The sequence below is a fragment of the Acomys russatus genome, chromosome 6 (genome assembly GCF_903995435.1).
Source record: "Acomys russatus chromosome 6, mAcoRus1.1, whole genome shotgun sequence".
Classification (NCBI taxonomy): domain Eukaryota; kingdom Metazoa; phylum Chordata; class Mammalia; order Rodentia; family Muridae; genus Acomys; species Acomys russatus.
Genome location: NC_067142.1, coordinates 49,851,741 through 49,995,581, shown reverse-complemented (window position 1 = coordinate 49,995,581; position 143,841 = coordinate 49,851,741). Strand labels below are relative to the sequence as shown.

Below are 143,841 nucleotides of genomic sequence, written 5' to 3'. Positions count from 1 at the left end.
CTGAGCTAACATCTTCAGCCCGGTGTGTGCATTTTGATTGCTGGATTTGCTGTGGGTTGATTTAATTCCCACCGTAAACCTTGGAAGCCTTAAGTCAGTGTTTGCCAAGGAAATAAGTACATTGGTGGCCAGGGGAAGGAAATGTCATTGTTAAAGTCTAAGCTACACATTTAACACAATAGAATGCTTAAAAAAGAAAACCTTAAGAATATGTAAAAATAAGCTTGTTTCCTCTGAAATACTTCAGATCATTACTTCCTCTATAAAATCCAGCCAATATATATTTAGAAAATAGGACTGCTCAGCTGTGCTTTAAAGAAACAAATGTAAGACGTGAATATGACTGAAAGACAAAGTATGAAATTCTTGGGAGGACTGATACATTGTTATATCAGAATTTTAATTTAACTTTTAAAATTAAAGATTTAAATGAATAGTAATGAATTAAAGCTGGAATGAATTAAACGAATTAAATCTATGTGTAGCCAGGCAGTGGTGGCACACGCCTTTAATCCCAGCACTCGGGAGGCAGAGGCAGGTGGAACCTTGTGAGTTCGAGGCCAGCCTGGTTTACAATGTGAGTCTAAGACAGCCAAGGCTACACACTCCTGAAATCCCAGCACTTGAAGGCAACTATCTCCTTAGTTCTTGGGGTTTTCTTTTCTTTTCTTTCTTTCTTCCTTCCTTTTTTCTTTTTCTTTTTCTTTTTTTTTTCAGGGTCTCATACTATATAGCCCATGAGTAACTGTAACCTATAGAATATCTAACTGGGGAGATAGCTCAGCCAGTAACATGCTTGTGTTATGGTCACAAGGATGTCTGTTCAATCCCTATAACCCACTTAAAAAATTTTTTTTTAAAGCTGTGATTGGTAACATGCTCATGATCCCAGCACTGGGAAGGGCTCCTGAGGCATGCTGGCCAGACTAATCTACTAGGAGAATTCCAGACCAGTCTCTAACCCTGTTAAATATAAAGGTGGACACTGCCTGAGGAACATGGCCCAAGTTGTCCTCAGGACTTCACATGGAACACACACACACACACACACACACACACACACACACGCATTCACTACAACTCCTTCCCCGTCTCCGCCCCCCCTCCCCGCCCCCAAAGCATATACATACATGGAAACACAACAGAGAGATAAAACGCTGGGATCTGGGCGCATGTCCAGAGAGAATAAAGTCCAGGGCTAAAACACCCATCCTGTAAGCTAAATTTCACTACTGTCTCTATGATACCTATTATTATATGTTGGAATCAGATGAAGGTTTAATATTTGGCATGGTGATGCATGCTTGTAATCCCAGCACTCAGGGAAACAGAGGCAGGCGGATCTCTGTGAATTAGAGGCCAGCCTGGTCTACAAAGCGAGTCCAGGACAGCCAGGACTACCCAGAGAAACCCTGTCTCAAAAACAAACAAACAAACAAACAAGAAAAAAATTGGGTACTAGTGATACAGTGCCCATTTCCTTTTCTGCCACTTCCCTCTGGTGCTTTTTCCTCCTGCTAGCCTGGATTTATTGCTGTTCTTGGAATAAACTAAACATGGTTCAGAAGCAATGGGAAAATGGTTAAATAACAAAGAACCAATTAAATAATAAAACTCATTAATAACGATGGACATTTCACTATTAAGGAACAGTAGGAAGTGAACCTGAATGAATGCTCTGTTGCTAGTATGGAATTAGAAGCATTGATGTGAGCTCGGCGGTTTGACATCTAGACGATAGATAGGTGGATGTAGATATAACATACATTCCCTGATTCTGCCCTAGAACAGCGCGTTCCCCACTCAGCACGTATCCAGACAGTGGTCTCTAAATGTCACCTTCCGCTAAGAGGAACTGGAACATCTCATAAAACTGTCTGACTCCAAGCTTGCTGCAGGGCGGGAACAAGATAAGCCTGGAACATTTTATTGTGCTCAAAGGAAGGAACTACTCAAAAGATGATGTGGGGTGGGGTGGGAAGAGGGCTTGGTAGACGAAGGGTCTGACGTGCAAGCAGAAGTGTGGCCCCCCAGCACCACAGAACGCTCTGCCTATAATCCCGGTGCTGGAGAGTGGAGCTGGGAGCCCTAAAGCAAGCTGGCGAGCTAGACCACCCACATTTGTGAGTTCTGGGTTCAGTGGGATGTCAACCTCTGGTCTCCACACACACAGATACTTTCCTATGCCCATACATATGCAAATGCAAGACCTCTCACAAACTCAAAAAACAAAGGTGGGTACAGGTCAGAGAAACAACAGCAGCAGCGAAAAGCAACCCCTGGGGCTTTGGCGAAGCTTTATATAGTGCCATAAAGTATTTTTGCTTTACAACATACTTAACATAAAGAGAGAAATTGTGACTATCTAGTGGAGAAGTTTGATCAGAGTCACACGGATGAAAATTCTGTGCTGCCAGGAAGAGTGGACTGAGAACAGAGCAAGACACACACACACACACACACACACACACACACACACACACACAGAGAGAGAGAGAGAGAGAGAGAGAGAGAGAGAGAGAGAGAGAGAGAGAGAGAAACAAAGAAAGAACTGGGGAGCCAGGCGTGGTGGCCCATGTCTTTAATCCCAGCACTAGGGAGGCAGAGACAGGTGGATCTCTGTGAGTTCGAGGCCAGTCTGGTTTACAAACAAAGTCCAAGGCTACACTTTGAGAGCCTGTCTCAAAAAAACATTTAAAAGAAAAAAAGAAAGAGAGAGAGAAAGAAGGAAAGGGGAAAAGATAGGTTAAAAAACAAAAAACAAGCCGGGCGTGGTGGCGCACGCCTTTAATCCTAGCACTCGGGAGGCAGAGGCAGGCAGATCGCTGTGAGTTCGAGGCCAGCCTGGTCTACAGAGCGAGTCCAGGACAGCCAAGGCTACATAGAGAAACCCTGTCTCGAAAAACCAAAAAAAAAAAAAAAAAAAGAAAAGAAAAAAGGAAAAAACAAAAAACAAAAAAAACTTTCCCCTATCCAGATCTAGCCAATGGACAGGACATTCTCCACAGTTGAGTGGAGAGTAGGGTATGACTTTCACACGAACTCTGGTGCCTCATATTTGACCATGTCCCCTGGATGGGGAGGTCTGGTGGCACTCAGAGGAAGGATAGCAGGTTACCAAGGAGAGACTTGATACCCTATGAGCATATACAGGGGGAGGAGGTCCCCCTCAGTCACAGTCACAGGGGAGGGGAGTAGGGGGAAAGCGGGAGGAAGGGAGGACTGGGAGGATACAAGGGATGGGATAACAATTGAGATGTAATATGAATAAATTAATAAAAAAAAAAAACTTTAACTGGACATGGTGTCCCAGCTCTTGGGAGGCAGAGGCAGGCAGATCTCTGAGTTTGGGGCCAGCCTGGTCCTCTGGAGAGAATTTGTCTCAGAAAACTCAAAACCAAAACCAACCAAACCAAACCAAGATCCTTACAAGACACTGAGCAAACGCCTCAGTGAAGTCTCCAAGCAGCTGTAGGAGAGGAAGGTGTCTTCAAAGACACAGGGTGTGTCAGGAGCACCCAGACAAAGAGGCTTAGGGTTGGGGAGGTTAGTGTCTCAAAGGGAAGATGGGAAGTGGGGGTGGGGGGGATTACTGCATTTAATTTGCTCTCAGAAAGTTCAGGCTTAACAGACTTGAGCAGTGAGGGTCGGCAGCCAGCTACACCAAGGGTATATTTAAGTCCTAATCTCGTTAAGGAGGGGTCCGCTAGTCCTCTTGTTTTCTTATGTCTTCAGCTGTATCAAGTTTCTTCCATTTTCTGCTTTCAGGCTGATTTTCTTTTGGTTGTAAAACAGGATTTTTTTTTTCTACCTTATCAGGAAGTTCTTGTCTGGGCAGAGGAAGCACCTGCTGGCTACATCAAAAGAGTATTATCAACCAGCGACCAAGCCCTTCGGTACAGGGGACTACTGACTATCAGCTATGCTGTCTGTGCCAGAGTATGTCACCATGTTGGTATTTCTGTCTTAGAAGGTGGGCACCAGGCTGTGTACATCAGAAGGATGTTTTCAGCTTAGAGCATGCCGTCGTTACCTGAGGAAGCTAGCATAGATGTGTGTCCCAAATGGTACACGGAGCAGCTACCTGCAAATAGTCCTTTCATTCCTTTTTTTTTTTAATTTTTAATTTTTAATTTTTTTATTAATTTATTCTTGTTACATCTCAATGGTTATCCCATCCCTTGTATCCTCCCATTCTTCCCTCCCTCCCATTTTCCCATTATTCCCCTCCCCTATGACTGTTCCTGACGGGAATTTCCTCCCCCTGTATATGCTCATAGGATATCAAGTCTCTTCTTGGCAACCTGCTGTCCTTCCTGTAAGTGCCTCATTCCTTTTCTTATCACCCACCATGCCCTGGTTTTTTTTTTTTTTTTTTTAATGTTTATTTTACTTACTTTATATGCATGACTGTTTTGCCTGCATATATGTTTATACACCACATTCCTAAATAGGTTTCCTGGACTGGAGTTGCAGATGGTTGTAGGTACTAGGAATCGAACCCCAGTCCTCTACTAGAGTAACATGTCTTATAAACTGCTGAGCCATCTCTCCAGCCCTATAGCATCTTCTCAGTGTGGCTTCTAGAGGGAAACTGAGACTTGGGAGGCTTAGGCAAGAGGATGGCTACAAGTTCAAAGCAAGCTTGGACTATATAGTGAATGCCAGGATAGCCTGGGCCACAGAGTGAAACTCTCTGTCCAAAATAAAGCAAAACAGCCACCACATGAGAACAAACACAGAAAACATGGGCTGGCAAGATGGGTCATTGGGTAAGGGCACTTGCCGTCAACTCTTATGGCCTGAATTCAATCCCTGGGACTCACATGGTAGAAGAAAAAAAACCCGACTTCTGGGGGCCATCCTCTGACCCCTGTGTGTGTGTGTGTGTGTGTGCCATAGCTAGCATTGGATTTTTTGTTTGTTTGGTTGGTTTTGTGTGTGTTTTTTTTTTAAAGACAGGGTTTTCTCAGTGGGGAGGCAGAGGCAGGCAGATTTCTGTGAGTTTGAGGCCAACCTGGTATACCAAGTGAGTCCAGAACAGCCAGGGCTACACAGAGAAATCCTGTCTCAAAACAAAACAAAACAAAAACAATAACGAAAAGACAGGGTTTCTCTGTGTAGCCTTGGCTGTACTGGGCTTGCTTGCAGACCAGGCTTGCCTCAAACTCATGGAGATCTGCCTGCTTTTGCCCATGCTGGGATCACAGGCACAGTGCTACACTAACATTGTTTAACAAATATAAAATGCTAAAATTTGCCTGTCCCAGAAGAGACATAGCTCATCCACAGATCTCAAGACTCAAAGATTTACATGAGGCTAACACACAGAGAAGTGTGCCACGCCACCAGCTGTGAGCCACCACTGCCCTGCTTCTTTTTTTATTTTTGGTTTTTCAAGACAGGGTTTCTCTGTGTAGCCTTGGCTATCCTGGACTCACTTTGTAGACCAGGCTGGCCTTGAATTCACAGCGATCCACCTGCCTCTGCCTCCCGAGTGCTGGGATTAAAGGCGTGTGCCACCATGCCCCGCCACTGCCCTGCTTCTTTGGTCATTCTTGTCAAAGGCATGTTTTACTTGACTGGTGTTTTCAATGAGACAGTTCTGTTTTGTTGTTTAATCTCACTTTTTAAAGTCAGCTATGGTGGCTCATACTTCTTGGGGCCAGTAAGATGGCTCATTTTGAGGAAGAGCTCATGTGCTGGTCTGATGATCTGGAGTCAATACTGGGATCTCACAAGGTGGCAGGAGAGAACCAACTCCTGAGAGTTGTCCTCTGACCTCCACATGTGCACCTTGACACTGTGTCTGTGAGAACACACACACACACACACGCACACACACACTTAAAAAAAAAAGAACCTGGGATACATAATGGATACTGTGTGTGTGTGTGTGTGTGTGTGTGTGTGTGTGTGTGTGTGTCTTATGATGGTTGATCTTTGTTTATTACTCAGTTAGAATTTAGGGCTACCAGTTCACTATATGGCATCTCTATATACTCTTCAGACACAACACACACACACACACACACACACACACACACACACACACACACCCTTACTCCTATGTCTTTTGTTCTCTTATATTTTTCTATATTCTTTTACTTTTAAACTAAAATCTCCCATAGCTTTAACAGTCTCATACCTGCTACCCCCTTACCATATACCAACTTTCCCCTCCCAGCTACTTTGCCTATTCTGCTTTTTCTTTTCGAAGTAGGCCTAATATTTATCCTTAGTAATCCCACCCTAAGTAGATCTAACACTTAATCTTTCTCCTTACTCATCCAATTTCCTTCCCACTCCTAATCCTGTTAACTAGGGTTTGAGCATACTCCATACCATCCTCCAACAGTTACTGAAGTCACTGTTGTTAATTGGTTCCTCTGGCAATTGCACACCGGCACTATCAGACAGCCATGATTGCTCTCCCAGTTAATAGCCTACTCAGGGTGTAGCATGGCGCTTACACCTGGCATCAGGAACTCCTGAGCTGAGGAATTCTGAACTATATACTCAGTACTACCACATCCAAGGTCTTCTTGAATTGAAAGGACTGTAGCTGAGCTGGGCATGGTGTCGCATGCCTTTAATCCCAGCACTCGGGAGGCAGAAGCAGGGGAATCTCTGTGAGTTTGAGGCCAGCCTGGTCTACAGAGTGAGTTCCAGGACAGCCAGGGCTACACAGAGAAACCCTCTAGAAAAACCAAAAGAAAAAGAAAAGAAAGGCTATAGCTGATAAAAAACCAAAAGAAATACAGCCAGATGTATGTCTCAATGCTGTAATATAACAAACACAGAAAAACCAAGACAGTATAACACCTCCAAAAGTTATTAACCCTACAGCAATGGTATCTAGTGAGAGTGGGTAGATGAAAATCTCAGACAGAACCGGGTGCTGGTGGTACACGCTTGTAATCCCATGGGAGGCAGAGGCAAGTGGATCTCTGTGAGTTCAAGGCCAGCCTGGTCTACAAAGTGAGTCTAAGGCAGCCAAGGCTACACGGAGAAACCCTGTCTGTGGGGGAGGGGAGGGAGAAAAGAAAGAAAGAAACTAAAAGTAATGATTATACATATGTTCAAAGACACAAAGGGCTGAACAAAATAATGAAAGTGGCAGATAATGGTGAAAGAGAATTCAATAAGGAGAAAATACTGAATAAAACCCAATCTGAAATGCTGGAAATAAAACACGTTAAGTCAAATGAAAAACTGTGGAAAGGCTCAGTGTTAGATCAGGAGGAGACAGAAGATCTGAGCTTAAAGACAGATTGGAGGAGATGGAACCGTCCAGGAAGGTGTCGGTGAGAATTCCAAGGCATGTACAACACTATGAAGACAGGCACAGAAGAAAGGGGAGAATCTTGTTCTAAAGACACCAACAGCATTTTTTTAAAGGATCATAACAGAAAATCTCCCAGAGTTGGGAAGACATAGAAATCCAGATAAAAGAGGCGTTAAGGTAGCAAACAGACAGGACCCGAGAAGGACCACCCTCATCGTGTTATTAAAACATTAATTATAATGAACCAAGTCACATACATGTGGGCTCACCGTCAGTCAACTCATACTTTAAAAGCCAGAAGGGCTTGGAATGATTTATTTTAAGTTTTGAAAGATAACAACTGTCAACCCAGACGACTGTACCCAATGAAGCTATTTGTCATAGTTGAAGGAAAAAGTAAAAGCTTTGCATGACAAAAATGGACTAAAGGAATTTACGGCCGTTAAGCCATCTTTACAGATGATATTTGAAGGACTCCTTCACATTGAAGGAAAAAAAAATCCATCCACAAGGCCACAGGAAAGAATAAACCACACTAGAATTATAGTTAAGCAAAAGAGGAGGGGAGGAAAAAGCCGAAACACTGTAAGATCAACAAAATACACAACATTCAAGAATAACCTTGAGTATTAATAATCTTAATCTCCAAATTAAAGGACACACCAGAGCAGGGTGTGGTGGCACATGCCTTTAGTCCCAGCACTCGGGAGGCAGAGGCAGGTGGATTGTTGTGAGTTCAAGGCCAGGCTGGTCTACAAAGAGAGTCCTCTACACTGTCGACACACACTCCCAACACTTGGAAGTTTCAGGTCTGCACACCATTGCAAACACGAGTCACCTCTAGACTCACTGAGCCTCCAGGACTTCTCCCCGAGTTACTGGACTGTCAGGGTCACTACTGCCTCTGCCAGAGCAAGAAGCAGCTAATCAGGAAGCTGCTTCCACATGGTCCAGTGTGGAATGTGGTGTGTGTGTGTGTGTGTGTGTGTGTGTGTGTGTGTGTGTGTGTGTGCACATACCCCTATATATGCATAGCTAACGTTGTCTAATTCCTATAGCCTATCTTTTTTGTTTTGTTTTGTTTCTCAAGACAGAGTTTCTCTGTTTCAACTTTAGCTGTCCTGGACTCACTTTGTAGACCAGGATGGCCTCGAACTCACAGTGATCTGCCTGCTCCTACCTCCGGAGTGCTGGGATTAAAGGCATGCGCCATCACACCCGGCTCCCATGACATTTTTAGCACCAGAGAATAGTAGAAGACTTGGCAGAGAATGTCGTGAGCTCTGGACACACTCTCTCCTGGCCCAGTGTGTGCTCTTCATAAGCGATAATCCCTCTCATGTTTGTTTACAATCCTGTGGCAGGAGAACACCTAAGAGCCTGGTATGAGTCTCAAGATACCTCTCTCTAAAAAAATTTAATGGGTTCCTCAATGGAATTATTTCCCTTTTAAGCACTGAGACTTCAAACCAGCAGAGCCCAGGGCTGCAGAGGTTATTTGAAAAAAAAAAAAAAAAAAAAAAAAGGATTTGTGAGTGAGTCACTGAGTATAGAAATAAGCACCACTCTCACTACTTTGGTCTCCAGAGTCAGATATTCTGGCAATGGGAGAAATCACGTCAAGTCTCTCAGTTTAGCGATGACAACTCCACCCCGCCGTCTGTCCCACTATCTGGTAAGGTCAGCCTACCCTGATGGGCATAAATAGGAGGGGAGATAAGGAGATCTTAACACCAGTTCATTGTTCTTTTTGAATAAAATGAATAATCTGCACAGAGTGGTGTGTGTGTGGCTATCAGGGTGGGGAGCAAGATGTCCAGTAAACCCAGAGATAGTGACGTTGACCACAACGTGCTAAGTGCTAAAGAAAACTCTAGCTAGTCTGACTGCGACTTACCTTAGACAGTAGAAAGTGTTCCTTGTCAGCCCCATGAGCAGGAGCCCTTTCAGAGCCAGCCCTGAGCAGTGACGGCCAGAGCTATTTCTAATCTATTCTTTATTGATTATACATTGATAGAGCTTTTTAGCTACTCACAAAATAAAAACATTTCTCATCTGCCCTTCCTTGCAGCTTTACCTCACAAATAAGTTACAGCAAATGTGCTATGGGCAAGAAGCATTTTTCAGTTTATGCCCTTAAAGGGAAGAAACTGGATTTTTCCTCCTCCTTTGACTTCAGTTGGCTAAAACAGGGACCTGAATGTGAGAGCTAGAGCAATCACCTTGAACTACAAAATAAAATCTTGGCATTAAAGAAAAAAAAAAATGACAGAAAACACGAAAAAGGTCTGGCTGCTTTATTGTCCTGGGTTTCCTACTGGAATTCATTCATTCATTCATTCATTGCCTCATATTTTTTTTTAAAGATTTATTTATTTACTATTTATATAGTATTCTGTCTGCATGTGCCTACATACCAGAAGAGGGCACCAGATCTTATTATAGACGGTTATGTGGTTTCTGGGAATTGAACTCAGGACCTTTGGAAGAACAGCCAGTGCTCTTAACCTCTGAGCCATCTCTCCAGCCCTCATTGCCTCAAATTTTTGAAACAAGGTCTTATGTGGCCTAGGCTAGTCTCAGACTCACAATGTGACTGAGGCTGACATTATACTCCAGCTGCTGGGATGGCAGGTACATGTCACATCCCTTGTCTGCTGGTATTGTAATAGGAGAGAAATACACTTGATACCTGTCCCTTTGTGTTGCTCCAGCCGCCATATTTTCAGACTAAACTATGACCCGAGCAGTAGCGAACATAAGATAGCTCTGAGAAGGAGACATCTGTTTTGTTGTGCACATGTACAATCTCCATCGTTATCATTGTGGCTAACGTCTACTTGACCCCCGGAAACACCCATCAGCATACCGAGGAAGCAGTTTGACTGACTGACAGCCAAGAACATACATGTGCTCAAATGATTTTACAAGCTCTCCGTTGGGTGGGGTAGAGAGCTGCATGATCTATTTTCCACCCACCCCAAGTTCCTTCGTTCATTTGTTCTTTCTTTCTATCTACCTTACCTATCTATGTATCTATCTTTTTAAAAAGATTTACTTATTTATTATTTATACAGTATTTTGCCTGCATGTGCCTACACACCAGAAGAGGGAACCAGATCTCATCATAGACGAGCCACCATTGAACTCAGGACTTTTTTTTTTTCCTTCTTTCTTTCTTTTTTCTTCCCCCCCACCCCGAGACAGGATTTCTCTGTGTAGTTTGGCTGTCCTAGACTCACTTTGTAGACCAGACTGGCCTCGAACTTGCAGTGATCCACCTGCCTCTGCCTCCCCAGTGCTGGGATTAAAGGTGTGTGCCACCATGCCTGGCCAAACTCAGAACCTTTGGAGGAATAGGCCCTGCTCTTAACTTCTGAGCCATCTCTCCAGCCCCCCATCTATCTATCTATCTATCTATCTATCTATCTATCTATCTATCATCTATCAATCATATGTGGAGGTCAGAGAACAACATGTGAGGATCAAACTCAGGCCATCAGACTTGTGGCAAGTGCCTTCGCCTACTGAACTACCTTACCAGCACTGGCTAGTGACACAAATATCCTCGTATTTGGAGTCTAGCCTAGAAGTTAGTATGCTGTCGGTAGCTTGCCCAAACCTTCTGGTTGCTAACGTTCACAGTACACATTTCCCCAGCTTCCTGACAAACCACTGGGTTATGCCCATAAGTCTCAGATGTCAGTCTTGCACTGTCTGTGGATCCGAGAAAGCAGGTAATTCTACTGCCAAATAAAGTTCTCCCCAGCAGGAAGAGACTGTTTTCCGGAGCCACTTCTGGGTGCATCTAATGCCACGTCAGTGCCAGGATCTATCCCAACACTGCCTGTGACTTGGTTAGAGATTTTCCTCCTCACTTTAGCGTGACTCTGGGTTTCATGAAGTGATGTATGTGGGGTGAGGGAGGAGAACCAGAGTATGGTGATGAGAGAGCCCCTCCCCCCCCCTTTGCCTTGTGGTTAGGACCTGCTTCAGAGCAAACTTCAGTGATGGAATGCTGCTGGCTGCTCCCAATTGCAAGGCACTATCTTGGATTAGGAAGAAGGAAAGACCCCACCTAGTCCGTGCTGAGTAACCAGGCTAGCTAATCTTCGCACCTCTACAGTCAAACAATCGTTATCAGGATTCAATATCAAATTAAGAGCTAGTTATCAAAAGGAGAATAGGTATTTGTTGAAGAGAGAATTGAGTCCCTGATAGGATTTTCTGATTTAGGCCAGCCACAGGCTATAGAGAATTCTAAATTAGCCATGCAGACACTGTCACCTTTGTGTGTTCTTGGTCCCAAGGACCAGAACTGGAAGCCACTGCCAGTTTCCTCTCATCATAGGTCTTAACACCAATGGTTTCATTGGTTGCTCAAGACACATATTAACTACCAAATATGGGCACCACCGCCTAGATATCCCGCTGTAGGGAATATACTGACATGACTCAATTATTGGAGTCCAGAAGCCTCTGACACAGCAGGACCATGCACATTGATGGGAGCACAGTGCCTTGCTTCTATGTGGCCATTATTTGTTCACCAAGATAGGAAGGATATACCCATGTGTCCATTAGGGAGAACAAACTAGTTCTCGTGTTCTCAGCTTGTTACCATAGAAAACATATATCCAGCCGGGCATGGTGGCGCATCCCTTTAATCCCAGCACTCGGGAGGCAGAGGCAGGCAGATCACTGTGAGTTCGAGGCCAGCCTGGTCTACAAAGTGAGTCCAGGATGGCCAAGGCTACACAGAGAAACCCTGTCTCAAAAAAAAAAAAAAAAAAAAAAAAAAAAAAAAGAAAGAAAGAAAGAAAACATGTATCCATCCCACAAGTATGCATCACACATACAAGCATCACACATGTACACATCACACATGCATCCACCACACATGCATTTATCACACAGACATCCACCACACATGCATGCATCACAAATATCACAAATGCATATATCATACATGGGCTGGTAAGAAGCCTCATCTTATTGATTTGACCCAGGAAAGACACGGCAGCCGTGCACTATACCTGCAATTCCAGCCCAGGCAGGAGAAACTCATGTTTTGAGACCAGTCTGGATAGCAAGAACCTGTCTCAAACAAAGAGAGAGAAGGAGACAAGGGGACAGAGAGAGAGAGAGAGAGAGAGAGAGAGAGAGAGAGAGAGAGAGAGAGAGATCTGCTGACAGATATAATGTCCAGACAAAATGTGTTAATTTAAATTCTCTCTGTGTGTGAACTCAGGTACCCACAGAGGCCAGAGTGTTGGATCTCCCTGCAGCTAGAGGTACTGACAGCTGTGAGCTGCCTAAAGTGGGCCCTAGGATTCCAACTCCAGTCAACTGTGGAGTCATCTCTCCAGCTCCTGTCACTTTTTTCTTTTTTGTTTGTTTTTTGAGACAAGGTCTCTCTGTGTAGCCTTGGCCATCCTGGACTCAATTTGTAGACCAGGCTGGCCTCAAACTCACAGCAATCCGCCTGCCTCTGCCTCCCGAGTGCTGGGATTAAAGGCATGCGCCACCACGCCCGGCTACTTTTTTCTTTTTAAATGAAGCATAGTTGGAGTTTATTATGAAGAGATTTTAACGCAGACTTCAACATGGAAGTTGAGACAGAAAGAGAAGCTTAGAGGAAGTTGCACCAGTGTATAGGGTTGCACTTCTGGTCACACCAGCAGCAGTCACTTTTAAGTACTTTTATAGCACGTAGCTTTCAACCCCTCCATAAAGTGTTACTAGCACTTCTGTTTTATAGACGAAGAAGTCACATTAAGTGACTAAGGAGCTTGCCTAAGTCACATATCAGTAATTAAATGTAAGTGGTTAAGGTCCCGACCAATTCCCTTCATCACTTCCTTTTGATAAATAAAATATTAAGCCTTAAACCATGTCTTTCCTTACACAGCTTGTATGGAGCAAAACCTGTAGAATTGATAGAAAGTTCATTAAGAAAAGAGTTAATCAAACACCTGGATGTTTTTGTAAAGCAGTCAATTGTTGTAACTTACACAGTGTTTTGGATGGAACCCAGCCCTCAGGGCATCACGCTAGGCCAGCTGTGTCTCCAGCCATCAGGCAGACTGAGTCCCCACCCCCGCCCCACCCCTTCCTTCCTTCTTTCCTTTCTTTCGTTTCTTCTTCTTCTCCTCTTCTTCTATTTTCTTCTAGTATTTCCCTTGGCTATTTATGACACTGTACTCCTTTATGCAGCCTCTGTTATTTCACTGTTTTTCTTCCTCCTAAAATAGGGAATTCCTTGAAGGGAGCGATGATATGATCTCTCTCTCTCTCTCTCTCTCTCTCTCTCTCTCTCTCTCTCTCTCTCTGGACTCAATTTGTAGACCAGGCTGGTCTCGAACTCACATCGATCGACTTGCCTCTGCCTCTCAAGTGCTGGGATTAAAGGCGTGCGCCTTTCTCTTTAGCAATTATGTACAATAGTGGATTGCTAACCATAAAGAGAGCAAACTTATTCTATTCAAAAGAAATAACACTAATTATTCAAACTTATTAGTATTTATGTTTTGTCTTTTTGGTTTTTTGAACAGGGTTTCTCTGTGTAACATCCCTGGCTGTCCTGGAACTTACTCTGTAAACTTGGCCAGCCTGGAACTCACAGAGATCCACCTGCCTTTCCTTGAGTTTTAGGATTAAAGGAGTGTGCTACCACCGGGCAGCTCAAACTTAGTATTTATGAATATGTTCTCCCCTAGGGCACAACTTTGTTATATTTTGTTTAATTGAAAAAGTTAAAAAAAAAATTCTTCTAAGAGTTAAACATTATTTTCCTTGTTTCACAATCAAGGACCTAAAACTGCCGAAGGTCACCAGTCAGTCACTGGTGGAAAAAGAAAACAACAACACCACCAAACAATCTAGGAGTGTCTCTTCTTATTACAGAACAAACCTCTACAAGTTGATTTAATCCACAATTTTTTTTTTCGTTTTGTTTTGTTTTTTAGAGACAAGGTTTTTCTGTGTAGCCTTGGCTGTTCTGGACTAACTCTGTAGACCAGGCTAGACTCGAATTTAGACCGAGTGCTGGGATTAAAGGCGTGCGCCACCACCACCTGGCCCACAAATATTTAAAAAGTTAAAAATTGTATTTGATGACAACAAAGGCAAATTTGGATACAAAACAGTCACTTATGTTAACTTTTTTATTTTGAAGTAACTCTGAAGAGCCTCCAGAACCTTCTTTCTGTGCTATCTTTGTTTTCTGCAAACTATTTCAGAAAATAAGGGCTGCATCCTCCCAGGAGAGCCGCGGGGCGGAGGTGAGATAAGCTGCACACCACTTAACTTGTTTTGGCCTCGGTAAGGAAACCGGGTCACTCCAGATGTTTCCATGGTCCGAGCACATCGGATCCAGTGGGCAGGGGAAACTGGGCGGAGAATCAAAGAAGGGGGCTTTCTTTTAGCCAATAACAAAGTCCTTGCTTCCGCTCAAGAAGGGCTTCTTTTTAAAGAGGGAATCGTGTTACTGCTCTGTTATAGATAAGTTCTTGCTAATGACGATCCAGGAACTTGAATTTCTAAGCCTGGAAATGGTTATTTTCTCCCTTATGTCTGCCCCAGAGACTGTCCTGTCCCTCTGACCTTGTTAATGACATCACCACCCTCAGAACTGACAGAGTTGAAATCCTCAAGCTAGTTTCACAAGCTTCCTCTCCCTCACCTTCCTGTGTCTGTTCATCTGCCTTCTCCGTAGAGACACACTGTGGATCTGCTTCTCTGTTGTGATGGACCTGCCGTCAGCCCCACTGCCTCGCCGCCTCTTTTCTGGATGATGCCAGTCCCCTAGGTGCCTTTTCTGCTCCCCCTTTCAATTTCTGTCCATTTTTCTTACCAGTTTGACACAGTTATTTGTTTACCTAAAAACAACCTATGACTTATCTTTGCCTGTAGATCAGAATAGAATCTCTTCTCCTGATTTGTTACACATGTGCCCCCCGCCCCACCCCATTTGTTGTTATTGCTTTACACTGTTGGTTTTCAGTTTTTGAGACAGGTAGCTTTGGCTGCCTTGGAGCTCAATACTCAGACTGGGCTGGCCTTGAACTCACAGAGATCTTCCTGCCTCTGCTTTCCGAGTGCTGGGACCACAGGTGTGTGCCGCTAGATGTTCTATGTGTTTATTAGCAAACATTAAATACACCTAATAATAGATTTCTTTATGTTTTCATACATGTACATAATATGTTTCAATCATATTCATCTCATTACCTCCTGGTGTCCCCTCAGAATCCTACAAATCTCTTTTCTTTCTTCCTAGTCCTCTCCCATTTTTGTACCCTTTTTTTTTTTTTCTTTTCCGTTAGACCTGCTCACAGGAGTATGGGTCAGAGGTTATTTACAGAAGCACAGGTATTTTGCCATTAGCAACACCACTGCAGACAGTCTCTCCCTTCCCTAGCAACTACTGATCACCTACAGACTGTCATGAAGGGGCGGAGTCTCATGGATCTCCTCTTGCTACCACTAAATGTCTTTGTATCCTCAGAGAAGAGCCATTTTTGTTTTGTTTTGTTTGTTTTTCAAGACAGGGTGTCTCTGTGTAGCCTTGGTTGTCCTGGACTCACTTTGTAAACCAGGCTGGCCTCGAACTCACAGTGATCCACCTGCCTCTGACTCCTCAAGTGCTGGGATTATAGGTGTGCACCACTGCGCTCAGCTGAGAAGGGACATTTTTGTTGCTTTTGTTTTCCACAGTCAAACTTAAGGGTTTTGTTGTTGTTGGTTTTGTTTGTTTGTTTGTTTTTGTTTTTTCAAGACAGGGTTTCTCTGTGTAGCCCTAGCTATCCTGAACCTAGATGTGTAGACCAGGCTGGCCTCGAACTCACAAAGATCCTCCTGCCTCTGCCTCCTAAATGTTGGGATTAAAGGTATGAGTCACCATCATCTGACTTTCTCTTTCTCTTTTTCTTTTCTTTCTTTCTTTCTTTTTTTTTTTTTTTTTAAGACAGAGTCTCATGCAGCCTAGGCTGGTCTTGAACTTGCTGTGTATTCAGTGATGGCCTTGAACTCCTGGTCCTCCTGCCTTTACCTTCTCAGTTCTGGGATTACCAGGGTGTGCCACACCCAGTTTGTGGTGTGGAGCTGACTGAACCCAGGGCTTTGTGCATCCATTTGCTCTACGGCTTTGAAGGTCGAGTCAGAAGGCAATTTGCTTCTTTGAGCTTTGAGAGTCGGGGTTGTTTGTAACAGGTCTCCCTATGTCGCCCTGGCTAGCCTAGAACTTTGTATGTAGACCAGGGTACCCTCATACTCACAGAGATCCACTTGCCTCTGCTTCCTGAGTGCTAGAACTAAAGACGTGAGCCACCAGAGCCAGTCCAGGAATAGTTTTTGGAACAGGGTCTTGCTAGAAGCTCAGACTGACCTGGAATGTACTATACATAGCTACAGCATGGGCTGGCCTCAGGCTTGTGCCTTATCATCCCAAGTGCCCAGTTTGTAATTTTATTTTATTCTACTACCTAAAAAATTCTCTCCCATAACTGCTAATTTCTTTTCACTATTCCCCAGACATCTGCAGTCTCTCTAGATTTTTATTTCCTAGTGTCTTTTCCTGTGATGTTCCTCTAGAGAGTCATGCCTCTGTTGTCTAAGGTGCCTAAAATTCCAGCACAAATATGGCTGCTTGCTGAAGGAAGCCCCCAGAGAAGTAATCTCTCTACTGGTGTCAACTAACTCTCTGTGGTGGCATGAATGAAGAATAGCCTCCCAACTCATCTAGTTTTATGTCAGCTTGACACAAGCTAGAGTTACCTGAAATGGGGGGGGGGGGACCTCAAATGAGAAAAGGCCTCCACATGAACTGGCTGTGAGGCATTTTCCTGATTAGGATCAATGTGAGAGAACCCAGTCCATGGTGGGTAGGGCCATCCCTCAGCAGGTGGTCCTGGGTTCTGTAAGAAAGTTACAGGGAGCAAGCCAGTAAGCAGCACCCCCTCCGTGGCCTGTGCGTCAGCCCCCGCCTCCAGGTTCCTATTCTGCTTGAGTTTCTGTGCTGACTTCATTTAATGACGAACTCTGATGTGGACACATACGCTGAATAAATCCTTTGCTCCCCACATTGCTTTTGGTCTTTTTGTTTTTCGAGACAGGGTTTCTCTGTGTAGCCTTGGCTGTCCTGGATTCACTTTTAGACCAGGCTGGCCTCGAACTCACAGAAATCCACCTGCCTCTGCCTCTCAAGTGTCGGAATTAAAGGCGTGTGCCACCACCTACCCACCCATCCCTCCCCCTCCACCCCTGGCCCTCAGGTTGCTTTGGTCATGGCATTTCAGCACAGCAATAGTAACTCAGACTACGATACCCTCCCAGCTCAGGTATTTGAACACTGAGTTCCATGTCAGTAGGGCTGTTGAGGTGGTTCCGCCTTGCTGGAGGAGCTGTGTCACCTGGGGTGAGCTTTGGGATTGTATACCCTTTCCCCACTTGCAGTTGGCTTTCTCTGCTTAGTGCTCGCAGGTGAGGCTGTGAGCTCCCAGCTTCCTGATCACGATGCCATACTTCCTCTTGCTGCTATTCTCTCTACCATGATGCCGTGGTCACAGTAACAGAAAAATAATCAATTCTCTCTCTCTCTCTCTGTCTCTTTCTGTCTCTATTTCTGTTTCTGTCTGTCCATCTGTCTCTGCCTCTACTCCTCTCTCTCTTCCTCTCTCTCTTTCACCCAAATTGTGCTCAAACTCAAGGCCTCTTGCCTCAGGCTCCTGAGCACTGACATTTATATGTTGAGCTGTTTCTTGGTGCCTTGTGTTTCCCAACCAGATGGAGCCATGTGATTTCTGGTTAAAGAGCTAATCTCCAGCCCCTTGAGTCAGTCCATGGCCCAACTCTGTCTCGGTTGGCAACCAGGAATGACCTGTGACGAAACGGCTGGAACGTTCCACGGCTCTGGAATGGCTTTGAAAAGTTCTCTGAGCCTGCCCTAGACAGACTTGCGTAGCTTACATCACTTTGGGGTTCACTCACTACAGTGGTGTGACCTTAATGAGTCTAGCCCCGCTCATTACACATCTTGATTTAGCCTCCTGTCATATTGGATCCTAATGTATCATTTATCTCCCATGTGGAGAAAATTTCAAGTTCAGACACTCTGTGTCATTTTGCATCTAACACAATGTTATGCTCAAGCTGAACTGGTCGAAAACTGAACTTAACTGCCAGCTGTCCTTCCAGCATTTCCTACCCATTACTGTGACCCATCACTAACCAGCCACTCCAACCAGAATCAGGGAAGACTTTTCTTATTGGTCTCTTACTTAAACCAAGAAGCACCTAGGAGGGACTTGTACCTCCCAAGTGCATCTTGTATTTGTCACACTTCTTTCATTTTGGAGTCTCTCCCCTCAAAAACATTTTTTTGAGGCTGGATGACTCAACGGTTATGAGCACTGGTTGCTCTTGTAGAGGACCCAGGTTCAAATCCCAGCATCCACATGGCAGGTCACGACTGTCTGTAACTCTAGGGGGATATGACATCCTTTTCTGGCCTCTTTGGAAACCAGGCACGCACGTGATGCACACGTGAGTACACAAAGGCAAAATACTCACACATATATAATAAAAATAAATACATCTTTTTTTTTTTTTAATTGTGCTGCCGGGCAGTAGTGGCACACGCCTTTAATTCCAGCACTCGGGAAGCAGAGGCAGGCTGATCGCTGTGAGTTCGAGGCCAGCCTGGTCTACAAAGTTAGTCCAGGACAGCCAAGGTTACACAGAGAAACCCTGTCTCGAAAAACCAAACCAAACCAAACCAAACCAAACCAAACCAAACCAAACAAACCAAACCAAAAGACCCAACAACAACAACAACAAAAATTGTGCCAAGCCAGGCATGGTGGCACACCCCAGCACTCAGAAGGCAGAGGCAGGTGGATCTCTGTGAGTTTGAAGCCAACCTGGTCTACAAAGTGAGTCCAGGACATCCATGGCAAACCTTGTCTTGAAAAACCAAAAATAAAAAAATAAATAAAATAAAAATTGTGCAGTAATGGGTCATTGAATCCAGGGCCTGTGTATACTAGCAGCCACTGAGCTCCATTACAGTCCTCTCTATAATAAAAAAAATTACACATATTTATTTTGTGTGTATGTACACATTTGCGTGTATACACATATGTATGCACCTATATATGTTATATGTATGTGTGTGTGCCTATGGGCACACAGTGTCATGGTGCTTAAGTGGAGTCAAAAGATAGCTTTGAGGGTCGTCTCTCCTTGTAGGCTTTGGGGACTGAACTTAGGTTGTCAGGCTTGGCAGCATGAGGCCTTTTAATAGTTGTATGTGTCTGTGTGTATATAAGTGTAGTGTGTGCATGCATGCGTGCGTGCATGTGTGTGTGTGTGTGTTTGTGTGTATGTGTAGGCTAGAGGCTGAAGTCAGGTATCTTCTACTATTGCTTTCTACCTTGGTTTTTGAGACAGGATCGTTCCTTGAATCCAGAGTTTAGTGACTGGGTAGACAAGATGTCCATTAAGCTCTGTCTCCACCCTGTGCTAGGGGTACAGATCCATTCCAACAGGCCTGGCTTTTGACATGGGTGCTGAGGATCTGAACTAGGCTTTCATACTGTGTAACAAAATATTTCCTGGAGAGATGCTGCACATACATCTACTCACCCCAGAGAGGGAGCCACTCACATACCCAAGTGCGGATGCCGCCACAGTCCAACTTGGTAAGCGAATGACTTTTTGCTTGTTTGGTTTGGTTTTTTTGAGACATCGTTTTTCTGTGTAGCCTTGACTGTCTTGGAACTCTGTAGACTAGGCTGGCCTCAAACTCACAAAGACCCGTGTGCCTCTGCTTCCTCCTAGGTGTGGGATTAAAGGTGTGCGCCGCCACCACCCAGCTCCAATATCACATATTACTTACAGGAATATGGGGAGGGGTTACTTATGGTAGCAGAAATGACTCAAAGACAGCTGCATCACCAAAGCCCACCCCAGCACAGGTGACAGATCACAAAAGCAGGGAACCCAGAGCACACTGCACAGCCTGTGGGCTGCTCGGCAGGCTGGATAACATCCTTTACAGGTGACTCAGTTGGTCTGTACCTCTGACAGGCAGCTCCACCGGTTTCTGCTTCTTCCAGGCAGCGGATCTGGTCCAAGAGTCTCCTCTCAGCTCAGCTTTCTCTTCTGAGAGGGACTATCAGCTCTTTTGGCTTAGGCTTACTATGGCAGAGAGGGGCAGCTAATGATTCTGTTCAGCTTCAGGGACTTTTTTTTGAGACAGGGTTTTTCTATGTTATCTTAGCCATCCTGGACTCGCTTTGTAGACCAGGCTGGCCTTGAACTCACATTGATCCCCCTTCCTCACATGATAGACACAGGGGACACAAGATCTCTGGTTCTTGTTCTCTCTCTCTCTCTCAAGATTTATTTATTTATTTATTTAATGTATATGAGTGCTCTATCTGCAGGTACACATTATAGATGGTTGTAAGCCACCATGTGGTTGCTGGGAATTGAACTCAGGACCTCTGGAGGAGCAGTCAGTGCTCTTAACCACTGAGCCATCTCTCCAGCCTTTTTGGTTCTCTTTTTATAGAACCATTAAAGTCATCAGCCTAGAACCTACCCCCATGTTCTGGAACTCCCCATAGCCTGTCTCTAAAAACCACCTTGAGAGCTGGATATCCAACATATGCAGGAGGGTGGGGTCGCAAAAATCTAGTAATTGCTGCGTGGTGGTGGCCTATGCCTTTAATCCCAGTACTTAGGAGGCAGAGACAGGCAGATCTCTGAGTTTGAAGCCAGCCTGGCTACAAAGAGAGTCCAGGACAATTCTAGTCAGTCACCAACAATAACTTAAAGGATTTGGTTTGGTTGTTCATTTTGTTTCACTGAGCACTTCTGGCTTTTATTATTATTGCTACTACTACTACTAGAACTACTATTATTGTTGTTGTTGTTATTATTATTATTATTATTACACACACAAGCACATTTACTGTGAAGGTCAGAGGACAACTCTGTGACTGCTTCCTTTCTTCTACCTTAACTTGGGCTCCAGGGATGAGCTCAGGTCACCAGGCTTGCGCTTTTACCTGCTAAGCAGTCTTGTCAGGCTCGAGTTCTGGCTTAAATATTTAAAAACATCCTTTGATGCTTTCACATGTTTATATAATGTTTTTGATCTTCACTCCCCACCCCCATCCCCCACCTCCCATCATCCTTTTCACCCATTCCCACTTGACCATCTTTCCCCCAGCAAGCGACGCTTCTATTTTTTATTGTGCCTTTACTTTTCGTTTGTTTTTTTTGCATTTCTGTGTGTGACCCAGTGAGTTTAATTAGTATTGCTTATATGAGTGTGGGCAGGGGGTTATGTGCTGGAGTGTGGACAATTTACCAGTGGCTGCGCACTGGGAACTGTGATTTCCTCTCCCCTAGCAACCATTAACTGACAATGGTGCCTCGGAGGGTTGGGCCCTCATGAATCCCTTCCCCAGCCATCCATATAGCTTCTGGGAGTTGCCAGGGGGCCAGTTCCCAGAGAGTAAGATGTACATCTTCTCCTCTCCACAGAAATTGACCTAGATTTATTCCCTAAACTTCAATCATTTGCTTTGGCCTTGCTACTTGTTCATAAGCTCTTTGTGATTGGCTGAGAGGAGACCTTTGGAAGGGGTCACTTCCTTTTCTGCTTCGGGTTTCAAACTCTGTACAATTCCTTCTGAGCTCTGGCCTTGTGTAGTGATCACGTTGGATTCCTGCTTTACAGCCTGCATCATTAACTGGGGTAAAGCTTCATAGACATAGCAGAGGTGCTTTCTATTTGTCTCTTTACATTGTGGTCCAGAAAAAGTGGCCAGTGTCCACCTAAGCCCAAGTGTTCCGGGTGAAATGGAGCCTTCCCTCTTCGTGTGGGAGCGACACTATTTGTTCCATGTCTGTACAGCATAATTATGAAGTTCTTGAATGTACAACATTAAAGTTTATTTATTTATCTATTTTTTTCCCAAGTGGAAAAGTAAACACATCGATAATTATATCGGTTTAGTAACCTAACAGCAGTACCACCTTGAAAGGCTAGCGGGAATTTTAAACTTTTTTCTAATTATACAACATGCTCTCTGGACCCTTAGGTGGTAGACATCTGTTGATTTCTTTTTCCTGACTTGCAACCTGCTCACAACTGGCAACAACACTCTTTGCTTTCAGCGGCTTTGTCTCATGGGTTGTGACTAGGTACTGTTGTTCATTTCGGTAGGGGTGTGCATGCCTACAGATTCACAGGTGACCAAGCCAGTGAGCATCCTACCCTGAAAGTTATTCATACATGTCCTGAAAGGACGCATCTCTTAAGCTTTGGAGGTTTAACTGGGGGATAAAGGCTCTTTGGGGGTGCGGGGGTTCTCATGTTTGTATAGCCACCTACCTGACCCCCCCCTGCCTTGCTGCACAGAGGCACTGATGACTGGGCATTAAGAGACTCTTTCCAGGAACTAAAACTCAAAATTTCCTTCATGCTTTTCTCATAAATAGCATGCCTCTTTAGTATACAATGGGCTTTCTTTTTCTTTTTCTTTTTCTTTTTTCTTTTTGGTTGTATAGAATTTATTTCTTCTTGGCTACCAATTTGTTAGCAAACCAATTTTTCATATTTATTAGGCTCCATTGTAAAAATAATGATTTTTCAAAAGTTAAGAATGTGTGTTTAAAAGGATGAGGCTCTGGAATCTTTTGATCCCAAACCAAAACAATCAGAAGAAAAAAGAAGGAGGAGGAGGAGGAGGAAGAGAAAGAGGAGGAGAAAGGAAGAAAGAACAAAACAGTGTAACAGTAATTCTCATATGCTTTTTTAGTGGGGCAGGTGAGTATCTCACTGGCCTAGAACTGAAGATCCTCTTGCCTTAGCCTGTAGTGGATGTTGGGATAACACTCCAGTGAGATACCATCATATTTGTTTATTTTCTTTTTGTTAAGATAGCAAGTCTATTTATAACTGTGGCACCTCCAGGTACCTCAGATACTTTGTTATCATCTAACACCCAGTGTTCAGGTTTCCCAAAAGGTCTTTAAAATTGTGTTACAAAGTCTCTGTCTTATTTGAATCAACACTCAGAAAATGATGACTGGCATGTTGGCGCATGCCTACAGTCTCAGCACTGGGGAGGCGGGAGGACTGATGTGGGATCCAGCCCAGCCTGGACTATTGAGTGAAACTGTCCTACCCCCTCTCCCCACTCCCCATCCAAACTGAGAAACAACTTTTTAATCAACAAGCACATTGGCTGGATACAATTTATTTCTTCAAAAAAACAAAAAACAAAAAACAAAAACAAAACGTTCTTCTTACTTTAACATATTCCAGTGAGCAACGGAATTTAGAGGTTAATTCAAGGCTCCTTCCTGTGCTTTACAAAGGACAGGTGAGGTTCCTGTGATGAGTTACAGAGCAAATAACCATAGGTAACAGCTCAGCTTGAAGTTAACTTTGGGACATCAGAAGCCAAGAGAGAGCAATGAAAAGGCCACACACTAGTTAGTTTGGTATGTTTGAATTGAGACGCCATCCCCTCCAGAAGGAGTGAAAAGATGGATTTTGCTTTGCCATCCTAATGCTGTGACCCTTTAATACAGCTCTTCACGTTGTGATGCCCCCCCAACCATAAAATTATTTTCATTGCTACTTCATAACTGTAATCTGGCTACCATTAGGGACAGTGTGTTTTCCAGTGGTCTTAAGGCAACCCCTATGAAAAGGTCATTCGACTTGCAAAGGGGTTGTGACCCACACTTTGAGAACCGTTGGTTTAAAATGTTCATTCTAGCTCCCAACTTTCTTTCCCCCAAAAGTTACAGGAATAAAGACCTTTAGCATATATGACTCTCCACCATCTCAACAACTAAGCCAGGTGGTGTATCCCCAAATGTGTTCAGTATTACAAGCTCCCTGGATAGTAGCCCCTACCCATCATAAGTAGTCCATTATCCTTACTTAGGCCCCCTTAATTAGGACTTGTGGCCCCGACACCGACCCTAACTATCAATACCGATTGCTTACTTATTTTATTGTTTCATATGCCCACTACCCCATGTTTAAAAAATTATGTGTGTGTGTGTGTGTGTGTGTGTGTGTGTGTTACAAGTGTGTCACTGTGCAGGTGTGGAAGTCAGTTATGTGGTCCCTGGGGATTGAACTCAGGTCATCAGACGTGGTGACAGCTCCCTTTATCGGCTGAGCCATCTTGTAGATATCAGTTTTCCTATCTTCCCCCACCCCTCACCCCCGAGACGGGGTTTCCCTGTGTAGTCCTTCCTGGCTGTCCTGGCCTCACTTGTAGACCAGGCTGTCCTCAAACTCACATCGATCTGCCTGCCTCTGCTTCCTGAGTGCTGGGATTACAGGCATGTGCCACCACGCCTGGCCAGGATCCCTATCTTTAAAAGACTACTGAATCCAAAATTGTGGGGTTTTTTTGTTTTGTTTTTTTTTGTTATCACTGTATCAATAAGATCCGAAAAGATTTAAAAAGTGCGTCTGGAGTGTTCACTTTGTGGGTCTGCTTTGCATCTTGGGTTAGGATTAGAGCGGTGTACTGGCATGCCCGGCTGTCAGCTGGTTCGTTTTTACAGCGGCCTCCCTTCCCCTGTCTGCTTGTCCTATCAGCACTCTAGGTAGTTCTGATCTGGGACTAAAACTCATGATCTTTTGGCTCAGGCTCTGCGCACTGAGTCATTTCTGGCACTGACAATATTCTGTGACTCAGCAGGTCCGAAGAGAAGGATGTCAGAATGTCCAGATCATTTCGAATCTTTTAAAGGCAAGCTGGGAAACACAAACAACACAGTGGAAGAATTTCAAAGCGGGTCTGCGTATCCAGGGGGAAAATGTCATTGCATTCCCAGCCTCCTCATTTCCTTCCTTGCCCGGGCAAATGACAGTTACACTTTAATTTAGAGCAAGGAAATCACAAAATTGACTCTGAAGCTGAAAACGGGCCCTGTATTCCGCAGGGACTCGGCCTCTTGGTCACCCCGGGATCTCTCCTCTAAGCGTGGGTAAGCGCGTGGCCCGCGTTGCAGGGGACATGCCCGGAACCGCTGGCGAAGTCGAGGTCATGCAGGCCGCCGCACCATTATGGACTCGTTCAGGCCCCAGCGCCGAGTAGTGGCTGGCTATACCCTAAGGAATGACACCTGGTTGGGCCACCGTCCAAGTCACCGTGAAGTCAAAAGACAGATTCCGAGCTATCTCACCGACCTGCGTCGTCCTTTAAGAACCTCCTCTTAGTCCCTGACACCTTCCAGGGCAAGTTCCTTTTAGGGCGAAGACCCAGACAAGGGATTCCTACAGGGTGCGGGATCTCCACCGACGCCCCTGCCCTCCCAGCATGCACCGCCCCGCACCCCACACCCCACGCCCCGCCTTCCTTCCTTCACTCACATTCCCTCCCCGCCCACCTTCCCTCTTATTCCCTCGCTCATCCCATCTCTAGTCACGCCCATCCAGAAGCCCTCCTTCTGGCCCCTTCGCCTCCTTCATCTCGCGTCCCCCCCCACCCCCTTTTGATCCGGGTCCCACCCACCTCGCGCCCCTCCCGCCCACTCCCTCGCCACGCCCACCTCGCGCCCCTCCTTCTTGCTCCCGCCCCGCCCACCTCGCTCCTGGGGCCCACCGCCCTCCAAGGCTGGAGAGCCAGCGGTTGCTTCTGCGGCCGCCGGGAGTCGCTGGGGAGGACGCGAGGGCGGGGAGCAGCTCCTGGCCCCGCGTGAGCTGCTGAGGAGGCCGGTCTTGGGTTTTCTCCTCCGCCTGATCCCACCCAGGCCGGCAGACCCCACCCCCTGCTCCTTCCTCCTGGGGCGCGCTCTCGGGTGCGCGCTCGGAAGTCGGGGGTCGGCGCTCAGTGCAGGCTGCGCACCGGGAGGCGGCGGAGGCAGCGCGGTCTTCGCCCAGGACGCCCACGCGTCGGCTCTGCGCCCGCCTCTCCGCCACCAGTCCGGTCCATAGCCCGGCCTCGGCCCGCAGCGGAGGATCGGCCTCCAGGCACGCCTCTAGGCGAGCGCAGAGCGGCACCCCAGCTTTTCGCCGAGGGCCCGCGCGCGGCGGGATGACGGGCGGCGGGAGGGCCGCGCTGGCCCTGCGGTCCCGGGGGCGGCTGTGGCCTCTGCTGGCTGTGCTGGCGGCTGCGGCGGGCTGTGTCCGGGCGGCCATGGACGAGTGCGCGGATGAGGGCGGCCGGCCGCAGCGCTGCATGCCGGAGTTTGTTAATGCCGCCTTCAATGTGACCGTGGTGGCTACCAACACGTGTGGGACTCCGCCCGAGGAGTACTGCGTACAGACTGGGGTGACCGGAGTCACCAAGTCCTGTCACCTGTGCGACGCCGGCCAGCTCCACCTGCAGCACGGAGCAGCCTTCCTGACCGACTACAACAACCAGGCCGACACCACCTGGTGGCAAAGCCAGACCATGCTGGCTGGGGTGCAGTACCCCAACTCCATCAACCTCACGCTGCACCTGGGTAAGCGGTGACAGCCCTGTTCCCCACTACTTCTCGCTCACGGCCCAGCTCCGGGGCTGCCTTCATGGAGCCTCTGGCCCGGCCTGAGGGGCCTGTCCAGCCGCGTGCTGACGGTCTGTTCTCCAGCGTGGGCCACACACAGAAATTCCTTTCTCCCAACTTCTAAACTTCATCTCGCTTTGAACATCCGGTGAGGGCCACCATGTCCCACGCTAGCATCGCTCTGTTTTCTCACTCTTTCTAACCCAACGGGACTCTTGTTTCGTTGATTATTTTGTATTTCAGCAGTTGGGATTTTGGATCAACACCCCCACTCCCTTTACCCACTGAGGTGCTAAGGAAACACTCACCCTGGCCCGGACTGTCACATCCCATGCGTCAGCATTTTGAAGGTCTACCTTTAGATACCTGTCTTTAAAATGTTTAGTTGTCTCTCTCCAGGGTGGAGAAGGGTCGCTTTTAGTTCTGATAAGGGAATTGAGGGGGAGCACATTCCTTTACTGCCGGTATTACCTACGTGTAATTAAAGTAGAAGTTCACTTTTAAAGTTACTGTTCTTTAGAGCGCTCAGCCTTAATTAAGAGCTGTTTCACTGCTAATCCTGGTAGAGAGAAAACAAAAAAGTAATGAAGACACTCAGTGTAATTGCCGGGCGGTTTTGTTCCGGTGTAAAAAGCCTCGATGTCTGATGTCTTACCCCTTTTGCTTTGATCCAAACCAAGTGTGGAAACATGCGCCGTGTTAGAATTCAGCAACCGGGTGTATAGGAGGAAACGTCATGGCAGAACCATGAATGGGAAAGGCTGTGATTATCTGAATGGATCCAAATTCCTTCTGGATCTAGGAAAGCTTTTCTTCACTTTTGAGACAGACAGGCGAGCAGAAAGTTTCATTGCGGTGTTCAGTATTAGCGTGAGAGACTGATTGTCACTGTGCAGAGCTTCCATCCCTTTGCACTGAATTTGCCTAATAACATCTAGAATATCTGAAAGGGACATTTTGTAGGCAAATAATCCTTAGATCATGGTTTAGTAGTTTTCTTTTCATTGCTCTTCAACACGCCAAACAATATATTAAGAATCAGAGACTTTTTTTTCCCCAGAGAAAGAATATGACAGCAAATGTCTTGAAAAGTGTAAATTACTTTGTGTATGTGTAATAAGCTTTAGAAAAGCAGTGTTTAGTGCCTTTGTAGTAAACACCTTATTTGTAGATGAGTCACCAGGCAGATGGAACTTTTTTGGAAAACAAGTTCATAAATGAAACTGTGAGGCCTCTGCTTCTCAGTAGTTAAACGAACGAGTTCTGGTTTGAAAAGGCATTGGAGCTGTATAGAAGTGTGGAGGTAGGGTCTTGGGATGGGTGACTTCCTCAGAACAGCTGGAGACAGGCAGGGCTCCCTTAGTGTCATCTTTTAAGTACCCTCAGAGTTTTTACATCACCTAAAATAGTTTTACAATTTACGTCCAGTTATTTTTAACTTTTTACTTAAGTTTTGGGCATTCGATTCTGAATCTCCTTGAAGCCTTGCTTAATCCATTTAAAAAAAAAAAATTAAAGAAAAGGCCTTGATGCCTTCCAAGAGCCTGAGATGCAGTTGAGGAGTTCTGAACAATGGCCTGTCAATCTTGGCTTTCCTTTTTCTCCAGGCATAGGAGCTGAGGTTTATTTCAGGTGATTGCAGAGGGAGATAGAGTAGTCACTCCCTGGTACATTCTCTGTTGCAGAGACATGTGCTAGGGTTAAGAGAGAGCAGCCAGGTTGCTCCTGTTGGGAGCCAGATGTTAGCTTTTGGCCATCAAAGAGCTCTTCCACCCCAACAGGATGGCGATATGACATTTTTTATATGCTTGGATTTGGTTCTGCAGGAAAAGTTCTTCAGTTGCTAAATGATAGTCATAAAACAAGACCTCACTCTGTCTGTCCTGGAACTCACTATATAGACTAGGCTGGCCTCGAACTCACAGAAACCCTCCTGCTTCTGCCTCCTGAGTGCTGGGATTAAAGTTGTGAGCAGCCACACCCAGCATGGCTTACTTTTTGTTTGTTTGTTTGTTTTTTGAGACAGGGTTTCTCTGTGTAGCCTTGGCTATCCTGGACTCCCTTTGTAGACCAGGCTGGCCTCGAACTCGGGGCGATCCACCTGCCTCTGCCTCCCGAGTGCTGGGATTAAAGGCGTGCGCCACCACACCCGGCGTGGCTTACTCTTAAGAAAAAGATTTAAAATCTTTCCTTTCCTTTTATTTATTTATTTATTTTTGGTTTTTCAAGACAGGGTTTCTCTGTGTAGCCTTGGCTGTCCTGGGCTTGCTTTGTAGACCACGCTGGCCTCGCCCTCACAGCGATCCACCTGCCTCTGCCTCCTGAGTACTGGGATTACAGGTGTGTGCCACCACACCTGCCTTAAAATATTTTCATAGCAGTATAGTTATTATCAAAATGTGCATTATACCTTTTAGTTGGACAGTTTATGAAAACTAGACTGGACTTACTGTACCTGTTTTGGGCGTCTGTCCCACTTTTTTTTTTTTTTTTTTTAAATGACTGGGTGTATATGCATACATGAATGCTGTGCTCAGCCATTTAGGGTGAGTAGGCTAGGATGGACTTATCAGTGTTTTGATATGCAGTGTATTCACTCCTTGACTCCGGTTACTCTGTGGGCTGTAGCTAACTAATTATTTCCCGTGGAGTCAAGTACCATGACTGTTTTGTGCCTCCATTAAATCTCCCATCCAGTTCAGATTTCACATACCCTTAAACAAGCGATGCATACTGTGCCTTGCCTACAGAGCATGGGAAACTCCAGCGCGCACTGAGAAAAGTAGGCCCAGCCGCCACTTTGCTGGCCTTCCTTTTGATGTTGAGTTTTACTCACTGCTGACCTTAAAAGCAAATTGAGGGGGTGGGTGTGTTGGAGAACTCTGGGAGGCCTACATAGGTGGATCCCTGGGAGACCAAGGCTAGCCTGCTCTACAAACCAGCCAGAGCTAAATAGTGAGACCCTGTCTCAAACTTTAGAGGGGGAAAAAAAAATCAGATCACACTTAAGTAATGCAAAATATGCACGTTTTAGCATGATCATGAGTCAATTTTTATTATGAAAACGAAACACGAGGGGTTATAGTCAAATAATAAATATAGAAACAAGTCAGTTTGCCTTTAGTTGCTAAGCTCAACACGTAGGAGACCACTGATGACAGGTTTTTATGTAATCCTTCAGAAATGTTCAAACACCAGACTGCATGATCATTTTAACTGGTCCCCTTTTTGAGGAGGCTGAATTTTAACATTTGACAGGTGCACATTAGGTCCGTGTAGCCAATATGCATCACCTGAGGTTTAAAAAAAAAATGCAGAAAAGCAAGCATAGATTCTGACAGCTGCCATTTCTAAACTTTGATATGCAGTAACAGAGTCGGGGTCAGGGCATAGCACATCTTTGGATACTCAGAGTTAAAGTTGCTTTGGGAGCCACAACTGCATTTTCTGCCTGTTGTGAAGGGAAGAGTCAGGCAGACACTGGTTCCTCAAAAGTTCTCTTTTGCTTTCTGCTCTCAGATCCACCCTCCTGAATAATCTGTAATGATTACTTGGTTGCTGTTTAAAGTTAGCTTTTCTGTCTGATAATAATAAGTTTTAACAGTATCCAGGGACTCCTTGAAAGTAGAACTGTAGCTGAGGATTTTCTTGTCTTTTCTTTCTTTTTTGCTGTTTTGTTTGCATATATATCTGTGTGAAGGTGTCAGATCTTGAAGTTACGGACAGTTGTGAGGCGCCATGTGGGTGCTGGGAATCGAACCCTGGTCCTCTGGAAGAGCAGTTAGTGCGCTTAACCTCTGAGCCGTCTCTCCAGCTGGATTTGATTTTCTTAAACAGCCCCTTTAATTAATTCCGTCATTATTGTGGATGGAAACTTGGCAGATAGAATTTTGGTCTTGCAAGAAGGTAGCCTTTTTCTCATTCTTAAAACAATTAGGTTAAATTTTTTATGTGAGCAACTCAGTCAGAGGTTATGGAACTTCCAAAGTTAGCATCACACCCCAGTCCCCCAGCGCTTTGGAAGCTTCAGGGATGCATGGTGCTTATATGGAGGTCTTTAATCTTTATGAAACGATTTATGTGTAAATCAGAATCAACACACAAAGTGATTTGTTCCTCCCGTGAGTACGTATTAATATTTAACGTGAGACAAACAGCAAATTGGCCTTTTCTCCTGGGAAAATCTTGGTAATATGGGCTCTGACTATGCCAAGGAGTAGCTCACGCTGGTGACTGCGCTGTGGTATTTCTGTACCCTGAGGGGACACTATTTTAGTTTGCCTCACAAAGGCCTGATTTACATTTTGCAGGTTTCAACTTGAGAAGGTAAGGAGCTGTTCCCTAATGGCCAGTGGCTGCTGAATGGTTTTATAAACGTTGCTGTTGGCTATATCCCCGGTCTGCAGTTCACCGCTTTTCCTGCACATTCCTTCTCTCTTTTTCCTAAAGCACCCAGAAGAAAACGTGCACAGCAGAGGGCACTTTAGAGCGCCCCTCTCCATCCGTTTGTCCTCAGGGGTCACGTTGGTGTGGGAGGAGTCACGTTGGGTTATTTCAGTTCTAAATCCTTTCAGGAAGTTGGGTATGCTTTTTTTTTTTGTTTTTAAATCGTGTACCCCCCTCCCCCTGTGTGCATACAATCTCACATTACTGCCAGATAGTCCGCAAACATTTTTTAAATACCTAAGAAATGCATAGCACAGAGCAGCCTGATAGAAAGGTGTATAAGCCCGAAGGCCTGTCCCTAAGAGCCTATGCGCTTCTAAGCGGAATTTAAAGTTGTAATGCTCTTGCCGTATTCTAGGAAGGGGCCTTTATCTTACACTTTATAAAGCCTCCAGCTTGTCAGTGGTTAGATTTCTTGTAACTACGTCACGAAGGCAACCATGAGGGTCCTGTAGATGTGATCCTGGAAGTCCTGGTACAGGTAAGCCTTGGAGTCCTTGGCCAAGTAGATTGCTATGTGCAGCTAATAGTCTCTTTAGCAAATCTCTCAAAGGAGTGTCTGGTTTATCCTTTTAAAATAAAAGCTCATGCCGGGCATGGTGGTGCACGCCTATAATCCCAGCACTTGGGAGACAGAGGCATGTGGATTGCTGTGAGTTTGAGGCCAGCCTGGTCTACAAAGTGAGTCTAGGACAGCCAAGGCTACACAGAGAAACCCTGTCTTGAAAAACCAAAACCAATAAATAAATAAATAACATCTCACGTGCAGATTAATTCAGAGATGCCAGACTCCTTTGTTTTCTTCCCTGATTTTCCTTTGGCCGTTGTTCCTTTTTTACTTACATTCCCAAATTCTTATCATTCCACGGAATGTCTCATCACCTCAAGCCTTCCTTTACTGTTTGCAAATGTAAGGCTGTGTTTCAGGTTGGGTCTTTCTTCAGGTCTAGTAGCTGGCTGTGATCAATATGGGATGGGTTAGGGTTAGGGTAAAATTTACTTCTTACTGTTTTGCCCAACTCAAAGAAAGCCAGTGTGCTACCTCCCATTGAATTTCACCTGATTATTGCCAGATCTTGAGAAATAAGTGGTCTTTCAGTCTTCCACTTTGCTCCTTGTTCAGATATCTCAAATCACGATGGGGGTTTGCCCTTAGTAAACCCACTGCAACTTGAAAGTAGTAGAACTTGAAAATGCATGTAGCACACACAGCTTACTGGGGGCCACACCTAGCAACGGTACCCTGTAGAGCGGTTGTGGCTGAGAAGCTAATGCAGGGCTGTCATTCTTTGTTCCCTCCCAGGATTGGTCAAAAGTACTGCACCAGGTATAGTCCAGGAAAAGATCAGTCAAAATCCAAAGTCTGTGTCTACTAAATGTGTATCAGTTATTTTTCACTGCAAACTCAGAAATCCAAGGCAACCCGTTAAACGCTGGGAACTCTCAGTGACCGAGTCGCCATATTTCAGAACGACCAGTAGATGTAAAATGTGTATTGTATCTATAATTTCTTTCTTCCTTTATTATGTGTACAGTGTTTTGCCTGCATGTACGCTTATGCGCCAGAAGAGGGCACCAGATCTCATTATAGATGGTTGTGAGCCACCATGTGGTTGGTGGGAATTGAACTCAGGACCTTTGGAAAAGCAGCCAGTGCTCTTAACCTCTAAACCATCTCTCCAACCCCTGTATCTATAAATTCTTAGTGAAAAATTCCTTAGTGGCTTTTCTGGTAAGAAAGCCTTTGTCCTGTTGGTCCAGAATGTTTCCAACAACTAGGTTCATTTGTAATCATTTCTCTGCAGAAAAGAAATGGAACACTTCCCTCAGGTGTCAGCAACTCTAGCAGGCAGGAGTCTCTCCAGGTTTTTCTTTCTCTCCCATTTCTGTCCCTACTTCTTGGCCTGGGTTTTGCCATCTGTTAAACCACCCTGTCCCCTGTTGGTATCTGTCATATACTATTTATTATCCCTTTGTGATTTCGTTCTGTTTAACTTCCAGATAGGGTCCAAGTTCAGTTCCCAGAACCCAAGTAGGCTGGCTCACAACCACTTGTAACTGTAGCTCCAGGAGATTTAATACCCTCTTCTGGCAGCCATGGGTAGCCACACACACGCGGTATACATTCACATAGACACCCACTCATACACATAAACAAATCTAGAAAGGACAAAATGAAACTCCCACAAATAAGCAGGTGAGGTAATCTCAGCATTCTGGGATCCTGGGGAACCAGGATCTCAAGGTCATTCTCTGATACACAGTGAATTCAAAGCCACTCAGGCTGTCCTGAAGTGCCTGGCTTTAAGCTGTCTTCCTGCCTCGGTCGCCGAAGGAGTTGAGCTCCCAAGTGTGTGCTGCTTTTCCCAGAGAGTCATAGTCTTCAAAGGCAGGTCTGGCACTTAGTCATCATTTAGTTGAGTAAAATTAACCCTTTTGTTTTGTTTTGTTTGTTTTTTCAAGACAGGGTTTCTCTGTGTATCCTTGGCTGCCCTGGACTCACTCTGTAGACCAGGCTGGCCATGAACTCACAGTGATCCGCCTGCCTCTGCCTCCCGAGTGCTGGGGTGAAAGCCGTGCATTACCATGCCTGGCTCTCAAATTAAGCCTTGTTAATTGCTTGCTGTGCCTGAGCACCATGAGAGCTTGTGATGGATAGTGATTCCTAGGACCTTGTACTGGTCCCCTGCCTGTCTGTGTCCCTAGATTTGGGGGTAAGAAAACTATAGCCCTCTTACCCAACTCTATCTCAGCCCTGCCATCTAGTTTTTTTTTTTTTTTTTTGTATGTTTCATTTTTTGTTTTTTGAGACAGAGTTTCTCTGTGTAGCCTTGGCTGTCCTGGACTTGCTTTGTAGACCAGGCTGACCTCAGAACTCACAGATATCCTACTGCCTCTGCCTCCTGAATGCTAGGATTATAGGTGTGTGTCATCACACCTGGCTGCCATTTAGTTTTATATGAGCAGAAAGCTATATATTCTCTAAATTGGTTACCCCCCCCAAAAAAATAATAATAATAAAATAAAATAAAATAAAAGCAAGCCAGGTGTGGTGGGCATGCCTTTAATTCCAGCACTCAGGAGGCAGAGGCAGGTGGATCTCTGTGAATTTGAGGCCAGCCTAGTCTACAAAGTGAGTCTAGGACAGCCAAGCTACACAGAGAAACCCTGTCTCAGAAGAAAAAAAAAAAAAAAAAAAAAATATATATATATATATATATATATACATATATATATATATTTGTGACTTGAAAATCACATGAAATTTAAATTGTAGTACACATAAAGTTTTATTGGCACAAAATTAAGCTCATTTAATAACATTGATTATGTCTGTTTTTGTTCTACAAAGGCAGACTTGAGTAATTAGGACAGACTATATTGTTCTTACTTATAGAATCTGAGGTATGACTGTCTGGCCCTTACTGCACAGTTGTGGTGACCTCTGTTTATATTACCATAAGTCTTAATTGAGAACTGCAAGTAGAGAGAGGGTCCACTTAGCCATGTGGACGGAAGCTTTCGTTTCTTCTGTGTTAGCGGCGTGTCCTGCAGAGTGGCCAATGGGTACGGGTGGAGTGAGTAAAGGGTGGGCTGGAGTACACGTGCCCTAGGATTGCACATTAGTTCACCTTCTTCAGAGCGGTCCTGTGTGTTTCGTCAGTGCCAGCTCTATTTTCCCAAGGCATGTGTCAGTGTAATAACAAGTATGAAATGTGGCACATAGTCATTTTATTTCTGTAACCTTAAAAAAACTAAAGTGTGGAAGTGATACAGATTTGAAAGAACTGTGTCATTTTATTTTATCTTGCTTTTTCTTTAAAAAAAAAAAAAGATTTCTTTTTATTGTATGCACATTGGTGGTTTGCCTGCACGTATGTCTGTGTGAGGGTGTCAGATCTTGAAGTTACAGACGGTTGTGAGCTGCCATGTGGGTGCTGGGAATTAAACCCAGGTCCTCTGGAAGAGCTGAGCCACCTCTCCAGCCCCTTGTTTTTTGTTGTTTTGTTTTTGTTGTTTTGTTTTTTGTTTTTACTATGTAGCCCAGGCTGACCTGAACTCATTGTGTAGTCTAGGCTGGCCTGGAACTCAGATGTGAACTACCATACCCACCTCCATGTCTGTCTTTTTTTTTTTTTTTAAGTAAAAATTAAAATCATAATGTGACTTGAAGTTAGCCAATGTAAAAATTCTTAAATATTTTTTATTTTATGTTAAGCGTATTTTGCTTGCATGTATGCATCTCATTACATGTGTGCAGGAACCTATGGAAGTCAGAAAGTGTCATTGGAGGGCTGGAGAGATGGCTCAGCGGTTAAGAGCACAGACTGTTCTTCCAGAGGTCCTGAATTCTTTTCCCAGCAACCACATGGTGGCTCACAACCATCTATAATGTGATCTAATGCCCTCTTCTGGCCTACAGGGGTACAAGTAGGCAGAGCACTGTATACATAATAAATAAATAAATAAATAAATAAATAAATAAATAAATCTTTAAGAAAGAAAGAGTCATTGGAACCGCTGCACCTGGAATTACAAACAGCCATGGGCTGCCACATGGGTTCTGGGAATCATACCGTCGTCTCTGGTAGAACAGCAAGTCCTCTTAACTGCTGAGCCAGCTTCCCAGAACACAGTCTATGTAAATTTTTATGAGAAAACTATTTGTAAATTTTAACTCTTAAATGTATATTTTTTGAAATTGTATTGGTAACACCTTCTCTTTTAGAGATGGTCATAACCAAGTTTTATCTAAGAGTATATATGCACTCGTCTCTTGTTGAAGAGGCTCTCCGTAGGTAGAGGATTATCTGATCATAGGAGGGAGAGAATGTGCTGAACGGTTTCACTCGCTTGGCACGGATGGCACTGGATTTAGGACAGACACATATGAACATGATGGCACGTGAGGTGGCACAGACGAAGATGGGCCGGCTGGGTCATTGGTGTGACGGTGAACAGCCATAGATGCAGAACAGCCTGTAGTCCTGCGCGGCAGTGGTCAGGCGCATGCGCAGTGATCTCGTGCCTGCTCAGCCCTAACAGGAAGTGGAACAGAACCTGGCTTTGCTTGTGTCTGGTCTTTAGCTGGTCTTGACTGGTGGTCCTTCTGCTGCCCTCTGGGATTTAGGGAGAAGTATATCAAAGTTTAGAGCAGAGCTGTTTGTTTATTTTCACTGCTCAAAGTTCCTGAGACTTAAAAATAAAGGATGAGCCTGTTTTGACTTAAATGGTCAATTTCAGCATAAGGTTTCAAGATGGCTGTGCACCAGGGTTCTGTTGCCCTGTCTCGGTGGCTCGCCCTGAGATTTGTAAGGAGGCTCTTCTGGGATTTGCAAGCTCCTTTCTTGTAAGATGATAAAGTCAGATGCTTGTTCATTTGGCCCTAAAATCGAGAGCTTGCTTAATAGGAGGCTTCCAGAAAGCATTCTGAGGTCCCGTCGACATCTCTTCCCGTGCAGTCTTGGAGGGGCCAGCCTAAAATAACTGGGCCCAGTCAGGCTGGTGCCCTGTGCAGCTCCATATTCATGAAATAAACTAAAGGCACTATCTCTTTCTTGGACAATGCACACTCAGATCTCTTGTGGGAGGAGCACCTCTGGCAGGGCTGGGAGGTAAGCTAGGGATGTGCTGTTTCCTTCTAAAACTGCAGGGTTTCCAGTCCCTCGGCTCCTCTTATTCTGTGTTTTCCAGCTGTGGGGTGCCTTCCTGCTGTACTGAAGGCAACACTGAGGGATTGTTTTATTTCTTGAATTTTTATCTCATCTCTTTGTTTTGAAAAATTGGTGGAAAACATGATTCAAAGTAGGTCATTTTCATGTTTCTCATCCCTTCAGTCCCCCTCTCCCCTCCCCTTCCCCTCCCCCTACCCCTCCTCCCCTTTTCCCTCTCATCCCCTCCCCCTTCCTCCCTTCCCTTTCCCCCTTCCCCCTCCTTTCCCCTATCTCCTTCCTCTCCTTCCCCCACCTTCCCCCTTTCCCCCTGCCCTCTCCCCTTCCCCCTCCCTTCTCTTTCCCCCCTCCCGCCCCTCCCTTGCTCTCCCCCTTCCCCTCCTTCCTCCTCCCCCCTTTACTTCATTCTTTTTTCTTTTTTGATTTTCAAGACAAGGTTTCTTTGTGTACCCTTGGCTGTCCTGGACTCACTTTGTAGACCAGGCTGTCCTCAAACTCACAGCGATCCACCTGCCTCTGCCTCCCAGTGCTGAGATTAAAGGCGTGCGCCACCACCCACACCAGGCCTTTTACTTCATTCTTCAGACAGAGTCTTGCTGTGTTGTCCAGGCTAGCCTCAAACTCACTATATAGCTATGAGGGTTAGCCTGGCCTTGACCTTGAAGCATTCTTCCTGCCCCAAGTTAGCAACTGCAGAGCATACAGCTGTGCTTTTAACTAATAATTATAGTGCTCAGTCTATAGGTGGTTTGTCTATGGAATTAGTTTTGGTTTAAGATAGGCAAGTGCAGGATTTGGGAGAGCTAAGAGATATTTCATTTTCTTCCATCTGGAAGTTGCTGGCATTAATAGTTACTAACCAATATCTGTTGAGAGAACACGTGAGCCAGCTGATTCAAGCTGCCCTCCAGCCTATGTTGGCTGAAGTTCCCAGGGAGCCGTTGTGAAGGCCAATGTCAGCCAGGGAGTGTTCAGGGGAAGCCGGCTGTGGTGTAAGATTGTAAGCTCGTGGTTGTTGTCCCAGGCTTGGAGACTTTAAGGATATGAGTGTGATGTCTGCTTTGGCCACAATGTCAAGAATTTATTTAATTTTTTATTTTTAAATAATGTGCCTTCTAGCCAGGCGTGGTGGCGCACGCCTTTAATCCCAGCACTCGGGAGGCAGAGGTAGGCGGATCGCTGTGAGTTCAAGGCCAGCCTGGTCTACAAAGTGAGTCCAGGATGGCCAAGGCTACACAGAGAAACCCTGTCTCGAAAAACCAAAAAAAAAAAAAAAAAAAAAAAAAAAGTGCCTTCTGATTCCCAGGGTGAAAAACTAGTTGTTCGGCGGATGCTCTCTGCTCTGAAGACTTCCTCCCGTCTGTACTAGGGAGTGACTTGTCATGGAGTCTTGTTGGATATAATAAATCCACGCTTGAGGTGTGTGGCTTTCTTGGAGAAGTGTGTGACACTTCCTGGCATATGTCCACTCCTGTGAGGAGTGTTTCCCCCCCCCCCCCCCCAAAGGGATGAGCTGATTGCATTGGGATTCAATTTGGGGAACAAAGACATTATTTAAATGGCGGCCAGGGAGAAAGATCTTCCCCTAAGGGTAGTGTAATATGCAATATTGAAGACACATGCTGTGCCCTGAGGGAACTTGTGATGTGTTTGAGAGGATAAGACAAAAACATTCATCACCAAGGCAAAAATGATTGCATTGGACGGTTTGAAAGCGCCTACAGAGCACCCGAGAGGTAAGGAAGAGGAAGTCAGCCACGAAACAGCTAATGGACACGAGAGAGGGACCTTCCAGGAAGCCTGAATGATTTGAACAAGTTCTAGGAATAACCAGGTGATTGTGAAGGCTTTGCTCGCCTTTCGTGGAGCAATGCGGCCGGTTTCGGCTTGTAAACTGGGTAACAGAAGAGCTGATTGCTTCCTAGTCTTCTGGCTATGAGCGAGGGACGAAGGGAGAGTGGTGAACCCTGTGCTGGCTGTCTGAGTGCCTCACCTCCTCTGAAGAACCAGGTGAGATTCATGGTTTTCCCTGTTGGTCACACAGGTGGGTGTGGGTGGGATTCCGAGCTGACTTGCTTTGTTTCATGTCCTTGAGGCTGAGAGCGGACTTGCCACACTGAGCTGTGGAACTAAAGAGACCTTACTTGGCAGAGGGTTAAGTCACTCCATCAAAGAGCTAAGCCTGGAGTCTCTGGTCTCTGACTTTGATCAACCCCCACCCCCCACCCCCTTTTTTTTAAATAGGGCTTTATACCCTCTTAAAGGGACAGCTTTCAGGTTCGGAGTACTTTTACTAGTTGTGTAATATTTAAAGTCTTATGCCTCTTGGAATGTGGAAGGAATTTAATGAATTTCAGAATGAGGCCCTGGGCTTTGTCACTGTCTGCTGATAGAAGGGTACGTGTGCCCCCCACTGTTTTGAAGGGTGGTCGGGAAACTTGCATTATACAGGGGAATGCCACCTTATCTACTTCCTACCTTGGCCAACCCCTTTCTGACTGCTGAACTGCTGAGTTCAGTTCGACTGCTCCCTTTATCTGACATCGCTAAAGATAAGGCCTACAGGCGGCCTGGTTGATCTCTGCATCTGTTCTGTTTCTCCCTTGTTCCCAGTGAGTTGTGACCCTTCATGGTGTCTTTGTGTGTGTGCATTGCTCAAGTTTGCTGAGTAGACCTAATGCACATTTTTATTGACTGATTAGAGAGATAGCTGCCAGGAACTTTCCTTTGTCACGGTTTCCATCTTTCAGGCTCCAAGGCAGGCCATTCACCTTGATTTCTGTATATGCAAATTTGCTGAGCCGTCCATCTCCTTCTTCCTAATCTTTCCAGAGCATCGCCGAGCTGAGGTTCATTCAGAGGTCACTGTTTTGTTTTGGCTTTATTTCTGAGAAGGGGTCATAACTCCCTTTGTAGGACTTTTGCTTGTGGTGGGGTTGGTTTTTGTTGTTGTTGTTTTGGGTGCTGTTTACTTCCACTTGAAGAATTTAAGATTCCAACAAACAAACAAATGCAACCCGGACCCAAACACTTTGACCCAGAGCTTTCCAGGCATGGGCTGGCTGGTGATTTTCATGTTCCTGCCCCGCCCCCCTTTCTGCTTCCCTTGCAGACCCATCTCTGTCTTCTTCCTACCTTAGTCCCTGTCTTCTGCACGTGTGTGACGAGTGTATTGTACACCATATAAGACGCACTGGTGACTTTTAAATGTTTCCATGCGTTTCCCTTCTTGTGGGGTAGGGTGGCACTCCTTGCTGCACAGGAGTCGGGTGGGGGAATGAGTTTTGGTTTTAAAAGTCCCCACTCCTGATTTTTTGTTGTTGTTTTTTTTTTTTCCTCCCCCCCCCCCCCCCCCAGTTTGTAAAATATAGAACCATAAATATGTTCTCAGGGGTATTCTTCCCCCTCCACCCCCCCCACCCCCGACCCCAGGGGTATTTCAACAACTGCTTTCTTTCCTTCTTTCTTTTATTTATTTATTTTTAATTTCTTAAGACAGGGTTTCTCTGTTACCTAGAGCCCTGGCTGTCCTGGACTCTCTTTGTAAACCAGGCTGGCCTCAAACTCACAGAGATATCCACCTGCCTCTGCCTCCCGAGTCTATCAACTGTTTTCAAAGAGAATGAAATGTGTGTAGGGGCAGGGACTACGAAATAAATAATTTTCTGCCTTCAGTTCACATTGTAAGTAAAGGTGGGAATCATCGGCCTGCATGTTTCCAAAACTCTAGGACCATTTTGGAAGTAATAGCGCCTTGGCAACATAAAATTATTTGATCAATATGGAGTTTAAGTTTTGTGGCCTTAACCTACAACATTTAGTACCTTAGCATCTGGAATGGGAGCACACTTAGAATATGGAGCTGTTACCTAGCACATGTGTTGGAAACCAACCCCATCCACCAGTGTTGAAAAGGGAAGTGGGTAGTTTACAAAGGCCTGCTTTAAGTTGCCTACTGTCTTTGGCATAGTTGTAGGTTTATTGTGAGAGTGAGTATGGCTCCTCCTGTTTTGTGTATGCACTTGCTGTGTGATGCTTCTGCTATGTTACAGTCTACAGAGAAGATCCTTACTGGGCAGGTGTCAATAGGCTTTGTGGTGTCTCAGACTCCAGAACCATGGACCAAATACATTTCTGTTTATTATAAATTATCCAGTCTGAGGCATTCTTATAGTAGCAGAAAATGGATCAAGACAATGGTTAACTAGAATAGTAACAGCAATAAAATTATGGAGTTCAAAAGGAATATAGGTAAATCCTAAATGTAGGTGTGGCAGTACCTGCCTGTGACCCATCACCTGGCCAGTGGAGGCAGGAGGATCACAACTTCAGAGTCATCTTTGGCAACATTGAGAGCACAAGGCTCAAACAACGAAGACAACTCCTCAGGGAAGCTTAAGCTGTTAAAAATGTTTAGGCAAAGGATTCTAATTTAATTTATTTTCATCTCTTACCAAAGACATGGGGGCTGGGGAGATGGCTTAGTGGATAAAGGCAAGCCTAGGGACCGGAGTCTGATTCTTGGAACTTGTATTAGGGTGGAAGGAGAGAATTGACCCCACAGAGTTGTTCTCTGACCTACACATGTACACATACGTGTCATGGCATGTGTTACCCCACCCCCACATACAACATGGAGGTACACACAATACTAAATAAAATGTTAAGCAGTTAGTGTTGGTGTAGCCGCCTCCAGCTTGTAGTTAAATCTGCACAGCTGTGCCCCTCAGTCATTCCTACTTATCAGATAGTCTGAAAGGCCTAGTGACATCACCTGTCACTTCTGGGCCTGTTGCCTTTTGGAGTCAGGGCTGAAGAGAGTGCTCTTGGAACTGGGGTGATAGACAGTAATAAGATGCCTGGTTGTAGGCACTGGGAACTGAACCTGGGTCCCTTGAAAGAGCAGCAAGGGACCATCTCTGCTGAACCATCTCTTCAGCTCCTGAGATTTGTTTGCTTGTTTGTTTCTGAAACACAGGGTCTCACCATGTATCTGGCTGCCCTGGACTCACTTTATAGACCAGGCTGGCCTTGAACTCAGAGAGATCAGCCTGCCTCTGCCTCCCAAGTACTGGGATTAAAGTGCTGGGCATCACTATACCCAACTGATTTCTTTGTTTTTTAATTTGAGATCATCATTTGTTTCAAGTGAGCATCCTGGAATTTTCCTTGCGATTGTTCATTTTGCGTGTGGGAAGAAGCTGGGGTCTGAGGATGAAGGTTATGGGGTGAGGAGTGATCATCTACTTTAGGTCATGGGAAAAGTGTTGCATTTGGGAGACTGCGTGCCCCAGATTGACTTTGTAGAGCAGTCCAATACAGAGTTTGACTTTTGAGTAAGCATTTTAGATAAACGCATGCAATAGAAAATTCACTAGAGACTACACATTCTTAGAATTTTACGGATTATGAAAGTTTGTGGAAACATCTGTAAGGCAGCTGTGATAAAACTTGTTTACTTTTCTCAGGGTTGCTTTAGAAGCTCAAGCCTGTTTGCTGCTGTTGTCCGTGTTTTTTAGCACATGCCAAGAAGTACGTTAGCGCTGACCTGTGATGGACTTGGGGTCATTCAGTTCTGTAGTCATTCCGAAAGGCTTGGTTTTCCATCACATCCCTTGTAAAGCTGGGATGCCCTGGCCCAGACAGCAGTGCTGGGTGCAGACCATGACTAGAAGACTGACTTTGGAAGCTGACAAACCTTCCAGATGTCTGAGAATGTGGACTTGTGGTCTGTGCTTTTTGTTTTTTTGGTTTTTCAAGACAGGGTTTCTCTGTGTAGCCTTGGCTGTCCTGGACTTGCTTTGTAGATGAGGCTGGCCTCGCACGCACACAGATCCTCCTGCCTCTGCCTCTGGGTGGGATTAAAGGCCTGCGCCACCACCACCCGGTGCTTTTTGTTCTTGTATCTGTCTGTGTCTGTATTCCTGGTTTTACTTCCGTAGCTGCCTTAGGGAAGGGTCCAAGGGCCTGCTTTTTAGATCGGGAAGTAAAATGGATGTTAAAGCTTCTGTGAGAGAAAGGAGGCAGAGAAACGGTTTGATCCCTTGAGGCAGACTGTAGGTGGGGGCGGTGTTGAGGATGTGGCTGGAAGTAAGTGAAAGCAGATTCATTCATGGCTCTAGCCATCTTCAGTTACTAACCGGGCCTTCAGTGCCCCAGTCAGCAGCCTGTTTAGCCATGCCTGACTAAATAGATCTTGTTTTTGAAATTCACAGATTGCTTGAGATCCCCACTGTCTTTTTGGCCTCCTGCTCGTACGCAGCTGTTTTTATTCATACCTCATTTTGCGTATTAACTGGCTGGTTACTTCCTCAGTCCCTTTTATGGTGAATAGTGGACACACGGAGCTTGAATACCCAAGTGTGTGGTTAATCAAACAGGAAGTCTGAAGGAAGCACAGTAGCGTTGTCAGAGAAACAAAAGATAGGGCAGGAAAAGCCATACACGATCCTTGGCCTCCCATGTCTGCAAGGAAACATCTGACAGCTTCAGAGAGGGGCGCTGCGAAACGTAACAAGTGACATGTTTGTTTGTTTGTTTGTTTCTTTCTTTCTTTCTTTTTTTTTTTTTTTTGTGGGACTTGCTTCATTTTTCTTACGCGTTGGGAAAATAAATTAGATAGAAATGAAGGTGAAGGGGGGAAAATGTGGCATTGCCATCTTTCACACAGGAAGGCAGCTCTGGCCACAGGGTGACTGTGGAGCTAAGAGGCTGTGATACATCGTGACTGAAGCAACAGTGAAGCCGCATGTAGGATGCCTGGGCGGCTGGAGGTGATGGGTGGATTCAAAGATGGCTTTAAGCAGTGCCTTGAATATTGAGTACTGGAGGGATTGGTGGTTAGGAAAAATTAGGTGGACACTGAGAAGGATGTAGTGATGGGTATCCGAGGAGGAGGAGTTAGACTTCCAGGGCAGCCTGGGATGCATAGCTAGACTAGATATCAAAGAAACAAAGAGAAGAAGAAAGAAAAATATAGTCTAGTGGTAGGACATACACATCAACAGGGGCAAATCCGGAAAATGCCATGGGAATGGCGGAAACTCTAGTTATCTACAAAGATGCCACCAGTCAATAAAATGCCTTTTCAGCAACAGCTGTCTGGAGACCTTTATGATTCCTATCACTGTTGAGATTCGTTCATCCTATGATAGGAGACGCGTCAGAACCAGTCATTTAGATGCTAGTTTTCTAAAGGTGAGTCTGCCCACAGGGCGGTTCACACTAAGCACATGGGGCGGGGGCGGGGATGCAGTGGGAAAGAAAGGAACACTGGGCCTCATTGCTGGGACCCAAAGCAGCGCTCATCGTGTGCACAGCTCTGTTCTGCATTTGCTCATCGTGAGCACGTGCACATTACACAAATACTCTGTTTTTCCTTTTCACTCGTGTTTGGCTGTCCCCTAAATGGTCTAGTGGGGTTTCCACTCCTCCAGGATGTCTGCTGACTTCCAACTCCCCTGCTCCGTGTTAGCATTTGTCATTATGCTGTGCCATGTCCATGGTTCATCTGATTCTGAAGTTCAGTGGACATGCTGCAGGCTGGGGAGGTGAGGGGTGCTATACTGTTGCCCGTATTTCCCCCACTCGGTGAGTTCACCGAAGCTGACATCCGCTCAGTGATTTCTCAGTCTCTCTAACAGATATTTAGAATGCCCGCTGTGTAAAAGACACTACAGAATGCTAGGGGCAAGAGAAGAGAAGACCCGAGCTTAGATCCTGGGTGGAAAGGTACAGAACTGAGGACTTGGCCAAGGAGAGGGTTCGTTAACTGTCTCCTCCGTTGGCTTTGTCTCTGGTGTGTAGGCAACGTAATATCCTCTATCTGGCAGTCTGCACGCAGAAGAGCTTGTTGAATGAATGAACTCAACGGACTGTTCTTTAAGACTGTGACCACAGAGTGCAGATGAATGTAAGAAGCAGCAGTTTGTTTAGGGTTTCCCAAGATGGAGTTTGCCTTTAGATAGGGTTGAAGATGGATGTCTGGCATGGGATGGAGGCCTCATTAGCATAGCGCTGTTGGGTAGACACTAAGCCCTGTACCAAAGATCCCCAACAATAACGGCGTTTGCACAATGTTGATGTTTGCTTTTCTTTCATGTGGTAGGTCTGTGGTGGTGAGTGGAGTGGTTCAGGGCCGCAGGGTAGCTCTGCTCTGCACAGGCATTCCGGCACGTGGGAGCTTTTTATGGTCATAGTTTGCTGTTCCTCAGGGTGCCTTCCTTATGTGTGGTTGATTTTTGAGGGATGGGTCCTTCTCTCTTCCTAATAGGTCCATGCTGTTGAGAAATGTGTGTCTAAATGTTAAGACTAAAACCTGAATGTGGCACATGTCATTTGCACTGTTATGACAAGGACAGTGAGAACAGATTTTGGCAGACAGCTCTGCATGCCAGTGTTTCTCCTAGAGCCATGCCTGCCAACTCCTGTGCCGCAGCACCCCCTTTCCCCACATTGTAGTCTTCTTGTGGAATCTTCTCAGAGATTCCTTCCCATTAGAGGACAGCAGCCAGCATGTCCTCAGAGAGCCCTAACAATCCAGCTCAAGAGACTCCTAAAGAAAGCCTACATCCCTTTCCTGCCACCCTCAGCATGACCACCACTTCCTGTCTTTGCAGAATTCACTTTACTTTTTTTTATCTTTATTTATTTATTTGGTTTTTCGAGACAGGGTTTCCCTGGGTAGCCTTGGCTGCCCTGAAACTCACTCTGTAGTTCAGGCTGGCCTTGAACTCTGAGATCAGCCTGCCTCTGCTTCCCATGTGCTGGGCAGTTTACTTTTTAAAACTGAAAACATGTAATTAGCTAGGAGGTGGTGGTGCTTTCCTTTAATTCCAGCACTTGGGAGGCAGAGGCAGTTTCTCTGTGAGTTTGAGGCCAGCCTGGTCTACATTGTGAGTTCCAGGACAGCCAGGGCTACACAGAGAAACCCTGTTTCAAAAAAATCTCAAAACAAAACAAAAATCAACAAAAAGGAAAGATAAACAAAAAACAACCCCCCCCCAAATTTATTTACTTTTAAGAATCTATCTCCCCCCCACCTCTGTTTTTTTTGAGATAGGGTTTCTTTGTGTAGCCTTGGCTGTCCTGGACTCACTCTGTAGACCAGGCTGGCTTGGAACTCACAGCGATCTGCCTGCCTCTATCTCCCTAGTGCTGGGATTAAAGGTGTGCGCCACCAGGCCTGGTGCCACTTTTACCCCCTCTCAAACTTCCGGCTCTTACTAATTATTTTATATATACACCCACATTTGTGAGTACACTCTGCTGAGTCCCTTTGCTGTTACTCTTGTATGTCTTTAGGACTGACCACTTGGAGCTAGAGAGCTAATGAGGGGGCTTGTCCCTAGGGAAGGCTGACCCTTCTCCCGGCAGCGGTTATTGCCTGTGGTTCCTCATCTGGGTGTGGCCCCCCCACCCATGTTAGCATGTTAGTTGGTATTGCTTCCCCCCTGCCCAAGTCTTCTTTAGGCAGCTCTAGTGTTGCCATTTTGTGGGTGCAACTTCTCTGTCACAGATAAAGGACACAGTCTCCCAGGAGGCCCTCTGCCACCATCTTGTTGCCTCAGAATTTACCTTTTTAAGTGATGTTTCCACTTTTCATTCTCTCAGCGCTGGCTTGACCCTGAGATTTCATTGGGTTGGTGTGTACCTACATCCATGTCAGATCCATCTTGGTGGAGCACATCTGTCCACATGTTGACAAGATTCATCCTTGGAGGCCAGGTCTTGATTTAGCCAACAGTTCTGATCCTGTTTATCTTCATCAATGTTTCACAGCTGTTTTAAAATCCAGATGTGTTTTAGAGACAAGATTCCTAAAAGGACAAACACTACTCATTATAATATCTTCTGATCACATGACCAAATAGTCTGGAATCTTTCTGGAATCTTAGAGCTAGGAACATATAAAATCATAGCAATTTAGCAAAATGGCTGTATAGTACAATGTACATCTTGTCTATGCAGTAACTAATATTTTGGCTGTGAAGTATGTTCACATGAAATAGGGCCGTTAAAAACTGAGATAGTCCCATACAAGGACGTATTTTTCTGTTGAACAAAACATCTGTGCTTTAAAACTTTTAAAATTTGGGGGCTGGAGAGATGGCTCAGTGGCTAAGAGCACTGTCTGCTTTTCCAGAGGTCCTGAGTTCAATTCCCAGCAACCACATGGTGGCTCACAACCATCTATAATGGGACTCGATGCCCTCTTCTGTCATACATGCAAATTGAACACTCAAATAAGTAAATAAATAAATATTAAAAAAAAAAAAAGAAAAGAAAAACCAACCAACCAAACAAACAAACAAAAAAAACTTTTAAAATTTGCCAGGTGTGGTGGTGCATATCTTTAATCCCAGTACTCAGGAGGCAGAGGCAGGCCAATTAATGTGAGTTTGAGTCCAGGACAGCCAAGGCTACACAGAGAAACCCTGACTTGAAAAAAACCAAGGGAAAAAAACTTAAAAATTTAAAGTCCCAGATAAAGGATCGTGATAGCATACCACATTTTGCTTATACAATATAAGTTCTTACAGTTAGTGGTGTGTAAAAGTTTGACATAAAATCAGCATTTGATGAACTGGTTACTATCCAAGCAAATGGGTAAAGTTCTGTAATACACACTTGTGCAGGGCTGGAGAGATGGCTCAGCAGTTAGAGCTCTGGGTTCACTTCTCAGCACCCACATGGTGACTAGCAGCCATCCGGACTCGAACTCTGGTTTCAGGGGATCCAGTGCCCTCTCCTTACCTCTAAGGTACCAGGCATACACATATACACACCCAGGCAAAACACTTATACACATAAAATAAATAAAAGCCAAACTCCTGTTACATTGAAAGGATGAGTGTATTCTTGTGTGTGTGCGTGTGCGTGTGCGTGTGCGTGTGCGTGCGTGTGTGTGTGTGTGTGTGTGTGTGTATAAGACAGAGAATTAGTATGCAGACCTGGCTAGCCTGGAACTGGCTGTGCTATGTAGACGGGGATGGCTTTTAATTCAGAGAAATGTCCGCCTCTGCCTCCAAGGTCTGGGGTTAAAGATGTGTGCTACTATGCCCAGTTGAAAGGATACATTTTAATATAATTATTATTCATTTGGGTAGATGGGTTACTAAATATAAAAAATACATACTTTACAGGATATGTATTTTTTTCTATCAGCCCCCCTCCCCCATGTTCCCCCTAACCTTTTTTTTTCCTTTTTCAAGACAGGGTTTCTCTGTGTAGTCGTGGCTGTCCTGGAACTCGCTCTGTAGACAGGCTGGCCTTGAACTCGCAGAGATCTGCCTGTCTCTGCCTCCCTGAGTGCTGTGATCCACTGCATGGCCTTGTATTGACTTTTTTTTTTTTTTTTTTGTACTGACTTTTTTTAATGGTTTATTTTTAGTTTTTGAGATAGAGTCTCATGTAACTCAGACTGGCTTTAGACTGGCACTCAGTATGTTTCTGAGGATGACTTTTAACTCTGATCCTCCTGCCTCGACCTCCCAGACGTGGGATTACAGGTTTCACATACTGCTGGACATTAGGCTTGGTAGGCAAGCACAGCCCAGGTGGCAGTTTCACCTTTAAAGTCTCATATAGTTTTGCTGGGAGCCTGGCGTCATTGGAGATATTTTCTGAGTTGGAAGTCAGTTCTTTTTATCCTCAGACGCTAATATGGGAGATGCCTGTGCCCTCTGCTCCCCTTTTTCCCTATTAAAGCTTCTTGTTTTCTTTCTCTCAGTTAAAACTTTTTTTTTTTTTTAAAGAAAGTGAGCATTTCTAGGAACTCTTGAGGTATTATTCTCACTCCAGTAGGTTTCTTTCAGCCTAGTTTCACTTCCTAAAAGATTGTGATTCCTTTGAATTAACATCTTTTAATTTTGTTGCTTGGTCTGATTTTCTTCATTTGCTCAGAAACCTTCAAAGTCATCCATTGCTCAGACATACTATGTGATCTGGGCGTTACTGTCCCAGCTTCTGGGAAGGAAATCCATTTCTCCATAAACCCTTATCCATCTCTGCAGGTGTGATGACGCAGTGCCTGTTGTGTCACTCATCGCTTCCTTGGGAATGCCCTCTTCTTTGGGAGTCTCCTCCATGAGTCTTGAGTACATTTGATCTTGTTTTTTCATGTGATTGCGTTGGGGACAGGAGCTGCGTTTGGTTGAACTGCTGGGTCAGTGGTTTGGCGCTTAGGCGCTTGACTCATGAAGCGGCCAGTGCTTGATGTTCTACTGTTGTCTTTATGAATCAGAAGTCTCAATTCTAAACACGACAGTGAAGCTCAACTCAACAATCAAATATGTGCAGACCCTGGCTTTGGGAGAGTGAAAGGGCTGCATTCATTAAGCTTTGTGACACTCCACAGAACTGTTTTCTCAAAGTTTGAGACATCATTGCCTCTTGTGCAAACACAAGACCTGCCTGTTTGTTCTGTTGTACTTTCCTCTTAGAACAAGGAAAGAGCTGAATCCGGCTGTAGACTTGTTTTCTTTAAGAAGCCTTTCCTCCCCCACTCCCCCCACCCCCCACCCCTGCTCCACCACCCCAGGATCCATAATGCCAAGTTTCTTTTTTTAGGAAGCAAAATTTCTCAGGTGAAGGCTTTCTGTTTCTGTTTTATTAGCTATAAAGTCCCAGGCACTAGGACTCATGGGTAGGCCATGGGATCGGTCCCCAGCACTTCCTTCTCTCCTATGAGCACACACAGACTTACAAACATGTACACACACCCATACATTTTAAGTTGCTGCCTCTGTGTATGTGTGTGTGTGCATGTGCGTGCGTGTGTGCATGTGGTGTATGTTTTGAGACAAGTTTCTATAAAGCCTTATCTAGCACAGAACTTGCTATGTAGATCAGATTGGCCTCTGTCTCCTCAGTGCTTGGATTAATGGCATGGTCATTATGCCCAACACACACACACACACACACACACACACACACACACACACACACACACACACACACACACACGCTTCTGTAGTACTTACCAGCAATAAATCAAGTCATCTCTGGAGTTTCCTTGTCTTTAAATATCAAAATTTGTATGATTTATAGTTGGCTAGTCTGAAATTTCTGTTTGTACTTACATATAAATACAAGGTAAAAGAACTGTTTGTTTGTTCAGCAATACAATTTTAGTGCACAGGAATGTTTAATAGACTGATGAATAAAGACTTCCTTAGAAAGGTGGAGTGACTTCAGGAGGGCCCCCAACCTCCCCTGGGATTTTAAGTTTCCTTCCTGATTTTGAAAGAAGTTGGTTTGGTCATCTCTTCCTAAAGAGCAACATACTGTTACGAAAATGCTACTGTGTATGTAGCATGGATAAATTTAAGCCTTTACAGTTTTCACTTTCTACAGCTTTTCTAAAGGTCGCCCGCTCTTTGTCCCCCCTGTGCGGTGAAGGTTACACTGTAGCGCTATCACCCTGCTAACCGAGTTTGGTGTTTGAGTAATGCTGCTGTGGGTATCCTCATGCATGCCTCCTGGTGCTCACATATGAGAGTCTCTGCAACTTGGTGGCGGGGTCACAATGGTATGTGTCTTCGATTTTATAAGATAATACTATTTTCCTCCCAGAGGATGGTGCCAGTTTGGATGCCCACCAGCAGTGCTGACAGGCCTGCTGGTCTACCTCTGACATCGAATAGTCTTAAATTGTACTCATTCGTTGGTATAAGATGTGTCAAAGTGTTCCGCATCTAAAGTTTTCGCTCCATGTGTTTCTTTTCCTGTAGAATGTTGCTTCATGGGGTTTGCCCTTATTTATTTGTAGAATTCTTCAGATATTCTGGCTACTGGTCTGTTATCAGTTATGTACTGTGTCTGTCTTTGGGAATGTGATTTTTCTTTTTTCTTTTTTTCCCCTTTTGTACATTTTCTTTTTTTACTTTATGTATGAGTGTTTTGCTGTATTGATATCTGTGTACCACGTGCGTACCTAGAACTCTTGGAGGTCAGAAGAAGACATCAGATCCCTTGGAATTAGAGTTAAGAATGGATATGAATCAGCATGTGGGTACGGGGACTCAAACCCAAACCCAGAGCAGCAAGTGCTCTGCCACTCAGTTGTACTCCTGACCTCTTACATTTGTTTTACTTGAATTAAATTAATTCATTATTTTAAATTATGTGTATGTGTGTGAGTGTGCTTGTGTGGCTGTGTGCATGTGAGTCAGGTCCCCTTGGAGTTGGAGTTGCAGGGTTGTGAGGCACCTGACGTGGGTGCTGGGAAGTGAACTCAGGTCTTGTGCTAGAGCTGCAAGCACTCTTAACTCCTGAGCCATCTTTCCAGCCCCAGAGTTAATTGAGATTGTGTCTTACTATGCTGTCAAGACTAGACTTGAGCTAAAAACAAGGTCCTCCTATGTGCCTGTGCCTGGGTCTAAGTGGGCATCACTGCACTTGGCTTGAGGACATTTTTCTATTCTATATTATTCTTTATATAAGCTATCAATTTTAGTTTGTAGGGTGGTTTTTGTTTTTTGTTTTTGTTTTGTGGTGAAAAGGTGTGGTGTGTGAATGCAGAGTTTCTTTCATCTTAGTTTTCAATTCCTTTGCTCTGAAACCATTTTGGAAAATGTGTTTAAATACAAGTTTCAGTGAATTAGCGGCTCTACAGTCCTAAATTAAGTGACATCCAGTTGTTCCTCAGCTTTGGTGAAATACCTAGCTAGGTTTTTATACTGTTTGACATAAGCAGGTAGTGCTTAGGGGGAAAAAAAAAACATTGCTTGTTATAATCAAACCAGGGACTACACTAGGAAACACTGATATGAAGGATTTGGGTATGGTTTGCTGTTTATTATTAAATCATCTACAATTTTAGAGTGTGATAAATTTTTCTAACTCTGAGACGTCGTAGGCAGTATTTCATATCCCAGGCTGTCCTGGAACTACCCTTAAGTGAAGGATGACCTTGTATTTCTGATCCTCCTGTCACCACCTCCTGAGTGTTGGGACTACAGGTATGTGTCACCACACGTGGTTTTTGAAGTACAAAGATCAAACCCAGGGCTTCATACATGCTGAAAAAGTATTGTACCAACCGGCTATATCCTCGGCCCTATGTCTTCGTATTTCATCATTATTATTATTATTATGGTCTTAAACTTTAAGTTCTGGAATCTAGCTTATAATCTGAAGCAATTGAATTGAAATGGCTTGGTACAAAGAGCGAGGAGTCTAAGCTGGGTGATGTGGTAGACTCTAATCACAACTCCTGGGAGACACAGGCAAGAGCATCAAGAGTTCAAGGCCAACCTCAGCCACATTTAAAGTTGGAGGACTGTCTCTGCAGACAAAAACAACAGAAAAAGAAAAAGTGATAAAACTGTTGGAGCTTTGCAGAGAGGCTTTCAGACAACACAACATGGGTATTTCTGAGTCAGATTTTAAGTTTTGGGGCTAGGTAGGCCATGTGTCATTCATTTGTTAGTCTTGAAAAGCGCTAGAGGAGTATGTTACTGTCCCCTTTCCAACAGTCAGGGGATAGGAGGGGGCGTATGGGAGGAGAAAAAGCAATCCCATATAGCAAAGGCTTGTCCATATAGCAAAGGCTTGCCCAAACTCCATTCAGATTCAAGTTCTCACAGGATGTTGTGCCATTAAAAAACCATATTATACCTACGTGAGTCTAGAACATAACTTTTATTGTATGTATAAATCTATTTTCTCTGTAAGTTCATTATACATAATTTCCCATGAATTTAAGTATCCTGTGTGTGCGTGTGTGTGTGTGTGTGTGTGTGTGTGTGTGTGTGTGTGTGTGAACTGAGAGCTTAGTTACCAATGGGCACACCCTCCCCTTCCTGCAGCATTGCTGTTGTTGCTTCAGCTGCGCCCAGCATGTGCCAATCCATCTGTTTTTCTAACATTCAGATGGAAAGTGAATCTGTATAATTTGCATGTTCCTACTGTCTCTTTTTGCTAAATATTTTAAAATTTTCTGGTTTTTGTTTGTTTGTTTGTTTGGTTTTGTTTTGTTTTGGTTTGGTTTTGATTTTTCGAGACAGGGTTGCTCTGTGTGTACTTGGCTGTCCTGGACTCATTTTGTAGACCAGGCTGGCCATGAACTCAGTGATCCACCTACCTCTGCCTCCCGAGTACTGAGATTAAAGGCACATGCCAACATGCCCGGCCTTTCTCTGGTGTTTTTAAGATGAGGTCTGTGTATCCCAGGATGGTGTGGGGAACTCCTTACATATCCCAGGGTGGCCTCAAACTTGAGGCAACCCTCCTGCCCGTGGTATGAGAGTATCTGCTGCTCAGAAAATTCTCATTCATTTTCTTTTTAACGTGGGGTAGTCAAATGGACTTTTCTCCACCTGTGTTTATAAATTCCTAGTATTCAGTAGTCACCAGGTCATGTTTCCCAGAGCTGCACTTCTGGCTTAGCCTGTTAGGAAGCATCAAAGATTCCTGCAAAGGTTTGGGCACTCCTTTTGTGCCTGGATTGGCCCACAGCTGCTTTCACAAGTCAGAGGTGGCACATGCAAGGATGCCTTAGTCCTCTGTTGACCCGCCTGCACCTTAATGTCCTGGAGGCTGAGCTGCAAACCAAACCAAAGCATAGCTACCATGTGCATGCTGAGCTTGGGAGGATGTGGGTGTCATGAGTGTCCACAACTGTGTCTAGCCTTCCTTCTGTCCTCACGAAAGCTTCAACTATGCACAGCCCAGCTGCATGCTGCATGCTGCCAGCTGCGTGCTGCTAGGTGGTTTCTGTCAGTGCCACATGAAGCAGAATCAGCCAGCTATTCTACTAAGATGCAGAGATAGTAGTCGTTGTAAGTCTGTGAACTTCAACTTGTGGTGCTCTGAGGGGTAGAAACAGTAACCCAGTCCCTGGCATCACCGGGTTAGAGCATCTGCCATCCTTCCTCTCTGGAAGGTTTCTTTTTTGAACCCATGGATTCCCTAAAGAAGTTGTGCTTCTCTTTGGCTTCAGCCAGAGTGCTCCGGGAGAGGAGCCAGAGATGTCCCGAGGCTATGCATTTTTGTGTGTGAAAACTGTAGCTTGGCAGGCATTTTAACATGAGTTACTAGCCCAGGAATCTTGTGCCTGGGAGATCAGGCCTTTCCCAGCTGGTGTCCTCCACTGTCTACTGAGTGGTAGACAGGTGCAGGGCCATCTGCAGGGTGAGTTTTAGAAGAGCTGTCACTGGTGACTGTAGAACAAGCAAGCCATCCTCCTGTTCCTGGTAGCTGTAGGTTCTTGATCAAAACCCCTGCTGTCAGAAGAAACACTGGCTTCCTGCTTGCCACCCAGCTATTCTGCATTGAGACCCCACCATCCTCCAGAGTGTGTTGATTTGGCTGTGTTTGCCTCATCATCCCCTTCCTGCCTTGCCAACCTCTGTCCTACGGCACTCTTCTTCTGTTCACACTAAAAATGCTAATTCCTGTTTCCTTAGTTTTTTCCCTCATATGGAGCGCAGCCCACCTGGCTCTTTTGGTGGGTGTGTTGGATTAATAATCCCTTGGCTGATTAAAAGCAGCCCGAGAGCAGAGAAGCCCTGTCCATTTGTAATACACTGTGGTGTTCATTAACTTATTTAGATTAGGTGACCTTTGCTATGTTTACATTTTCTCCTCCAGACAGAACGCTGCGTGAGTGTTTGGAGGGGTGATGCGCACGGAGGCTGGAACTCAAAGAATGATTGTCTTGATATTGTGGGTTTGCTAATGCATACACAGGTGAAGGCCCCAGGAGGCTCATACAACCATCACTCTGTTGTTCCAGAGGTTGGCTGGAGTTCTCAGTGACTCCGCTTCCTGTCCAGGAAGCGTGAACACCAGCTGTTTCCAAATTTGTGTGTTTAAATTTCTAGGATGAGAGTGCTGAAATCCAAGTTCTTATTAGGGCTTCACAGCACAGTAAGTGTAAAAACTTGAAAAGCTTAGTTCTTATTTTGTTTGTTTCTTTTATGTAGTTCAGGCAAGTCTAGAACTATTGTTTGGGGCTGGCCTTGAACTCATGACCCTCCTGAGTGCTCTTGAGTAAGCATGAGCCTCTTTTTGTTTTTTTGTTTTTTTTGTTTGTTTGTTTGTTTGTTTTTTGTTTTTTTGAGACAGAGTTTCTCTGTGTAGCCCTGACTGTCCTGGACTCACTTTGTAGACCAGGCTGGCCTCAAACTCACAGACATCCACCTGCCTCTGCCTCCTGAGTGCTGGGATTAAAGGCGTGTGCCACCATGCCCTGCGGCACTAGCATTGTTAATAACTTCATTTGATACCTACAACATGGTGATAAGTTGATGCTCACCCAGAGAGGAGGAGGGTCCCAGGAGGAAGAACCCGAAGCAGAGGCCACACACGTGCTTGTGAGGAGTCTCTGTTTGCAGAGCCCGTTCTCTGAATCAGTTGATGATTCAGCCTCTAAGAATAAAATGTTTGCTGGGCATGGTGGTGCATACCTTTTATCCCATCACTCCAGAGGCAGGCAGGTGGATATCTGTGAGTTTGGGGCCATCCTGGTCTACCTAGTGCGTTCCAGGGTAGCCAGAGCAACATAATAGAGAGACCCTGTTAAAACAAGGAAAGAGTTTCTATATATTCTGACTCTTTGTCACTTTGGAAGCTGACACTACTTAACTGTTCATTTATAAATTTGGGGCCATTTTCAGCATCCTAGTGGCTGGAATTGCCAGGATGCTGATATTGTGGTATTTTATTAGGGATAAGCCTGGGTCGCAAACAGATGAGAGGTAGATAAATTCTTTTGAGTGCTTTAGGAGTCCTTGCTGCTTCGGGGCTCAAGATTAACACACCCTACTATTGCAGGTAAATTATGCCACGCGACAGTTTCTCAAAGCTTGATGTTCACTTGACTGAAAGGCATTGGGTTTTTTAAATCCAGCGTACCATATTTGTCTCAGACAGCAAAAATGAGTGTGTAAAAACATTTGGCTCTGAGGAAAGGAGAAGAATTGCTATTTTTAGCCTCCTAGGACCATAGGAACCTTAGAGATTCTTTGCTCTTTGGAAGGGGCGGCAGACCAAGAGGAAGCAGCCCTCCTGCTCTCTAGATCCCACGCGTGCTTGCCTCTGATGCCTTCTCTTCCACTTTGTTCCTGCACTCAGTGATAACCCGCAGTCTGTGAGACTTTGTGGGAAATGAACTAACTGTTGGCCAGAGAAGATTCAGGGGTGCCCCGATGCTTGCAGAGGATGCTCCCCTCACGCCTCCTTGTAGCTTCCGTGAACACGCAGTAACAACGGTACATACTCCATAAGATCAGGAATGAGATGAAAGCATCCCAGGTGTTTCTGTGGTGTTTGGCGCAGAGCAAGTGTCCAATCGGTGGCTATTTGAATGATTCTAGTATGACCGAGAGTCTAGTCGAGGACATTAGGTGTCGGGTCACTGTCAAATTAAAAATCTCTTCTATGTGGAACGAGAGTGGATTAGTGTTTTCCTGTTTTTGTATCACAGCCTTTTCCTTAGCCAGGCTTCCCACAGGCTGCTGTGAAGGACCGTGTGTGGCGCCGTGGCAAGAATAGCTGATCCTTCATGCGGGTCCTACGTCTGCCGCCTCTGTGACCTTTGCTAGTCTTCTTGGACACTGGGTTCTTTAATTTCCTTGAGTAGGAAAAGTGAGCTGTGGTTTGATACTTCCCTTACGGGATTGTGAAGACTGAATAGAGAGCACCAGCTAGCCAGCGCCACACCTGTGCTGGGAAAAGACAAAGCCCTGCTCCCCTTTTCTTTCCTCAGATACCTAAGTCTCATCATGCGTGGGCTCCTTCCTCATTTCTTTGCTGCAAATGGTGTGAATTTCGTCTGCTGGACATCATCTTCTTAGACCTACTTGACTATTTTTTCAAAATTCAGGGATTACGCCCCCTCCCCACCCCCCCACCCCCCCCCACCCTGCAACACACACATCAAGATACCCAGAGATAAAAGGTTATATACACAGGCTTATACTTCATGGGTCAGAGAATCTTTTCTGGGTTTGTATGCCTATTTTATTTCAGACTATAGGTATTGTATTTAAGTAGGTGTGTGTGTGGGGGGGGCATGTGCATGTGTGTGCATTCAGAACCCAGATGAGTACATAATAGTGTCCTCTATTGCTCTCCACCTTACTGACTTGGAATGGAGTCTCTGACTGAATCTGAAGCTCACTGAGCTTGGCTGGCCAGTCGCTGAGATCCCAAGCTCTGTCTGTCTCTGCCCTGCTGGGGTTATAAGCACACACAGCCATGCTTGGCTTTTTACTTGTGTGCTGAGGTTCTAATCAGAGGATTATTTTCAGAACTCCGTTCTCCTTCTACCAGGTGAGTGTCAAAGATCAAACTCAGGACCTCGGACTTTGTGGCAAGGCTTTTCCGGACTGAGCCGTCTCACTCTGGTCCCTGCATCTTCCTTTCGCCCATGATACATATTTCTCTGTTCTCCGTTGAAGTCTTCTTGCATGTTGTGTATTTTCATGTGCACTTCAATACTTAAGTAACTGACTCATAAGCTAAAAACACCTTTAGAAAGATTTGCTTTTGTTTGGAAATAATAGCAGACTTCGTTGCTGTCTAAAAATAACCCGGTTTCCGTCATTGAGTATATTTGACCCATCTGAAAAGAGGCACTCTCCTGTTCTTTTAACATGGGAGGACATTTATTTTTTGTCTATGATGTTGTTTTCTAGAAGTTGAGCTCTTGGCTGCTTTATTTCTCAGTGTAGAAAGCTCTTGGAAGTAGACTTAAAGAGGCAATTTAAGTATTCGATCTCGAGCTGGCTGGTTGTGTGGTCTCAGTGGGTGGGAGTTTCGCTCGCTTGTATCCCGGCTTGTAGCATCTGAGTTTTGGGGGTGGATGAGGCAGTTTTACAGTTCTTTGTGATTTTGTGCATCTTGCTTCTTGCACGCGCTGCTTTTTGTGATAAAGACTCCTCTAGTTATTTTTAGTATCCTTGCAGATGTATATTTAAGTCTGGTCTTTTATTTATTTTTTAATTCTAATTTTATATGTATGAGTGTTTTGCCCGTATGAATGTCTGTGCACCGTGTCTGGTACCCGAGGAGGCCAATCCTTTGGAACTGGAGTTATAGACAGTTGAGAGCTGCAATGTAGGTGGTGGGACTCGAACCTGGGTTCTCTGGAAGAGCAGCCATTGCTGTCAGCCACTGAGCCATCTCTCCACCCCATTTCCGTCTGCTCTTGATGCTTCTCCTCTGCAGTTTGATAAGAGATCCATATTGTCTCTGTCCTTGAAACATTCACTGACATGAAGAACGTGGTGACTTGAGAGTCTAGAAAGGCTGGGTTGAGGTTTTCTAGTTATTGCATATTTTCCTGTTTCTTATGATGCCTTTTCTTATGTCTGGATATGCTTTTTTTTTTTTTTTTTTTAATCTTTATTCATTCCAAGTCATCTTGTTAACCAAATTATCTCTGAAGCCTGTTTACATAGACTTGAAGTGATTCTTGTGTCTGAGGGTGTGGGCGTTGTAAGTACCTGCCAGAAAGCATCCAGGAATTTTTGCCCACCTACTTGGTTTCCCTGGAGGGTGAGAGAAGGTGATTAACTGAGTAAGGGAAGAAAACAAGCCCAGGAAAAGCCACCAACAAAAGGGGTATCGTCATGTTTACATTTATTATTTTTTTTAAAGGCATAGTCTCTCAGCTACAAGCTAACCAGCCAAGTAAGATGATAGCGACTTATCATTTCTTGCGACCTTATTGTAGAAATTCTCTCAAGGTAGCAGCTATCTTACTACAGGGTATGTTTTTATTGTGTGTGTCTCTGTTCATTGGAACCTTAACCTAGGTAGTTGTTGCACCCTTATGCATTTTCTTAGAATCTCTTGGAAGACAAGTGTCATATAGTTGAAGTCTTCAAAAAAAAAAATGGGGGATCCATGCTTGCAGGAAGCCGCGTCAGAACAAGAAGCCGGTCAGAGCAGAGGGAAGCTTCATGGCTGATGGTTTCATTAAGCTTAATCTTGTTGGGGTTTTTTGTTTGTTCTTTTGTTCTTTGTGTTTTGTTTGTTTGTTTGTTTGTTTGAGAGATCTTCTGGATAAATGACAGTTGGATGGGCTTTATTCCACCCCCCACCCCCACACCAAGTTAGGGTTTCTCTTTGTAACCTTGGCTGTCCTGGAACTCACTCTGTAGACCAGGCTGGTCTCGAACTCAGAGATCTGCCTGTCTCTGCCTCCCAAGTGCTGGGGTTAAAGGCTGGAGCGGCTCATTTGCTCCATTATCCATCAGCATTTGTGATTTGTATGAACAACTTGAAATGAGAGTAACCTGAGAGACCACCTGGTCTTTGGAAAGTAAGTGGCTTGGCCAGTGTAAGTCAGCAGCTAACCAGTGACAGCCCTGGTAGACGAGAAGAGAAAGGGCTCAGCAGTGGGACTGGGAGAGGGCAAGGGGAGTATGGGTCAAGCTAGGACGGGCTGTGGCATCCTAGAAGGAGATTACAGAACCTGCAGTTAGTTTTGATGGCGGCCACCACTTTCAGATAGTGTGCATTGGAGCGAGACTGTAAGAGGCTTTATCAGAGGGGCGTATAAGGACAAAATGGGATAGGGAGTGTGGCAGACGAGTGATGTGGCTGATCTGTGAGGCACAGTGGCTGAGGGTCGCCACAGATCAGTTGAAGCAGCAGTTCTTCCTTTTTTGGGACTCCGTGGGAAGGGAAGCAAGAGGGACCCTACGCCTTGTTGATGGCAGACCTCTGAGGGGTTTGCAAGGAGGCTGTCGGCGAGCAGGCCTTTAAAGCCACCTGTGTCACTCTGCTCCCTAGTCCCCTTTGGCTCCCGATTGTAGATCTACAAGAGTGAGTCCTTGTGAAAGTTTTTACACTGCTTCTGCCTGTCAGTTGTGCCCTGCAGCAGCAGCAGCTCCTGAAGTTCATAGAACATGGACGGTATTTTCATTTTAAAACACCAATTTCCCATTTGCCCTGGTCCTCTGTCCCCTCATTCGCTCTAGTCTTTCTCAATTCTCTGGACTAGAATTTCCCTGTTTCTTAATTCCATGATGGTAAATCACTGTTCCTCTTGTGTTTTTATAACACCCTGTACCTTGTGTTACAGCAGTTACTAAGCTGTGTCCTAACAAATTATTTACATGCCTGACTCATTTAATTATCATTACGTTTCCTGGGGACAGAACTAAGCCTTAGTCATCATTGTGGTCTCAGTGTGAGATGGATGTCAAGCGTAGATTAGGGGCTCGCCAGGGCCTTGCCTGTCTGACTGAATGGGCAAAAAGCAGCAAGACAGAGGCTTTTTTAGAAATTAATGAATGAAAACCCAAATGCAGATGGTTGTTTTGGTGGAAGTGAAACCAGAAAGAAGGACTTTTGTTGAGAGTTAACCTTAAAACAGAGTATCATGAGGCTAGAAAGATGGCTCAGCCGGGTGGTGGTGGCACACGCCTTTAATCCCAGCACTCGGGAGGCAGAGGCAGGTGGATCTCTGTGAGTTCGAGGCCAGCCTGGACTACAAAGCGAGTCCAGGACGGTCAGGGCTACAGAGAAACCTTGTCTTGAAAAACCAAAAAAGAAAGAAAGAAAGATGGCTCTTGCAGAGGACCTGAGTTTTACATCTCATAACTGGCAGGTACTCTGGGTCCAAGGGCTCTGGCGACCTCTCTTGGCCTCCGAAGGCATCTACACTCATGTGCACACACAATTAAAGATAAAGAATAACAATTTAAAAACAATCATTTTATGAGAAGGTTTTGAGTATGAAATGGAAATGGACTGTGTTAGGAAAGGAAGCCATGCTGGTGTTTTGGTAAGAAAGTGGCATAGTTGATAGAGTTACAGGAAGTTTGGATCCCGGAATGCTTGGTTGAACATTATAATAGCAGATGTGAGTTCATGAGGGCTGGGACTTGTGTGACGCCAATTAGAAAGGCAAGAGCAGACACATTCAGAGCAGCCACCACAGAACTCAGTGAATTGCCTCACATTTAGGTTTGCCAAGGTCCCCCCTTCTCCCTTTCAAAAGGAAAGCCTGTTCATCAGAGGCTTTTGATATTGATGCCTAGAGACTCCACCCCACGCCCAGACTCCACAGAAGTTATTTCTATTATAACTTTTGTCTTCAGGATTTATGGTAGGGATGGTTCTTCCCCCCCACCCCCAACCCAGACTCATTTCTATTGGACTGGAGCCCAGAAGGAAACTCAGAAAGAATTTGTCAGTTGCCTCTGGCATTTACAAGATGTTCCTATATAGTCTCATTATAGCATCGCTTCCTGGCATTTTGCTGTTGTTGACAGTGCTTGTTGGGGAAGAGTATTTATGTCCTTATTCTTTCTTTATTTATTTATTTATTTTTGGTTTTTCATGACAGAGTTTCTCTGTGTAACAGCTCTGGCTGTCTTAGAACGCTATAGATCAGGCTGGCCTTGAATTCACAGAGATCTGCCTACCTCTGCCTCCCAAGTGTTGAAATTAAAGGCCTGCGCCACCACCACCCGGCTTTAAATTTATCTTTTAATGACTGTATCTTTTCAGTTTTGTTTTAGATATTCCTGAAGGGCCCATTTCCTTGGCTTACAAGAAACATCAAGAAGTTACAAATGATCATCAGAAGTTACAAATGATAGTAAATTCAATCTCCCGTTTTCATCTACTATTGCAGTAAATATAGACCATGCAAGGAGTGAAGGAGAGAGTGTGTGGCTATTCTAACTAACAGAATTTATACTGAATATTCATAGCACCTACAAATATTAATAATTGCTTTATTAAAGAAATTAGGAGGCTGGGCAGTGGTGGCGCACACCTTTAATCTCAGTACTCGGGAGGAAGAGGCAGGTAGATCTCTGTGAGTTCAAGACCAGCCTGATTTACAAAGAGAGTTCCAGGACAGCCAAATTTACACAGAGAAACTCTGTCTCAAAAAACAAAAACAAAAACAAAAACAAAAACAAACAAACAAACAAACAAAAGAAGAAGAAGAAGAAGAAGAAATTAGGGTTTTGGGAAATTAATTTCTTTTTTTAATTTATCATATTACATCTCAATTGTTAGCCCATCCCTTGTATCCTCCCATTCCTCCCTCCTTCCCGCTTCCCCCCTACTCCCCTCCCCTATGTCTATGACTGAGGGGGACCTCCTCCCCCTGTATATGCTCATAGGGTATCAAGTCTCTTCAGGGAAATTAATTTCTTACTCTGCACTATTGGGAAGAAGCAAGAAAGGAAATTAGGGTCTTTTATTATTATATATTATATTACATGTAATATATGTATGTATGTTTGTTTTTGTTTTTGTTTTTGCCTCCCAAGTGCTGGGGTGAAAGGTGTGTGCCACAAGTGCGCAGTCCGACCACACATTTGTACATACCAGTTCTCATACTTACTAGTAATAGGAGCCTTAGGCAATGCAGCAGGCCTCTAAGTAAGGCATGCTACAGATAGCTAGTGTTCACGTGTATACATGTGCACCGAAATTCAGATTGAGAGCTTTAGTTCAGTCTTGAAATTTTGTGTGTTGTTTGCAAAATAAAAAGTTGGATGTCACATGACTATAAACTATGATAGCTTTTTATTGCACCAACATTTGTTGGTAGAATATGCTAAAAGTTGCATGATGGGTCTTAAGTTAGGTATTTTTTATCTTATTAATGTACTGTGGTATGCATGCATATACGTATATGCTTTGGCCCGTGTACGGATGAGCGTGCGTGCCCTGACCTAGGGTGATGTCGGGGTCCTGGTGAGCGTGCGTGCCCTGAAGTCCAGGGTGATGTCGGGGTCCTGGTGAGTATGCGTGCCCTGAAGTCCAGGGTGATGTCGGGGTCCTGGTGAGTGTGTGTGCCCTGAAACCCAGGGTGATGTCGGGGTCCCCCACCATTGCGCTCTGCGTTATTCTTTTGAGCTCACCTAGGTCACCAGCTGTTCCCCGATCTGTCGCCTCCTTCCAAGTACCACCACACCCACTGGGCATTTCCTGCGGGCGCTGGGAATCTGAATGCTGGTCCTCATGTTTACACAGCAGATTCCTTAACCACTGAGCTATTTCCCTGGTCCCTTTGATTTTGAATATCTTGTCTGGTAACTTCAGGGCAGTATTTTATTCATACTGTCCCGGGGAACTCGGAGGACAACTAGTAGATTTTTGTTAGTTTGTTTCTGAACATTTAAAAAGATTTATTTTTTTATGTATTTGTACATGCCTGAGTATGTATGTATACCATGTGTGTTGACATCAGAAGATGGCTTCAGGTCCCCCCTGGAACTGGAGTTACATGTGGTTCTAAGCTGCCACATGGATGCTGAGAACCAAACCTGGGTTTGGTGCAAGAGTCCTTAAGCACTGAGCCATCGCTGCAGCCCCAAGAGGTTTTGTTTTAGAGTACTGAAGGTCTCTTGTGACATCACATTTATTATTAGTTTGGGGAGGCAGGGAAAGAATTAGTGAATGCCTTCACATTTAGTAGGGTTCAATATTCATTGTCTGGCAATAGTAGTGTTTTAGTGTATCTGGCCTTTTTTTCTTCCTCCTCCTCCTCTTCCTCCTCTTCCTCCTTCTTCTTCACTTCTTTGTAACAGCCCTGGCTGTCCTAGACTTGCTTTGTAGACCAGGCTGGCCTCGAACTCACAGAGATCTGCTCCTGCCTCTTGAGTGCTTCGTATGCCTACCTATCTTTTGTTTTGTTTTGTCTTGATTTTTGTTTTTATTCGAGACAGGGTTTCTCTGTGTAGCCTCGGCTGTTCTTGACTCACTTTGTAGACCAGGCTGGCCTGGAACTCACATCAATCTACCTGCCTCTGCCTCCCAAGTGCTAGGATTAAAGGCATGTGCCACCACGCCCAGCGCCTACCTATTTTTAAATGTTCTTGGTCATTAAGAAAGAAATCAGCTTCCCTGCTTTTCACTGAGTTTCACAGACTCAGTTTGTTTCACAGGCTGAGTCCAAACACTTCTTCCCAGTCCCTTAGCGTGGTAAAACTGGAGCTTGCTCAGCAAGTAGGCAAGTTCATGCGTATGTTTCATTTCAGAGACAGCCAATTAATAGAATTTAGCAACCAAAGAGATTTAAAAACCCAAGCCTCATCAGGAATATCCAAATCAGCAATTTTCCACAGAGCAAAAAGCAAACTCTTTTTTTTTTTTTTAAAGCAAACTCTTAAGTATAAAGAAAAGTAGGAGTCTTTTGTGTGAGCATAGATGCCCAGGAAGGCGAGCACTTTGATGGTGGCTTTGTGAGGCTGACAGTTTATGTGGCTTTGTCAGACCCTGCTGCAAAGATGCCAATGTCTGGCGTTTATCACTGTTCCCCAAACAGCAGCTGCTTTTAGTAGGGACCTTGCCGCTCCATGTGTTTCCTAGCATTGCTTTAGACAGTACATCGTAGTATCTTGTAAATCTTCCTTGTATTGTTTCTGCAGAAACACGTTACAAAAACAAGCAAGGTGGAGACAGGCGCATCTGTTTCATCAAGGCAACTGAGTCATTATAAAGATTTTAGTCAATTTTAGACATCAAATGGACTCATCAAAGCACACCTCTCTTGCTTGGGTGGTAATGTGAGATAATGCTATTAATTTTATTTCCATAATAGTTTTGCTTATTTGTTAAGCTTGATGCAGGGTCCCCCCCCCCCCCCCCCGGGCTTGCCTCTCGCACAGCTCCTTTCCACAGTACAGAAATCTACCTTGAAAGAGGAGTACTTAAATTTTTACTGTCGGGGTTTCAAGTATGAAGACAAGGCCTGAAAATTTGAAATCAGTGTTAAATTGTCATAAAACAAAGTGGACAAACTTTTGCTCTTGGAGAGTTGAGTCTTTAACTGTGGCGGGTGCAGTTTTTAGGTGAGCAGTGAGCTTGGGCTTTCCCTGGCATTTGAGTGTGGCACACTGGGCAGTAGTGGTCTCTGTGCTTACAGAACTTTCACACAGCCGGGCGTATCTCAAACTGAATTCTTACGAAGGCAAAGCAGAACCATAGCCTCCCCAGTTAAACACACAAGTTCAAATACACCACAGAACTGAAGACGAGTGTTCTCAAGGTCTGCAAAATAACAGATTAACGTGTCTGTGCAAGTCAGTGCATTTGACGCTATTTTTATATGTTGCCCATTAAGTATAGGTATTAGGGTTCTCCAGGGCAACAGGAGCAAGAGAAGCAGTGGGGGAGGTAATTGAATTGGTGGCTTGCAGGCCTGTAATTTGTAGGACAGGCCAGGCAGAAAGAAGAGTAAGACTTGATACTGTAATCTTCAGCGTAAAAACTAGAAGCTTGGTCAGAATTTCCGGGTTGCAGTTTGGAGGCATTAATTACCTTTCCATCATCATAACACCTTCCTGAGGTAAAGGATTTATAAAGAGAGACATTTCATTTTGGTTCAGTTGTCTCGTGGAAGGAGCACATGTTGACTTTTTATTAGGGAAATAAAAGAAAGGGAAAGATCGGGGTCCCACCGTCTCCTTCACCAACGGCCCCTCATCCTATGACACAAAGACCTCGATGGAAATTCCCATTAACTTCCTATAGTACAAAGTTGGGGTCTAAACATCCGACACATGTGCCTCAAGGAGCACTGAGAATCCAGACTACATCAAGGTAGTATGCCTCTGGGGGCCTCGGTCTCTGTTCCAAGACCTTTGCCTGCTTGTGTGAGGCCCACCTACAGCTGCTACAGAGGGAAATCTGCCTTGTTCAGTCAACTGATGCCAGCAACCCATCAGAAAACACATTCATATCAACGTGGAGGCAGGCTGTTTTACCCCACCAGGGTGACATGCGGGTAACCATTCACCCCACGGGTGCTGATAGGGTTCAGTTACAGGTCGGAGGCATTGGAAGAGTTTGAAATTAAATTTGGCTCAAAGTCTGTGGAAGCACAGAGACACGCACTGAGGAGAGAGAGCTCGAGGCATTGCTATTCAGAAACATAGGATGGTCTGGAAAAGGTTGAGGATTTGGAGCTGGGCGATTTGGGTTCAAATGTCAGTTCCGCCACTTAGTAGCATTATGATTTCGGTCTTTGTTTCCACGTTTATGAGCTTCATCAGGCTACTTCGGTAATTAAGTGAGAGAATGCTTTTAAAAGTCTGGAATACAGTGACAGTCACCATAGCAACCATAATCTCAGATTTATATCGTGTTTCGGTTTTTTACTTTATGTCCTTTTTTTGTTGGGTGACCTTATTACCAAGAGTGCTACTGAAGGCTCTTGGTGTTGTTTATGGCGAAAAATGGGACAAAACCCCAGTATTTAATTTATCCTTCTGTTTAAAGAATACTTGGAAAACTAAAGTCATGTAGAACATTATGACCTACAGGGTTGCACGAAGGTTATTGTAAACATCCCGGAAAACCGTCAGCCACACAGTTTAGGACAGAAAGGTTGGCTGGCTGTGATTTAGTCACTGATATTTGGGTTTCTGAACTCGAGATCATGGTTACAAATATTTTAGGAGCGTAAGCTTAATTTCTTGTTTTGATGTTTGTGTTTGTTGAAATGGCTCGTGTGTTTTTTAGAGAAGCTTTAAATTAGGTCAGATTAAGCCGGGCATGGTGGCGCACGCCTTTAATCCCAGCACTCGGGAGGCAGAGGCGGGCGGATCGCTGTGAGTTCAAGGCCAGCCTGGTCTACAAAGTGAGTCTAGGACAGCCAAGGCTAACACAGAGAGACCCTGTCTCGAAAAACCAAAAAAAAAAAAAAAAAAAAAAAAAAAAAAGGTTAGGTCAGATTATAGGATAGTGGGTAACAGTGACTGACACTGATATTTTGCTTAGAAATAGGCGGGAAATGCCTGATTTGTAAAATTTTAATTTTGTTCAATTTGTTTTTTGAGAGTGTATTTTATTTCTTATTTTGAAGAATTCATCTTAGTCGGGGAGTTGCGGGGAAGATGGTTCAGCAGTTAAGGGCACTGTTTTTTTTTTTTTCTGCCAGAAGACTCTGGTTCCATTCCCAGTGCCCACCACCATCTATTACTCCAGCACACGTCTCTGTCCTCTGCAGACATGGCATACTGGTGGTGCACAGAGGAACACATTAAAAACAATTTTTAAAAAATGTCTCCTTAGATTTGCCAGGTAGCTGCGGCTGCTGTTGAATGCTGATCCTCCCGCCTCCACCTCTTAATGCTACCATAACTGGTTACTGAGACATTTCAAACCACTCATAGTAATAAAAAGTATGCCTCCTGCGGTTGGGCTCACTGCTTCAGGATGCGTTTCCTGCCCTTTGTTGCTGTAGTTCCCTGACTGTCTTGCAGCCTGTCAGCTTGAGCTTAAGTGTTGGGGACATCATGATAAGGAGGGCCTCGGAAAGCCCACTGTGGGACTGTCACACCGACATTGCTGTGAATGACTGTGTATGGCTGTTGCCATAGTCAGAGGTAAATCTCCCTGCAGGCAGGGCAGTTGCATCTATGTACCTGAGCTTTGCCAACATGGTGGGGCATGGGCTTAGGGTTTATTACGATACTTGCTGAGAGGTGTAAGGGCATTTGATAATACTCAGTACAAGACATTTGATAATACTCAGTACCGCACTGAAAAGGAAATCTCCTTGAAAGGGCTTTGCTGAGACTTTGTTGCCCAAAGTAATGCTACGTTTAATGACTTTGCTATGTATGTTGTTGTCATTGTGAGTTTTTTCCCCCCCTGTAAGGACAAAAGTGACTTTTGTTTCTTGACAGATGAGTCTTTTAGTAAAAAAACAAAAACAAAAAACCACACGTGCAACAGTACCAACACAACATTTTTTCTCCCAATTCTAGACAGTTCTAATTTTCAATTCTTCACCTTGGGAGGTGGCCTGTACACACATGCTTATCACAAAAGTGACTCTTAATACCATTGTCCCAGTCTCAGCTTTTTAAATGAATTTAAGTGCAAGCTTATTATTTTCAGGTCAGTTGAAGCAGCACCTGGGGTATTACAGTCAAAACAAGAAATAATAACCTGATATTCATGTATAATACACAGGCAAAGTAAATAAACCCATTGAGATGGGCACGGAGGAGAGGGACACTCTCCCTAGGTCACTCTCTCCTAAGACGTCCTGACTGTCCCTTGTCCTCACAGCTGCTCTGACGGAGACATTAGTACGTCATGGCAAGTCAGCAGCCCACATTCTCAGAACTGAGTGTGCTACAGAATCATGGTTTTAGAGTTTTAAAACGGTGATGCGTTTACTTCTCCCTCCGCCCTCAGCACTGCTCAGACAAGCACCCCATAATTGAACACATGACTAATTCTGCCGTGAGGTGCAGAAAATCCCATACTTTTGTGGGGCGACTATAAATAGCCTCGTGTCAATTCAGGTCAGGTTTGGCTGCAGATGAGCTTCCTGCCCAAGGCCTCCGCTGCTAACTTAAAAACTGTAAGACGAAAATTCACCTGACGTACAGGGCTTTTAAATTTTCAGATTCAAGCAATCACACGCTAGCATTTCTATTACTATAGTTAAGGTAGAAGCATAGGCCAATAATTTTTCAAGTTTTCTGAGTCTTATTTCTAAATTTTATTTTTAATGACGTGTGTGTGTGGTAGGTCTCTGCACTTGAGTGCTGGTGCACTGGAGGCCACTTGTGTCTTTCTGGACCTTGGAATTATAGGCAGTTGTGAGCCACCCAACATGGGTCCTGGGAGCTCATCTCTCAGGCAGTGGCAGCATGTGCTCCTAACTACTAAGCTATCCTTCCATGTAGTGGATATAAACATATTTTTGCATTGGTCCCAAGTGTGGGATGGGGAACAGACTTGTGAGAGATCAGGTGCTGTTTATCTACTAGAAAACGAACCACCTTGTGTGGCTGGGGGGGGGGGGGGGGGCTTGGTTTTTGCCAGCTGAAACACAACTTAGTACAGACTCTGAGAGGAGATATATACATATAGGACCCCCAAAACAGGGCCTTTTTTTGAGTCTTGGTATTGCTTGGATGTTCATCGCTCCACTTAGAGATGCTCCTAGAGAGGACCACTTCAGAGAACGCTTCAGGGCTCTGAGTTCTGGCTGCTGCTCCAGGTTTCAACAGCAACTTTGGTTGAATTGCTGGTTTGCTGAGATCCTGCCAACTATGCCAGGAGAATCTCTCCCAGGAACTGAGTCCAAAAAAGGTCTATTTCTCCTGTTCCCACTAACCTCTTTTTTCTCCTGTCTAGGGTGTGTGGGTTGGAAGGGAGGTGTAAGCATTAAAGAACGCCAAATAAAGTAGGTTTGGAAAAGGTCGAAGCCTACGCCTCCATCCTCCAGCTCTCCCGATTTTCTCGAGCCTAAATAAACTGTGCCTCTCCTGCTGTTCTGCCTGGAGGTGGGGTCTGGTGTTCCTGGAGTAAGAAGAAATATCTACAAATACATTGCATTTTCCCCCTCACCTTCTGCCATTACCTCAAGGTCTGATTATTAAGCTTCAGAGACACAAAGTAAATGTGTGTCCTCATATGTCCCAAGCCTAAATCCACTTACATTTTGTATTCCTGTTGTGAAATGTCAGCATTATGGGTGAAATTAGATTTGTATTTACTGTCTTTACAACACTTGCCATGAATTGTCGCTATTCCACGCACTTTAGAATGTTCTGTCACTTACATACAATTCAATGTACAAGAGTATTTTATTAGCCTTTCCCCCCCTTTTCTTCTCTCTCTCTCTCTCTCTCTCTCTCTCTCTCTCTCTCTCTCTCTCTCTCTTCCTGAGGCAGGATTCCCCCCTTTTCTTAACTTTGTTGCAGTCACAAAATACAAAAATAGTTTGACAGTAAATTGAAAACAGAATTACTGGTTTATAACGTATAAACAACACAGTGTATATTTTAACCCTGTTTGTCAGGGTTCAGAACATAGATAGCTGTTAGTGTTTTCCTTGGAATATATTTAACTGGAATATATTTAACTATGACTAGTGTTTGTTTGAAGGGGGCAAATTGAGAAACCTCAGGAAAGGCTCTTGGTGCCAGGCTAGAGATGATGAGAGCCTTGTAGCTGGGTTCAAATCATGTTTCTCTGTTCACTATGTAAACAGAGGGTGAGGGGCATCATACTCAGTTTATGGTGTGCTGGGGCTCGAACCGAGGGCCTTATGCCTGCTATGAGCACACTCTACCAACTGAGCTACAGCCCCTATTCCTTTTGTTTTGTTCGTTTGTTTTAGAGTCTCATGAAGCCTTGGCTGCCCTTTAACTCACCATATACCCATGATTGGCTTTGAACTACTGATCCTCTACTTCTAGTCTGCATTATAGGCATCTGTCACTACTCTTGGCTTGAAAATATATTTTAAGAGTTAGTTTATAGCATAAATTCTAAATAGGCAATTCCATAATTGAAGAAATGTGAGGCGGCTTCAGTTTTGGCCACTAAGGAGCAAGAGTTACCTACACGATGTTGAGCAAGGACTGAGATTTCACACATGGTGTGTGACTTGCTGTCCTGGGCGTTTGAGATAACATCCATGTGATGGGCTGTGCTTACAGTTTGACATCACTCAGCAACTGGAAATTTAGCTGTGAGCAGCTAAAGGTTAATAGTGATTCCAATTTTGAAAGATTGAATATATAGGGAACAACCTGGTAGTAAAGTGGGTGGCAGTGGTGCAAGCCTTTAATCCCAGTAGGGAGTGTTCCGTTAGACAGCATGGACCAAGGTGCTGAGCCCAGAAGAGAATGGCCTCTTTGAGAAAGCTTGAGCAATTTGGGATAGCCTGGCACAAGGTAGAAGCTCAGCAAGACCGATTGAGTGAGTGGGTGGATGAGTGAGTATTATGGATTATAGAGCCAGGCAAAAGGTTCTTAGATTCGGCCACAGTTCATGCCTTGTGTTACAGAGTCCGTGTCTACCTTTCCCCGCGTCCGTTGGGAAACTGAAAGATTCTGAGTAAGGGAATGAATGGAAATGAGCAGATTTTTATTTCTAATTGGTTTATGGACATGTAGTAGTAATTAGGAGGATTTTACTTACTGCAAGTGGTTAGGAGAAAAGGGCTAACCAGTTTGTGAAATAGTAATTTGACGCTGTTTATAATGTAACATAGTTTATAAGCTACAAAGTCTGACTTTTTTTTTTTTTTTTTTTTTTTTTTTTTTTTTTTTTTGAGAAAGGGTTTCACCGTGTACCTTTGGCTATTCTGAACTTGCTTTGTAGACCAGGCTGGCCTCAAACTCACAGAGATCCACCTGACTCTGCCTCCCAGTGCTGGGATTGAAGTCATGCGCCACCACACTTGGCCGAAAAAGTTTTTTGTTTGTTTGTTTGTTTGTTTTGTTTTGTTTTCCTGCTTGAATTCTGTGGGTTCTTTCTCAAAATCTTCAGTGGGAGTTTTTAGTGTCCCCTGTAATGGCATCTGTGGCAGATTTCTTCCATTAGTATGTAAAGAATTGTAGGACAGGTGGAAGAGTAACTGAGCAGTGGGCGTGGTAAGCTGAAAGAAGAGTCCTACAAATGATGGTCTGCTGGAAGGTAAAGATGTGGGATCCGATGCTCTATTGCCTGAGGTGGCCTGTGAGTGTGTGGGAGACATTTGTTCTCACTTCCTGTTTCATCATAGCCTGCCACCTGCTGTGGCGCTATACAAAGTAACAGCACTTTTAAAGTCTGTCTGCTTAGGATATCATGTTTTGTATGTCAGGAAGCAGGGTGGGTTGGCTTTTTCTTTCTTTTTTTCTTTCCTTTTCTTTCTTTCTTTTTTTTTTTTTGTCATGAAAGACTGATCCAGGAAAATTTACATGTGGTAGTCAGAAGGCAACCGTGGGTGTTGGTCCCACCTTCTTCTACCTTGTTCAGGACAGAATCTCTTGTTTGTAGCAGTGCATACCATCTTCCTGCAGCAGTGCTGAGCTTACAGGCGTGCACTATCATGCTTGCTGTGCGTGTGTTCCTAAGACCCAAACTCCAGCCCTCACTCTGCCTACTGAACCATCTCCTCAGGTCCCGAAACTTTGAACGGTGACATACCTACTCACACAAGTCTCATGAGCGTTGCATGTCGACGTGGACCTCTAGGCTGCTTTTTTCAAAGGGTGACGTTCATAAGAGAACCAACCACCTTTCCCTCGCTCGTGGGATGTGCATTGCAACTTGTACTGTTCGTTGTGGAGTTTGGTGCCTAAGATGCCCCCTCCCTAGTATACTATGAAAAGTGTTTCCTGGGTTCCCAAGGACAAAAAGGACATGTTCCCTCAGAAGGGAACACATCTGGTAAGTAAGCTTTGTCAGATGCGAGTTTCAGCGTTAGTGATGGATTCATGGATTCAGTATGGGGTCCCTAACCAGAAATGCTGATAACACGAGGGTACATACATACTGGTCAGTTGCCGACAGTGTTGTGACCGAAGTCTTACAGGCGGCTACTTGTGTATTTTTCCTAGGAACAATGGTTTTGAATTCTTCAATTCATTGTTGTGCTGTAGAAAGTAAATAACACGAGTGAGGACCAAATGTATAAAAAATTAGGTTCCTTAACATTTTCTCTTCATTTTAAAGGGAGTTTCACCTTGCTAATATATATGATTTTATTAAAGATTTGTTTTTCGTATTACTGTTTTTGAAAAATGCCTTTTGTTCAATTTAGGAAGCTTTCTTTGAGATCTTTGCTTTAATAAAGTAGTTTTTATTATTAAATAATATTGAATTTGTTACAAATTCTTTTTTCTTTGCCTACTGAATGATTAAATACTTCAATTTATTTACTTTTTTTTTTTTTTTTTTTTTGTGTTTTGAGACAGAGACAGAGTTTCTCTGTATAGCCTTGGGTGTCCTGGACTCCCTTTGTAGACCAGGCTGGCCTTGAACTCCCAGTGTTTCGCCTGCCTCTGCCTCCCAAGTGCTGGGATTAAAGGCATGTGCCACCACACCAGGCTACTTATTTATTTTTTAAAGATTTATTTATTTTACTTTTATGTATATATGAGTGCTCTGTTTTCATGGACACCAGAAGAAGGAATCAGGCTACTTTTTTATTTTTTAAAGATTTATTTATTTTACTTTTTTGTATATGAGTGCTCTGTTTTCATGTACACCAGAAGAGGGAATCAGATTCCATTACAGATGGTTGTGAGCCACCATGTGGTTACTGGGAATTGAACTCAGGACCTCTGGAAGAGCATTTAAGACCCTTAACCACTGAGCCATCTCACCATCCCTAAATATTTAAATTTATAAAGAAAGTGTAAACCAACCATCCATCTTCAGTGTAAGCCTAACTTCAGAGTGCGCTGTCTTACATGTATCAGAAAGAACGTGGCTCTATTTCAACTATATTCTTGAAAACAGTATTTCCGAGGGGGAAAAGATAATCTCAAATAGCTAACAAAATAGATGGGAATTTATGGATGTTAAACTCCCAAAAGAGAGGAGCCACAGAACTAAGCCTTGGTACATTTTCCAATTTGAAAAACATTCCTGCCCCCCTCTCCCCACCCGACGGAGTTTCTCTGTGTAGCCTTGGCTGCTGTAGACTTGCTTTGTAGACCAGGCTGGCTTTGAACTCACAGAGATCCACCTGCTTCTGCTTCCCAGAGTGCTGCAGTTACAGGTATGTGCTGCCACGCCTGGCTTGAAAAACACTGTCTTAAGTATAAAAGAAAAGTTTAGCAGCCCATAGACAACGGGTCTGAAATAGAGTTGAAGGCTTTTCGGAGGTAGACAGTCCCGATAGCTCTCAAACCTCTCAGCTGTCTCTGAAAGGTTTTTACCCGCTGGTAAAGGGAGGACAGACTCATCCCAGCTTTGCCCCATCTGCACAGTCTGGGCCAGTCAAGCCTTCACCTTGGAGTAAGGTTGAGCCGGTCTGGTTTTACTCCCAGTGTATAGTATAAGCAATTGAACATTCCTTTGGAGGAATTCCTTTGGGTCTCTGTTTTAGGACAGTGTCAAACATATAAGGAAAGTGAGTATGTAAGAGTAAATGGTACAATGAAATAAAACCAGCAGAACAGTAGGCTGAAAGAGGAAGACTCGAGTTTCAGGTATAAAAATGATTAGGCATTTTCTCTAATAATAGCTTTGTTTAGTATGAGTAAAGAAAGAATAAAATCAATGTACATAAAATAAAAATAAAGAAAAATTATAAAAATTTCACTGTGGAATTGAAAGCAACAGAAAAATTACATAGATTAGAATAAACAACCATGCAGTTTCAGAACTAAAAATAAATCACTGCTATGTTTAATTTGCAGGGTTTTTATTTTTCTATGTTGGCCTGTAATTTTCTTATACTTCTATCCTTATCTGATTTGGGTCAAAGTTGTACTGGTATTACTTAGCACACTGGAAAGGATTCTTTGTTTTTCTATTTTAATGAGAAATTTAATTAAAATTAATTGTAGTTATTAAAACCAGATACACAGAGTATTAGTCACATGTATTGCTGAGTGTTCTTGAGTGTACCCACAGTTCACATGGCATTGGTGTTTTTGGTTTTATTTTGTTGGTTTTTTGAAACAGGGTTTCTCTGTGTAGCCTTTGCTGTCCTAGACTCATTTTGTAGACCAGGCTGGCCTCAAATTCACAGTGATCCATCTGCCTCTGCCCCCCCCAAGTGCTGAGATTAAAGGCGTGCGCCACCATGCCTGGCTCTGGCTACTTCTTAGGCTCTTATGTTCCATGGTTTAGGAAAGGCAAAAGTGCTGAGAGTCTGGAAATGACATTGTGTGTGCACAGCAGGTACTGTTGCTGGCTGTAGAGAACATCGTGGAAGTTTATCGTGCAGCCTGTGGTTCATGCTGGGCTCATTGTCAGACGACAGGAATAGGAAAGCTCAAGCTGCCACACTCCTCAGTGGAGCCGTCAAGGCAAAAAGGGCTGTAGTCCACAGGGACCTGGAGAGGAGGGTGTGCTTTGTGTGGATACAGGTTGACCAGAAGTCCCGAGCCTCAGCCATGGGTTTCATCAGTGAGAGTACCAGCCCTTATACCAGCCGGTGTACCCTGTTTGGACCAATGTCGACCTTTAAGAGGAGATTGCCTTCCATTCTTTTCTACCATCTCTCACAGTTTATCATGTGAATACATTTTTCAGTGTTGTGGGTTCAATCATTAGTATTGAAGGTTTATTAAAGTTTTATAGAAAATAACGACATTTGCAAAATCACTTGTGCAAATGACCAAAAACCAAAAAAAAAACGTTCCTTTCTCTCTCGCACCTGTTAGCTTATGTTACAGTGGTATTCCTGATAAAAGCCAGTTCAGGGATGAAGGATCTTTTCTGGCTCGTGGTTCAGAGAGTCTTTGTGTAGTGTAGCAGGGAAGGCAAAGTGGCTGAGTCAGTGGCTATGGGAGCACAAACAGTGCCTGGAATTAGAGGCTGGGCGTTCAAAGACTCACCTAGTGATCTGCTTCTGCAAGCTGAGCCCCACCTGCTCAAGGCCACACAGCCTCCTAACCTGTAGCCATGACAGTATCCCAGTATGCCCATCTTACCATTTAATACCTCACCCTAAAATATTTAAACGGAAAACTAGTTTTTTTCTGTGCCCAGCTAGTTGAGGAAGGGTATGGTGATTTTAGTTGTTGCCAAGTAACTAGTCTTTTCCTGATGACCTCAAGGCTGTGCATTGAGGAAGAAAGGCCCAAAGGCCCGTTGTGATAATGGATGACTGTACCTGGTGTGAATAAGAGCCACCAGGGGAGCGGGTGGCTCGCTGTTGTTTGCAGTAGAAGAAAGGACTTTAACAATGAAAACAATCTCAAACCTAATTAGCCCTGCACGTCTCTCCTTGCTGAAGTCTAGGGGAACTGGGATGCTTTTGAAGTAGTTGGCAGAGCTATTATGCAGCATTTTCCTTTTACACAGGGCTCCCGGTAATCGGTAATCGAGGAGACTTGAGTAGGTGGCCGTGCTGCCTTTGCAGGAAGCGGCTGCTGTGTGCTCTCTTCCTAAGTGCCCAGTTTCCTTCAGGGTTGCCTGCTCAGCCTCAGCAGCTCTGTCTCTTTGTTTAGGGCTTGTTTAGGGCAGTCAAGTTCCCAAGTTTGTTCAATTCTTGTATTGTGTGTGTGTGTGTGTGTGTGTGTGTGTTTAACTTTAAAAGCTTTTTGTTGGCTTGTGTGAGTTTGCGTCCTTGTTTTTGATGGGATTGTAAATTACAAATATGATTACAAATTATGAGATGTCCAGCAGAGTTACCCATAACAGGAAGTTAGTTTATTATATTTCTTAAACTCCACTACTTATCGAACCTGTGGTTTTCAGTCTGGTGGGGATGGGTTAACTAAACAAAGATGTATCATAGAGGACATTGCTGGTTCTTTTTAAAGTTTAAAGATTGATTTATATTTTATGTGTATGAATATTTTTGCCTGCATATATGTCTGTGCAGCATGTGCATACCTGGTGCCTGGCAAACACCAGAAGAGGGTGTTGGATCTCCTGGAACCGGAGTTAGAGATGATTGTTAGCTGCCATTGCGGTGCTGGGAATCGAACCCCAGTCCTTTGAAAGAGCAGCAAGTACTCTTAACCAGTAGACCATTCCTGTAGATCTGGAACATGGTTTCTTAAAATACACATAAACCTAAAAGCTAAACTAATGCTACAGAGTCCTCGGATTCCCAAAACTGGAGCCAAGGTAAGAAACCGAAACCTTTAATGGATGAAGTCATTGCACCTTATTTTTTGCCGTGGTTTAAATGCAACGTGAGATGGAGGGGTTGATACGACGCGTGCGTGTAAGAAGCTAACCACAAGCTTTCAGAGCGTGGACGGAGCGGTGAGCAGTGGGGATAGAGCGCTAATCTCTGGCCCACTCTGGGAGGGAGAGGGTGCTCTAATTTTAGACTAGGATTCTGATTATTTTTAGAGGACTCTTGCTGGGGGAGGGCAGTTTGCCACTGCCTGGGAATGTCCACGCTCCCCTGCCCGCTTCTCTGCTGAGGAAGCAGGTCTCTGGTCCCTGAGTTGGTTTTCTGTGAGGACTTAGATATCTGCTGCCATCTTTTTTAACAAAAGTAAACTTCTGGCTCACGGCCCCTGCAGATCTATTAACAGTTTAGTGTTTGTCCAGGGGGCTCCTGAGTGTGCGGACGAGTGAGTCTCTGACTCTTGCACCTCTTCTTGGGCTCTCTTCCTTCTGTTTGTTTGTTTTAGCAGGTTCCCATGTGTTGGTTTTTGTTTTATCTTTTTATTTTATGTTATATTATCCATTAGAAGCCTGATGGGATGGGAAGTGGAGAGGAACTAGGAGGAGTAGAAGGAGGGGACACTATAATCAGGATATAGTATATGAGAAAAAATATTTTCAATGAAAAAAACCAGAATTATAGAGAAGTGGGGGTGGGGGTAGTCACCTGTCCTCAGTTCATGGCCTCCGAGTCAGTCTGGTTGACTTTGGTTTGTACACCAGGTTCTCTGGACTCTAATCTGGTGGAGTGATAACAAGTCACTCTCCACATTTGACAGGCTGTGCTGCGGGCCATTTCTCTTAAATAACTAACCAGCAAACTGGCATTTACAGCAGCTTCCACAGAATTCTGCAAATAGAGAAATGCTATACTAAGCTACACTAATGCTGTAGTAAGATTTTCATGGCAGGATAACTCACTGAGTAATGGAGTCCCATCCCCTTCCCTCCCCACCAGTCCACTGGTGGTGTATGTACAGTTTCAGGGCTGAGCACTCTGCATAGGACATGTAATAAAGGGCTCATCCCTGGGAGAAGCTAGGACTCGCTCTCCCAACAGTCGTAGCTGCCTGTAGTTCTTTGTCTAGGATGGAACCCTGTGAGACTTTTCCCTCTACCACGTTATCATGCAATTGACATCACTGTCTCTGCCTTGTCTCTGCAGCCACTTCTAGGAGGCTATCTCACAGCAGACTTCCTGGTAGTCTGGCTCCTATCATTTCTTTTAGCTTCCGTGACGTTCCTTGAGCCATAGATGCTGGAGCTGCTATGTAAATGTGTTCACAGGGACTGGGCTTCCCACAATCCATCGATCTTTCATTGAGTCCAGTTGTGCTTTTCTGTAGAGATGCTTCTTCGTTGAAGATTAGTACTTTCAACGCAGGTTGTCTCTAAGAGAGGCTATATAACAAAACTCACTTTCCTAAACAAATCTTTTAAGTGAAATTTAATAATATTCTTTTGAAAAATAATTACTGCCGGGAATGGTGGCACAGTCCTGCAATCCCAGACCTCGGGAGGCAGGGGCAGGTGGATTTCTGTTGAGTTCCAGGCCAACCTGGTCTACAGAGTGAGTTCCAAGACAGTCAGGCCTGCACAGAGAAACTCTGTCTCGAAAAACAAACAAAAATTGCTAGTCTTTAAGGCATTTTTAGTTTATAGTCCAACTTGAATTGGAAGTAGACATACCACACCAGAGAAGTGTACGTTTTACAAATTGCACTGAAGAAAAACAAGCCTCACCAGCCTTCAGGTTTGAGGTGTGGTTACACAGCCTGGATTTAGAGAAACTATGGCACTGCTCTGCCATTGTCACCCACAATAGTTTTACTTTCCCTAAAAGCCCCTGGGGCTGTCCCTCCCTGAGCCTCTCTGGGGTTTTGCATTTTCCAGAGTCACAGCTGGAGTCGCACAGTACGGACTCACTTTCCAGATCAGCAGTAATTATTTTGTTTTGAGGCCTGATGGCTTTTTAAATTCATAGCATAGCATTACATTGTATGGAATGGTACTGGGTTATTCACTCACTGAAGGACATGTTGGTTGGTTCTAAGTTTTGGCAGTTGTGAGTTGCTTATGGCATCTCCATGCAGGCTTTTTGTGGGCATAATTTTCCACTCATTTGGCCAACATCATACAGGCAATTTTTTTTTTTTTAAAGGAACCACTGAAGTCTTTTCCAAAGCGATTTTGCATTCCTGCCAGCAGTGAGAATGGTCATGCCCTTGTGTTCTAAAGAAATTGGTATATCGGTTGTGGTTTTGATTGACTTATTTCTGGCAGTCTCATGGCAAGAGATCATGAGTTTGGAGGGTCAGTGTAAAGCAGATGATGACTAGTGCCTGACAGGAGTGTGTACCCATGTATGTACACAGGGGAGGGAGGGCACCTAGTGAAGGGTATTGGAAAGTCAAAGACTTTCCAACATTTATTCTCCAATTACAGGGTCTCTCTGTGTAGCCCTGGCTGTCCTGGAGTGGATTTGTAGACCAGGCTGGCTTGAACTCTGCCTCTTGAGTGCTGGGATCAAAGGTGTGTGTCACCACACCTGGCCCCAGGTGTTTTGTTTTCCCCTATATGTCATTTGACTGTATGTCTTATGCTCTTTTGTTCTTCCACAGAGCCCCATTTCCCCTTCTACATGCCTTCCATTCCGTATAGTCCTGCTTTTCTCTTTAACTTCTCAATGAATACTTAAGAGTTTGGGAGTGTTTTACTCAACATGTTCTTGAAAAGGTTGGGAACAGCACTAAGTGTAAGTAGGCAAGGAAAACATAGTAGATCTGTATTTATTAACAGATATTGGCGGACCTGTTTTATGTTTAATAATACCAGTGTGCATTGTATGGTAAGCTTAAAATTCTGTTTCCGTGGACGGACGGACGGCAGGGCTGGAGGCCGCTGTGAAGAAGGCTCCCTTGACTTACCAGGGTGGAATCACTGTGCGCCACTGCGCTGCATGGCAGTGCTGTACTTCTAATCCTCCTACATGCTCAAGTCAATAGGGTCTTTGTTCCACACTGTGGAAGAATGCATGAGCCAAGGAGTTCTGGGGCTTCAGTTTAGCTCCACTGCTTTGTAGATGGGCGAATTTTCAAAATGAGCCAGACATTTACTTTTTCAAGAAAGACACATGAGAGCAGAAAACACATTTTTTGCGCTTTTGAAGGACTTGCTTTTTTTCTGTTTTGGTGTATGGGAGTGAGTGCGTGTATGTACACGTGTGTGTGTGTGTGTGTGTGTGTGCACGCGCACACGTGTGCAAAGTGTCATCTTTGGATTTTGTTCCTCAGGAGTTATGTACCTTGTTTTGTTTTTCATTTGTGTGTATGATATATGCATGTATGCACATACATATTTATGGTGTGTGTGTGTCTCTCTCTGTCTGTCTGTCTGTCTGTCTACAGGAACATATGGAGGCCAGAGGTGATATAGGGATGTCTTCCTCAGTCACTTCAGCACTTTATTTTTATTTATTTATTTTTTTTTAATTTTTTGAGACAGCGTCTCTCTGTGTAGCCCTGGCTGTCCTAGACTTGCTTTGTAGACCAGACTGGCCTCAAACTCACAGCGATCCACCTGCCTCTGCCTCCTGAGTGCTGGGATTAAAGGCGTGCGCCACTACGCCCAGCAGCACTTTATTTTTTGAGACAAGGACTCTCACCAAACTGTTGCTCACTGCTTCTGCTGGTCCAGATAGCCAGCAAGCCCTTGGAATCTGTGTGCGTCTCCCTCTCAGTGCTAGCTAGGGCTACAGGCTCTGCATAATCACACCTAGCTAACTTCTGTGTGGGCTCTAGGGATCTGAGCTCAGGTCCTCAGGCTTGCAAGCAAGCACTTTACCCTTTGAGCTGCCTTGTTTTTTGAGACAGGGTTTCCCACTGGGACCTGAAGCTTGCTGATTACTCCAGCAAGCCCCCGGAATCTACCTGTCTCCACCTTCCCAGTGCTGGGATTACAGGCGCCATCACCATGCCTATTTGTGTAGGTGTTAGAGACCTAACCCAGATCTTCAAGCTGCGCTGAGCTACTGGCCCAGCCCCTGTGAAGAACGCATTCTAAAACATGTCGTGTCACTTGTCTCTCATGGACATTTGTAGATGGAAATAGTTGCTTATTTGGAGGCTGTGTTCACCTTTTGTGGGCATAGAAACCAAGGATTACATTTCCTTATCCAAAGACTTAGAAGACCTTCTGTTTAGTTATTGGGCTGGTTATAACCTCTAAAGTAGAATTTCTGTTCTCGTTTGCAAATTGCTCAATACAAGACTACCTGCAGCCTGGCTCACAGAGCTTGCCTGAGCAGAAAATATAGGTGAAAGTGTTGTAGAGGTTTAGTTAAAAGTCTACGGAACTGAAGTTCACTTAAACATTTTACTTGTTATTTTATGTTGTAGATATCACTTTTCTTTTTTCTTTTTTCTTTTTTTTTTTTGGTTTTTCGAGACAGGGTTTCTCTGTGTAGCCTTGGCTGTCCTGGACTTGCTTGGTAGACCAGGCTGGCCTCGAACTCACAGTGATCTGCCTGCCTCTGCCTCCTAAGTGCTGGGATTAAAGGCGTGCGCCACCCCGCCGGGCCTTTTTTCTTTACCTTTTATTTTTTTATTTTATTTATTTATTTATTTATTTATTTATTTATTTATTTTGTTTTTTTTTGAGACAGGGCCCACTGAACCTGGAACTCACTAATCTGTCTAGACTGGCTAGCCAGTAAGCCCCAAGGATCTTCCTGTCTCCCATCCCTGAGATTGCACACATTGCCGCGCCTGGCGTTTTACATGCTCACTGGAGAGGAAGCTCGGGCCTTCAGTGCTTGTGTGCAAGCGTTTTTCCTGTATGACTGAGCTAGCTCCCCAGCCCAAGCTTATCTTATTAAAATTCATTTTGTATGAGCTCTCGTGCTTTCACTCCCTCCCACTCCCCCTCTCCCTCCCTCCCTTCCCTCCTTCCCACCTTCCTTCCTTCCTTTCTTTCCGTGCTGGGTATCAAACACAAGTCCTTTTTCCTGCCTGTCAAGTACTCTGCTACTGAGCTCCATCTCCAGCCATAATAAACTATTTTATAGATGAGACAGTATGGGGCAGATGTGCTACCTGCTGCACTGAGGCGCCCTAGATGAGAAAGTAAGTGGACTTACGGTTGCTCCTTACCCTCCCAGTCTGTGTTTTACTCACTAATGTCTTCTCTCTCTCTCACCAGGTAGAATTTCTTTAGCCCAGAGTCTCATTTTTACTTCATCTTGGTGGCTTTCTTTGTCTTTAGTATCCATCCAATTTCTTGGTACATGTTCAGTTTCAAAATACGTTCACACAATGACTGCATCATTGAATGAACCAGGCATTCATCAAAGTTCACTGTTTTCTTCCTTAAAACAAACAAACAAACAAACAAACCAGAAACCTGACTCAAAATAAAGGAGTGGCAGGGGCAAGACAAAATTCCTGATCCCAAAACTCATACCCTGTATCAGTGTGCATATGTCACAGTTTTAAAAAATGCAAAATGTAAGTCCCTCTCTTGCTTTTAAAAAAATCACAGGAAAAAAAAGTCCCACGCTCATGTAGGTGGAGAAGTGCCTGTTGTGGTAGTCACTGTCCATCTTCACTGTAGGAGAAGCGCAACCCCAGGTGCAGGGCGTTGGTTTCCCCTGACAGTGAGCAACGCCACGCTACTGCTTTGAAGGCTTGTCACATGTTCATCGCTGAGGAGACCTGCAGCCAGAGTCACTAACAGGGTGTAAAAGATTGATTTATGCAAGGATAGAACACGGGGTATCGTGCTCATGAGAGATCTTTGCAATTTACTTTTGGGAAAAAGACTATTTTTCTGTGATACTGTTAAAGACTATCATATACAAAAGTTTTAGGTTTTGTTTTTTGGAGACAGGGTTTCTCTGCGTAGTCTTGGCTGTCCTGGACTCACTTTGTAGACCAGGCTGGCCTTGAACTCAACAGAGATCTGCCTGCCTCTGCCTCCCAGAGTGCTGGGATTATAGGCATATGCGACCTTGCCTGGCAAGTTTTTTTTTTTTTTTTTAAATGCTGTCTTGTTTTAAAAACATTTTTATTTTATTTATTTTTTAAAAAGTTTTGGAAAGATGCCATCAAACTTTCTGTTTCTACGTGGACAACATTTCACTATAGAGTTCTACCCTGTCCAGTGTGGTAGATGAGTCAGCAGATGAGTCAGCAGATGAGTCAGCTTGTGGTTTGTGCCAAGGACAGTGCCGTAGGGATTGCCGAATAGCGTTTTCAAATCGTGGGTTTCAATTCATTAACGTCACAAAATCAAATTAGGGACCTTTAGGCCAGCATTTTCTAACAAGACGTAATGGAAATAGTAAATATAATAATAGATTACATCATAAGACAGCATTTTTTTAAAAGGTAAGCTTGAGTTTAGCTGTGTTAAGGTTGTATTTTAAGGTGCCTTTTCTCACATATGCATTATTGCCAGAAAAGCTTTTTTATTTTTATTTTTAAAAATATTTATTTATTTATTATTGTACAGTATTTGCCCTCATGTGTGCCTGCAGGCCAGAAGAGGGCATCAGATCACATTATAGATGGTTGTGAGCCACCATGTGGTTGCTGGGAATTGAATTTAGGACCCCTGAAAGAGCAGACAGTGCTCTTAACCTCTGAGCCATCTCTACAGTCCCCAGAAAAGCTTTCTTAAAATGCTATGATAAAAGCTACCAAAAAGCTGCAAGTTCTTGCTTTGTAATAAACTTTGCTGGAGAAACAAAAAATTAAATAAATAAATAAACCTTGCTGGAGCAAGAAAACTTCCACAGAGGCGTAGTAGGTATTCAAGTAGCGATATATGTGCTTTGGAAAGTCAGGGATGATACAGATTGAAAGCGTCATGGAGACAGGCTCCTTGTGAACTGAGCCTGGCGAGTCAGGTCGGACTTGGGAGTGGCGACGAGATGAGGTGTGCCTTATGGGTGATAATGAAGCGAAACTGCGGCGGGATTCAACGCACCTTGGAGAGCTGTAGGATGTGGTTTGGGACAGAAAATGAAGCGCAAGTAGAAAGACGTGGGGGTGTTTGCAGTGACTTGCCTGGAGCGGTCGCCTTAGATCGGGTAACCTGCGCGGGGTGGTACGAGTAACCTGCGCGAGGTGGTACAGCGGGCTCTGGAGTGCTCTCCATCTCCCGGCAACTCAGTCCAGCCGTGGCGCTCCTGAGAGGGCTCTTGTAGGTGGTTTTGGGATACCAAGCCTCTGGCATCAGATCACAGAGAACTGGAAAGGACGTTGGCAGTTCTCCAAGATGTAAATAGAAAGGTAGAACGGGTCCCATTGTGGGTGTGTGTGGGGAGACCCAAGGTGCTGTCTGTTTGAAATATGTCAGGGGATGGGTTTGAAGCATTTCTTGTTATCGTGCTGAATGTTTGCTCTCACCATAGAGGGAAGAGCAGACAAAAGGGCTCAGAGTTTAGGTACTGGCAACGACGTGAAGGATGCTGTGTGGGTGAGCGGTCAAGTGGCCTCTTTCCCCTCGATATCACTGAACCTGGTAGATACATAATTTATAAATTTGGGGGATTTATAAGGGACCATTTCTTATCTCTGGAAAGAGGCATTTAATATTTTAATCGCCCAAGTCTTTTCTACTTTCTAATCAAAAAGAACTTTAAAATAGTATATGAAATGATAATGTTGATTAAGGAAAAGATGATTGCTTTAATTAGAAAAAACCTCAAATGTAAATGACTTTTTATAGCATTAAACACAGTGGTCACTTTGATAAACTACTTAGAAGTCTTTTTTAATTGATTTTTAAATAACTCATTTATTTTTATTTCATGGGCACTGGTGTTTTGCCTACATGTGTGTCTGTGTGGGGGTGTTGGATCCCCTGGAACTAGAGTTATAGACAGTTGTGAGCTGGGATAGTTGTGACACAGACAGTTGTGTGGGTGCTGGGAATTGAACCCCTGTCCTTTGGAAGAGCAGCCAGTGCTTTTAACCACTGAGCCATCTCTCCAGCTCCCTACTTAGAAGTCTTGATTCTTTGTTTGTAGCAGATTCTCGAGGTTTGGAAAATTGAGTGTATCCTAGGAATTACTTCTTTTACTCTAAATCATTGGCAAAATCAAACATGCTTGTGTCCAGGTATACAGGGTTGCTTCCCTCTGGTCTAGGGAGGTTGTGTGCAGCCTAGCTAAGTGATGGCTCACTTTAACCACTAATAGGAAAGCAAGCGCTCTCCATCTCCCTCCAACTCAGTCCAGCCATGGGAGGGATGGAGGGATGTGCAAACCATAAAGAGAGTCTGAAGGAGTATGCGGAGAGGCACGCCTCTGCCAGGAGGGCGCGTGGATGAGAAGTGAAGGGCGCATTTGCTGCGCGCATCTTCTGAAGGCGTCTGCTCACAATCAGCCACTTGTGGGGGGCATGCCAGCTGGCTGGGTACTTTCATGATGCAAATTGTCCATCCGCTCAGAGGAGCGGCAGGACAAGGAGGCCTTGTGTGAAAGACTGAATTCCTACTCAGAAGACAAGGATGCGAGGCTCTCGTGGAGATCTAAATGAGGTCTGTGCGCACTTTCCACTTTATTTGCAGTTTTCAACATGTCTTCCGCCACCCCCCCCCCCATCCCGCCTGTGATTCCTGTTTGACATAATTAATCAGTTTCTCTCCTTTCTCTGCTTCTGCTTGGGGCAGGGAAGAGGGACCGCCTTGGAAAAATGGTGCCTCTTTTTCCAGCAGTACTGTTTTCCTTGTCAACCAGAAGCTTGACTGGCTCATTTTCATGAGCTGTATGAATAAAAGAATATCATTCAGATTTGATTTTTGACACGATAAGTTCTGACTACTGCTTTTGTGCATGCTCACTTGCAAGGAATAAAGTGGCTTTCCATCTCTGTGAAATAGTACATACTTCTAGGTATCAGGTGCATTTAGATTGTCATTAATACAGGAAAAATTCAGATGTAGTACAGCAGATTTTAAAACAGGATGCCCTGTGACAAAAAAGAGTGGTATATGTTTTAATAGAAAACCTTTTTTAAAAATTTCATGGATTAAAAAATTACTTCTTAGCCAAATGTGGTGGCGCACATCTGTAATCCTAGTACTCAAGGAGGCAGAGACCGTCTTGGTCTACAAAGCGAGTCCAGGACTATATAGAGCCAAGAGAAACCCTGTCTCATAAACAAACAAACAAACAAACAAAAAACAAAAACAACCCCCCCCAAAACCAAACAAACAAAAAACTGCACCCAACCAACCAAACAAAAACCAAAAAAGAAAAAAACTTTTATTTTTGTCACTTTATTGCCATGTTCATTTAGCAGAATAATAGCAGTAAGTTTTCCCCTAGAGCCCATGAAATCTTGTTTTTATAATCTTGGATGTCTTAGGTCATCTACCAGTCACATGGTGGACATTGTTTTGTTGGCCATGCAGTGCTTCCCTTATAGCTCTGCTCTGGTGGCCAGTGAGCAGCCAAGGATGATGGGCACGTGAGCAGGCGTGGCTTCATTCCAGCGAAACTTCTCTTTACAGAAACGGACAAGCCCCAGATAATCTCCAGGCTCCATAGTATATCAGATCTGACTTAGACTCCAAGCTTACCTAGAGGGTGCTTCCCCATGCTCCGTTTGACAGGGGCGTGAGGAGGTGATTACCTTCTTCTCCTTCCTCCATGGTTATCGACACGAGCATCAGGCACTTTGTTCTTAAGTTTCCCAGATGCACATTTTAAAAAAACAAACACCTGAAGTTTCTTCTCTGAAAAGTCAATATTTCCACACTGGTCTAACCCAGCAGAATGTAACAAACATCCTGCCTGAAAATGCCAGCCCTACCCAGCAGAGACTGGCCTCAAACAAGTCTAGGCTTCTAGAGAAAGGGAAAAACTATTTTCTTACCTGTTGGAGTGTACTGAAACAGTAGTTAACTCTTTGCTTCTGGGTCTGTTCCTTCCGCTGAGAATGGCTGATGGTCTTACACTGTGTGTTACATATTAGCAGTTTGTGGGGGGAGGAGAAGGAGTCTGGGGTGGGGTGGGGTGGATGAGGGATTTGACCCATGCTTGCATGTTAAGGATGCCAAATTTTAGACGTTTAGCTCCCCAAACATCAAATGTATATTTTTATTGGCCTAGGAAGGTGCAGCCTTGAGGAAATTAACTTGGGAAAAAGATGTGATGGAGGCGGATTCAGCTGGTCTAGTCACCCCAAGCCTGTAGCTACTGAGTAGCCAGCCCCTGTTACAATCACCGGCTGTATTTGTCTGCAGTGGATGCTTGCGACCCATTTTGCCTTGAAGTGCATGACCAGTGAAAGCCAAGGGAACCGCTTCGGTTGGCCTCATTCATTCTAACAGAGTAGCATGGATGGCATTCAGATACCCTTTTCTGTTTAACTCATTTAAAGTCTGAAACCAAGATGGAAGTGCTTAGTAGTACATGAGCTAGTATTGTTTCTGTTGCCACGATAAAATGGCCAACAAGCAGCTCAGGAGGAGGAGAGGGTTTCTTTTAGCTTACGGTTCCAGGCTGTAGTCCCCCATTGCTGGGAAGTCACATGGCAGGACTTGAAGCAGCTGGCTATGTCTGCAGTCGGGAGCAGAGAAAGTGGATCCGTGCTTGCTCATGCTCAGCTTGCTCCCTCCTTTTCATTCAGTGTAGGACCCAGCTATGAAACGGCACTACCCTCCATAGTCTCGATCATGTGACATGTAACATTGTGTGTGTGCTTATGTGTGAGTGCTCATGTTTGTGCACGTGTGTACATGTGGGGCTGGAATTCACCATCAGAGACCATTCCTGAGGAGACGTACACTTTGATTTTTGAGACAGGGTCCCTCCCTGGGATCTGGGACTCTCGGACTGGGCTAGGCTAGCCAGCTAGTCACAGGGGTCACAAGTCACAGTGCCTTCACTGCACGGGGATTCTGTAGGCACATGCCTGTTTAGCCTTTTATGTGGGTGCTAGAGATCAAACGCAGGTCCTTTAAGGACCCAATGGCAGTCCAATAATTTTTTTTACTTTATATTTTTTTAATTCCATCTCTTGCCAAACCCCACTACCTACCAGATTGTAAGCTTCATGTGTTTGGCACCATATGTATCTTATTTTTTCTGCTGTGGCCTCATGCTTAGAATATTGACTAGCTGGCACATATTAATGTTCAGTAAATATTTGAATGGAAGTTGAGTGTTTGTTGAGTGAATGGAAGGATTTGGATCTATGTGATCCTCAGGACGAGCGAGGGGCTGTTAACTTTGACCTGATGGGTAGGTAGCTGTGGTAAGAAATTAATACACAACCATGAAAACTGTTTTATAATTAGCCATATATGGTTCTATAGGAATTTATCCTACTGAGGAGAGATACAAGTAGAACATGCTCATGGGGAGGAGGAAGGGGGTGTACTCATTAGGAGCTGCAGAAAAAAACCAAACAGTCAAAGGAATTCCTACCAAATGTCTCAGTAGTTTGTCACTGAGCTTTGGGGTAATTTACTTTGTAAATAGTTGATGGAGGAATCAAGCTGTGCTATTTAGCCTTCTGTGGCTCTGTGTGTTATGGGGGAGGGGCTTATTAGAGCTGGTCTTGGTCTGTACCACACACTGCTATCTTTGGATACTGGAACCGTTTTCACAGTCAGATATTTTCTTTTACCAATATTCACCCTTCTGTGCAGATTAGATTAACAGAGCAATAAAGAGCTTCCCCCACATTCTGGTACCCTCTGTCCCGCAGTTGTACATGTTTAAACAGCTTTACTTCTGCACCATAGTGTGCATCACTGCCTCTTTGCTTACTTTCTGCCCTCTCTGTCTGCCTCCCTCGCGTCAGTCAGTTCCCACAGCTAGAACTTGGCTTAGCAGAGTGAGTAGATTTTTTTTTTTTCCTTGAGTGTGGATGAGTGGGAGGAAAGGCCCGCCTCATTCCTTTAGTGAGCTCAAGGATTTCAGGCATGTTGTGACCCACTAGCCTGAATCAGGGCTTGTGTTAGCCGTGTAAGCACAAGGCTTGGTTAATAAGCCATGTTCCCAGCTCTTGGCTTGCAGTTGCACTTGGTAATCTTATCTCTTTTGGTGCCGATACAGCCTGAGGTGGCAGAGGTACCCAGATTAGGACAAGTTTATCTGAAGTTTTGTAACTCTAATGAGGATTTGCACCTATGTAAAATGACCTTTCAAACATGCCTGACTGGTCTAGCCTTAGTTAAGAATTCTGTCTGTCCACACAGTGACCGAATCACGGCCATGTTTAATAGCCAGGTTGAGTCACGTTAGCTTGGTCTTTCAGTTTGCTGGAGAATGTTGTGTTTTTTTTCAAAGTTTAGTGCTTTAGGGTAGCAGCCTGATAGTACCACACGGTATGTGGGGGATAGTAGGTAGAGGGGTTGGATTTTGTCCTTTACCAAAACCTCAAGTATGATACTTTATGGAGGTTTTCAAGTATGATGCATTTTGAGGTTTTCGTCTCCAAGATAGTGTCATCTGTTTCAAAATGTGTTCTTCTAGGGCTGGGGAGATGGCTCAGAGGTTAAGAGCACCGCCTGCTCTTCTGAAGGTCCTGAGTTCAATTCCGAGCAACCACATGGTAGCTCACAACCATCTATAATGTGATCAGCAATCACACATACAGGCAGAACTTTGTATACATAATAAATAAATAAATAAATAGTTTTAAAAAATGTGTTCTTCTCTTTAGCTCCACGCTGACCCATACCGTCGTTTTTATAAATAGCTTTTGATGTGTAGACTCTTTGTACCTTTTACAAAAGAGATCTGGCTCTGCATTTGACGTGTCTGTGCCATAATGTGGCACACATGTGAAAGCAAGTACTTGTGCCTCACACTGGGGGAACAGGACTGCTGAAGGCTGGGCCGTGCATTTGAGAGGAGACACTGGAAAGCTCCATTGTGTCTGCTACAGCAAGTTTAGTTGACAATTACTGTTTGCTAGAAAACTGTAAAGGTGGCTCTCCTCATTTGTAAGTTTGTAGTCGTTTCAATGTACTTTCTGAGGGTCTGTGCCCCTTTTCTGGTGGCATTTGGCTGATTGACAAAAGGGCAAGACCATGGACGGTCCCTGAAATGTAAGGGGAAGAAGTGAGCTGCCTCACCCCCCACCCCACCCCCGCCCCCTTCTCTCCTTCAGCGTTCTGTTTGAAAGCACATAGCTCTTCCCTCAGGACTGACCTCATTTCAATCACCTCGGCACACCCTGAGCGTGCTTAGGTGTTCCAGTGCTTTCTAGTCTAGGTCGGCCTGAAGATCCCCAACCCAGCGCTGACTTGGCTCTGGGCTGCCTGGGTTGGTGCAGCTCTGTTTGTGTGGTCGTCTCTGAGGTAGAACAGTGGCAGCTGGGATGCAGCTGGACATGTCGTCCTGGGAACTCTACGCTAACAACCCTGAGAACATTTTCAAACAGTTGCTTTCTGCGTCCACTGTTTGTGCTAACTGTTTGGAGAGCCCTAGTCAGTAGCCTAAACATACACCAGCTCTAATTGACTTTGTTCTACCACTTTCTTTGTGTCACCCTCCTAAGTCTGACTTGAGGGAGAGTGTTCATTTTCTGATTTCTAGAGTTAGCCTGTAAGTACAACAGTGGACCAGTGGCGCCCGATTTGGTTTTTCAGAGGGAACTGGGTTTGTTCTGATTCAAGCCATGGAGGGCATTTTGGAGTGCTGGAAAGTTCTGTCTGGCCATTGTCATTCATCCCTAAATGTAAAGGCGCCTGTTTCACAAGGTCCTCATGGAATTCTTCTGAACTGCACATAGCAGAGAGGCGCTTCTGTTCCCAGCAGTCAGTGCTTGCATCCAGCTCTAAGACAGGAAGAGCGGCTCCCTACTCAGAGAGATTAGAAATACTTCACCACGTAGGAGGCTGGAGAGAATTCCTTGGCTTGGCCCTGCTGGAAGTGTGACAGCCCCCCTCCTCTTCTCTCATTCCTTCAGCCAGCATGGACTGTAGAATCCAGAGCAGAAAATATTAGTTTTGAGTGTTCCATTCTAAACATCTGCACTTGAGGTTTTTGTTTTTTGTTTTGTTTTAAGGAAGGAATGTGGCAGGGAGGCAGAGGGGCAGGAGAACACTAAGAAGCTAAGTATTTTCTGCAGTGTGTGTGTGTGTATCCATGGTTTGTCATTTTATGCCTGAACAGGAGGTGATGTATCTAGAATTGCGCTTAGTGTGTCTTCAGTCATTTGACCTGGCTTCTGTTCCCTAAAGCCATACTGTTTAGTGTCGCCTGATCCCATGATGAAATGATACTATGGCAGAGTCATGGCCTGGAAATCAGGGAACCTGGACGTGTTTTCTTCCCACCCTACCAATCAATTGATTCTTAGTTTGCCACTGTGGGATCATAGGATGGGCCAATGTGAGTCAGGAAGTGTGGTGAGATAGAGGGAGGGCAGGCAGGAGGAAGGAGAGAGACAGACGGACACGGAAGCTCTCAAAGGGAGCACACTAGCCCTAGTTTTCCCGTTCTCAATCATTTATGGACGTCATGATTTCAGTTAACAGCTGATTGCACACCCTGGCCCCTCTGTTCCGTTTCTTGATCTTGTCTGCTGTTGCTGTGTGTGTGTGTGTGTGTGTGTGTGTGTGTGTGTGTGTGGTGCTGGGGCTCGGGCCCAGGGCCTTTGCAGGGTAAAGGGGTTGCTCTACCACAGAGCCACAGCCACATCCTTAGTTTGGGGCACAGGGTCTTCCTGTGTAGCCCAGGCTGATCTTGCACAGGGTCTTCATGTCTCATCCTGAGTTCAGGATTGTAGGGTTGCCTCACCACACTGGATCTGTTGTCCAAACTAGATTCCAAATTCCTCGAAGCAACTTGGAGTTTCTTGTCTCTTTGTTCTTCAGATACATCATTAAGAAGGGCGCTCCTAGGCTGGAGAGATGGCTCAGTGGTTAAGAGCACTGCCTGCTCTTCCAAAGGACCCGGGTTCAATTCCCAGCACCCACATGGCAGCTCACAACTGTCTGTAACTCCAAAATTTGACACCCACACACCAACGCACATAAATTAAAATTAAATAAAATATTAAAAAAAAAAAAAGAAGAAGAAGAAGGGCGCTCTAGACTTCTGGAGGAAATAATGTCTGCAGAAATAGCCGTACAAGGTTGTGATCTTTCAGCTCAGTGGCCAGTCATTGGCCAATAAAGCTTTTTTTTTTTTTTTTTTTTTTGAGGGAAGCAGGAGGGGTTGGGGTGGGGAGACTGGTCCACAAGTATGCCCATTAGAGTGGGCAGGCAGAATGGTTCAGTGTGTAAAAGTGCTTGCTTTACTAGCCTGATAACCTGAGTTCAGTCCCTGGATCCTCGTGTGGGAGGAGAGCACTGGCTCCCAAAACGTGTCCTCCGACCTCCTCAGGCGTTCCCACACTCACTGCTCACACACAACAGTAATAAATACATTTTAAAAAGTAAAGTTTCTGAGTTGTTCAGCTGTCTCCCACTCAGCCTCCCCAGCCAGCATTGCCTCTTACCCTGAGAGCAGGCACCCTTGATGGTGACTACACAGGGAAAGTGTTATCAGAGATCTTCCAGTTTTATCCCCCACAGAGTGGCTTGACATTTTTAAGTAGACAGAGCTAGGAGGCAGGCCAGTCCCCCACTCCCACCCTGACCCCCAACCCCAGCTAGCACTGAATCTTGATTTTGCTTCCCAACCTGAATCTTCCCCTCTGTGAACTGCAGCACCCACCGCGGCATTAAATATGTGCTCATCATTCTTACCTAAAACCCCCAAAAGGGAAAAGCTTGCTTCAGGGGCCCGTGCCCCCAGGATCTTCCCCTCCTGCTGCTCTTCTTCACACTATGCTTAACAGGATAACCACACCCCCTGCTCTGCTCCACTGTCCACCCCAAAGCCATCGTCCCTGCCCCTGGAACTCCTTAAGCACAGTTGACTTTGTGGCTTGCTGCCGGTGGACAGTTTTTTAGGCATTGTCTTATTTGGCACTTGACTCTTAGCAGATTTGTATGTGTGTGCATGTGTTCATCCATATTTGTAGTTGGAGGAACCCTTGCAGGTTAGTGTCTGCACATGTAAGCGTGCCCATGGTTGATATCAGGTGTTCTCCTCAATCACTTTTCTTTTCTTTTTTTAAACATTGTGTCTGTGTGAATGGATGCCACATGCATGTGGATGCCCGAGGAAGCGAGAAGAGACATCAGATGGCCGGGAGCTGGCAGTTGTAAGCCATATGGGAACCCAATTCAGGCCTGCTGGAAGAGCCGGAAGTGCTTTTAAAAATGCCTGGGCCACCTATCCAGCCTCTCCACCTTCTTCTTTGAGACTGAGTCTTTCACTGAACCCGGAACTCACTGATAAGCTGGACTGAGTGGCCACAACCCCCAGGCATCCTCCTGTTCCCACTTTTACCAGGATTATAGGTGCACAGTCACACCCAACTTTTTGTGGGTGCACTGGGGTTCTGAACTTGAGCAGAAGGCACTTTTACTTACTTAGCCATCTCCCCAGCCCAGCTCTCAGCAGACTTTATTACGATTGATAGTCCCTCCCCAGAGTTTGTTTTCCTGGTTCCTACCCTCCCTGGTCACTTCTGCATTGGGTGCTTTGTCATCTCATGTATCTGTGCTTTCAATTTCATTGTTCCTCAGGGTGATCATGAAAAGAGGCTTTTAATGCAACACACTTGCTCATTGGTCTCTACCAGTTCCTTAAAGCTTTGATAGCTACATGCTAAGGAATCCTAAGACTTTATGACTAACTTAGCTATCCTCTGGTCTTTCAGACCACTCACATCCTGTTCCCTTATAGAGATTTCCTCTTGTCTAGGTGACTTGCAGGTACTTCAGATCTAGAGTATCGGAGATGCACCCAACCCCCACTCTCGTAGCCCTGGTTACCTTCTGCTGTTTCAGTGAATGAAACCATTTTCTAGTTGGTGGCTTTTACACTGAAAAATTCAATGTTGGTCCTAGTCTTCCACTTCATGGGATGGGAAGCAGCTACTTTGAGGAGGAAGTAGAGTGGATGCAAGTAGAGGAAGTCTTTTAAAGCAACGTCCAATCCTCTCTGTTGCCTGCTACGCCTCTTGATGTCGGCTCCCTGCACTTCACTCTAGGCCCTGTCACTTCCCTGTAGTTTACTGTCCCTGTTTCATGCTTAGCTTGTCATGTCTCCTGGACTATTGCTACATCTTAAGGAAGATGTCCTTCGGGCAGGGCATGGTGGTGCACGCCTTTAACCCTCAAACTCCAGGAGGCAGGTGCAGGCAGATCTCTGAGTTGGAGGCCAGCATGATCTATATATTGTGAGTTCCAGGACAGCCAAGGCTGTGTAAGGAGACCCTGTCTCAGAACAAAACAAAAAACAAAAAATCACAACAACAACGTTATCCTTCATTCCTACCTCTTCTGATCTCTACACTGGTCATAAAGTCAACTCTGGTGATCACCTTCCTTTCATACATGCCATTTCTTCAGCAAAGCCACTGCTTGTTTCACTAATTCTAAGTGTTTCTTGGTCTTGGAAGTAGATAAGTAGATGCTACTTCTCTTAGGAAACACGCTACAAACCTAGGCTAGCTGGCTTTTGTCCACGCCCAAGTGTGATGTTCCACTCTTGTGATAGGACTAACAGGAGGATCTGCACTCCTGGGCCCACAGTGGTTAGAGTGTGACTCTGGGAACAGTGTGTGTGGCTGTCTGAGCACATACATTACAGAGCCCCTTCCCTCTGCTCTGTGGCCAGTGGCGAGAAAGGCTGCCCTGAAGTGAGGCTGAGAGCTCAGCTGGGAAGTCAGCAAGGCTCAGAGCTTACCAAGGGCAATGTAGCTCTCTGGGTGTTTGGCTGCTATAGACGTAATGAGTGGCCTGTGTGCAGACTTATTTCAGAAGATATTGGCTGTAGGTCAGGCTGCTAAAAAGCACTGAAATGTCAGGAAGGTAGGGAGAGAAGAAGAGCAAGGTAATGTGTAAGCCTGTGAGCATCCCAAGCCATTGCTCCTGTGCGGAGTCAACTGTTTGCCTGGTTGGAATGACTTGGATAGTAAGTTTCTGGAATGCCATGGCTACACAACAGTCTCATCCTCATTCTGAAGTGATAGCTTGCCTTTTTTGTTGTTGTTGACTTAGCAGTGACAATGGTTCTTTTCAACAAAGCTGTATAAACTGTAGTGTGTGAACTGCTGGGAAAAGTGCTATGCCATACCTTAGGGAGATCTGTATTTGTGGAGTGTTCTTTGGTGAGTGTACTTACTAAGTAGTCCCTGGGGCTGTTAGGTCCTTGTCTGCATAGGTCCAAGCCTTTGGTTCAAGACTTTTCTTCATAAACTCTATTATAATATTGCTTCACACTTCACAGATCTTTATAAATGCTCAAGGATACGCAAGGGTGGGTGGGCAGGATTGGCCTTATCTTTACAAAAGAGAAACTGCCACAGCAGAAACCAGACAGCTGTTAAGGAGCCAGGCCTGAGCACGGGCCCCATGCTGCCCATTCCCGCATTCTTCATACATGCTTCAGCTTAATGTGTCAATAAAGCTGGGCTGGAGGATATGGCCTGGACTCACAGGGGAGGACTCTGCCCTAGCACCCGGGAGGGCAAGCAAGGGTCCCTGTTCTGCGTAGGAGAAGGTCAGGGTGGTTTATTCTAAGAGGTGATGCACTTGGGGTTGGGGTGGGGTTCCTAGTGTGTCCCACAGGGTTCAGTGCGGAGTTGAGCTCAACCAATATTTGTTGACCCAACTGTTGTCACCAAGTGTCCCTGCTATAGCATAGAAGTCGTAAAGCAGGAGTGTTGTAACGGATAGGCCTAATGAGAGCACCAATGGGGATTAGTTTCGTAGTGTCTGAAGTCATGCCATCCAAACTTTTGGCCATGCTCTGGCTGCGCAGGGACCTTCCTGACCCAGTGACTCTCCTCCTGGAGGGCAGGCAGCCTGGACTCCTCTTCCTTCTGCCCTTGGCTGCTGAGCTTACTTCTCATGTGTTCCCTTCAGATACAGCCTTTCTCTCTTTTATGTCCCTTTGCTGAGCTTCTGAATGTGGATTTCCCTCCGTTCCTGCTCACATCTCAAAAACTGTCCTCCTCACTAGGGCAGATAGGAGAATAGTTCTGAGGATGGCCTTTGCACACCCAGAGAAGTGCTCCAGCTAGTAAATAGTGATAGTAAGGCTTGAGCTAGGTGCAGTGGCGCACACCTTTAATCCCAGCACTTGGGAGGCAGAGGCAGGTGGATCTCTGTGAGTTCGAGATCAGCCTGTTCTACAAAGCAAGTCCAAGACAGCCAACCCTGTCTCAAAAACAAACCAACAAACAAAAAGATAAATAGTAAGGTTTTGAATGTATTGAAAGTACTCAGAAGATCCATTTTTAAAGTCCTCAGGTTAAAAAAAAAAAAAAAAGTTTAATTAAGCTTTCATTGAAGTACCAGCATTCAGAACAAGTGAGCTTTTAATTTAGTTTTATTTTAAAATGTATTAGTACTTGTACCACAAGTTTTCATGGTCTGTGTTAACCCAACAGAACTTTACTTTGTGGGGAAATGTGCACTTTCCAGGTTTAGAACAGCACACTGGGCCCAACCACCGTGTTGAGTGTCCTGGTCCAGTGCTGGCCTCCTCTTCATCAAGCCCCAAACCTGGTTAGGAATAGTGGGCATTTTTTTTTTTTTTTTAAATCCTCATCCACATGACTTAAGAACTTTGCTGTGTTTGTCCCATAGGGAAGGCATTTGACATCACTTATGTGCGCCTCAAGTTCCACACCAGCCGCCCTGAGAGCTTTGCCATTTATAAGCGCACTCGGGAAGACGGGCCCTGGATCCCTTACCAGTACTACAGTGGCTCCTGTGAGAACACGTACTCAAAGGCCAACCGCGGCTTCATCAGGACAGGCGGGGACGAGCAGCAGGCCTTGTGTACGGATGAATTCAGTGACATTTCCCCCCTCACTGGGGGCAACGTGGCCTTTTCAACCCTGGAAGGAAGACCGAGTGCCTACAACTTTGACAACAGCCCTGTGCTACAGGTAGGCTCTCTCACAGGATGGTCGGGGAGCCAGCTGTCCTATCTTGAGTATAAAAATTACCCAAGTGAGTCGTCAGATGGGTACCTAGACTTTATGCCATTCTCTTGTGTGCTATCTATAATTGAAAAGAAAAAAGCCATCCCCCGCCCCATTGCCTGGACAGCATTTGTTCGTTTGTTCTTTTCCACTTAAAAATATATCCCAGGGTGTAACCTTTACAAACAGATACACACTTTAATTTAGGGTTTGTTTGTTTGAGGCAAGGGCTGAAGTGGCCCACTTAATGTCGCTGAGGGTGACCTTGAACTCCTGACTCTCCTTCCTCTACCTCCCTAGTGTTGAGATTATGGGTGTACACTACCATACCCAGCTACTTTGCAAATTTGATTAAAGCTGAACAGCTCTAACTTTAGTCTCTGTACTTGAGGCGGGAACATTTCACTCCTTGGTTTTCAAGAAGATAGTGTAGGGCTGGGAATATGACTCAGTTGGTAGACTGTTCAGTCGCCAATACCTTATAAACCAGGAGAGGTGGAGGCAGGAAGACCAGAAGCTTATCGTCAACCATGTGGCAGGTTCAAGGCCAACCTGAAATATGTAAGATCTTGTCTCAAAGAGATTCAAATTTTTTTTTTACATTTTAAATTCATTTTGTGTCCCTGTGCGTGTGTAAGCACAATAGCATGTGTATATAGGTCAGAGGACAAGGAGTAGAAGTTGTTTCTCTCCCTTGTGGGTCCCAGAGATTGATCTGAGGTCCTTAGACTTGGTGGCAGGTACCGCTACCTGCTGAGCCTTCTCCCTGTCCCCAACCCCACAAATAAATAAAATAAGGTATTTAAAGTAATCTTCCCGTTTTTCTTGCGTCCTTTCTTAACTACTCCTTGATTTGATAAATGAAAAGGTGTATTTTTATGAATTAACAATGGGGAACAGCTGATGCAAGATATTTAAGTATTTTAGATTTCCTCTCTCCCTCCCTCCCTCCCTCCCTCCCTCCCTCCCTCCCTCCTACCCTCTCTCCTTAACTCCCTCCCTCCCACCCTCTCTCCTACCCTCCCTCCCTTCCTCTATTCCTCCTTCCGTCTCTCCCTCCCTTCCTTCCTTCCAAGCACATTTTGTCTGTGCTGTTGATAGTCAGTGTGGGAACTCTCTTTATTACCTGAGAGGTTGAGTTCTAGAGACTGGATAATTGCTAGGGTACCTTGGCACTATGCTTTAACCCTTCTCCATCTAATGGTAGAACAGATCAAAGGTTCCCTTCATCTATTCTGTATGCACATCCCTTAGACGCCCTCATACGGAGTCTCTGTGTATTACTCAGGTTTCTTTAAACTTTTCACATGTTCTGGCCATGCGATGGTGGAAAAACGGGGATCCCATGTCATTCTTTGTAGGGTGATACAGACACTGATGTCACATCTATTTAGATGGTGATGTTATGGTCTAAATGGGAGCCGTCTGTATTCGCTGACCAAGGACAGAATGAAGGACTAGATGTGACTTTGCAAATGTTATGTCCATTTCACAAAAGCTTTTAATGGAAACATCTGTTTTTCTGTTTTTTGTTTTGTTTTGTTTTTTCTTCTGAGAGAGGGTTTTTCTGTGTAGCCTTGGCTGTCCTGGACTCAGTTTTGTAGAATATACTGGCCTTGAACTCATAGAGATCCACCTGCCTCTGTCATCCTGAGTGTTTCCTGGCCTTTCTAGATCTCAGTCCTTTTATCTGTAATTTATAATAATTACTATTGTTTTACATTTATTTACTTTGTATGTGTATATGAGAGCATATGTGTACAATGTACCGCCACATGTAGGTTGGAGGACAGTGTTGGTCCTGGGGATTGAACTCAGGTCATGAGGCTTGGCAGCAAACACCCTTACCCACTGAACCATCTTACCAGCCCTGTAATTTATTATTATATTAAGGACACCTTCTGATTTGGTTGTATAGTTTTAGGCAGAGCCAAAAGATGAGAATATATTTTTCTGTGTGTCCAGTTCCCCACCCTTCATATTCTTTTAGGCTGTCAGGAGATGGTGAATATGAAAGGAGACCCAAGTACTTGCCAAGGCCTTTCAAAAAGGGATTTCTTGTGATGCAGATACAATAAATGGCAGAGAGAATAGTTGATTTCGACAGATGGAATAGGTGAAGACTAAGAGAAAGCCAGGAGAGGCGATGCAGCAGGCATCTGCCAGCCTTGTTTCTTTGTCCAGTTGATTGTATTTCCCATCCTGGAGACTGCAGTGGGACCAGTAGGAGAGAGTGGTGTTTGAGCTTGTGGCTGGTTTTCTGGCTCCTTTGCTGCCCACCAGCCTGTCTTGAGCAGCTCCCCAGGAGGGATTCTGCTGTTTGCAGCTCTTTATGCCGTAGAAACTAGTGAGACAACGTGGTAAGAATGCAGAGGGCGTCTGCATAGATGTGTTCAGGTCGCTTCCTGTAGTAGCTTTAATTAATGTGTGTGTGATATAAGAACCCTGGCTCTCACAGCCCGGGGCCAAGGCGGGTGAGCAGATTTGACTTCTTAGCTACTAAGAGTTAGCTTCCTTCCCTCAGATGCAGGAGACTGTCTCAGGTCCCACTGGCTGAGGATGGGCATGCATGGGTCTTTGTCTCTGTGAGACACTTAGCTGTGCTGTAGCGCAGCGCGTTCTCAGCTGTAGATAACTGAGCAGCTCTATGGTGTCTGGATGTATTAAGCCTTGTGGGTCTCGTGACTCTGTAAGTTGGATATTTCTTATTATCTTCGTTCTTACCGATGAGGAATCAGAGCTCAGAAAGGATGTAAACTGCCCCAGCTAACTCATAGTTCTAAGTGGCAGAGTGAGACTTGGGCTCCGTTCCGTGTAGCTCCAGGTTTCCTCTTTTTAAGATATTCATGGTGAAGGCACTCGCCTTGGTGGTGCTCTGTGAGCCCTTTATGAAGGGGAGCAAGCGAGCGAGCGTGCGTGCCTGCGTGCGTGCGTGCGTGCGTGCGTGCATGTGTGTGTGTGAGAAGATGAAGCCTGGGAGGTATAAGCATTAAGCAGAGGTGTGTTTAGCTATTTGCATTAGGAACAACTAACAGATTCCTGCCATTGTGGCCTGGAGTGGGAGTTGTCATTGAGTTCCAAGGCTGGATACCGTGAGACCGTCTTCTCCTTTCTAATTATACTTGAAGCTTTGTGGAGATTAGTTTTTATGAGCGCTCCCTGTTGCCAGGTGTTTGGCACAGCTTAAGGCAGTTGTTCTTTACGAGGAGTGTGCCTGCTGGTCTCGTAGAGCCCTCTGGAAGCATAGATGCCTGCGCCAGCTCCCCGCTCGCTACCTCTGTGAGGGTGATGCTGACACACAGTTGCCTAACAGTCTCCTGGACTTAAGTAGAAGGACTATCTTTGGGTCTGGCTCACTCACCAGGCAGGTCAACTGAGGGCTGAGTCTTTCTCTTACTCTGTGGTCTTCCATGTGTGGGGAACCAGACCAGTCCTGCCCACAGTGAGAGCAAGTCCCTGAGCATGAATAGCTAGTCCTCACGGAGCCCCTGCTTGTGTCGTATTGACTGATGTCCCCTCTGCCAAAACCAGCCATACAGCCAAGCCCAGAGTCAGCCTGGAAAAGGCTGCACAGGGTGTGGCACTGGCAGACAGAGTCACTGGCAGTGTACCACACTGATAAACTTAGCTCAACGAAAGGGCACTGGTTATAAGGACTTAGATATCATAAAACCCAGGGGGAAATAGCGCAGCCTTCATTTTTGTCTGCTGTTCGTACACCTTTCAACTTGATCACTCACTCTGGGCCAAGCACGAGGGACACTGCACTGACCAAAATGAACACAAATTCCCTACCCTTCTGATACCTTTAATCGGGTTGGGTAGGCAGTGTTGAAATGGATGGTATAAGCGAAGCAATGGAGCGGTGGTAATTTTTAAGATAGAATGGCCAGGGAAGACCTAACGGAGGTGATGTTTTTGGAAAGATCACAAGAACCACAGACTGCATTTGGTTGGTGTGGGTCAGTGTTCTCACACATTACCCTGTGCCCCCAGACCGGGGGGGAGGGTTCAGGCCTGGGAGTCAGAGCTAGAGGGGACAAAGTATGCAGGGGGAAGCCGTGTACAGGGACAAGTGTGCTAGAGCAAGTGTGGCATTCGTGTGCTCTGACCTGGTACTGCAGGCCGGGGAGAGAGCAGGGAGTGTGGAGGCTTCATTCTGTTTGCTGGGCTTTTGGATGTGTGTTTTGCTCAGCCCTTTCAGGTACCTTAGGGAGAAGCCAAAGGTGTCCTCGGTTTTGGAAACTCCAAGTGCTGAAGCTAGCTGCAGGAAGGAGTCGAGGAAAATATCAGTATTTCAGTGATTTAGCCAAAGAAGGTCTAGATTAACATATGAACGACTTAGAAGATTTTTGTCAACTGCGTTTCTCCTTTCCAGTCCCCGCACTTCTCTTCACGCGTCTGCTTTTGTCGTTTTGCTTTCTGGCAGGAGTGGGTAACTGCTACTGACATCAGAGTGACACTCAATCGCCTAAACACCTTTGGAGATGAAGTGTTTAATGACCCCAAAGTTCTCAAGTCCTATTACTATGCGATCTCAGACTTTGCTGTGGGCGGCAGGTGAGTAAACTATCGAATCTGACTTGAAAGTGATTGGACACTTTGATGTAGAACTTGGTTATGACTTTATTAGAATCTAGGGGACCATGTGGATCTGGAGAGAAAGCTACAGCCTAGAAGATTCTTGTTACTGGATCCTCTCATTCTGGAAGCTGAGCAGCTGGGTTTTCCAAACCTTGCTGCAACTACATTCACCGACCATTTAAGTGCGGAATCCAGTAATGGGTTCTGCAGAAGCCTTGACCTTCTAGGATGCTGGGAGAAGTGAGTTAAAGGCAACACATAAATATGTAAAAAATCCAAATGTAGGTTGAGCATCCCTAATCCACAAACTCAAGATGTTCTAGTTTACTTTCTGTTGTTATGATAAACACTGAAAGCAAGTTGGGAATGAAAAAGTTTATTTATCTTTCAACTCCCAGATCACAGACTGCAGCTGAGGGAAGTCAGGGCAGAAACTCCAGCAGGATGGGAGCCTGGAGGCAGGAGCTGAACCATAAGCCATGGAGGGGTGCTGTTTACTAGGTTGTTCTCCATGGCTTGCTCAGCAGAGGGGTGCTGTTAACTAGGTTGTTCACCATGGCTTGCTCAGCAGAGGGGTGCTGTTTACTAGGTTGTTCTCCATGGCTCGCTCAGCCTGCTTTCTTACACAATCCAGGACTATTGCCTAGGGTTAGCACTGCCTACAGTGTCTGGGCCCTTCCCCATTGATCGTTAATCAAAACAATGCCCATAGCCTGACCTACAGGCCACTCTGATGGAGGCATTGTCTCAGCTGAGGGGCCCAGATGTCCTCAGGCTTATGATAACCAAGTTGACATGAAAACTAACCAGCACACAAAAGTTGAAATGAAATGTTTCAAAATAAATACGTTCTGGCTTTCATGTGATGTCACAAGTAGACAGTCAAAATGCTGGTCCCCTGACTGTCGTGTAAAATTACCTTCAGGCCATGAAGTTCATGTTGTGACTTGGTCCCACTTCCAAGATACAGCAGCCTGTTCTTTAAAAAAAAAAAAAGATCAAGAATCCAAAAACTTTTATTCCCAAGCACCTGGGGGTTGGGGGCTCAGCTTGTGCTAGTGCGCCCGTGTGTTCTAAACAAAAATGTCACGAACCAAGATACAGAACTGCAAGACTAGAGGGGCAGCTGGGGTCTGGTGTGGGTAGAGAGGGAAGATGCTCGCGTGAGTGCAGTAGCGCGGGTAGGTATCAGCAGGCGTTGGGCATAGTTCTGCTGGATGGGAAGGAAATCTCTCTGCAGAACTGTGAATCAGAAAGGTGGCTTTATGGCCAGAGATGATAAGCTAAGAATCGCATACTTTCTTTTCTCGTATTAGCCCGTGAGGTCTCAAGAGCAGAAGAGTTGTTTTTGTATGGTTTTCCTGGCATGCTCAGTGAGATTGGTTTGAAATTTAACTGGTGGGAGGTGGGGCAGCGTTTATAGTAAGGTTATAATTTTAAAACTGGGCTAGGTGGATGAGTATACATTGAGAATAGGATAGCGGTACATACTGACGAAGACGCCAGGAAGCCCGTTGCTTTATCTTAACCTGCAGACTCAATTAAAGAAAATGTTTAAGCTGAGTGTGAAAACAGGGTAAAGGGTCAGTGTGTTGATAGAATTTCCATTCCTGTTCAATGCTGTATAATCTGGATATAAGCAGCAAACACCTGACAGATCGAACGGGACATACACATGCATTTTACTATGAAAGGAAAATTAGCAAGTCTTTAGTCATAGGTGATCTTAAGGTCTGATGATCAGGAGAACAGTGCTAACACTAATAAGTTAAGAAAATGGGCTAACTTGGGGGGAAATAATGCATCTAGTTGTAGACATGTACAGTTTTAGGTCATGGGAGACATTAAGTTTGTATACTCACCAAGGACCGCAGAGAAGGATAGGAACAGGGTTTGAAAATCAGGACTTACCTCGGCACAGAGAAGCTGCCCCAGTGTGCATGGGTGTTTTCGGATAGTAGTTGAAGCTACAGAACTGCTTTCTTCAAGGAAGCAAGTGAGAGAAATGTCCCTGCTCCCGCCCTGTTAACATCTCCAAGTTCCCTTGGGCCCTCTGTTTTGTTACTATACTCAGATTTAGGGGATCCTTCACCAATTTTGCCCCAAGAGAGACCAAGGGGAAAATTTACCTCGTGGACATCTATGGGGAGTGAGGCATCAAAGTCAGTGTCTTGCTCCTTCAATTGGAAGCATAGTCATTAGGGTGAGTGACTGTCATATGTATTAACTTGTATTCTGTGCTGTCCCAAGGGAAGCTTTACCCTTGTCTCTGTTTTACAGGCGAGGTTCAGGCACACTGTAGGTGACAAGGAAGGGCTCCCAACCCAGACAGTCAGGCTGTAGACTATTAGTGGTTGTCTTCTGCTGTTTCCTGACTTCTGTTCTGACTTCAGGTGTCCTTAAAAACTGTTAGACTTTTTTCTGCCTAGTTCATGTCCCATCCAGGGTTTTTTTTTTGTATGTGTGTATGTATATATGTGTGTGTTTCAACTTATCCTTGCTAAGTTCCTCAGTTTATACTTTTGAATGGTAAAATTCAAAGAATTTTTGGCTTACGTTTGGTTTTCTGTATACACATTTCTTCTGCATCGTTTCTAGGACCTCACAGTGGTCCCATTCTTAGCTATACCTGTCGCTTTGCTCTCCAGGTGCAAATGTAATGGACACGCCAGTGAGTGTGTGAAGAATGAGTTTGACAAACTCGTGTGTAATTGCAAGCATAACACGTACGGAGTTGACTGTGAAAAGTGCCTGCCTTTCTTCAATGACCGGCCATGGAGGAGGGCAACTGCTGAGAGCGCCAGCGAATGCCTACGTGAGTGCCCCTGGCGTAGTGTGCCCATTTGTCTTAAGGACCACAGCTGGAAGAAGGGATGGGTGATGTCCTCACTGATGGGAACTGTGAAAGGCACTGCTCCTGTAGAGTAGGCCACTCAACTACACGTACATCAGAGGAAGATGATAGATAAGGAAGTTGGTTATGAGTAAGCCCAACCGGTTCAGTTTCCTTCATGAATATCAACTAGGAAGCTGACTCTCTTAAGGTTCAGGGGTTTGCTTAGAGTCTAACACTGGGCCAATGCAGCGCCTCTAAAATGTGACCCCTATAGTCAGTGTTGCCCTTTAAAATCAGCTGTCCCTCAGGATCCATAGGGGATGGCCTCCAGAACCTTCCTCATAGACCAGAGTCCGTGGATATTCAAGCGTTCTGTATAACATGGCATAGTATTTGCATGTGACTGTGCGTTCCTCTTCCATGCTTGTCATCTGAAGGTTACGTGGTGTGCACTGCAAATGCCATGTGAATGGTTGTCCTGCATTGTCTGGGCGATGAGGACCATAAAGAAAAGTCTGTGCATATGTTAAGAAAAGACATTGTTTCCCCCCACATACTTTCTCCTGAGAGGTGATAGAGAGTGTGGTTGAGCAACCCCCAGGTACATTTACGTCATCAGTACGCATTCACTCTAGCAGCCAACTTGGTCTGCACGGAGCAGGGACAATGAGTTAGTTCTCAAATTGATTTTTTTTCTTTATCTGACTAGAGAGAACAGCGGGAAGAATTTGCTCAGCCACTGCCCTGGAAATCTGGGTGGCTCTGGGAGAAGGGGTAGATCCTGTGCCTTAGTAAAGGTCAAAATGAAGAAATGTTTTGTTTTGTTTTGTTTTGAGACAAGGTTTCTCTGTGTGGCCTTGGCTGTCCCGGACTCACTTTGTAGACCAGGCTGGCCTTGAACTCACAGAGATTCTCCTGCCTCTGCCTCCCGAGTGCTGGGATTAAAGGCGTGCAGTTTGGTTTTTCAACAAAAATGAAGAAGTTAACGTGTGTTTAATGTTCGTAATGTCACGATGTGTTTATCCTTCATAATGTCACGGCATATTCTGAACATTCCCTCACTAGAGGGAAGCTCAGGAGAGGAAGCAGAGTCATGATTTGCCAATGGTTTAATAGGAAGAAGCTTTAAAGCAGCCACAATGCTCTCGAGTCCTTCATCACTGTGGAGAGTACAAAGGCTAAGCAAAAGGGCACTGGGAGCTCGCTGCAGTTACCGCAGACTATGAGGAGGAGCCACCTCTTGACTTATGACTGTTTTTGTTGATCTGCCTTGAGCAGCTTGTATTATTCATCATCCCTTTCTCTCAACAAATCCTGGAGCTGCTAGTACACGTCCCACCCTCCTCTAGCATCCCAGTGAGCTCCTTCAATGTCGTCACCACACTGGTGCAGTTGGATGTTACAAGATAAGGACCGACAAGAGAGAAACGAAGCCATTCCTACAACATCTCTCCTAAACACACGCGCATGTGGGTGTCGTGTTTCTGGTGTGCCTGGGAAGCAAGGACAAACAAAGCGCTGTTAGGATATGAAGCGGCTGTGCAGCTAACGGCCTGTGATAAGGAGTTCACTGGCTTTGCCGTCCTCAGGGTGAAGTGTCTGGATGCCGTGACTGCAATTGGGATGACGGGGCTGGGCAGGAGCAGATACAGCTGTTCTCTCTCATCCCAGCTGCTAAGGAGAGAGGCCAGTGTGTGCTTTAGCTTTGGGTTGGAGCGGAGTGGGGCTCTCGGCACCAGACCGCTTCTGAGCAAGGCTGGATTGCCGTTAGGACAGCTTGGGGTAAGAGAAAGGCCTAGTGAAAGGGGAGGACACTAGCTCAGCAAACTCAAAGTCTTGGTGCCAGCAATTCCAAGTTTCTCAAACTGTTTTTAGTTGTAATTATGTAGTAGAACGTATTGTACGGAGAAAGAATATACATATTCAAATATATTTTTAAAAAAAATAGTTGATGTCCTGCTCTATTGTAAACCAAGCAAAATTTGGTCTGTCTGTCTGTCTGTCTTTCTTTCTTTCTTTCTTTTTCTTTCCTTTTTGGTTTTTTGAGACAGAGTTTCTCTGTGTAATAGCCCTGGCTGTCCTGGACTCACTTTGTAGACCAGGCTTGAACTGACAGAGAGCCACCTGCCTCTGCCTCCCATGCTGGGATTAAAGGTGTGTGCCACCACCGCCGGGTGCAAAATTTGGTTTGTATGCGATACCCAAGAGCTTATATATGCTTCGGACAAATTAAGAAAATCATCTCACTAAAAGCATCAGTAAAGACTCTCTGTGATTACAAATATTTACTTTTGGAGACAGAATCTCTAGCTGGGTGTGGTGGCACACATCACAGCACTGAGGGAGGCAGAGGCAGGCGGATCATTGTGAGTTTGAAGCCAGCCTGGTCTCTGGAGTGAGTCCAGGACAGCTGGCCACTGTGGAGACGAGCTGGTCTCAAATTCAGAGAATTACCTTCTGGATGCTGGGATTCAAGCTGTGCACCACCACACCCAGCCAGTTACTTCTTTAAAGCATGGTGTGTTTAGCAGATGACCCAGGAGGAACTGTGGTTCCCCAGTAGATGGATCTGAGGGGTCTAGATTCCCTAGTGATTTTGCTTCTGTCATCAGACATGCTAATTTAAACCCACATGTCTCGAGTTCCCTGGTCGGGATAGAATAATCTGGCCCCATGAAAGCTGGTGCCTTAATGTGTTTGAACTGCTAAGGCAAAAATGTTCAAAGAAAAGCCACATGATAAATTAGTACCTTGTTTTTTTGTTTTGTTTTGTTTTTTGTTTTTGCTGTTAGTGCTAGAAGTAAAGGCAAAAGAGTTAGAAACCTGGGAGTGGTGGAACATGCTGTGACCCCAGCACTGGGGAGGCAGAGGCTGACATTGCTATGTCTTCAAGGCCAGATCTACATAGTGAATTCCAGACCAGCCAACACTGCATAGTGAAATCCTTTCTCAAAACACAGAAGAGCGATCATTTGACTTGGTTTTTACATATGAGCAGGTTCTGAGTACCCTTTTTCTATAAGGACGGATATTCCTTAGTAAAGTGGTGATCAGGCTAAGAACGTTGGCATGCTGTGTCTTTTATAAACAATTACCTGGCAGTCGTTTTTATTCTATACCACGTGTCACAGAGATATAGGAAGTTGTGGCTTGGTTTTCTTGAGCTCTTTTAAAATGCTTTCTTAAAGCTATACAGGTCTTGGTATACAGGCTTTAGTGATGACTCCTCTCCCACAGTTTATTTCTCAACAAAGCACCCATGTTGAGTGTCTGAGAGCGGCCTCTAACTCCAGTTCCAAGGGGACCTGACACCCCTTTTCTGGCCTCTGCAAGCATCCTCACACATATGGCATTCACTCACACAGACACAAACCTGCTTTTTAAAAGTAGTCTTCTTTTTAAAGGTGTACTGATCGGCGTAACTTGTATATTTTGGCTTACAGCCTGTGACTGCAATGGCCGCTCCCAAGAGTGCTACTTTGACCCCGAACTTTACCGTTCCACTGGACATGGTGGCCACTGTACCAACTGCCGGGATAACACAGATGGTGCCAAGTGTGAGAGGTGCCGGGAGAACTTCTTCCGCCTTGGGAACACTGAAGCCTGCTCTCCGTGCCACTGCAGTCCTGTTGGTAAGTGACAGCCATCCCAGCAGTCTTCTGAGCCCCCAGAAAAATGAAGCTTTGTTTTCTGAGCATGTGCACAGTTAAGTGGGGCAGGATGGGTGCTAGTCCAGCTTGTAATGTCTCATTCTGCCTCCAGCCTTCTCCTTCACTCCGACCTAGCTGAACCTTCAGATACTTTTCTAGTGTGTATAAAAGAAGTAGTGGCTCTGTAAATAATTGGCAGCTGGCTCATCTGAACTTTGACCGCGAAGGGCCCTTCCTTGTTAATGATTTTGTTTAGTCTACTCTCCTTAGAGGGCTGAAGAGCGTACAGCATGTCAGTGTGTGTCTAGAGATGCACAGGGCTCAGTCTCTTGTAGTTTTTTTGTTTGTTTGTTTTGTTTTTTTTTTTGAGAGTTAGGCTAGTATTTTGTGTTTGTGTCTATATATCCTGAAATTCTAGATGGGAGCCTCATTACCGTTTTTGTGTGCTGTATCCCTAGGTACAGTTTTATTCAACAGTGGGGTAGATTTACCTTAAAGTGTACCTGGAAAGCTGAACTGTTATGGTTTGTAAGGCTCTGATTTACAAAGAGTTGTGGTTTGGAATTTGGTCTTTATTTTCTCTGATCACCTAGAGATTGCGTATTAGTCAGAGTTTCTTTTGACATTGATTTTGCTTACCCGTCTGTCCAGACTTGGAGTTGAACATGAACTCGTTAAATTTTAGGCTCTCTCAGCACACAGTGTGACAGTTATGGCAGATGCAGCTGTAAGCCGGGAGTGATGGGTGACAAGTGTGACCGTTGCCAGCCTGGATTCCATTCCCTCACTGAGGCAGGGTGCAGGTAAATGCTTCTCAAATCAGAGACTGTCCTGAATCTGCCCAGAAAAGGCAGTAGCACTGGGGACACTTTCCTAGCGGTCGTGGTCAACAAGTTTCAAGACGGGCCGCGATGATGCCCCTGGGGTTGTGGGGTGTGCAGAAAGTGGTTTTTAGTAGTTTAAGTTAGTGTGCACAGTATTCGGTTTCATCATGGGTGGTGAGTATTCTTGACCGAAACTAAATCCATATATAAAAATAACATGAGTTCACTCTGTCCTTTAAAGGTGCACTGTGTGTAAAACAGGTCGGCTTTAAGGGCGGGGCTTCTCTCCTGTCAGTCCTCTTCATCCTACCCTGTCCCCACCAAACAGGCCGTGTTCCTGCAACCCTTCTGGCAGCACAGATGAGTGTAATGTTGAGACAGGAAGATGCGTGTGCAAAGACAGCGTTGAAGGCTTCAGCTGTGAGAGGTAGCTCCGTCTTTCTCTGGCTCTGCTGTTTTCACTGGCATCAGGTTTCCAGTGGAAGCGGTGACCCAGGCTGTCTTAATCTCTTTCAGATGCAAACCTGGATTTTTTAACCTGGAATCCTCTAACCCTAAGGGCTGCACACCCTGCTTCTGCTTTGGGCATTCCTCTGTGTGCACCAATGCTGCTGGCTACAGTGTTTACGACATCTCCTCTACCTTTCAGATTGGTAATTTAGCCCTTGTTCACCACCTCACAGGCCTCTTAAGAACTCCAAGTCCACTTGTATATGGGTATTTTTTCAATCCTTAACTTGGGAGGGTTTTTGATACTAAGAACATTTGCTGTTGCTTAATATGCATTTTTTTTTTGTTCCCCCCTTGAGTGGTGTTCTAATGGAAATGTGCATACAGTTTTAGAGAATTTACCATAGTAAGCAGTGACTGTAAATGTTCCATAAAAAACACAGCAAAATGTGTCTCTCAGGGGATGGTATATACAGGTTCTGTTATAGGGTCAACATGTTTTATTGGTGGTTTTCTTTCTACAAGGTGCAGTTTCACACATCTTGCGGGGCCTGGATACAGAACGCTTGTCATCTAAATGTGTGTCTTCATTGTCTACCTGCAGATGAGGATGGGTGGCGTGTGGAGCAGAGAGATGGCTCGGAGGCATCTCTCGAGTGGTCCTCAGACCGGCAGGATATTGCTGTGATCTCAGATAGTTACTTCCCGAGGTACTTCATCGCCCCTGGTAAGTGAGGCTGCGGAGCAGCACAGCTCTCTGGGTGCATCTCTCGGTCACTCTGACATTCTGATCCAGCCCAATGTCTGCCTTTTAGCAAAGTTCCTGGGCAACCAGGTCCTGAGTTACGGGCAGAACCTCTCCTTCTCCTTCCGAGTGGACAGACGGGATACTCGCCTCTCTGCAGAGGATCTCGTGCTTGAGGGAGCTGGCTTGAGGGTATCGGTGCCCCTGATCGCTCAGGGCAACTCCTACCCTAGCGAGACCACTGTGAAGTACATCTTCAGGTGAGACTGTCCTCTCTTGTCAACTCAGACCTAAGCAGCTGAGAAAGAGAAAGTGGTTTTTTGTTGGTGGTGGTGGTTTCTTTTATCTCAGTTGATCTGGCCTCAAGGTGTGTGTTAAATAAAAACTTCTGGCATAGCCATGGTGGCTCATGCTTATTGTCCCAGACCAGTGGAGGCTGAGGCAGGAGGATTCTCTCAGGTGCTCAAGGCTAGCCTGGGTTACATGGCAAAATTCTCTGTAAAAACCCTTTGGGTTATTGAGATGAGCTTTCTTTTACCTTTCTCTTTTCTAGTTGTACTCAGAAACCTTCAGCTCTCTCTTTTATTTGGTTAGCTTGTCATTATTTCCTGGGTGGCATCAATGGGCAGGAAAGAGCCTCTTCACAGCCATTATGTAGCCTTTCTTTATGTATGTGCCCTTTCTTTGTCTCCAGGCTACATGAGGCAACAGATTATCCTTGGAGGCCCGCTCTCTCCCCCTTTGAATTTCAGAAGCTCCTTAACAACTTGACCTCTATCAAGATCCGTGGAACATACAGTGAGAGGAGTAAGTTGTGATGTAATTTAGAAGGTGATTAAGACGATGACTGGGTAGAAGGACTCATGGGAAAGAAAAGATCCAATTATCAGTTGCTATTAAACCATGCTAGAAACTGTCTTCAAGGAATCTAGAGGATGTTTACTAACATTAATGACAGTGTTCGTTTACAATTAATGAGCCAATTGAAATGTCACTGTATATAGATTTTTCTCGAAGTCTTATTAGAACTGCTGGTTCAACTTGTTTAGCCTTCACGTCGTTTTGTTTACTGCCATGTAGTTATCACGTGCTTTGAGCTATCAGCTAAATTATGAGAAATTATATTATCCCATGGAAATTTGCTTTAATTTTATGTAAACAAGGGCTTATAAATAAGCCTTCAAGAACTTATTAATGAGGGTATCCCCTCCCACCCATTTTGGTGTCATAGAGGGTATAACTGGATGTGTGGGGTGTTTGTTTGCTTGTTTTTGAGGTCTCTGCATGAGCGTCCAGACAGAAATGTTTTATAGGTGATTACTAATACAGGTCTAGGCGTTTGGAAGTCATTTGGGTTACAAATATAGGTTAGAAGGTTGTCTGAATTTTGATCATTTACTTTTAAACTTTGAAATAATGGCAGAAACCAGAGAAAAGGGATGGGGCCCTAGAAACAGAGTTGAGATCTGTGCCCTGAGGCCCAAGGGAAGAAAAGAATTTGGAGAAGAAAAACTAATTGCAGGTTTGGGAGAAGAGCACTGCTGGGCCTTAGATAGGCATTCTGAAGTCCCTGGTGAGGAGTGTAGCTTTGGCTAGTCCTGGAACTGAGTCAGCTCACGGAACACTCACAGGACAAGAGTAAATTTGAATGTGAGAAGGTGAAATACAAAACATTCTCTTAAGGACATTTGTCTGAGAGGAGAAGAGACGAAGTATCATTTGGGAGTGAGGAGCCAGACTGAAGGAAGAGTGGTTTTAGGCCGAGGAGATGTCAGACTTAGGGATCGGGAGTGCATCATAACTCGTGATCTGACTGGGCAGACGCCATACACATATTAAAAGTTAAGTTCAAGCCAGTGATGGAAGTGTCCTTTGGCCTAGGTGGCCAGTTTCCACGTGAATTATAAAGACAGCAGGTAGTGCTCCAGAGCATGGGAGGAATGTACAGAGGACTGCAGAGGAGTTGGTAGGATAGAGATGAAAGCGAAATGTGATGGTGCCTCCAAGGCCCACGTCACACCCTTAGAACATAGTGGCTGCTTCTATTGCTTGGTTGAACTCAGTGTGAGCTTTCTCTTTCCTTACGGAAATGGAAGGGCATTCTGACACATGGCATAATGGGTTAGGGATTACTGTACACTTGTCAGAGCTATACAACCCTCTGTGTATGTGGGGTGTGTGTGTGTGTGTGTGTGTGTGTGTGTGTGTGTGTGTTGTTTCTATAATTTTGCCATACCTTTACTCCACATGCTTAGCACTCTGTACCACATAGCTGTCTTAAATGCTGTTTTCTGGTTGTCATTCCTGGTGATTGACTTGAGCTAATGGTCAGTTTTGTCTGGACTCTTGGGTCTGGCTTCTCGTACACGTTACTGACTCCGATGAGTTTTTGGAAACTGGAAGAGTGATTCTCTTTTCCACACCACAAACAGGCGCTGGATATTTGGATGACGTCACCTTGCGAAGTGCTCATCCTGGGCCAGGAGTCCCTGCAACTTGGGTGGAATCCTGCACCTGTCCGGTGGGATACGGAGGGCAGTTCTGTGAGACGTGCCTCTCAGGCTACAGAAGAGAAACCCCAAGTCTTGGCCCTTACAGTCCATGTGTGCTCTGTACATGCAATGGACACAGTGAGACCTGTGACCCTGAGACAGGTGAGAGGGCCCGAGGCCACTGCTGGGCCCAAGGGTCCTTTTGCAGTCATTGTCATTTTTTACTTATTACTTACCTGATGGCATATCTCTGCTCTCAAAATAGGTATCTGTAACTGCAGAGACAATACAGCTGGCCCCCACTGTGAGAAATGTAGCGACGGGTACTATGGAGACTCAACCCTGGGCACCTCCTCGGACTGCCAACCTTGTCCCTGTCCTGGTGGCTCAAGTTGTGCCGTTGTCCCCAAGACAAAGGAGGTGGTGTGCACCCACTGTCCCACGGGCACTGCCGGTAAGTGAGTCAGCATTGTGCGTGTTCTGCACAGGTGTCAGCGTTTACACAGCCTTCCCCAGGCGTCCGCACAGCCCTCAGAGGGAACTTCTGCTGTGACTGAGCGCCATGTCCAAGGCTGCGTGGAGAGGCACTGGTGAGCTGCAGCTGCAACCCAGGCTTTGTGACTCCGTAGAACTGTCACCATGATGTAATCTCTCGTCAAGTGAGAACCCAGACTGGGCTCTCAGTGCCGGCTTGTCTGGAATTTTTAATGTGCAATAGCAATTTCAAAATTCTTTCTCTGGATTAGTCTTTCGGTATCTCAAAGTTGGGCACATAAGTTGGGAAAGTATGCTTCTTTTTGGCGCTTTGGGTAGACCTCCGTTCCCAAAGAACATAATATTGAATCTGTTCTAGGTGACTGTATCTAGCCAGCTGACTATGAGGGGGGTTGGGGGCTTGGCGGCAGACTCATTGGCCTGGCTTTATTGTGAGGGGAGAAGACAAAACTAGGGTCAAAACACTGTGCTACTTGCTCGATGTGTAGAAAGAGTGCAGGATTTGAACCTCGAGCCTAGACTTGAAAGCAAATGGTATTTTGGAGTGAGTCTAATATAGGCTGCCTGGTTGTGTCTGCTTTAGTTTGATTTGAAACACGTTTCCAGCTTTTGAAGTAGAGGTTACACGTGGATTAGCTACACTGTCAGATGAGACATCACAGTGGAATGCTGCCTTTGCACTCACGTGGAGACGCTTCTGAGGGAGGCTGGTGGCTGCCCGCAGCGGGGCCAGGAGGGTCCCTCATGCCCATTCACCTGCATTCTGTTTTCTTCCCTCTGTCCTACCTCCAGCCATACTTCCTGCTCAGCCCTCTGACCTGTGTTTTTTTTTTTTTTGTAAGGTCTGGGGGTCAGTTTGGTGGCCATGGTGGACAGGGCTGGCTGACCCCCTGCTCTGTAGTCCGACCTGCCACTCTCCTTGGTTTTCTTGTCTTTTCTCTTGGGTACCCCTTGATCGCCTCTTCATTCCAGCTGGGTATTTTCCTCTGTATTTGAGGATCCAGTCTCTTCAGGCTACAAAATCTGTACCCTCGACCCCGGGCACTATCTCCTGAGCAAAGCCCTTTGTCACTTTGCTCTCCCACCTGATGGAGGGCTGGGATCTTTCTGTTTGACCCCTGCATCTGCTCTTCACATTTTTCTGCCCCATGAGACAGGTGCATTGCATCAAATCCAGTCTCCTTTGGGGTTGGGGTGGCCAGGAGCATATATACCTGAGATCAAAGAGGACAGGGTGTTTATTCCGAGGCCCATTTTGATGGGATCCTCAGGCTTGGTGACCCCAGGCTAAAGTCCTAAGCTTCTGAAAGGTAAACTTCCCTAAACAACCCTTACAACCCTGTGATCTGGTAACTGCCCCCTCCATGCGCCCTAGGACCCGGGTTAGAGTCCATCTCCATCACCACCTTTGTCCTTTGATTCCCAATCCCCACTGGCCTTGTACCCAGCACCTCAGTAAACATCTCAGGCCACGAGACATATAGAGCTCCAGTCTCAAACTTTAAAAAAAAAAAATCTAATTTTATACTTCTTCCCTCTTTCTCTAGTTCTAACCCTCTCCCTTCCCAGTGGTCTACAGACACCACAACCTGCCTGATCAAGCCAAAATCCTGGCGTTTACACTTGATTCTTCGTTCTTTCGTTTCTTAGAAACAACCCCTCCTTTTGCCAACGTTACTGCTGCCATCCATTTCTAGTCCCTCGGCCTCTCAGCTGAAGTTGTCTCTCATTGTTTTCCGTTTCTCCTGCTTTCCTAAGATCTGTTCTTTACATGGGAGCTGGAATAACCCTTTTAAGATGTAATAGGATTACATCACTTTATTGGTTTTTCTTTTCTTTTTCCTTTTTTTTTTCTTCTGAGCTACCTTACTCTGTAGTCTAGGCTGACCTGCAGGTCACAGTGTAGCCCAGGTTGACCTCAAATTTGCGATCTTCCTGGCTCAGTCTCCAAAGTGCTGAGATTGTGTGTGTTACCACACTCTGTGATATACTGCTTAAAAACTCTGCAGGGGTTGAGGTGGTTTCTTGGGTAAAGGGCTTGCTGTCAAGCCTCAGGACCTGAGGTTAGTCCCTGGATCCCTCATAGTTGAAAGAGAGAACCAACGCCCACAAGTTGACCTCTGACCTCAACAGTCATAGCATGGCATGTGTGCACACAAACAGACAGACAGACAGATAAGTAAATAAACAAATGTAAAAGAAAATCTTCCTGTCACCGTGGTCTGACCTGGGTTAGTTGGCTCTGCCTCTGTGTGTGGCCTTGCTCAGAAGCATTCCCGAGAGTATTTCCCTGGCAGACTTCTCTGTGGATTCTCATCCGAGTGTCTCCTCCTTACAGAGGCTTAGTCTTACCCCCAGGGTAAAGTGGCCTTCGCCATCACTGTCGTTTCTCCCATCAGCCACTGTGTCTGGTTTAATGCCCTTGTGCCTGTCACCATCTGAAGTCTCGTGCACACATCTGCGCTGATCCTCCCTAACAGAGGCAGCAGCTTCATGGGAGCAGAGACCGCATCCACGTTGCTCACAACCTGGAAGAGTGCTGGTGTGGATAGCAGATGTGCACAGCGGTTGTTTAGTGACTTAGCAAACAACCTTAGTGAGAAATGTCAGGCTCTTTTAGGCCCTGTTGGCTACATGAGCTGACGAACATAGAGAAGTGGAAAAAGATGGAGACAGCAGTGCGCTCGGTGGAGAGAGCCTGAGAACCTCTGTTTTTAACTCCAAGCAGACAGCGGGTGATACCTAATTCTCTGGCTTTACATTGGCTGATGGCATTTAACCAGGGCTAGTGTATGTCTTTTATCCTGCCCACCCTGTTGCTTGGAAAACTTAAAGCATCAAAAGTATCGCTTCGACGTTTTCAAGTTCAGCCAAAGCCTGTGTGCCCATGCTTGGGAATTCAGAGGCTGGTAAACCCTGAACCTGTCTCATTTACCAAGAATTTTAACACGTGATCTTGGTTGTCAGAGAAATTGAAAGGAGGTAGGCAAACCAGGGACCATCCTACTGAGTGTGTGTGTCAAGGCCACTCCACTGGTTTGGCCCATTGCTGGGGCCACACAGCCCACTATGAGTGCTGGCCATATCACCACAAGACAGACCTTGTATAGGATGGCCAGACTAGACAGTGTGTACCCACTGGTAATCTACAGCCGGGATGCCTCAGGCCTTTCTTTTCTAACCTCAGATTCTCTCATTCCCAGGCAAGAGATGTGAACTCTGTGACGATGGCTACTTCGGAGACCCCCTGGGTAGCAACGGGCCTGTGAGACTGTGCCGCCCGTGTCAGTGTAATGACAACATAGATCCCAATGCGGTTGGCAACTGCAACCGCTTGACAGGAGAATGCCTGAAGTGCATCTACAACACGGCTGGCTTCTACTGCGACCGCTGCAAAGAAGGGTTTTTCGGAAATCCCCTGGCTCCCAATCCAGCGGACAAATGCAAAGGTCAGCCACTGGTCAGATTCAGTGACACGTACACCTTGATTAAAGCAGGAGAATTAATTTATTATGTTTGGCGATATAGCTGACATTTTATTGCTTCAACTAATGGCCAGTTAAAAACTGTTAATGAAATGGGTGTTCTTTTTTTTTTTTTTCTTCACCTACGTCCACAAAGTCAGTCAGTGTATGCTTTAAATTGATGGCACATCTCTGTTCAGATTACCCAGACAGACTGTGTGTGACTGGGCAGCTTCTGTACTAGACAGCACAGGTCTTAAGCTTTACTGTGACTTGAGTCTGTTGCTTCTCTATCTTCCCACCCTAGCCTGTGCCTGCAATCCCTATGGGACAGTGCGGCAGCAGAGCAGCTGCAACCCTGTGACTGGGCAGTGCGAGTGTCTGCCTCATGTGTCAGGCCGGGACTGTGGTGCTTGCGACCCTGGCTTCTACAACCTGCAGAGCGGGCAAGGCTGCGAGAGGTGAGAGTTCAGAGCCTCTGGAGAAAGTGATCTTCACTGTCCGTGTTAAAAGAAGTACCTCCTTCCAAGTTACAGTTAATGGCTGGCTTGGAGTTGTTTAGAAATTTAGTGCCTTATGTCAGAAAGGCACCGTGAGGGAAGACTTAAGGGGAGAAGGGACAGCACGATGCCAGTCCTGGTGTGTCGGACATTTCAAAAGACAGATAACTCCCTAGGGCTATACAACCTGATCAGTTCTTGGTCAGTGCCCAGAGGGTTTCAGTATGGAGGTGAGGCGTGACAAGGAGCCTTGAATAGCACTCACAGAAAGGGCTTGAACACTAGGGACTCAGTGACAACCCTTAACATTCCTATTGACAGCCCTTAGCATGCTGCCTTTTGGTAGAGAATGCTGCTTACACTCTGCTTTTCTTACCCTAGAAATGTCATGTTTCTTTTCAGGTGTGACTGTCACGCTTTGGGTTCCACCAACGGGCAGTGTGACATCCGCACGGGGCAATGTGAATGCCAGCCTGGCATCACCGGCCAGCACTGTGAGCGTTGTGAGACCAACCACTTTGGATTTGGACCCGAAGGCTGCAAACGTAAGACATGATGGCAGCTTGCAGTGCAGTGATGCCCAACCCCACTTACTGCCCGACATGCACAAAGAACCCCATAGGCTCCGTGTGGCCATTGTGGAGACTTTCTTCTACGAGAATTATAAAACTCTGCAAATCAAGGGCTTTTTGGTTCCTTTGTAACTGCTTTGTTGATATCTCCTTTTGTGGTTATTTTTTATACTTATTCACCTTTGTAATCTTGTTTTCTAAAGAAAAAAAAATCTCCCTTTGAGGACTGAGCTTGCCCATTCTGCTTACTGAGACTTGTTTATTGAGCCCGTTGCAGATGAGGAAACAGTAATGGGTTTTGTTCAGTGTTTGTTGGCTTAGTGTGGTTACTTTCCACCCGTGGGGCCTTTTTGGTTCTGTTGCGTATAAACATCTGCTTTTCCTTGGCATAAACACTTGCCTGGGAGTCAGAACAGTTTGATTTTTTTTTTTTTTCTTTCTTCCTGAATTCCTTCATTTCTCCTGTGGAATGTAGCATAAGTCATTGACTCAGTTCAGAGGACAAAGTGAGAAAACAAACTATAAAGTAATGCAAGAGAAATGTTATCGTTGGGTTTTCTTATTTCTTAGAGAAATTTAGGCAGTGGAAAGATGAAAGTAGAGAGGACTACTTAGTTTAATAATAAGCTGTGTGTGTGTGTGTGTGTGTGTGTTTCTCCTGCTCCCCAGCCTCTCCCATGTAGCTCAGGCTAGACTTATTTCCCTTTCTTCTACCTCCCAGAGGCATATTCTCCACCACGCCTGGCATTTCTGTAATTTACTATGTCACATGAAATGTGCCTCAAGCGGATGAGGAGATGACTCTTGCTATAGGAACAAGAGAGCCTGAGTTCGAATCCCCAGTACCCATGTATAAAGCTAGGTGTATCTGTAACTCTGATGCGGAGGCCAATGGATCCCTGCAGCTCATTGGCCAGCAGGGCTTACCTATTATTGAGATACCAAGTTTCAAAATATAAGGTAGAGCTGGACACAGTGGTGCACACCTTTAATCCCAGCACTCAGGAAGCAAAGGTAGGCAGATCTCTGAGTCTGAGGCCACCTTAGTCTATAGAGTGAGTTCCAAGCCAGCCAGGGCTACATAATGAGGTCCTGTCTCAAAGAAACACAGAAATAAGGTAAAAGTGACAGATGAGGGTAGATACCCAGTGTTGACCTCTGGTCTCTGTAGGGACATGCACACACATACACACACATGCACACACATGCACACACATGAGCACACATGAACACACACACCACACACACAAAATGTGCCCAAAGGATGCAGATTTTACCTTACAACGTGTTTTCCCTTTTAAAATGTCTGTCTTCTCTGCTACATGGACTTTAGCCATTTCCAATCTCATAAGTGAATTTTTTTTCTAAGTACTCAGAGTGATGAGACACGGCCCGAGTACAAATGAGAATTGTCTCCTTGTTCTGTAGCTTGTGACTGTCATCATGAAGGGTCCCTCTCACTCCAGTGTAAAGACGATGGCCGTTGTGAGTGCAGGGAAGGCTTCGTGGGAAACCGCTGCGACCAGTGTGAAGAGAACTTTTTCTACAACCGGTCTTGGCCTGGCTGCCAGGAGTGTCCAGCTTGTTACCGGCTGGTGAGGGATAAGGTAAGCCATCTGCAGCACACTCGCTCGCTCGCTCACTCATTCACCCGGTCACTCACTCCTTCAGCAGACAGGAAGCAGAAACTCTAAGCTCCAGAGGGGAAAAAAAATGATGAACACGTTTGACTTGGTCTCTCTTCACAGAGGCCTCTGTTCTAGTTGGTGGGGGAGTGGGGGTGGGGTGGGAGAATGGGAGGGAGGGGCAGGGGGAGGGGGGCGGATAACCATAACAACATACATAAGAGAATTGCTGAGGTAAGTGACTGAGAGACTAGGAAGAGGCAATGCCTATGGGAGATCATGTAAGGCCTCGGTAAGGAAAGCCGTGTGCTGTGAGATCTGGAGGAGGGGGAGGAGGAGGGACCGTGTGAGGAGGAACCTGACCAGATCCTTCCCTGGGGGGAGCTTTGTTGGTGGCACCTTATGTAGGACAGTATTGACAATAAACGAAGACTTTAGGCAGCATTCCCAAATCCAGTGGGACTGTAGACTAGTTCAGCTGTACGTAAGAGGAGTGTCCTGACTGCCACAGGAACAATGATTGTTAGGGATGAGGTTAAGAGAAAGCCCTTGAATGGACCACATAAATATGTGTGGTGAGACACCAGGACAGGGAACAAAAGACCCAGGAGTGGGCCTTGGGCTTGTTACCTAACATTGCTGGGGATGGTGTTTACTGAGAGTCCCCAGGGAGAACAGATCCTGGAGTGCAGTTTGAGATGGCCTGGCAGAGAGCTAAGTGGCTGTTCAAGGAACAGAGGTCAGATTGGAGACCTGTCAGTAGACCGTGTATACAGGAGGAATGATGCTAAGAGCTTGCCTTGGAAGCCAGAGAAATAGGCAAGCGCCTTATGCCTGTGCTGTCTGCGTCAGACCTCCCACTGTCCAGAGCTCTGCATGGTTCCGCAGCATGCACAGCTGACCTCTCTTTTTTCCCTCCCCCTTAGGTTGCTGAGCATCGAGTGAAACTCCAGGAGTTAGAGAGCCTCATAGCAAACCTTGGGACTGGGGATGAGACAGTGACAGACCAAGCCTTTGAGGACAGACTGAAGGAGGCTGAGAGGGAGGTCACAGACCTCCTCCGTGAGGCTCAGGACGTCAAAGGTACACGTGACTAAACTGGGTAGCTTGGTGACCTCTTTTCTAATTCGTAACTAATATGGTTTTATAAAATTCTCACTTTTGTTGTTTGTTTGGTTTTTGGTTTTTTAAGACAGGGTTTCTCTGTGTAACAGCCCTGGCTGTCCTGGAACTTTGTTCTGTAGACCAGGCTGGCCTTGAACTCATAGAGATCACCTTGCCTCTACCTCCTGAGTGCTGTAATAAAAGACGTGTTCCACCACTGCCCAGAAATTTTCTAGTTTTTAAACTACTTGCAGAATATGATTTTTTAAAAATTGTTTTATTTTAGACAGAGTCTCGTACTGCAGTTCAGACTGACCTGGCACTTATTAGTATGTCCCAGGCTGACTTCAAACATGTGGCAAGCCTCCTGCCTCAGCCTTCCATGTGCTAGGATTATAGGCATGGACTACCCTCCTAGCTATAAATAAGTATAAAAAAAGTAGCATTTCAAAAAAAACAACCTATAGTCTAATGCTTTAGGATATAATAAACAGAGGTCTCTTTCCACTATGTTAAAAACTATTTGATATTCAAGTTTAAAGTATTTATGAAATTTTTTACATACAAAAAGATTCTTCAGTTTAAAATATCATTAAAATCATGTAGGTTTTTAGATGTTTGTTTTCCAGCAACAACTTCTAAGAAGCTTCTTTCAGGAGAAAATTATAAATCTGATTTTTTTTCCCTGCTATTCTAACAAGTGGACATTTATTTTGTGTATAGCTCTATTTTCTTCACTATGACTTTCATGAGAATGAAAAATTACGTCTTCAAGCAGTGGTTGAACAGCTAGCTACTGAATATGCAATACTTGGCATTTATAAGAATAAGCCTTAGAAATTAGTGCCAATGCATGAAAACTTTTGTGTGATTTACACACTATTGTGTGTCCCGTGCCCATCCTGAGGTTCTCTGCACTTAGCTCAGGCCTCTGCACATGACCTGACAAGACTGAGGAGAGAAAGATCATCTGAGACCATGAGGACAATTTATGTCAACTTTCAAAGAAACTTGTTTTTAAAAATTTTGAAGCTGAAATGTTATTTTAAACATATCCTTTTTTGTTGTTTTGTTTTGTTTGTTGTTGTTGTTGCTTTTGAGACAGGGTTTCTCTATGTGGCCTTGGTGGCTTTGTAGACCAAAATGGCCTTGAACTCACAGAGATCCACCTGCCTCTGCCTCTGCCTCTGCCTCTGCCTCTGCCTCTGCCTCTGCCTCCCTGAATGCTGGGACTAAAGGCCTGGGCCACCATTGCTCAGCTCATAGATGTGCCTTTAGATTACTTTTCATTTTTGTTTTTATTTCTTACTCTGAACTAAGTTTTTTTCCTAAACTTAGGCAAGCTCTTTTCTACAGTTACTAAGTGCCTGCAGTAAGCCCGATGCTGAGCTCAGCACCAGACATGAGAAGTGCATAGAATCTGCTCCTGTTTGCAGGATGCTCGTCTCAAGCTGACTCCACTTGTTAGGGGACAAGAGTGCTCCCAGATGCACACAATAAATGTTCATTAAAGCTATCATGCATGGCACAGCAGTCAAGGCACAGGCAGTAACCAACCTCACTTTGAGTTTATAAATATGTATTCATTTGGAGTTACGTGGAGAAGTCGGCCTGTCCAAGAATATGGGTCAGAAATTCAACATGTTGCCTTTTTTTCTTCACATAATTATCACTAATGTATAGAATTTTCATTTTTTTATGATAATTGAAATAGAGAAAGAAGTAACTAGACATATCTGGTTAGGTTCATTTTTAAGTAATACATTGAACATAAAATTTACACATATTCATAGAATAATAATGTTTTGTTTGATATGTGTATATATGTGCATTGTACAAAGTTTAAATCAGGATAAACATTTATTACTTATTTATGGTGAAAACTTTTAAAAACACTTTCTTCTAGCTTTTTAAAATGAAGTGTTGTTTAATCATAGGCTGCCCCTGTCACTATTCAGGAGCATGCCAGCGCTTCTCAGATTTGTCTAACATGCTTTCTGCTGTCCATCCCTCCACCATCCCCTGCCTTCTGCTGCCAGGCTCGCACCGTTTTGTACATACCAGCTTTTAAAAACTTCCACGTCTGGATGAGGTCATGTGGCATTCTTATTTCACTCGCTCCATCTACATAGTTGCAGATGACAGGATTTCATTCCTTTTTGTAGTTGCATAGTATCTCTCTGTGCTTGTGTACCGTGTCATTATTTGTTGGCCAGTAATTTTTACTGCTTGTCTATTGAGAAGACTCTCTCCATGATGGACTGCAGGTGTTTCTTTCACATGCTCTCTGACTCTTGCTGAGAATGTCTGCAGGCTTGGGGTTACTGGATCGTGTTGTCTTGGTGCTCAGTATTTTGAGGGACCTCCATCAAGCTTCCCACGATGACTGATGACTGTGCTAACTCACATTCCTACCGGCAGCGTGCGGGGTTTGCTCCTCACAGCACCCCATCCTCACCAGCACTTGTTTCATTCAGTCTTTTTGACAATAGCCATGCTGACTGAGGTCAGGTGGTCTGTCTATGAGGTTTTGGCTTGAATTTCCTGGTGATTTATGCCATTAAAAGACGTTTTTCATATGCTTATTTGTCATTTTGTGGACCTTCTTTTGAGAAATGTCTGCTTATGTGTGTTGCCCATTAACTTTTCCCCTCTTTTTGGTCATGAGCTTTAAGGTTCTTAAGCGGTTTGTGCTTACCTCCCCCGGTCTGTGCCAGTGTCTCTGCGTACTCCTGATAGTCCCCTTTGCTGTGTAGCCCTTCCGTTTGATGTAATTGCATTTGTCTAGCTTTGCTCTTATTTCCTGTGTTTTTGGGGTCTTGTCCAAGAAATCCTTGCCTATTCCAGTGTCTTGAAGCATTTTTGTTTTCTTTCAGTAATTTCATTACTTCAGGCCTTCTGTTCAAGTGTTTAGTCCATTTGAGTTGGTTTTTCACAACTGGTAGAGTTATGATTGCAGCTTCATCGTTGGTAGTTTGCTTTCCCAGTCCTATTAAATCCTTTTACTGGTGTGTGTTTTTAGCAACTCCTTTGAGAGCTGGCTAGCTGCAGATGTGTGGGTTTATTTCTAGGCCCCTTTCTGTTCCAAGGACTGGTCAATTTTGAATGGAACTTGAATTTTTGTGTATTAATAAAACCTTACGACATGTGAGAATTTAATACTGGCAGGCTCTATGTTTGCACAGGTTTATATTTATCGTTTGATTTATTAGGACCCAAGCATGAGGTTTAAGTTGAATGGAGAAGTGAAGTTCAGTTTGAGGAGCTATGTAGAGGCAGAAATCTAGTTGAAAATTACATACATGTGCGGAGACAGAAGGAGTGTGAGAGAGGAACGGAAAGCATACTTAATTTAAAATACGAAGAAGTTGGATTTGCCATACTTCAGCAGCTTGTTGGTGTTTTGGGTTTTTGTTGTTGATCTAGGTTTTGTTTTCTTTTGTGTCAGGGTTTTACTTTGTATCGATAGCTGCCCTGCAGCTCCTATGTAGACCAGGCCGGCCTAGCATGCACAGAGAGCCACCTGCCTCGGTCTCCTGAGTGTTAGGACTAAAGGCATGAGCCACACCTGGCATCTGCTTCAAATGTCCTTTTTGAGAGTTGTGTTAGGGACTGGAGAGATGGCTCAAGAGGTTAAGAACACTGACTGTTCTTCCAAAGGTCCTGAGTTCAATTCCCAGCACCACGTGGTGGCTCACAGCCATCTATAATGAGATCTGGTGCCTTCTTCTGGCGTGTAGACAGAATACTATGTACATAATTACATGATAAATAAATAAATCCCCCAACCAAAAAAAAAGTTAGGCTTTCGTAGTGACAGCACTTTAATAGTATGCAGTTGTGGTTAAATCTGGCAGGTGTCATGGAATAAAGATCAGTCTTACTTTCCTTCATCAAATCGTCAGCGTGCTTGATTGCCTCTGCTTTGCTGACTGTTGTGTAAGGTTGTGGATCTAGTGATGAAGAGTGAAGGGACCCAGGGTCACCTGGGACAGACAGTGTAGTGAGGCTGCTAGCAATGCAACCAGGATGGGCACAAGAGAGACATTAGCTCTGTTGCACGTTAGGGAAAATATGTTTGAAAAATCGTGTTGGGTACAGTAAAGACACGGTAAGTCAGCTTCACACAGATGGTGTATTCCTTCTGATCGGTAACTGACTGTATCTATCTGCAATGCTCTTTCAGATGTAGATCAGAATTTGATGGATCGCCTTCAGAGAGTGAATAGCAGTCTGCACAGCCAGATCAGCCGACTGCAGAATATCCGGAATACCATCGAAGAGACTGGGGTCTTGGCTGACCAGGCACGGGCCCGAGTAGAGAACACAGAGCAGCTGATTGAGATCGCCTCCAGGGAGCTCGAGAAAGCAAAAATGGCTGCTGCCAATGTGGTGAGTCCTTGGGTGATTTGCAGCAGACCTGTCGGTGGAATAGAGTGTCGTCCTCCTCCTGCTTGGCACTCTGCAGCAGGAGAGCCGTGCTCCTCATAGCCATCGGAGCAGATGCTCTTCTCCTTGCTGTGGGAAAGCGAACAGACACAGCTTAAGATTGGAGAGTTTGCTTGGCTCTTCCATGTGGGCAAAGTACTGGGACAAGTGTTGGTGTCAGAAGTGTGTCTAGATCTAGCCAGATCTAGAAGCTAAGGATGGGACAGAAGTGGAGCAGGCTATACCCCTAAAGGCATGTCCCAATGACCCACCTCCTAAGGTTCCATAAGCTCCCCTAAATGCCAGCTGGGAGCCAGGTGTTCAAATACAGGAGCCTGAGGGGGTCACTTCAAGTTCAACAAAACAGAAGCTACTGGACAAAAATGGAGGAGTGTCGCAGCTCTCTCTCGCTTGCCTCTTCCGCAGCCAAAGGTGCCGACTACAATTAAAGATCCCTGAAAATAAGAAATATTATTTTGCATAAGACTTTAACAAAAATTTAGTGTTGATGCTTGCCTTATGGAATTTAAACAATTTGGTCTTTTGAGAACAAGTGGGCTTTTTTTCCTCTTTAGTCGATCACTCAGCCGGAGTCTACAGGGGAACCAAACAACATGACCCTCTTGGCAGAAGAAGCCCGAAGGCTTGCAGAACGGTAAGCTGAGGCATATGCATCACAGTTCCGGCACAGCACCCCAGCAATATGTGCATGCTGCCCTGTCCCTGCCCGTGGCTATGTTCCGTTGTAAGGCTTATCCTCTCTGAAATGTGACCAGCTACGCATACTCTTTTTTTTTTTTTTTTTCACTTTGAAATTGGAACATTTACCTTAGGCATTAGAATATAATAGTTTAAAGTAAAATTATATTTACGTATTTCACAGATCATAATTTTTTTTACTTTAAGGCATTCAAATTTATATACTCTTAAGAAATTCATTAGAAGTTGCTTATTTAAAATTTTACATTAGTGGTTTTAACAAATATTTAATTTTTAGATCTCAATAGAAAACACTTGAGCCGAGCATGGTGGTACATGCCTTTAATCCCAGCATTTGGGAGGCAGAGGCAGGTGGATCGCTGTGAGCTCAAGGCCAGCCTGGTCTATAAAGCGAGTCCAGGACAGCCAACGCTACACAGAGAGACCCTTCTTGAAAAACCAAAAAATAAAAATAGAAAACACTTACTAAGTAATTCTACATTTCAAAGTAAGCCAAAGACCACTGACCATTTCATTCCTGGTTTGTTTGTTGTTTGTTTACACTTTTAAATTAATTATAAGATAACTTTTTGGAAGGCTTCAAATTTCAGAAGGAATCAATTTTTTTAAAAAAATATGTTTTGCCGGGCGTGGTGGCGCACACCTTTAATCTCAGCACTCGGGAGGCAGAGGCAGGCGGATCATTGTGAGTTCGAGGCCAGCCTGGTCTACAAAGCGAGTCCAGGAGAGACAAGGGCTACACAGAGAGACCCTGTCTTGAAAAACAAAACAAACAAAATATATATATGTGTGTCTGTGTGTGTGTGTGTGTGTGTGTGTGTGTGTGTGTGTGTATATATATATGTATGTATGTTTTAAAGTTGCCAGAATGTAGGCATCATAGAGAGCAAGCATCTGTGTGTGAAGCCCCACAGAGAGCACTCTCAGTAGTATGGAGCACACAAGGAGGCCACCGTGTGCAGGTGTCAGACTGTAGACACTGTCCAGAGCAGTGGCACTGACGCCCTAACACATTGTGGGTTCTATTCTAGTAAGTGTGAACTTGTGAGCCCGTGTTATCACCTTTATAGACATTCATGGTTTCGTAGCTGGATTTTCCTACTAAAGAAAGGAGACTGAGAACATGGACCCTCCCCAGGTAGCTAGGTCTTGAAGATGTACTGATGGTGTGCTTCATGCAAGGGCTTAGGAAGAAAGTTTCTTATGCCAAGGAGAATGGCCACATACCAGGTGCCACAACCCAACATGAAATGTTAGAAGTGGAAATCTGGTAGCATTGTCACCCAGCTGTGATGCTTGGCTGGCTGGGTATGTTCATTGCTATTTGGTGTTGCTTTCCCCAGTAATTAGAGTATGGAAGAAAAGTCAAACAGACAGGCTGTAGAGACTATGCAGTGACTAGGAAGACCATACAATAACTTGTTTTTAACAATTTCAGTCATTCCATTTTACCAATAAAGACTCAGGAACCAGATGCTGGGGTGAAAGCCTGCTAGCTTAGAGAGGCAGAGAAAGCACCCAGCTGACCTTCCTCTGCCGCAGAGGTCCCAGAAGGATGCCCTTCTCCCACGCTGTCTCAAACAAGCTTCTTCCAACTGAATGTCCCTCCCTTCTCCTTCCTCTGCATCTCTCTATTCATCCTCTTGACTTCCTCTTACTCTGTTTTTTTCCTACGTTCACTATCTGTCAACTGGTTGCTTGCTCTGCCTCTTGACCTATGGTTGATTTCATTTAATCCTGTTTACAGAAAGCTCTTGGATTAAAGGTGTGTGCGAGGGCTGAGGCACACCACAACTAGAATAACACAGATCATCTGAGGGTTTACAGTGTGATGAAATATCCTGCAACATTAACTGTGTAGAGACTATGTAGTAACTGTGTAGACTATGTAGTCACTATAGAGACTATGTAGTAACTATGTAGACTATGTAGTAACTGTGTAGACTATGTAGTCACTATAGAGACTGTGTAGTAACTATGTAGACTATGTAGTAACTGTGTAGACTATGTAGTCACTATAGAGACTATGTAGTAACTGTATAGACTATGTAGTAACTATAGAGACTATGTAATAATGGTGTAGAGACTGTAGTAACTGTGTAGAGACTATGAAGTAACTGTGTAGAGACTGCAGTAACCATGTAGAGACAATGCAGTAACCATGTAGTGACTGTGCAGTAACCATGTAGAGACTATGTAGTAACTGTAGAGACTACGCAGAAACTATGTGCACCAGCTGAGTGTAGGATAAAGATCAGGCCTGGGGTTCTGGTTGGCACAGTGTTGCATGTAAATCCCTCATATTCTAAAGTTAGTTACCTGCTTCCTTTTATCCCCTCCCTGCTTTCTGAGACATTTCACTTTGTAACTCATCCGGCCTGGAACTCCAGATCCTCCTGCCTCAGTGCTAGGGATATGGGCAGAACCTACCACAGCACACCCAACCAAAAAGCAGCTTTTCTAAGAAAACACAAATTTGCCCCTGTACAGTTTTGTGCCACTGATTTTCTTAGAAAATACTCTTTTCTCAGTTTATAGACACTTTTTATAAATGTAGCCAGCTGAAATGATTGTGAAACTCCAAAAGGGACTTTCCAGTATTCCTAGATCTCTGCCCATATTAGTGTATATAAATATAACAAAGTAAATCTTACTTAAATCTTGCTTCTTTCCCCCAGTAAACAGTCTGTTTCATGGTTTATTTTTAATTTTTCCTCCTACATGTACAGCCATAAACAGGAAGCTGATGACATTGTGCGAGTGGCAAATACAGCCAACGAGACTTCGGCTGAGGCATATAATCTGCTTTTGAGGACCCTGGCAGGAGAAAATCAAACTGCATTGGAGATTGAAGAGCTAAACAGGAAGTGAGTCGAGTTGGGACGTGGCTCACAGTCCTATTCTGTGAATATAGTCAAGTGCTGTGGATTTGGGGTATACGATCATGTGTATTTGAATATTTGCATATATAACAAGATGTGGATAAGACCCAAGTCTAAACATAAAGTTCATTCATGTTTGTATACAAGTAGCTGAAAACGTTGTATACTGTTTGTGTGTGTCTGCAGTTTTGTAGTAGCCATCATGTGGAATCAGGTGTGAAATTCTCCTATGGTATTATAATAGTGCTAAAAATGTTAGAGTTGAAATTTGGGGTTAGGGATGCCCAGTTTATATACTGTGAGCTAAATAAAATTGAAAAAATTGAGCCGGGCGTGGTGGCACATGCCTTTAATCCCAGCACTCGGGAGGCAGAGGCAGGCGGATCGTTGTGAGTTCGAGGCCAGCCTGGTCTACAAAGTGAGTCCAGGATGGCAAGGCTACACAGAGAAACCCTGTCTCGAAAAAAACCAAAAAAAAAAAAAAAAAAAAATTGAAAAAATTAAATAATAACTTAGCTAAGTGTTGGTATCAAAGTTTAAGCACTGGTACAACATTTCCTTTGAGGTTTTTTTGGAGTTATCGTCCTAGTGATATTGACTAGAATGCTTCTGCTTAATATTAAAGATGTTACAAACAAACAAACAACAAGCAGCTATTAGTTTTTAAAATTTAAATACATCATTTGTCTCTTAGGTATGAACAAGCAAAGAACATCTCTCAGGACCTGGAGAAGCAGGCTGCCAGAGTCCACGAGGAAGCCAAGCGAGCAGGTGACAAAGCCGTCGAGATCTATGCCAGTGTGTCCCAGCTGACTCCTGTGGACTCTGAGGCGCTGGAGGTACGTGTTCCAGGCTCTGGTCACTGTGCTCCCATCACGTCCCTGTCCCTCTAGTCAGGGTAAGAGCCAGTTTGACTACCCTGCTTCTCCCTTCTACACCTACATCTGACTCGCTGGTAAAAGTGAGTTCTGTTTTAATTAGGCAAACAAAACTTAGTGAGTAAAAATTATATATGTGGCTCCGGGTGTGGTGGCGCACGCCTTTAATCCCAGCACTCAGGAGGCAGAGGCAGGCGGATCACTGTGAGTTGGAGGCCAGCCTGGTCTACAAAGTGAGTCCAGGACAGCCAAGGCTACACACACACACACACACACACACACACACACACATATGAAGGAGCAAAGATTACTTTGGTGATGTGAATACTTCCTGTAGATGTTCCATGTAAACCTAAACTGTGATATAGCTGAGTTCTTGTAGCACCATACAGCTAGAGTCTTCCTCCTAGGCATTGTGTAACGAGCATCTAGAAAGTAAGAGCTATCCCAGCATCCTCCGGGGCAGGTAGAGTAGTCAGGAGTTGGTAGTGTTTTATTTCATTCTAGCCATGGTTCCTGGTACGAAGCCTCCATATAAATATTTTTAATACTAAACTTGAAGTTTACTGTCTTATTTCCTATATCTGAGGTGTCAGCTGGTGTCACAAGGTTTGGGTCTCTTCAGATACCTACTGCTGAGTCCGTGTGTATGGACTATGGAAACAGACAAAACTGACACAGTGGTGGCAGTCAGGTGGTGTCTGTAGGGTGATTAAGGTGTGGGCAGGCTAAAGCTATGGAAAACTCATCTAAGTACAGAAGACACTGGAAGAGCACTAAAATATACTTGGTTTAAAAAAAAAAAAAAACAACCCATAAACTCTTAACTTCTGCTATCTTTTAAAACTGTCAATCGAGCCTTAACACTTACAGAGTGCCTACACTGCCTCGCCATTCATCGCCATCCTTTCATTGGAAAGTAATGACCGTACGTGTTTGTCACAGAATGAAGCCAATAAAATCAAGAAGGAAGCTGCGGATCTGGACCGTCTGGTCGACCAGAAGCTGAAGGATTATGAAGACCTTAGGGAAGACATGAGGGGGAAGGAACAAGAAGTAAAGAACCTTCTAGAGAAGGGGAAAGCTGAACAGCAGGTTAGTCTGATTTGCTGCTGGCTGCATTTCTTGAGGCAGCACTTTAAACGGCTCAGGTGGGAGCCATGTCTAGCGGGAGGCCTCTCTGTATGCTCCGGTCTCTGAGCTGTGGCTCTGAGGGGCTTGTCTGCTTGCGGGAAAGGCTGGCCCGGGAAGGCTTGACCTCTGACCTACCATGCATTTGCAGACTGCTGACCAACTCCTAGCTCGGGCTGACGCTGCCAAGGCTCTTGCTGAAGAAGCTGCTAAAAGGGGACGGAATACCTTACAAGAAGCCAATGACATTCTCAACAACCTGAAAGGTATGGGAGGGTCAGGGAGCAGCAGCACCTCTGCGTGTCCTCCACTGAGGTGCTCTCTGACTCACTTTAACATTTTGTTTTTAGTACAGTTCTCCTGGAACAAGATAGCGTGGTAAATACCATATACTGACTGCTTAATCCATAGTTGACCATGGATGATCTAGTTAGCCACATCCTCTATAGTGTGTGTGTGTGTGTGTGTGTGTGTGTGTGTGTGCGCGTGCGCGCATGTTTGCATGTATGTGGGCACATGTATATATGTGGGTATGTGTGGGTATGTTCATGTGTTGTAGACCTGAAATTGACTCAGGTTATTTCCTTGATGGCTCTTCACTTTTATTTATTGAGACAGAATCTGTCACCGAAGCCGGAGCTCATGTATTTGGAAGAAAATCAGAGTGTCTCTGTCATTTCACTTTCTGCATTCTTCAGTCTGGAAACCAGACACCTGTGTGGGAGGAGGAGGGTCTCACATTAGACTGACTCATGTCACTGCAGTCTGTTTAGCTGGAGATTATCTTGTATTTTTCTCTGCCTCTGATACCTAATTTTTTGTCTTAAAGAAACATGCCACATTCACTGAGGGGCTAATTCATGTCTGATAAAAATCACAGGTTCTATGAATGAGAGGAGGAGTTGCAGGCATAATGGCTGAAGTGTGAGCTTCAGCGGCAGCAGGTCTGTCTGAATCCCTGCTCCACAGACTAGGCTCTCCAGCCGCTGCTGTTCCCACTCAGGAGAAGAGAGTCATGCTGCCCCTGACACACAGTTGACACCAAAGACACTGGCTAAAGTGGTGATGTGCTCGGGGCTCTGCTCAGAAATGGCTCTTCAAGCAGGACTCTTCTCAGAAACAGATGTGCACCTGTGTGATCCAAGTCCTGGAAAACCTTCCGCACAGGGCTATGTGTATTCTTTCCTCTTCTGAGATTTCAGCCCCACTTGTCATTCTTTTTTTCTTTTTTTAAACAGATTTTTTTTTTTTTAATCAATTATAAAAATCCAATTGCACTTTTATGGAAGGAAGGTTCCTTTTTTCTTCCTGGCAGCTTAATTCAAATCTTCAACTCCTTTTAGATTTTGATAGGCGCGTAAATGACAACAAGACAGCTGCAGAGGAAGCCCTCAGGAGAATTCCCGCCATCAACCGGACCATAGCCGAAGCCAATGAGAAGACGAGAGAGGCACAGCTGGCACTGGGCAACGCGGCGGCTGACGCCACAGAGGCCAAGAATAAAGCCCACGAAGCAGAGAGGATCGCCAGCGCCGTGCAGAAGGTGAGCGTTTCCCTCTCCTCCAGCCCTTGCTCACGCCTCTCAGGGCTCTCTCACACCATCCTGGTCTGTTTCTTTTCTTTCTTACACATGAGAGTATGTAAGTACATTGAAGAATTAGTAAAAGCACTTTCTACTGTCTCAGCGTTGGAGCTGAGTTGTAAAGAAGAGGGTAGTCTTAGGGTATTTCAGAGTCCCCGCCCACAAACCGTTGGACCTCTCCTAAGTATCCATACTCCAGACTGTGGCCACCACTGCAGAGACGCCTTACACTCACTGTAAAGAGGGATTTATTTAGGCTGGCTCTTTTAAAGAATCATCTTATTTATTTTAAGGAAAGATGGGCGCTTATGTTAAAATTAAGTGTCTGAGAATCGCAGAAAATTTTAATTTCTTTAATAGGGTTCTTCATAAAATGCTCAAATTCCAGGATATGGCCTTTTGTACACGATGTTAAACTCACAAGGATAACCAGGCAGTGAAAGAGTTATCATCAATACAATGTGATGGAAAGTACTGACAATTAAATTTGTGACCTCAGCTAAATATGGTGGTAATAGAACAGGATTAAAGAAGAGAGCACAAATGAAAATGCTGTATAAACTGCCGTTGTGTTTGACAGTGATTTTTTTTTTTTTTTCTTTTTATGAGAACCCAATAAATGGTGAGAGGAGGGTTGTGCTAAGTCACATCATTGCAATGTCCTTTCTGGATTGCTCTTTTAGACAGTTTACAAATTTTTTTTTTTTCAGTTTACAAATTATTAAAGGGTGCTCTAGAAAAGGGAAAATGGCTCTGGAGTCTTTGGTTTGCTTCTGTCAGCAGTTGCTTCTTTTGTGTCTAGAACGCCACCAGCACCAAGGCGGACGCTGAAAGAACCTTCGCGGAAGTCACAGATCTGGACAATGAGGTGAACACTATGCTGAGGCAGCTAGAGGAAGCCGAGAACGAGCTGAAGAGAAAACAGGATGATGCCGACCAGGACATGATGATGGCGGGCATGGTAAGGACTCCTCCACGGCTGGGCAGAGGCAGGGTGGAGGGCTGCTCACTGCTAAAGTTTGTATTGCGTTTTCTAGTCAAGAACTAAGTCAGTGGCTTATTTACGTAGAAAACAAAGAATTTGCCGCCTCTGCCAGGTATTGATGTTGCCCCTGTCACAAAGCTGCTCAGTTAGAAGCAAAACATTTCTTCTGCAGCTGGAGTTTTAGAGCACTTAGCAAGACAAAAAAGTGTGTGTGTGTGTGTGTTAAAGTAGTTTGAATGGGTAATTCATACATGGGACAAAAATAAAGATTTTTTAAAAGGAGGATGCAGTAAAAAGCCAATTTCTTTCTTTTTTTCTTTTTTTTTTTTTTTTTTTTTTTTTTTTTTTTTGTTTTTTGAGACAGGGTTCTCTGTGTAGCCTTGGCTGTCCTAGACTCGCTTTGTAGACCAGGCTGGCCTCGAACTCACAGCGATCCACCTGCCTCTGCCTCCCAAGTGCTGGGATTAAAGGCTGCGCCACCATGCCCAGGCTGTCAACTTCTTTCTTCGTTTCCCAGCTGCTCACTCACTAGAGGCTGAGACCAGTTTCTTATGCAAGACACTTGTGAGGCATTCTGTACCTGTGCTCTGAAGCATACCAACCTTACACTTGCTTTTCTTTTGCTCCTTCTGTGGTGACATACATACATTATGCCACTTGTAAGACTGAATTTGTGACCCTGTGGTACAAGGGAGAATGAGGGTGAGTTTTGTTCAGTGGGTGTTCTATTTTGCATTAGAAAGAACTTACTGGAGTGGTTGTGTTACATTCTCAGGGGCGGCTTTTTTACTCACATACTTGCAGTGTCAGGAAGTAGTCCGTTGTTTTCAAGCCCCTCACCCCCCAGCGGGGCCTCCTCCTGTGGGTCATGTTTACTTTGGGATAGAAAGGAGAAATACAAGGTTTGGGGAAATGATACCAATTAAATTTTGCACACCCCTCTGTGTGTATAGCTGAACTGTTTGTTGAGACAGGGCTGTTTTACGAGGTAGCCTTGATTGCCTGGAGCTCTCTATGCAGACCAGTATGGCCTTGAACCCATAAAAATCCTCCTGCCTCCGCCTCCCAAGTGCTGGGATTAAAGGTGTGCACCACCGTGCCTGGCTAAACAGCTGAGTTTTTAAACTTCGTATTGGATTGTCCTGTGATTTTTTTTTTTTTTTTAATGCAAAAGTGAGGCCCAAATGGAAATTACCATGAAGCCCAAACTTATATGCAGAAAGTTTCTGGACCTTATTTTTTAAATTGCATTTATTTATTTCATGTGTGTGCTGTGCGCATGCCATAATGCCCATGTGGCGGTCTCAGGAGGACTTGTGGGACTTGGTTCTTTCCTTCCACCATATGGATTTTGGTGCGAGAGCTCAAGTCATCAAGTATTCTTAACCACTCGGCCATCTTGCCAGCCCTATAGATTTCCTTCTCATAAAAGCATTGCATTTAAAGCATGTGGGGAAAAAGTAAAGAGTACATATTTATGAGTTTCAAAAAAGGGATATGGGCGTAATTCAAAGAGTAAAAAGAAAATCCCTCTTTTGTTATTTTTGGTAAGCCATCCCCTCATACTATCCCTTCTGTATTTATATCAGTTTTTAAAGCCCAACATTCAGCTAGTCTTGCCTGGGTCTAACATTTTTTTTTTCAACCAGAAGGGTTGTGGTTCTTTCTGGAAGGTGCCGGAGGCCACAGGTTAAACACAGCAGAGTCCTATGTCCCGGTCCCAGGAAGAAACTCACAGGAAGCCTTGCAGGCTCCGAGAACAGCTGTGAGAACTGAGTTAATTTTTTATTTTTAATTTTCGCATTGTTTTGATCCTCAAATGTTTGCTTTGACTTGACCCCAAAACTAGGAAAAATAATTACTGGTAGGGAGTGCAAAGGCCTCGTTTCTGTCCTGGTTGGACTTGTTGGTGAGAGCATCTGCTTTCTGATGTGTAGATGTTTCCTTTTCCACCGCTGCTTCCTGTGACTCATGCTCCCTGTGTTTGTTCAGGTTTCATGGAACTTTCCCAAATATGTTTACCTTTGGTTGACTTTGAAAATATCCAGTGTGTGTGTGTGTGTGTGTGTGTGTGTGTGTGTGTGTGTGTGTGTAGTTATAGGTTGGCAGGGAGTTTTCACAAGAGCCTTACTTTGTTTATGAAAACTCTTCAAGAACAGGACATCTCTAATAATCAGGGCCCCAAGAGTATCCACATCCTAGAATAACAGTTCCTATACTCAGCCTGTATTTAAAAAAACAGTCCATTTCTACCTAATGCATTTTATCAGGTGTTGATTTTCTGACTGCCTTTGTCATGAAGGGCAGCCAGGCATGTAGTATACAGACAGGAAGATCCTATGTTCAAGACCAGCTTAGGTTACATAGTAAGACTGTCTCAACAACAACAAAGCATAGCCTGCTCTGTGCAGTAGAAATAACATCCTCTATCTGAAGATACCACCCCAAAACCTGCAGAGAGGGAGAGAGAGACAGAGACACAGAGAGAGAGAGACAGACAGAGACAGAGAGAGAGAGACTGACTCTGGTTCATCACATCTGAAAATAGCTTTCCCAGCTTATGGAGGAAATATTTGGAGAAGATAAAAACATGGAGTCAAGTATTCCTGTTGTTTATACTCTTCCCCTGCAGGCTTCACAAGCTGCTCAGGAAGCTGAGCTCAATGCCAGAAAAGCCAAAAACTCTGTTAGCAGCCTCCTCAGCCAACTGACTGAGCTCTTGGAGCAGCTGGGTAAGTACTACAGGAGTTGTTCCCTCCACGGTTGGCAGGGTCTCCTTCCACTGACTGACTCAGGGTCAGATTCCTGCGAAAGCCCCTGAAAGCATTCATTAGCGCATTAGTATTAACGTTTCGTTTTGCTCTTACTTGTTCAAAGATGCCTTGTACGCTGTGTCTTGCTTGGCAGGGCAGCTTGCATCATCACAACATTGATAGGCTGTCGACTCTAGAGTGAAAAGGAACGGGAGACTTTATTACGTCAACTAGTTTAGGCTCAGCCCTGAGTAAATAGGATACCATCATTTTCCCACTTGAAGATGAGCCACCAACTGGGGTGTCACTTGTGGTCAAGGTTCATCAAGCATTGAAACAGTCATTTCCCTTAGTTCCGCCTGCTGGTGGATTTCTTTCAAGGGATTTGAAAAGAAAGGCTCAGTGGTAGAATAAAAGGCTACTTGAGACTGACCATGTTCCATTGCTCGGAATTCTCTCCACTTGCCAAGCAAAGAGCAATTTGGTGAAGAGAAAACTCTTACACCAAAAGGAGAAAACATTGCTTTGCTTTGTTTTGTGTTTAAGGAAATAGAAGCTCACTGAACTCCCCTTTTAATCCAGTTCAGTAGAAAGCAGATCTTTTGTTTGTTTGTTTTTTGAGACAGGGTCTCTTTGTGTAGCCTTGGCTCTCCTGGACTCACTTTGTAGACCAGGCTGGCCTCGAACTCATAGAAATATGTATGCCTGCCTCTGCCTCCCGAGTGCTGGGATTAAAGGTGTACACCACCACACACAGCTAAGGCAGATCTTTCTAGGACATGGGTCCTTTGTCACCAGACTCCATTTTTAGGGAGCCACTGAGGACTGGGGATTTTTTAATGGGTTTTTTCCTTTTCTTAATGGGGAGAGGAACAATATTTTATCTGTCTCGAAGACCAAAAATAATAAATTATGTGCCAGCCGCTGAGCCTAGAATGAAAGTAAGCTAAAGAGGGGCTTTCCACCCTGTTTTATCACCTAGATTGTACACGCAGGCAAATATTTCTTTGCCATCTGAGAGTGGGTGAGGCAAACTGGTCTCAGGAAACTGCTTCTCTTTCTGTCTGATTTATTTGCAATGGTGCATCTTCTTTTGAAAGAAACTTTTTTTTCCTTGCCACATTTAAAGTAAAGCTCTGAAAAAAAAAAATTAAAAAAAAATAAAGCTCTGCTGACACTATCTCAGCATTTCAATCTTGGCCATTCTCCATTGGAAGGTTCCTAGCAGTGTCTAACTCTTACAAGCAGGAAGTGACACCCCAAACCAGCCCACCTTCCCTGAAGCCTAGGAATTGAGGGTGTATGCTTCTGTCTTAGAGACTTTTGTATTCTTTGATGACACTGAAATGGCCCACAGATTACACATAGAAACCTACAAAGGGGACTGAATGTTACCAAATGGCCTTCTTAACATAAGCGAGGGCTAAGACATGGTCCTGTGCATTTAGAAAACATTCTTCGAGGGTTGGAGAGATGGATGGCTCAGTGAGTAAAGTCGCTTTCTGCCAAACCTGACAACCTGAGTTCAATCCCTGAGACCCACGTGGTGGAAAGAGAGAGCCGACCCCTGCAAGCTGTCCTCTGACCCCCACATGTGTGCCATGGCACTCATGCAGGCACACATGTACACATACATGCACAGTAATAAATAATAAACATTTTAAAATTAAAGAAAATATTCTGTGAAAATCATTTTCTTAAAAAAAAAAATCTGTTGGTGGCTGGAGAGATGGCTCAGCAGTTAAGTGCACTGTCTGCTCTTCCAGAGGTCCTGAGTTCAATTCCCAGCAACCACATGGTGGCTTGCAACCATCTGTACTGGGATCTGATGTCCTCTTCTGGCCTGCAGGTGTAGTGCAGATAGACCACTCATACACATAAAATAAAATTTTAAAAATCTGTTGTAATACTAACGATTTACTCTGCCCCACGCTAATTGGTTGGGTCAGTATCACAGGCTCTGAGCACAGCAGCACCTGCAAGTCAGGCTGCCTCTGCATCGGGCAACTGATGGCCTTTACTTCATGACAGAGCAAGAGGCTCTCAGGAGTCATGTGCCAGTTCTCACGGAGTAAGCCTCTTCTCTTCTGTGTCCTTCCTGACTCCACAGGGCAGCTGGACACAGTGGACCTGAACAAGCTAAATGAGATCGAAGGCACCCTGAACAAAGCCAAAGATGAGATGAAGGTCAGCGACCTGGACCGGAAGGTGTCGGACCTGGAGAACGAAGCCCGAAAGCAGGAGGCAGCCATCATGGACTACAACCGAGACATAGAAGAGATCATAAAGGACATTCACAATCTCGAGGACATCAGGAAGACCCTACCGACTGGCTGCTTCAACACCCCGTCCATTGAAAAGCCCTAGTGAAGGGCGCTGCAAGGCAGGGCCCCTGACAGGTGCCTGTGAGGCCATGGTGCCTTGACACAAAGATCACACCTCTGAGACCCCCACTTCTCTGCTGCTCTCCATCACTGTCCTTTAGAACCAAGAAAAGTCAGAGTCTAAAGAGAAGCAAGTTAAACATCTTTAACCAGGAACAAAGGGTTTTGCCTAATAAAGTCTCTCTTCCACTCTTGTCACTCCCTTACTGGAACTGTTGGCCCGAGGTCATAGCATCCTACCATGGCATACCTCCATCACGTGGACCTTTGTGTGCCAGGGCAGACCCAGCCCCCGTCCCTCTCTCAGCACCAGCAGAGCCTGTCTCGGTACTCGTTATTTCTATGAAGGAAATGTTTGGCTCCTTCTCCTAGCATTGAGATGCCTCTGCATCTTCTGCCTCCTCTGTGAAGCAAAAGGAAATAAACATCCTGTGCCAAAGGTCATTTAGAATGCTGGTAGCCACCCACCACTCACACTAGCTGTTTGAGTATAGGACACTGAGCCATGCTGGGTAAGAGTGTAGTTACGTGTGGGTCTCGCGAGAGAACGCGGCTCAAAGACACGTAGGATCTTCTATATTTAATTGACTAGGAAGATAAACTCTTTTCAAATCCCTTAGGCAGCTGATTTTTTTTTTTTTAAATCTGGATGAGCAGCGTGCACCTCACCACTATGTTAGATAGCTTTTGATATTTTTATAAATGGGACTTAACACAGAAGAAACAGGGTTGTGATAACCACTAAAGCCCCCCCCCCCCCAAGTCTAGTTAGTTCTAGGAGCTTCGGCAGTGTGTTAGTCTTGGAGCTAGTACTTAGATATCTGTCAGACACTTGGTCTCTAAGATCTTGACCAGTGAAAGAAAGGCAAATCTCCTTTTCCTCGTATTTTCTGGAAAATGGATGAAACCGAGATGTAACCTCTGCCGTTAGGATCATATATGCATTTCTTTGTCTCTGTTGGAGATCTAACATTTGGCCCTTAGCTCCAGTTCTTTTCCTATGTTTCCACTTTCCTAGAACTCTTCAAAATACGTCATTGTTTGCCAGATCCCAGTGGCAAATGCTGCCCGCTCAGTATTGCACACAGCTGCCAACACCATCTAGTTCCTGCACTCTGGCTCCACCCACTCTGTGGCTCCACCCACTCAGCCTTTCCTCTGTGTGGAGAGGGAAGAACCTTGTGTGGCGTTTCCTAGTGGGCTTCTCAATCTCTGATCCTCAGCTCTGTGGTTTTCTTAAGACCACGCTGTGACACACCCTCCCTGCCACACCCTCCTTTCCTACCTACCTACCTACCTGCCTGCCTCTGAGACTCATATTTAGCCTTTAACACTATGCAATTTTGTACTTTGCGTAGCGGGGGGGAAAAGAAACTATTATCTGACACACTGGTGCTATTAATTATTTGAAATCTATATTTTTTGTGTGAATGGTTTTTGTTTATCATGATTATAGAGTAAGGAATTTATGTAAATATCCCCCGTAATCCTAGAGTGGCACTGTCTGTGCACAAGGAACCTTCATCCCTTCTCTGAGTCAAACCTGCTTCCCGGTGTTTTTGCTCTGCCTCATGTTTGCAGCACCTTCATTGTCTGACTTTAATATCAGCCTGCTCACCTTCACAGCCAGACCTGGCCTTCCTCCCAGTAGCTCTGACCATCTAGCTGCAGCTCCATGCAGTTCTCAGTGCCTGCCCCAGCGCAGTGTCTAGGCTGTCTGGAAAAGTTTACCGGTGAGACACTTCCCATACCTATGTAGAACTATGTTTTCAGCTGGATGGGCCGGCTTTGTAAAGGGGCGTGTGGTGGCTGAGCACTTTTGGGCGTCAGGCACAGGGCTACCGATGACAGGGAGGTAGCTCTGGGTTCAGTCTGTCTCCATCTCTGTTGGGCGTACAGAGATTACCCTGAATACTCGGCTTGGCACCCCTGAGGTTCCACTCTTGCTCCTCCAAGGTCTTTTCTGCTCTCACAGAGGCATGGCGCTTCCTCACCAAGCTCAGTGCTGATTGGCTACTCCCTCTGTTACCTGCTCCCTACTTTAACATACGCATTTCAGTCACAGTTGCGGGATGGCTGGAACAGACCACCAGCGTCCTGTGGGTCAGCTCCACTCCAGCAGGCCCTACACTCTGGGGGCGGTGGGGTGTTTTGTTTGGGTTTGTCTTCTCCATCTTTGTGGTATATTTTTAAACAGAAATTTATTTTTAAAAATGAAAGTTATTTACAAGATGATACCTTACTACACTCCAGCAACACAGCCATTGTTTTATTGTATAGTTCCAGTAATCTGTATTTTATGTAATAAAAGTGACAGGATGGCTGCTGTAGAATGCCGGGTGTCACACGGGACAGATTGTCTTTATTCCGCCCCCGACCCCCACCATGGAATTTTCCTTTTGATTCCAACTGTGGCCCTTTTAAATGTGCCTTCACTTTAGCTGTTTGCCTTAATCTCTGCCCCACCCCCACCCCCCACCCCCCGGGGAGGTTAATAAAACGCAACACTTGGCATTTTTTATGTTTAAAAAGAAAACAGTATTTTATTTATAATAAAATCTGAATATTTGTAACCCTTTAAATCTTGCGTGGCCTAAATGTAGTGCTAAGATATAAAATGTTTTAAATGGTTTTACGAATGAACATCTACTCATGGCGCCTTTGACTAGCTTGTTCCCTTGAGAACTGTCCAAAGCTGTTGGTTTGTTGCTTGTGCTGGGATAGAATTTAGGTCCTCCAGCATGCTAGGCAAATGTTCTACCAACTGAGCTTCATCTACCAACCTGGCTTTTTTTTTTTTTTTTTTAATCCTTTATCTTGAAACAGGGTCTCACTGTAGCCCAGGTGTGCCTTGAACTTGTGATCTTCTTGCACTGGCCTCCTGAGTAGCTGGGATCACAGAATTGCTCTAATGGCCTCAATTTAAAACAAAATAAAACTTTCCTCAACGTGTGGTCTTCAGTGTCACCCAGAAGTTAGCAAACTTTCCTTACAGGGCTAGATTGTGAGTGTTACTCAGCTCTGGTAGGACAGAAGGGGCCCAGGACCGCAGAGAAGCAAATGAGCCTTGATGTGTAGAACCGGTCATAAGACGTGTGGGTGTGGTAGTGGTTCACGTCTGTAATCCCAGCACTCAGGGCCAGCTGGGCTACAGGGTGACCTTGGCTCACTGAGCAAAGCATTTGTAGTATAGGCATGAGAATCTGGAGTTGGGTCTCCAGAACCTTCATAAAGCAGGCCTTGATGGCATACACCTGTGATCTTTGTGCTCCTCTGGTGAGAGACAGGAGAATCCTCAGAAGCTTGTAGCCAGCTAGCCTGCCATGAGTAACAAGGTGAGTAACAAGGGACCCTGTATCAAACAAGGTGGAAGGCAGGGACTGACGCCCAGGATCGGCTTCTGATCTCCTGGTGTGCACATGGCCACTTGCACTCACATACCAGAGCATGTGTATGCAGCCACTACATACACCCGGTGTGGTCTCAGTGTCTCATCAATCACAATAGTGCTGCTTTGGAAGGATTGGACTCCCTGAGTAACCCTGTGTGTGTGAAAAGCTACCTTTGGGTCTGTAAATGAGCTTAGCCACTGTTGAGAAATTGTCTTGGACCAAAAGGGAAAAAGAAAGAGGTTGCAGGGCAGATGTGATACACTGTGTTCCATCCAGTGAGGGTGAGACGATTGGAAACCAGGTGAGATGTCTTTGGAACTAGAAATGGCAGGAAGGCTTGGGTCCTGCGAATGAACCTCTAACTCCCTGGTCCCCTGCTTATTTTTTTAAGTCCCTAGAAATCCTCTGTCTCCTCCCTAAAATCGTAAATTGTTATAACCATGGTACCGATAAAGAGCTACAACTCCTAGTGGAAAGAGGGGAATATCAACCCATACACAGAAACTACAACCCAGGACTTGCCCTGCCTACAGGAAGGGAAGGAACAGGGGTGGGGGGTGGGGTGGGGAGCGAAGATTGAGGAAGTGTCCAGCCAGTGCCCGGCCCAACCTGGAACCCACTCATGGGAGACAGCCAACCCCTGGCACTAGTGAAGATGCTCTGCTGTGCTTGTGGATGGGAGCCTAGCATGGCTGCCCTCTGAGTGGTTCCACCCAGCAGCTGGTGGAAGTGCATGCGGAGACCCACAGCCAAGCATGGGGTGGAGCATGGGGAAGAGTGGGGGAAGGATAGAAAGACACAGAGGGGACAGGAGCTCCACAGGAGAACTGACAGAGCCAACTCACTAGGGCCTAGGCAGCCTATGGAGACTGGGGCTCCAGCCCGGGACCATGTAGGGACTGGCCCTAGGCCTCCTGCACAGATGTAGCCGATGGGCAGCTCGGTCATCATGTGGGTACCCTAGCGAGGACAGTGGGAGCTGGCTCTAACATGGACTCGGCTGCCTACATTTTTGTCGTTTTCCCCTAGTGGGGCTGCCTCACCGGGCCACAGGGGAAGGGGATGCCCTCAGCCCCGATGGGACTTGATATCCTGGGGTGGGTGGGTGGGGTTCCCCTTCTCTGGGGAGTAGGGGTGGTGGGGTAGGGGAAACAGGGTGGGAGGGAGAAGGAAGAGGCTATGACCAGGATGTAAAGTGAATAATTAATAATAATTTTTAAAAGTTCCCCCTGAGTGCACAACTTTAAAACACCCTAGCCTCCTGATACCAGCTTTACTTCTATTGAGACCAACATGGGACACCTAGCACTCAAGAGAATGGTGAGGTAGGAAGCAAGGGGCACCTGCCTGCAGCAAGAGCAGTTCTCCCAGACCCGTGGCTTAGGACATAGGAATTGAGCAATTTTAAATGGTATGGAATTGTCTGTTCACCCTTAGCAGGTTTAAATGAGTGAGTATTAACAAGTGGGGGCAGGGGCGGAGAGGTGTCCCTGTAGTTAAGAGCACCCACTGCCGGCCACATTCTGCACGTTCTGCACCCTCGCTGAGCATAAACTGGCTCTTATTTGAAAGAAGAGGAACAAAAGCATGGGCACCAAATGATGCAGCACATGATGCCACAGACTGCAATTGGCTTGTGAGATCTGGACGGCAAGGCCTCTTCTGGCTTCTAAACTCCTACCACACACTCCCACGTCTATCCCTTTGCATCTGTGGATTGTAGCCATAACCCATCCTGCAGCCTGGTCCAGTACGGTCCAGTACTCTAACTGGGAATGATTTCCAGTAAATTTTTAAGCAATTAGTCATGGTCTCTAAGCCTTGGAATAAATATAGGCCATAAAGGAATAACTCAAGGTAGTTTATATCTGTTAGAAGTCCAGCATCGGGTCCTTGCTCATGAAAGTAGTGTTGCCAGGTGCACACCTTTAACCCCAGAACTTGGGAGGCAGAGGCAGGAAGATCACTGTGAATTCTAGGTCTCTCTGTTCTATATAGGGAGTTCTAGGCCATCCAGAGGTACACATTAAGACGCTGATGAGATGCTCAGTAGGTAAAGGCGCTTGCTGCTAAGTCTGGCATCCTGAGTTCCATCCCTGGGACCCACATGGTATCAGAAGAGATCAGACTCTTACAAGTTGTTTTTGACCTCCACGTGCATGATTGTGCCCCACACACATTCACACATATACATAAGTAAGTGTAATTTTTAATATAGCCTATTCTATCACTGTTCCCAGTGACGTTAAATGATACTCCATGAAGATGCCTGGTCCTACCTTTGACGACCACCTTTCTGTCTTCCCAGAATGCAGGTAACAAAAGCCAAATCTCCTTGAATTTCAGTGCTGTTGGGACCCAGCCTATACTGCCTACCACCATTCTGAGAGCCTCGGTTATTTCAGTAACCCAAAGCACCTATCCAATTTATTCTGTTAACTTTGATAGTGTTTAAACTTTCTAGAAGAATCCTGAGGACTCAGGTCTCTTCTAGGATGGCTGTCTGGCTTTCCTTAACCTCTTCTCTGCTGGTTGCCCCCAGACACTTTGTCCGTGGTTGTCTCTTTCCTCCTGACAGTGGCCTCTGTGTGGGGTTAGTGCACAGTCAGCAGATGCTCAGCCTAAACAGGACTGTCTGGGAGATGGGCTGTCCAGTGGTGGATTACAAGCTTCTGGGCTGCTGAGCCAGCACCCAAGATAAAGCCTCAAGAGCAAGCTGTGATTTCCATGATTACACGCTCAGCGTGGTCGGGAGCGTGTGCTGAGACTTGATGCCAGCCTTGTTGCGCTCTGCACAGTGCTGTCTCAGCGGGCTGGCCCACACCATCAGGCCTGGCCCAAGAGATGAGCGCTACCACCGGGTCA

The 143,841-nt window shown here is 45.0% G+C and overlaps 1 protein-coding gene across 1 annotated transcript; it reads left to right on the top strand.

The window, feature by feature from the left end:
• Positions 1-25,989: 25,989 nt before the first annotated feature.
• On the top strand, positions 25,990-138,177 carry Lamc1 (laminin subunit gamma 1). The gene is made up of 28 exons (XM_051147584.1): positions 25,990-26,785; positions 96,160-96,464; positions 100,930-101,060; positions 103,733-103,899; positions 107,364-107,552; positions 108,256-108,373; positions 108,723-108,821; positions 108,911-109,047; positions 109,449-109,571; positions 109,660-109,849; positions 110,284-110,396; positions 112,022-112,243; positions 112,347-112,535; positions 115,780-116,025; positions 116,348-116,501; positions 116,943-117,085; positions 118,541-118,719; positions 119,664-119,820; positions 124,028-124,233; positions 124,845-124,924; positions 127,719-127,856; positions 128,566-128,710; positions 129,695-129,844; positions 130,032-130,146; positions 131,224-131,423; positions 132,265-132,423; positions 135,080-135,179; positions 137,311-138,177. Exons 1-28 carry the CDS (start codon positions 26,374-26,376, stop codon positions 137,565-137,567), a joined length of 4,824 nt encoding a protein of 1,607 aa, XP_051003541.1. The 5' UTR covers positions 25,990-26,373; the 3' UTR covers positions 137,568-138,177.
• Positions 138,178-143,841: the final 5,664 nt, after the last annotated feature.

What these genes read in the sequence shown, in the direction of transcription:
- Lamc1 (XM_051147584.1), top strand. Translation starts at nt 26,374, where the DNA reads ATGACGGGCGGCGGGAGGGCCGCGCTGGCCCTGCGGTCCCGGGGGCGG. An exon ending in CAACCTCACGCTGCACCTGG is followed by an intron (nt 26,786 to 96,159) that starts GTAAGCGGTGAC and finishes TTTGTCCCATAG; the next exon opens with GGAAGGCATTTGACATCACT. An exon ending in GAGCGCCAGCGAATGCCTAC is followed by an intron (nt 103,900 to 107,363) that starts GTGAGTGCCCCT and finishes TTTGGCTTACAG; the next exon opens with CCTGTGACTGCAATGGCCGC.